General features: G+C 35.6%; 4 protein-coding genes and 1 long non-coding RNA gene across 9 annotated transcripts in view; 4 read left to right on the top strand and 1 right to left on the bottom strand.

The window, feature by feature from the left end:
* Positions 1–32,266: 32,266 nt before the first annotated feature.
* LOC121729057 (inactive hydroxysteroid dehydrogenase-like protein 1) lies at positions 32,267–35,828 on the top strand. Its single transcript, XM_042117445.1, has 6 exons — positions 32,267–32,356; positions 32,455–32,577; positions 32,697–32,807; positions 33,437–33,657; positions 33,918–34,145; positions 35,715–35,828. The coding sequence occupies exons 1-6, from the start codon at positions 32,272–32,274 to the stop codon at positions 35,826–35,828; spliced, it is 882 nt and encodes a 293-aa protein (XP_041973379.1). The 5' UTR covers positions 32,267–32,271.
* A 6,896-nt stretch (positions 35,829–42,724) lies between these two features.
* On the top strand, positions 42,725–45,324 carry LOC121729056 (odorant receptor 67c-like). The gene is made up of 7 exons (XM_042117443.1): positions 42,725–43,247; positions 43,415–43,616; positions 43,857–43,953; positions 44,335–44,439; positions 44,797–44,885; positions 45,022–45,088; positions 45,240–45,324. The coding sequence occupies exons 1-7, from the start codon at positions 42,725–42,727 to the stop codon at positions 45,294–45,296; spliced, it is 1,140 nt and encodes a 379-aa protein (XP_041973377.1). The 3' UTR covers positions 45,297–45,324.
* A 6,695-nt stretch (positions 45,325–52,019) lies between these two features.
* Positions 52,020–71,788, top strand: LOC121728539. Of its 3 annotated transcripts, none has more exons than XM_042116698.1 (11): positions 52,020–52,050; positions 52,235–52,370; positions 52,593–52,804; positions 52,948–53,139; positions 56,499–56,566; positions 56,815–56,995; positions 57,457–57,634; positions 63,690–63,885; positions 66,412–66,535; positions 70,383–70,563; positions 71,183–71,788. In XM_042116698.1, the coding sequence occupies exons 2-11, from the start codon at positions 52,243–52,245 to the stop codon at positions 71,316–71,318; spliced, it is 1,596 nt and encodes a 531-aa protein (XP_041972632.1). In that variant the 5' UTR covers positions 52,020–52,050; positions 52,235–52,242; the 3' UTR covers positions 71,319–71,788. The 3 variants fall into 3 exon arrangements, with proteins under 3 accessions (XP_041972632.1, XP_041972631.1, XP_041972633.1); XM_042116697.1 differs by having other exon boundaries at positions 52,948–53,166; XM_042116699.1 differs by lacking the exon at positions 52,020–52,050 and having other exon boundaries at positions 52,305–52,370; positions 52,565–52,804; positions 52,948–53,166.
* Positions 71,340–82,578, bottom strand: LOC121728538 (cytochrome P450 4g15). 3 transcript variants are annotated; one of them, XM_042116694.1, is made up of 9 exons: positions 82,485–82,578; positions 77,473–77,700; positions 76,779–76,982; positions 75,863–76,042; positions 73,634–73,830; positions 73,281–73,556; positions 72,875–73,112; positions 72,117–72,302; positions 71,340–71,904 (listed from the first exon to the last, which is right to left on the bottom strand). In XM_042116694.1, the coding sequence occupies exons 2-9, from the start codon at positions 77,681–77,683 to the stop codon at positions 71,726–71,728; spliced, it is 1,671 nt and encodes a 556-aa protein (XP_041972628.1). In that variant the 5' UTR covers positions 77,684–77,700; positions 82,485–82,578; the 3' UTR covers positions 71,340–71,725. The 3 variants fall into 3 exon arrangements, with proteins under 3 accessions (XP_041972628.1, XP_041972629.1, XP_041972630.1); XM_042116695.1 differs by having other exon boundaries at positions 77,473–77,698; positions 82,481–82,557; XM_042116696.1 differs by lacking the exon at positions 82,485–82,578 and adding an exon at positions 79,500–79,505 and having other exon boundaries at positions 77,473–77,698.
* Positions 82,579–142,207: 59,629 nt separating this feature from the next.
* LOC121728862 overlaps positions 142,208–144,179 on the top strand; it is a 7,161-nt gene continuing 5,189 nt past the window's right edge. The window contains exons 1-2 of the long non-coding RNA XR_006035877.1: positions 142,208–142,220; positions 142,335–142,337. This is a non-coding gene — a long non-coding RNA (uncharacterized LOC121728862). The remainder of the gene's footprint in view (positions 142,221–142,334; positions 142,338–144,179) is intronic.

Genomic DNA, 144,179 nt, shown 5'->3' with positions numbered 1-144,179 from the left:
TAAATGCCTGATTAAAAAAACCGTAATAATTATAATCTATCCCATTCCCACCAAAAACATTTCATGTAAAATGTTGCCAGGACGATTACATAAGGTTTGCCCTGTGAAAAACATATCTGATCTCATGTACGGTCAAGCTTCTGAATCTACAAGGCCTAACTCTACCGACCTTTACTTCAACAAATTCTACAATATATAGAAATAACTAGCTGTTGCCCGCGACTTCGTCCGCGTGGACTTCAGTTTATAGCGCGCGATGTCAAGAAAATTGGTGTCAAAAGCTTTTATAAAAAGACCCTGGTACCCCTTAAATCAATACAGCTGTGCAGTGTGCACACAATAAGAATTTAATTTTTTTATATTAAACTTTATATTTTATGCCAAATTTTAAAGCTTATTTAGCCCCCCAATTACACAACTTTAGGCTGCGTTTCCACTGAAGCGGAGCGGAGCTTAGCGGTGCCCGAATTGACCAATCGTGCTATTCCAGCGGAATGACAGCAAATATTTCGAGTATTTTCGAGCATGGTGATTGGTCAATTCGGCACCGCTAAGCTCCGCTCCGCTTCAGTGGAAACGCAGCCTTACCCATAAACTATTTATCATTGATAGGTTTAAGATTACGTCACTGCACAGATAAAGTTAACTCTGTACTTTATTATGAATTTTTGTAACTAACTTAATTTGAACAAATTTACGCATTTTCACGCCCTTACAACCCTTTTTTCCAGTAAAAAAGTAGCCTATGTCCTTTCTCAGGCTTTAGACTATCTGTATACAAAATTTCATTACAATCGGTTCGGTAGTTTTGGCGTTTGGCGTGAAAGCGAGACTGACAGACAGACAGACAGACAGAAATACTTTCGCATTTATAATATTAGTAAAGATTATGTGCACACTGCACAGCTGGTTTTGGGTATTTTGATTAATTAAGGGCCGCGCTACACCGGAATGGCAGCGGCGAGGCGAGCACTTTCAGCGCTGCCATTCCGGTGTAGCGCGGCTCTAAGAGGGGTACCACTTACCAGGGTTTTAAAAAGTTTTTAAATTTGACACAAATTTTGTTGACACCGCGCGCTATAAACTAAAGTCCACGCGGACGAAGTCGCGGGCAACAGCTAGGTATGAATAAAAACAATATATAATAAAGTAGGTATGATTAGTTCTGTTACAATAATGAAGTAAAAAATAAAACGCCATCTGTTTTCATATATTAGAATTAAAATGTTGATTGCATTGATATAATATTTTCTGATTGGAATATAGGCCAACACGGTACACTCGAACTCCTTGCGCCTTCTGCTGTCAACTTGTCACATATATTAGAAATGCAGTAGGAGTTCTATAAGATAAGATAGATTGATTATTATTATACCAAGAGATAATATTATTAAACATAATATTCTAACGTATTAAAAACTATAAACAAAAACATAATAACTAATAAGTATGATTAGTTCTATGTTACAATGAAGTAAAAAATAAAACGCCATCTGTTGAATCGTATTAGAACTAAAATGTTCATTGCATCGATATATTTCTGGATTTTTTATAATATTATACATAAAATATATTTAAGATTTTTGAAATATTGTTTTAATTAATACACATCCAAGACCCAGGAACATTGAAAAATTTTTGTTCCGCCTGCGGGACTCGAACGCGTCCTGCGTTCGAGTCCCGGGATGATCGCTGGCCACGCGCAATGCGAATTAATTTTCATCGATATTTTCATGGAAATAAGATATTTTCCCACATCAAAATGTAGCCTATGTCCTTTCTTAGACTCTAGAATAACTGTGTACAAAATTTCATTGCAATCGGTTCAGTAGTTTTGGCGTGAAAGTGAGACAGACAGACAGACAGACAGACAGAGATACTTTCGCATTTATAATATTAGTATGGATGTAGACTTTGTTGAAGTAAGTAAGAGTAAGTAGAGGTTTTTGTAAGGTTCTTGTTAGTACTTATTAATAGGTTTTTTATTAATTACTGTATACAGTCCCGTGTAAATTTCATGTCCTAATTCATAAAATTGGTGAAAGTTTCATATAAACTCCCATTTTAGGAGGCGGTGGGTGAAAGTTATGTTTATGATTTTTTTTTGGTTGTATACTAAATTTAAATTACATACCAAATTTTTAGCTTTCTAGCACTTCAGGAAGCAGCCAAACATTTTGATGACCATCAGTTTGTCAGTGAGTGTGTCAGTGACGAAATCGGTGTATTTTAGATATCAATAAAATCTAAAGTATTAGAGCTATTCAATTGAGACTTGGTATGTTTAATAAGTCTATTATTATTGGCATCATATCCTGAGTATATGAACCATCTGGTACATATTCGGAAACCAACTCTATGAGGGTTCAAAAAAATGACGAAACACTTCGAGAAAAGGTAGGTAGCACTCTTACGCTTCGTTTGGCTCTTCTTGGTGGGGGCACTGCCGTGCCCTCATCCATACTTCCATACTAATATTATAAATGCGAAAGTGTGTCTGTCAGTCTGTCCGTTTGTATGTCTGTCTGTCTGTCTGTCACCTCTTCACACTTAAACCGCTGTACCGATTTTGCTGAAATTTGGCATGGAGATACCTTAAGTCCCCGGAAAGGACATAATAATATAGTTTTTATCCCGGAAAAATGTACGGTTCCGGCGCGATAAACAAATGTTGGCTTTGTCATATTATTTTTCTTTTGTTTGTTTGGAGGACAAAATACGAAAGATACGTCAGTAGAAATACCAATATATAATAATAATTATTATAATTATACCTTTCTACTAAGACTATTTTGAGAGAGTAAGGGCCTGTTTCACCACTTCCTGATAAGTGCTGAATAGGCTATTCACCACTTAACTTGACAGATCAAGTATGGAGAATCTGTCACAAAAGTTGTGAATAGCCTATTCGGCAATTTATCAGAATGTGGTGAAACAGGTAAGGCAGGTAAAAAATAGATGTAAACCCATTTTTGCCTGGACGATTTGCACCCAGCATGAGAAATGCCTACTAGGACAACTAGTACATTAGTAAATTTTAGTTAATAATATTATATTGAAATAAATGCGGCGGATCTTAGGGCTAGTCACAGTAACGAATATATAGCCACTGAGGATTGAGGCTAGACAACTGGGATTTGGCCGACACTGCTGATTTATATGTTGCGGCGTTATTTTAGATATACTAATATTATAAAGACATTTGTTGGTTGGTACAGGCCCAGATTATACCGAGTTTCCAAATAGCGCTTAAAGTACCTATGGATCTGTACTCAAAAATGGCAAAATGCCAAAAAACTGATCTGCTTCGAAACGGGAATCTAGCAGAAAATATCCTGGGACTTGGGAGGCAAAATTGTAGTGCGATAAGGTCTATCATCAGCTGTTCTTTCATAATTACTAGGAATCTTATTCATTGGGAAACTTGAAATGTTTGTGCAGATAACCAGTTTGAGTCGACAATATGTGATAATGATCCTCCGCATTCCCGCTGTAAGGAAATGGAGTGAGGAAACGGTGTGGCTCGATTGTTATCAAACATTAATGAGGTGTCCCTCGTTAAAATATTATTTTTGTAGATGCACTATAAAGGGATGGTCTTTATAATAATTATATTTAACCTAAGTACCTACTCACATACGGTTTTGTTCGATCGAGCAACAACGTCGAGCAAAACCCGCACATACTATCAATACTAATATTATAAAGTGAAAGTGAGTCTGTCTGTTACCTATTCACGCCCAAATCGCTGAACCAAAAAGCTGAAATTTGGTATAGACTATGGGGATTCTTTGAGTCACTGAAAAATGTACGGTTCCCGCGATATAAACGAATTTTGGCACAACGGAGTAACGATAAATAATAGTACACGCAGTATGAGCAACGGTAAATTTTGATATTAGTATGAAAGATTCACTACCTTCTTCTCATTTGTTTGGCTGTCAATTGCCGCCATGAAATAATCAAGGGCAGTCGTTATCTGAGCCTACTTCGAATGTTTACGTCCATCTGTGAGATATAAAAGCGTTTTATAGCTTTTTTACATTAAAACGTTTGGGTGTACATTCGTTATTTGCTGTCAAAACTTCCAATAAAAATAAACAAAGACTCAGCTTCGGCAACGTTCTATATGTATTCAAGGTGAAATTGTTTGTATAAACAATTTTAGTATTTTTTCATTTGGTATTTTATATTATTGTATTTTACGTCCGACACGAGCACGACCGAATTCCTTATATTTTTACCACGGTCTCTTCCAAACCTCGTACATCGAAAGTTCTTTCGTAAGTCTTAGTTTAATGCTAAGTAGTCTAAGTACTCACAAACGGTTTTGCTCGATAGTTTTACTCTGAATCGAAGGAAATGACATATTTGACATATTTAATTCCATCGAGCCGGCCCGAAGCGAGCCTTCGAGTTGTCAGTTTTGCGGTCCACACGGTGGTTATTGCTCGATTTGGAGTAAAACTATCGAGCAAAACCGTATGTGAGTACTTAGCATTAAATAATAATAATAATAATAAACATTTATTCAACAAAGTTCACAGTACACTACAATAGAACAAAGCACACAAAAATAAAGACAGAGAAAGAAAAAAAAAAAAAAAAAAGACATGCATACTATAAGCCTAACCACATAATAGGTATACTTATCAGTAAAAGAAAAAAAAATTCGAATTTTAACACAAACAAAATTTTACAAATAATTTACACAAGTACATAATATTTTTGTGGTGCGGCACGGATTGAGTGCTTCGGTATAAGGCAGTGCAGTGCGAAAAGTTGTTGAATAGGACTCCACTCAGGTAATGACCTTGGTACAGGATAACTGTACCACGATCCCTGGTATTATGTGGATCCTTGTGACTGCCAGGCGTTTGACAGACACACAACACACTGCATAATATATAACATGCATAATATATAACATATAATATATAATATATAAATGGAATTCACTCGTCGCGGCAAATTAATTTAATCGTGAGGGTGAATCAACAAAGCCGCTACTTTTATTTTAGTTCTATAAGGAAGTATTTTTCAAGTTCGAGTAATGGTTATTTCCTTTTCCGTTCCAGTTTTCATTAAACGTGTAATTTAAATTACTACTAGATGTTGCCCGTAACATCGTGCAGAAAGTTTATTGCATCGGTTTCAGCGTGAAAATGCAGCGGGGCTAAAATGGTCACATTTAGCAATTCCTCTCAATCAATTCAGCAAATGAATTGTCAAAACTGTCAAACTGACAAATGTCAAATCAGTACAAAAATACAGAAATGAATTGCAAGCAGAGTTGCATTTTGCGATTTTAGAAAAATGAATCATAATATGATTCATATCATGATGCTTCGAAGCGACCATTTTAGCCCCGCTGCCTGCCTAGCATACGCCAACGAGATATATCACTCTCGAGATAATTAAAAATTACTCGTCTCATAATGTCAAAATCTCGACATTATCTCGGCAAAACTCTATAAAAGTGTGTTATTTCGATGATAGATACACGAGAAAAAATGTTTGTCATGCTAGGGTCAATAGAAATGAAGAGACAAACCATCAAACATTGAGAAAACATGTAGAGTGAGATATCTTGTTGGCGTATGCTAGGCAGTAGGCAGGCAGGACAGAATAGCCAGATCGCAGAACAGGACGTACTGTTGAATTATTGTAACAGAGAGATTTTTAAAACGAGAAATACTACTCCAACTAAACATTTGTTTTATCTATTTAAAAAAAACATTTGAAACATTATATTCTAAGGTGATGAGGAAAACTTGTCATGTCAAACTACTCTAAGAATTTCTCCCAAAATAACATCAGTTACGGTATTCTTTGAAATCCACTACGGTTTTAGCATAAATTCAAAATAACTGCCGAGATTTTGTTTCGTGCCAAAAGAGCTGCGTAGGTGCCCTAAAAAGTGGCCAAAAATATTATTTTGTTGTGTATTATAATACTTATGATACGGAGCGACGATAGCTTCAGTGATTTGAGGATTTGAGTTCGAAAACGCTGAAACCTGCGTGTTGTTTATTCTCCATAATATCACCTTTTTAGAAAGGTAGGTACTGGGAACCATAAAAATGGATTTTCAATTGTGTTAGTAACGCTAAAACTCGAAAACGGCTAAACGGATTGGGCTAATTTTAGTCTTAAAATATTCGTAGAAGTCCAGGGAAGGTTTTAAAGTGACACGAAGTTCACCGGGACAGCTATTATACAATACAAAAGCAAAACTCAAAGTGTACCTGTGGGATTCGCTACCAATATACTTGGAGACAGCGCTGCCGAACTTCATACAAATTCAATTCACATCTCTGTAATAACACCACCTTCACCAGCTGTGTGGGCGTTATTCTAAGCAGTGATCAAATTCAGCGAGTCGGTTCTTCGTAGAATATTTTATGAAAATAGGCAATATGCGACAAGCGAGAGATAAGCAAATAGATTGTTTTACGTATCAACAGTGAATGGCAATAGGCTGTATTGATGATGATCACGTATCAGCTATTTGTTCCTATATTAAGTTTTCCCTAGATTCTAGGGCCTAGAAGATCCTGACACTCTAAAACATGTTAATAACTTATAAGTAATTATTTATAACATATTGAGTAGCTAATTATTAGTAATTACTTATCTTGCTAATCTCATTAAAAAAAGCTCTAGATTTTCAGCACGAAAGCTTCTGCAGTGCTGTGACGATCAGTTTTGGTTTCATTTTCTGCAAAAAAAATGCTTACAATGAAGTTTCATTTAACGGTTGTTCGGGATAAAATAAAAAATCGGCCAAGTGCGAGTAAAACTCGCGCACGAAGGGTTCCGTACCGTTATAGAGCGAAAATAGGCAAAATTGTATTTTTTGTATGGGACAAGCCATCCTTAAACATTTATTTTATTTTTATTTTATTAAAAATTATTATTAAATTACAAATATAATTAAGGATTTTGTGAAAATTTTAAGTCCCTAGCTGTTGCCATTATTGATTACGAGCAAAAAAAATCACATTTCTTATATTATGGGAGCCCCCCTTAAATATTAATATTATTTTGTTTTTATTATTTGTTGTTATAGCGGCAACCGAAATACACAATCTGTAAATATTTCAGAAGTCTAACTATAACGGTTATTGAGTTATAGCCTGGAGACAGACAGACTGAAAGACAGAAAACGGGACCCTATCACTGAGACTTCGATGTCTGTCCGTCGGTCTAGACAGACGGACAGTCATCGAAGTCTCAGTGATAGGGTCCCGTTTTACCCTTTGAGTACGGAACCATAAAAACATCCTTCAAGGAAGTAGTATTAATTATATCACAAGCTAGCGGATATTTACCCACGCGGCTACGTCCACTGAGCGCTGTTTATCTGACGAGATTACATCGTCTCGGCCACGTTGCAGAGATACAATAACTGTTATGTTTCATAATATAAATTGCACACATTAATCATAATAATATTTGATACCTATCGTTAAAGTATCTAGAATCTACATTGTAGAAATAGATATATTATGAAGATTTAATAATAATGAGCCTGTTTTTGTAACTATACTGTATAAATAAATTGTTATAAATTATAATATGGTAATTAAAATCAATTATTCAATTAAAAACCATCACATGTTATATTTTATATGTGACTCTGAATAAAGCCTATTTCTAATTGAAGTAGTAAAGTGGAGAAAATACTGTGCATTGTAACTTTTTACGGTTGTCATTAAGAAAAAGGCAATATAAACTGAAATTCAGGGAATGGAGATTATGCAATGCGAATCGTGTTCAACTGTATTTAAGTTGAACGGTTATTACTTGCGGCAACGGAATACAACGAATGCATTACTTTTTACCATGCTAACATTACGCGTATGCTTTTTAAGTTGGCCGTACTGTATATAAAACCACCTGTGCCAATTTGGCTTAAAGTTAATTTTTGATGATATATCATGCTATCTATCTCTTCAAATTGTTACTTCCTAGCGTTGATAATAATAATTATTGTGTAATACATGATGTAACAAAACAAAGAGATAATACTTTTGCTACACTCTGTATAGTCGTAAATAACAAACAAAAGACGTAGGCAAGATGTAATAAAATATTAATATAGTATGACAATTCGCAGTCACCCACCATAATCAAAATCTGAAGGCATTCCTCAAAATGGCAAAAAGTCCCTTGACAATAAAAGGACCCAGAAATAATTGAATTTCGTTAGAGAAGATTGTGAATTAGGGTCTTAAGATCTTAAGTAAACCGTTATAATACTGCCAAAGAAAATTGGGGATGTTTTTTCTTCAGCTACGAGTTTCGAACATAGGAAAATCTTATACGAGATTTATACTCGCGTCTCGTGGCTCGGCTCGCGGCGCGACTCGCAGCTCGCGTCGAAGCGCGAGTGTAAACACAAAGCTCGCGTCCCCCTCGAGCTCCTTTGGAAACCGCTCCCGACACGAGCCCTGCGAGCCGCAAGCCGCGCCGCGAGCTCGAGTTTACACTCAAAGCTCGCGGCGCGTCTCGCGGCTCGCCTCGTGGCTCGCGCGCGAGTGTAAATCGAGTATTAAGAAAACATTCAACGATCATTATTCAATCCACACACACTCTATGGTGATCGATGTCATTTGTATTCTGAGAGTGAGTGTGAAATCAAATACTATTCAAGAATATATTAACTTAAGTAGACTTAAGTTTACACATTTTCATATTGAACGCACCTTTAAAGTAATACCGTGACTAAATGAAATTATCAAATTTTACAGGGCAGCAAATATTAGAAAATAGTCACTGTTTTTTCTAAATAAAATCTGAGTTCAGGGTTTTTTTTAAGATATTTAATGAGTTTATAAGATAGATCTCTGTTTATATTATGATTTATGACATGCCATTTAAAAAAGATAATTAAAATATTTACAGATTTATTTATTTTGATTTATATTTTTTTTGTAACACTTTACCACTAATTTTTTTGTTCATTGCGGTAAGCGCAACTAATGTTACAAAACAAAAAAACTATTAAAACTTCATAATTTAACATAATTAAAAGTTAAGACAGTATCTTACCGTCTTAACTTTTAACTATCTTATCCTTTTACATTTTAAAACACTTTGACTGAAAGGAGATCAACTGGAAATAGCAATAAAAGAAAATAAACATAGTAACAGTCACAGCCTCATTTCTCTATCCACGAGAGGTAGGTACCTACTTTGAGCTAACAAAAGTAATGTTCACTTCAACTCAATAATGAGTTAAACCTATTGGCATGTTAATAATATTTTTTGATTACAATAAAAAATGTTACACTCTAGAGATAAACCTTATTGGATTAATCTCTAAAAAAATAAAGGCAAACTGTGACTATACAAACTGTAACATACCATCCAATGAAATTGAACTATAAATTGCGTTATTTCATAACACGAAAAATGTGTCTAAACAAATTGAAACACTTTACCTATTCAAAAAAGAAAATATTTTGTGACTTAAAGCCGTGTTTATCCAAATAATCACGCTGTTGTTTAAAACTTCCGTCATCACTTTATCACGATCATGTTCTTATTGGTATAGACACAATATTGTATTTATCGACCCGAACATAACTCGGCTTAGTAACGCTTTGATTTACCGCTAGATGGCGCAAAACACAAAATTTTGCAGAAACACAAAGTTTATCTTGTAGTTTACATTTATTTCAGATAGATGGCATTGATACCTCAATTAATGAAAATTTTCGTTTAGTAACGGTTTTACTTTTAAGGTGCGATATGATATAAATATGAAAAGTGATAACTAAGAACAAAATTAAATTAAAAAATAAAAACGAAATCAAAACAAATTAAATTAAATTACATTAAATCAATTTAAATTATGTTTGCCAGTGTGATGGGGACATTTGAGCATGATACGCTGTGGGGTGGCCTTTTTGATTAAGATTTTTAGTTTTTCCTTTTTTTATCATTGTTAAATTATTTTTATTTAAGTTTCTGTAGATTATTGTTATTGTTAATTTTATATTCTGAATAATGTACCTAATTATCTTAAAATTTATTATATATTTAGAAATAAAGTCATATTGTATAGGTTTTAGTATCATTTTTAGAAAATGTCATTTTATTCGTGTTTTATCGAAAACCGAGCGAAGCTCGGTCAAACAGCTAGTTTAAATTAAATAAAATATAATTATATTACATGAAAATAATTTAAATAAAATAAAATTACAATACCTATATTATAATCAAAATAAATACTATCATTAAATTATATAACATTCAAATTAAATTAGAAATTAAATAATAACCATTACATGCTGTTTAAAAGTTTATGTAAGTATAAGTCCAAACCCGATTTAAGGACAAACCTAAAAATGATTATTTTTCCAATTACGGAGTATTTAATTCAGTTTAGGTATCTATTTATTTTGACTTTCTAGATATAAGTACTATAATGTTTAGACTAGGCCATACCTGTTTATCCTAGAGTGTGCGTATTGATATGAGGATCATCTAATTTGGCCTAGTCTAAACTGATCTATCCTATCGGGCTTAGGACAAATTAGTTTGGACTAGGCTATACTAGTTGAGGAGGTTCTTTTCAAAACTTGACTATTCCACTTTTTGGATCTTTGTATAATTTAAAGAAATATAATTTTAAGAACAGAGTTACATGTTTAACATAAAATGTTGGTGAATTATAATATACAACAAGAATAGTGATTATTTCGTATGAGTTTCAAAATTTTAGCATTATTATAATATTGAATAAATCCAGAATCTTAAAATGGAATAATCAAGTTTTGACGAGGCTGATTGGAATAATCAAGTTTTGTCATGTGTTCTATAGGAATAATCTAGTTTTGATTCAAACCATTATGGATTAATCTTATTTTGTTCACATTAATTTAAAATCGTTTTTTACTAAGTAATATTTTATTTCACTAACCTCATTTTCATCTTGAAATAAAATAAATAAAACTACTTAATGCAATATTAAAAAAATGTTTTTTATTTTATACTTACTTAAATTCTAACAGCCGTTTCATGTTCAAGGCAATCACATTGTTCATCATTGTCACAAGCATCTTCTTCATCACTATCAGAATAATTATTGCAACCATTTATAATATTGACATACCAGGAGAGCTCCTGGTTTTCTGCCCAATTTTCACCAAATTGTTTCACAAGCAGGTTTCTTACATCATTTTTCTTTTTTAAAGTCAGGTGTTTTTCTATTACCAATTCGGTTAAATCAAGATTAACCCGACTTGTTTGTCGTTTAAAAAGGGTTAATTTTGTATTATTTTCGACATCCGATATAAACATGTAATTTTCAAAAGTTTTAATGTGACATTGACGTTGGTTTCTTTTATTAATAGTTTTAATAAAAGTTATTCTTTTTAAATTCTGTATACCTGTAACTTTTTTGAAGCCTGACTCAACCTTTCAAAAACTTGGCAGATTTAGCACCAATGAGAACATAAAAACTTTAAAAGTTTAAACTACCTGAAAAATATGAGGAAAAAACATGTTTTGTTACAATTTCTAGTAATAAAAAAAATATCTTCAGGATTATGATCCCATACACGATAGGATTAACTGTTAATCCTATCGTGTATGGGAAGAACTAGTTGAGCCTAGGCAAAACTGGTTTGTCCTGAAATCGGGTTTGGCCGGTAACATATATATTATTATTTATGTGTTTACTGTTTATGTGTGGATGTGTGTTTATGTGTATGGATTTTGCATATATTTCTCGGAACTATTATAGTCTAATCACTAATGTAATTAACCATTTTTTTAAACATTGCTTCCATTTTCGGGAAGTAAGTGGGAATATGTTGTTTTGTTTATTTGCCGTATTATAGAGGTATGCGGAAATAACGTAAAATTGGCATCTAGCAAGTGAGGTTCGGTAACGGGGCGTGGAGCAGACTTTCCAGGCTGTTCGTTTGTTACTCTGAACATACTATGGTATTTCTCTATGCTTACGAAGGATTGCACTCATCGGAGGAGGACGGAGGACTCGCGGTAGAGCTGGTGGGCGCTATACCGCCGAGGATGTCCATAAATGACTTTAAGGATGGCGCGCTGCGCTCGTTCCAGTGGCAGCAAAGTATTAGCCACACATGCTTCCCACGTGACAATGCAGTATTGAATGAGGGATTGAGCTAGAGCGAAGTACACATACCGCATTGTATCAACATCCGCGGAGCTCCTCAGTTTGCGAAAAACTGGAAGCCAAGAGAGATTATTGTCTCCCAAATACTTGATGGTAGTTTTTGGCGCTATCTTCGAATATTCACATAAACTTCCGGAGCATGTATTAGCTATGATTCAAAAATTTTTTGGTGGCTGAGAGTTGGAGCGCGGTGTGTATTTTGTTTTTAACCAACTTCCAAAAAAACGAGGAGGTTATATATTCGGCTGTGGATATTTTTTTATTTTTTTTTATTTTTGTATGTTCAGCGATTGTTTGTGAACCGATTTTCGAAATTTTTGTTTTGTTGTATTAGGTTTCACTCCAATTTGGTACCATGTTCACAAAGTGGTGACCTGATGATGGGATCCATGAGTAATCGAGGGAACTCCTCGAAATTTATATGGAAACATATGGTGATTTTGGTTTTATAATCCATCCTAAGCATATGCTACCAAAACGCAAGATTTTGCACCGAGGTATATTATGGTTCCGAAGATACTAAGAGAACTCCGGATTCCTTATTAATACAAGTTTGGGGGTTTAGGCACTGTTTTAAGAACTGAAAGCATATGGTACTATGCTAATTACATTCATCATCATCATCATCATTACCACGTCAGGGTCACCAATGTCACCAAAATTGAACATAACAAATTCAGCCTTAACTCCAGAGTGTAAGGCACACATTTGACATTACTTCTGAGAAGTAAGCTGCTTCGATAATACAAGTAATATTAATTAAATAATTAATGTTACTTGTATCTCTCAATTAAATAATTATACACTTGTCCGTGTATAATTATTTAATTGAGAGATACAAGTAACATTAATTATTTAATTAATGTTACTTGTATTATCGAAGCAGCTATATTTTATTAATATTATAATAAAATATAAATTTAATAAAATATAAATTTAATAGATTATCTTATTATTATTCAAATTCAAATTAGCAATTCCTCTCGATTGAGATTTGATTAATTGATTAATTTAGCAGATTGATTAATTTAGAAAATAATGATTCATATAATGATTCATATTATGATTCGTATTATGATTCACAATATGAATCATAAAATGAGTCGTATTATGAATCATGTTATGATTCATATTATGATTCATATTGTGAATCATATTATGATTCATTTTGTGAATCATATTATGATTCATATTGTGAATCATATTATGATTCATATTGTGAATCATATTATGATTCGTATTATGATTCACAATATGAATCATAAAATGAATCATTTTATGATTCGTATTATGATTCACAATATGAATCATAAAATGAGTCGTACTATGAATCATGGCATGATTCATATTGTGAATCATATTATGATTCATATTATGAATCATATTATGTTTCATATTATGATTCATATTATGAATCATATTATGTTTCATATTATGATTCATAATACGATTCATTTTATGATTCATAATATGATTCAGTTTATGATTCATGTTGTGAATCATATTATGATTCATATTATGATTCACAATATGAATCATAAAATGAATCATATTATGAATCATAATATGAAACATAATATGAAACATAATATGATTCATAATATGAATCATATTATGTTTCATATTATGATTCATATTGTGAATCATATTATTATGATTCGTAAATAACAGTTTAGAAACTGTTATTTACGAATCATAATAATATATACTATATATATATATTTTTATATAATATAAAAAAATCATTTTTGATATTTATATAATATACAGGGTGTAACTTTTGTTACACCCTGTAATTATTAATATCAAAAATGATATTAATATAATATACAGCGCTGAAAGACCAAAAAATTTTTTCACTTTTGTATGGGGAAACTCGTGACGCTCGGGCCCTTGCCCATACAAAAGTGAAAATTTTTTTTCGTCTTTCAGAGCTGCTACTTTCACAGTTAACTCTCTACAAGGAACACGTACACACCCTAAAGTATTATCACTTATTTTTGTTACACCCTGTATATAATATAACAGGACGCTCACTTATAACATCTTAGTTTATCGATATCCTCGACAAATATCAACCGAGTGTCCCATAGTGATGGGACACTCGGTTGTCAAAAGTCGTCAGTCGTTTAAAAACGACTATATTGGAAATACCGAAAGGGCATAAATGCCCTTTCGGTATTTCCAATATATTGTTCAATTTGTTTGTTATTTTTAATAAATATTATTATATTTAAAAATGTTAACTTGTGCTGTAATTGTTAGCAGTGTAAATCATAAGAATAATCCTGAAAAATATACATTTCACAGGTAATTAATCTTCATGTCCTAATTGCTATGATGTGTTTATTTTTGCTCTATTCTGTCTTTAGTTCTCTATTTCAAATAAAATATTATGAATCCTCCCTTATACTTTCATATTTTGCGTAACTAAAGGTACTAAGTATTGTTCTTATATTACACAAATTTTGAAGAAAAATTTTTCATCAAAATTTTTTACATATACGCTAGTGCTTGAATCAAATTTATCGATATGCTTATTATTTTACAATAACATAAAACTAAAATTAAAAAACATTTACTACTAAATATTTATCACCTTAAGCCCGGCCGCACATTATCCGAAATTTCTGATCAGAAAAATTCGGACGCCCGGCGGAACGCACTCTGTTCATACATTTTGTTGTAGGCCCATCATACTTAAAGAATTTCTGACGTGTCAAAATGTATGAGCAGTGCGGGGCGTCCGAATTTTAGTGATCACAAATTCGGATCACTAAAATTCGGACCGTGCGGCCGGACTAAAAAGGACATATTATCTTATTTTAACTAATATAATATAGTATAATATAGCTAATATAATATAACTACTATAATATAGAGTGATTCTAAAACTAGAGGAAGGTTTATATTTATATATCATAATAATTTGTTTTACAGATTCCCTCAAGATCCTCTAATAAGAGGAAAATGGCTGAAATTAATTGGGCGTGTTGGTTGGAATCCCAAGAAAAATTCAACAATATGTAGCAAACATTTCATTGAAAATTTTTAAAGAAAAAGTACAATAAATACTATTTTGGTTAAAGGAGCTATTCCAACTTTATTTGTGCCAGTAAGTTTGACATACTGTTGCACTAGTTACTGAAGCAATTATTAAAAAGAAGCAATTATAAGCAATTATTGCTTTTTAGTTCATTTAAGATTATACTTAAATGAACTATAAAGTATTAAATAATCCTTATTCTGTACTCAATCTTCATAATTTTGAAGTCGGTACCAGTAAGTTGCAGTTATACCTATTCTGTCAGAGAACTGGCGATTAGGTTAGCTGGTACCGAATTAATACTGAGTACAGAATAAGAATTATTTAATACTTTTTAGTTCATTTAAGTATAATATTACTATTGTCATTACCTTGGAAGTCGGTTTTAATTTTTTGTTTAAAAAATGATAATTTTACTCTTTTTAGCTGTCCTTAAGGTTTTCTATACTTACAGTTGGTGTTTTAAAAAATCAAAATCAAAATTGCTTTATTTCTGAACAAATCTAAAATAAAATATATTTTCAGAATACATGGTGCATGGAATAAGCCGACGAAAAGAACCGGCGTAAGAAACTCGCACGGGGCCCACTTTTTACCAAGAAAGTTTCTTGGTAAAAAGTGGGCTTCGGGGGCGATAAATCGATCTAGCTAGGAATCATTTTCAGAAAATGTCTTTTTATTCGTGTTTTATCGATAATCGATAAACTGAAAAATATGGCTCTTCCTGACATCTATTGGCGAATAATAATACTATTTTGTTAGCAACTAATTGTTTTAACGACCAGCAGATGGCGTTATTATGTAACACGAAGTCAATGAGTGTTTGCTATACCGAGCAAAGCTCGGTCATCCAGGTACTTTTTTCTATGCAAACAACTTCAGTTTACGATTACGGTTAATTAAAGACAAAAAAAAAATGTTACTGTGAAAGTTAAATGGCTATACCAAACATCTTCGCGTCATCGATAGCGCGATGCAGGTGCCCAACAGTGACAACTCTTGTCGATTAGAGTGCATTAACAAGTAGAAACTGATCGTGCTAGCTATACCGCGATATAGACGACCAGCAGCGACATCTATTATTATCTAAAAGAAAAAATAGCAAAAAATCACGTTTGTTGTATGAGAGCCCCCTCGAAATATCAAATTTATTTTGTTTTTAGTATTTATTGCTATAGCGGCAACAGAAATATATAACCGATGAAAATTTCAACTCTAGCTTCTACTGTTCTTGAGATACATCCTAGAGACAAATAGACATACAGACAGACAGACGGATAGACAGACAGCGGACGTACATCGAAATCTCAGTAATAGGGTCCCGTTTTTACCCCTTGGGTACGGAAACTTAAAAATAAGGTGAAAGTTTATAATTTATATTATGATAGTCGGTAAGTCACGACGGCCGTCGCTAGATGCATGAGTTGGTACGACTAATATTATATATTCTGTGGCATGAGATACGTCCAAGATAGACAGACAGACGGATAGCGGACAGACAATGAAGTCTAGTAATAGGGTTCCGTTTTTACCCTCTGGGTACGGAAACCTAAACGAAATACACCCAAAAAAATAAAATAAAAAAATGGCCAAGTGCGAGTCGGACTCGCGCACGAAGGGTTCCGTACTGTTATAGAGCGAAAGTAGGTAAATTTTCGATTCTTTCAATTGTTATACACGTTATTAAATAACTCACCTACCAACATAGATATCAGAAACAACAGCCTACCAATAATAAATCATAAAGTTAATACCTACAGGTATATTGACTTTATGTAATAATGATACGTATATAAATAATGATATACAGGTGTATTAATTATTCTACGTATAGTACGCGAATCGCGATAGTTTACTAGGTAACTAAAAAGAGTGAAATTATTATTTTTAACAAAAAATTAAAACCGACTTCCAAGGTAAAAACAATAATACCATCCTTATAATATGAACTAAAAAGTATTAAATAATTTTTCCTATCTAATAGTGCCTTTTTCCGTATTCGGCTAAATAGTCTAAGCGATAAGTTGAGAATGGCGAAATATAGAGATAAGGGTCATAAAAATACGTGCGATAGCTCATTAGATTCGGGAAGACGTATAAAAAAATGTATCGGAAGCGTGTATTAGCACACAAAAAATTGCAAAAGTTATAAGCAAATTAGTTTGCAAAAAAAAAAGGCATTATGTTTTTGTTAAAAACTCCGAAACTATTAATATTTAAGAAATTTTAAAAAAGATTCTTAAAGAAGAGGAAATTTCCATTAAAAAATCCCAACTCCCGGAATTCTATGTCTATTATTTATAATTTTAATTTAACGCTGAATGTAAGCCTCCGCGCGGCATTTTTAGGTAGCGCGCGTGGCTTCAAAACCGAGCACGTCACACTGATTATTTTTTTAAAGGTATTAAATATTAATTTAAAATTTTCAAAAACTTATGGTGTATTCCGAACACTTCAAAGAATTTGTTTCCGTTGGGAATTTAACTTAAGGTAAATTTTTCAACAAATTAGACAAATGTTAACTAACGAATTTTTTTCGAACTTCCGTCCTCATTGTACTTTAAAGAAAACGTTTAAATAATTTTCGTAAAATTTTTCACTTCGTGGAGCCCTTGATATAAACATACTTAACAAGATCACGCCATAAAAGTTTATAAAAATTTAATACTTTGTTTATAATCATTTTTTAACTTGAACAAAAAACTAGAAATCAAAAAACAAAAAAAAAAGTTGTTGCATTTATTATCACGTAATTGATTTGATATCAATGAAGGACATGTATTAACTAAAAAAATTTTTTTTCCGCCATTTGCTAATAAAAAATTTATTAACCAATGGACTATTTCGATGCTTTTAAAAATATTTTTTTCTTACCTTTATTCTCTATAATATTATGATTTTTATAAACAAAAATGTTTCTTAATAACAATTTTTTATTGTTTATAATCGTTTTTTCAATATTTCTATTGTTTAAATTATTATGTTAGAAAAAAATTTCCTCTTAGAAATCATGATTGATTGTCCTCAATATGGTTACAAAAACAATTTTTTTTTATCAACAATTTCATTGTTTATTAACTTAATAATTTGTTATTAAAAAATTCTGAACTTTTTTATATTCTTTTTTTCGATTTTTTATTGCACCTTTTCAAAAAAAAAAATTTCTGCACTTTGTTGTACATCGTTGTTTTTGTATTTTTAGGAGTTTCAGAAAAAGAATATAAAAAAGTTCAGAATTTTTTTATAACAAATTTTTAAGTTAATAAACAATGAAATTGTTAATAAAATTTTTTTTGTTTTTGTAACTATATGGAACACTATCAATCATGATTTTTAAGAGGATTTTTTTTCTAAAATAATAATATAAACAATAGAAATATTAAAAAAAGCGATTATAAACAATAAAATATTATTATTAAGAAAAAATTTGTTTCTAAAAATCATAATATTTTCAAGAGAATAAAGGTAAGAAAAAATATTTTTAAAAGCATCGAAATAGTTCATTGGTTAATAAAATTTTTATTAGCAAATGGCGGAAAAAAAATTTTTTTTAGTTAATACATGTCCTTTATTAATATGAAATCAATTACGTGATAATAAATGAAACAACTTTTTTTTGACAATATTACGTGGATTTCTAGTTTTTTGTTCTTTCAAGTTAAAAAATGATTATAAACAAAGTATTAAATTTTTTAAAACTTTTATGGCGTGATCTTGTTAAGTATGTTTATATCAAGGGCTCCATGAAGTGAAAAATTTTACGAAAATTATTTAAACGTTTTCTTTAAAGTACAATGAGGACGGAAGTTCGAAGAAATTTCGTTAGTTAACATTTGTTTAATTTGTTGAAAATTTAACTTTAAGTTAAATTCCCAACGGAAGCAAATTCTTTGAAGTGTTCGGAATACACCATAAGTTTTTGAAAATTTTAAATTAATATTTAATACAGTTTAAAAAAATAATCAGTGTGACGTGCTCGGTTTTGAAGCCACGCGCGCTACCTAAAAATGCCACGCGGAGGCTTACTTTCAGCGTTAAATTAAAATTATAAATAATAGAGATAGAATTCCGGGAGTTGGGATTTTTTTATGGAAATTTCCTCTTCTTTAAGAATCTTTTTTTAAAATTTCTTAAATGTTAATAGTTTCGGAGTTTTTAACAAAAAACATAATACCTTTTTTTGCAACCTAATTTGCTTATAACTTTTGCAATTTTTTGTGTGCTAATACACGCTTCCGATACATTTTTCTAGACGTCTTCCCGAATCTAATGAGCTATCGCACGTATTTTTATGACCCTTATCTCTATATTTCGCCATTCTCAACTTATCGCTTAGACTAAAAACTCAACTAGGTATTTCTGTACTCAATCTTCATAATTTTGAAGTCAGTGCCAGTTACAAAAGTTTCAAATATTCTGGCAGACTGAAATTTCAGCTATATCTGGTACCGACTTCAAAATGATGAAGATTGAGTACAGAAATACCTAGTTGAGTTTTAGCCGAATACGGAAAAAGGCACTATTAGATAGGAAAAATTATTTAATACTTTTTAGTTCATATTATAAGGATGGTATTATTGTTTTTACCTTGGAAGTCGGTTTTAATTTTTTGTTAAAAATAATATTTTTTTTTATATTATGTTAAGCGTCAAAAGGTTAGCATCCAGCCACTGCATAATCTCTCTTATAGCTGCCTCTGTGTGTAACTTAACTTTGTCCAAGGTGCTCCCATAAACAATCACAGCTGTGTCGTCAGCGTAACTTAAGAGTATGCAATTCTTCAAGGCAAGTGTACACAATGAATTTACATATAGCAGAAATAGGGTGGCGCCCAAGACGCTGCCTTGCGCAACTCCATAAGTGAGCTGAGTTGTGCTGCTTAAATATTCTATTATCCTTTTTGTTATTTATATAATATGGGGAAACGCATTACGCATTCCTGGTATCGGCCGGGGTATGTGGGACTCCCCTGGCGTGGGGTCTCACCCACTAAAACCCCATGGTACTCCACTGCCCGCTTAAGACCGAGTTGCGGATATGATAGAACCTACAGCTCAACTGAGAGGCAACTCAGCCAGACAATTACCTATCATAGCGGTCTTTAGGTTTTGACTTTTGAGCGGTCAATACATTTAAAGAAGAAATGGGTTGAAAATAATGGGCGATATCAGCTACGTAATTAACCAACTTTGTTTTATTATATTACTAGATGTCCCGCGCGGCTTCGCCCGCGTAAATTAGGAATTTTACAGAAACCGTACATTTTCCCATAAAAAAATATTTTCCCCGTTTTTCCCGCATTTTCCTGAGTTTCTTCGGTCGTATTAGTCTTAGCGTGATAATATATTATATAATATAGCCTATAGTCTTACTCGATAAATGATCAATCTAACACTGAGATAAGTTTTTAAATCGGACCTGTAGTTCCTGAGATTGACGCGTTCAAGCAAACATACTCTTCAATGTTGTTATATTAGTAAGTACCTGATGGACTTGTGTTACAGGTACCAGACAACGGAAATATATTCAATACTTTTATACTATACATATATTTAAGATTTTTATTATATGATACACATATTTAATACACATCCATGACCCAGGAACTTTGAAAACTTTTTGTTCCGTCGGCGGGATTTGAACCCGCAACCTCCGGCTTGAGCTACCAACGCGCTCACCACTGAGCCACAGAGGTCGTCAAACTATTTTTAGACATAAAATAAAGATTTTTTTTAATTATCGCTTGACAAACTCGAGTCTCGATCTAAAAGACTATGAAATGGTATAATATGGTAGTGATGATGATGATGATGATGATGATGATGATGATGATGAATGTAATTTGCATAGTAGCATATGGTTCCTGTTCTTAAAACAACGCCGAAACTCCCAAACTTGTATCTATAAAGAATCAAGAGTTCTCTCAGCACCTTCCGAACCACGGTATACCAGGTATATCTCGGTGCAAAATCTTACTTGTTGGTAGCATATGCTTAGAATACTTCTCACGTAACCGAAGTCACCACACGTTTCCCTATAAGTTTTGAGGAGTTCCCTCGATTACTTATGGATCCTTCATCAGATCACCACTTTTGTGAATATAAAAATCGGGTAACATACGGCGGAGTAATCGTTGAATATAAGAATACGAACATAACACCTCCCCCATTTTGAAAGTCGGTTAAAATTGTAGCCTATGTGTTATTCTGATGTATAAGCCATATTATTGTAAAGTTTCATTAAAATCCGTTCAATAGTTTTTGCGTGAAAGAGTAACAAACATCCATACATCCACACATCCATACATCCAAACAAACTTTCGCCTTTATAATATTAGTAGGATGTAGCCTATAATATATTATCACGCTAAGACCAATAGAAGCGGAGCACCAATGAAGAATGTTTCAAAATCGGGTGATTTTTCCTATTGTGCTGCGTAAACGATAAAAGTTTCGCAAAAATTGGCAGAATTTTCTTTATTTACCCATGAATTAGTTACTCTCTCGGGTCTGTGGCTGTTTGGTTGTTCGTTTTGTTCGGTGTTGCTATGTGTCTGTGCGGATGATTTTCTTGCTCTCTGTATTCGATGCCTATCCCTATTCTGGCTGAGGCGAGCCTCACGCTCTACAGATGATTCTCTTTCTCTCTGTATCCGAATTCTATCATTTTTCCGACTGAGGCGAGCCTCACGCTCTACAGACGATTCTCTTTCTCTCTGTATCCGAATTCTATCATTTTTCCGACTGAGGCGAGCCTCACGCTCTACAGACGATTCTCTTTCTCTCTGTATCCGATTTCTATCACTATTCTGGCTGAGGCGAGTCTCACGTTCCGTTGACGATTCTTCATCTCTTGCTGAACGTGCTCTTTTGGCATTCACTGTACTACGACCTAAGCAACAAATAACCCAATCGCAAAGCAAAAACAAAAGTCCGTTTTTCTAACGCAAGTCAAATATATTTTTATCGACAATTCAGAAACCAAAGAACCAGAAACAATGAATATCTGAAAGAAAGCGCTGTGGTTGCTCCTCTGCGTTACCGTCTGCACAACCACACAATGACGAAATACACTATCTACTACAATAACATAAGCCCGAAGCTTATGAGAGCCCCCGGCCGGTTCTGCCGTAACCGCTATGTCCCTCGGCCGCCGCCGCGCGACATATTTTTTGATTCCGCGTAAGTTTATACGTTTGAAAACTTCTAAAGTATTGATCGAAATTGTATAGTGTAAAAGACAATTATAATCTACATTTAATGTCTTAGCTTCCAAACATGTTTATTTGGATAAGGGTTAATGTTGTAAATTGTTAAAATCGCTTCGTAAATAAGCCATTATTTTTCGTAAAAAGTAAAGAACAAAAATGGCTATTGTGAGTTATCCCTAAGAAATAGACATATACCATCGCGGACTTTTTTGTTTACCTAATTAAGGTGTACAATACTGTAGTACATTATTTTGATCTATCTCGTAGGGTTTAGCCAGCGTTTGCAATATAAACGCAAAAAAATGAATTTATTTACGACATAACATTAGAAACCTCTAAAATTATCAGTGTTTCTCTACCATATTATGCATATGTTATACATATAAACCTTCCTCTTGAAACACTCAATCTATTAAAAAAAACCGCATCAAAATCCGTTGAGTAGTTTTAAAGATCTAAGCATACATACACACATACAGACAGCGGAAAGCGACTTTGTTTTATACTATTTAGAGATGTTCAATGTTCGCAGGTCTTATGAAGAGTGATTTGTAAATTGTTACCAAAATCATGGTTTATTACATTTATTATGATATAATATTAAATTATATATATAATTAGATATTAAATAAATTATATATATATATATATATATATATATATATATATATATATATATATATCTCGGCAAAATGTCACTGAGAGTCGAAACGAACTTGTGTCTAAGGTGGAGAATTCATTGGAGAAGGTCTCTGAATGGGGTAGACGTAACTTAGTCCAATTCAACCCCGCCAAGACACAAGTCTGCGCGTTCACCACTAAAAAGTCACCAATGGTCGTTTATCCTCGTTTCGAGGGCACATCTTTAACCATCTCCCCTAGCATTGAGATACTTGGCGTCAACATATCGAGCGAAGTCCAGTTCCGATATCATCTTGAGGGTAAGGCCAAATTAGCCTCGAAGAAGCTTGGCGTTCTTAACAGAGCGAGACAGTACTTCAGTCCGGACCAACGCCTACAACTCTACAAGGCGCAGGTTCGGCCTCATATGGAATATTGTTCTCATCTCTGGGCAGGGGCGCCAAAATACCAACTGCTCCCTCTGGATCGTATCCAACGAAGGGCTGCTCGAATTGTTGACTGCCATAGTGTTTCAAACAGCTTGGACCCCCTGGAACTACGCCGAGATGTTGCTTCACTCTGCATCCTCTATCGGTTATATCACGGGGAGTGCTCTGAGGAATTGTTCGGAATCATACCACCTGCAACTTTTCGCTATCGTCCCACGCGAAAAACATACCATCTTCATCACCTTGATGAGTGGCAGTCTTCCACAGTGCGTTTTTCGCGTAACTTACTTACGTTTACCGCGCACTGTAAAACTCTGGAATGAACTGTCACCAGCAGTATTTCCGGACCGATACGACCTGCAAACCTTCAAGAAAAGAGCGTATACCCTCTTAAAAGGCCGGTAACGCACCTGCAGCTCTTCTGATGTTGCGAGTGTCCATGGGCGACGGTAGTTGCTTACCATCAGGTGACCCGTTTGCTCGTTTGCCCCCTTATTTCATAAAAAAAAAAAAATTTACTTCGAACTATCTAAGCGCAGGCCCAGAAATATGCAAGAAGCATATTGTGATAAAGATATAAAACGACACAACTCGTTACTGGCACTTATGCTCGTAAAATGGAAGCACATGCCACAAATTCTTTTTAAAGACAGCTATCAAAGGCATCATCTAAATCTTTATGACATCCTACTTAACATTTCATGACCCTTGCCTGTTTCTTCAATTTCAACAAAAATATTTCCTGAATAAAAAATACTATAACAATTATAGTCTAAAAGTAGACTTGAGGTGGAGTTAGCAACTCCATTATGCTCAAATTTAATTAGCTCGAAGATTTTTCCGTGATAAAAAGTATCCTATGTTCTTGCCCGCGTCTCAAAATATCTGCATACCCATCAAAATCGGTTTAAGCTGGTATAATGATATTAATTATTAGTATGGACTAGCTATTTGACCGAGCTTTGCTCGGTATTCGATAATACACGAATAAAATAACATTTTCTAAAAATGATTCCTAGCAAGACCCTTTACGTACGTATCATTTTTAAAGTTCCGTTACTAAATGGCAAAAAACGGAACCCTTATAGATTCGTCATGTCTGTCTATCTGTCTGTCTGTCGTCTGTCTGTCTGTCTGTCCGTCCGTCCGTATGTCACAGCCACTTTTCTCCGAAACTATAAGAGCTATACTATTGAAACTTGGTAAGTAGATGTAGTCCCGCAATTGCATTAAGATTTTAATACAAAAATGGAAAAAAATATTAAAAATTTTAGGGGTCCCCATAGGTACAACTGAAACAAAAAAAAATCTAACCTATGCGTGTGGGATATCTATGGATAGATCTTTAAAAATTATATTGAGGTTTCACATATAATTTTTTCTAACCTGAATAGTTTGCGAAAGAGACTCTTTCAAAGTGGTAAAATGTGTTTAAAGTAATTCTAAAAAAATTTTTTTTTTTTATGATAGAAGGGGGCAAACGAGCAAACGGGTCACCTGATGGAAAGCAACTTCCGTCGCCCATGGACACTCGCAGCATCAGAAGAGCTGCAGGTGCGTTGCCGGCCTTTTAAGAGGGAATAGGGTAATAGGCGAGGGTAGGGATGGGAAGGGAAGGGAATAGGGGAGGATAGGGAAGGGAATTGGGCCTCCGGTAAACTCACTCACTCGGCGAAACACAGCGCAAGCGCTGTTTCACGCCGGTTTTCTGTGAGAACGTGGTATTTCTCCGGTCGAGCCGGCCCATTCGTGCCGAAGCACGTATGAATATGATGTACATTACTATAAAAACTAACAACGAAAATTGGTTTGCACGAGATCTTCAAGTAGTTTTTTTATACGTCATAAATGGTAAACCTTAATTTGACTTTCATTAAATCAACTGAAATATAAAAACTAATAAATCAAAAACCTTTTAATTTCATAGAAACAAATGCTGCTGCGGAACCCTTCATGGGCGAGTTGATGAGGCGGAACTCACACTTGGCCGGTTTTTTACGTATTGAAGTTTAAGAGCAAAGTCCTCACATATTCAGTAATTTTAACCCAGCTTTATTTAACACAGCTCCGATCCAGTCCAACACAATTTTCCACGTAGTAACTCGAATAAAAAAATCATGGCAGAGAATATGATAGCTGCATAAAACATAGTAACTATTCGATTTAATCCTACTACTCTACAGTGTACAGCCATCATTATTATTATGTTTTATACCCGGGAATTTCGATTGAGTGAATTAAGTGAGTGGTTTGAGGATTTGTTTATATTATATCTTATCTTATATCTTTAAATGAACAATTCTTGTATACATATAATTAAAACTTCGGAATCGGCTCCAACGATTTTCATGAAATTTAGTATATAGGGGTTTTCGGGGGCGATAATTCGATCTAGCTAGGAATCATTTTTAGAAAATGTAATTTTATTCGTGTTTTATCGAATACCGAGCAAAGCTCGGTCAAATAGCTAGTTATTATTAATGATTGATTCCGATGAGGAAATGACGCACGGACAGATGTTACTATTTCCTATAAACTATAAAGCGGGAATAAGTGTTAGAGGTTTTATCACGAAACTGTCTGACTTGGCAAACGATTTTAAGCGATTTACAAATAGAACAATGATGTCCATATTTTAGGATCATCAAATTGTATTATCAAAATGAAGCTACTCACGAAAAATTACCTTGATAGTAATCAAATGAAAAAAAAAGTTTTTGGGATTGTGCTATAAAACAAGTACTTATATTTAAATAAAATACGCTGTACCAGTGCCGTAAATAGGGCAGTGCCACCGGTGCCCAGGCACAGGGCGTAGACTCTGGGGGGGCGCAAGAATGGGCAGACCAGGCAGATCCTTATTTTTCGAATTGCTCCCGATAAGTTCCCGCTGCGCCCCAGAGATGTTTCCCAATGTAGTAAAAAAATATCCACAGAACATATAACCTCTTCCTTTTTGGAAGTCGGTTAAAAAACAAAGGTGCAGTTATAATATAGAAGCTCGCACAGGGCGCAAAAAAGGCTATTTACGGCACTGCGCTGTACCTCTAAGTAAAACGTCTGTATTATAAATAACAAACACCATATTTTACAAACATTACGTATATTAAATGCTTATTATAATCGGTCAATGAAACTTGAAAGTAAAAGAAAATTAACAATATAAAATTCAGCACATATCGAATTAGGCGTCGATTGTGTATACTAAAATGGACAGGTGTTGAAACATCAAAGATTCACTTTAAGAGAGTTTAGCAGGTTGTAAACAATCAAGAAATAAAAGGAGAGAATCAAAAGACGAAGTGCAGAAAATAATAATTGGCTTGGTAAGTACGGCCCGTACTACTTATAAGTAGAGTTAGGTTAATCCAGAATAATTATGGATATTCAATGTCTATAATCGTTTAACTTCTAAACGGTTGAACATAGAAATACGAATTCAGGGGCCGTACCACGAAACCGTTTTGAGACCTATTTATTATTCGTAGTTTGAGACTCAAAAAATCGTACGAAATTGCCGCGTCATACTATACTCTAACAAACGTGAAATTAGGTTATATAGAGTAGAGCAGGACGCGGCACTCTCGTCCGAATGTTTGAGTCTCAAAATTGTTTCGTAGTAGATGATCTACAGGCCCGGAATATGACAGGATGTTTTTTGCGGCATAATAATATGTAACGTGTAACTATGAACAAAGGTGCGAACAAAAATTACTTAACATACATTATACAAGGTGTAACAAAAATATGTAATAATACTTCAAGGCGTGTACTTATATTATGTTTGTGTACCTTTTCTCAATGTGAAAGTAGCAGCTCTTAGAGAGTTACTTGATATGTCTTATACGTTTCTACAAGGTGTAACAAAACTAAGTGATAATACTTAAGGGTGTGTACGTGTTCCTTGTAGAGAGTTCAGTGTGAAAGTGGCAGCGCTGAAAGACCAAATCTTTTTTTCACTTTTGTATGTACTCATACAAAAGTGAAAAAAAGAGCGCCCCAGTGTCGCGAGTTACCCCATACAAAAGTAAAAAAAAATTGGTCTTTCAGCGCTGCTACTTTCACAGTGAACTCTCTACAAGGAACACATACACACTCTTAAGTATTATCACTTTATTTTGTTACACCTTATATAAGAAATACCTATGTCATTAGTTTTCCCATACAAAAATGAAAAAGTAACTCTTTTAGCACTGCAACTTTAACAGTGAACTCTACATAAGACGCATATACACTAAAAAATAATTTAGACATATACGGTCTTACCACAAAAGATTAAACATCTGTTGAACAGTTGTTTTGAGACCATTTTGTACTGAATTTTTCTCTAATCAACCGTTCAACGGGTGTTTAAATCTTTTGTGGTAAGACCGTTAGTAATTATCATTTATCACTTAGTTTTGTTACAGACTATCATTTAGATTTATCTGACCACCTATTAAGATGTATCTAGCCAATGCTGTATTGGTATTTAGTGGCTTATGGCTCGACCGCTCGACTCAATGTTATTGAAATAGCAAAGCGCCAAATGGGACTATAACTCCTAAGTTGACCGCAGGCTTGGCACTAAATTCATATTACATTGAATTTAATATAGTATTACTGGCAAAATATAATATATTCTATTATACTAAAATACAATATATACTTGTACTATTATCTATTCTGTGATAATATGCAGGGTGACTCACAAAATTACTCTTGATTCTTGACCTCTGTATTTTGACATCTATTCTATGAGGAATGCCCCAACGTCTGTGCCCAACTGTCATGAATTTTTCCGTACAATAAAATATAAAGAAAGTTACTCTTTAGCAGCACCGCACTCTTACAGTGAACTTTATATAAAAGACACATAATATACTCAAAAATATCATCACTTTATGTTGTGATATTACACCCTGTATACTTTTCCCCTGCTGTTTTGTGTTTATTTTCCAGCATCTTGTCTCCCTAACTTGTTTAAGTCGAAAAATTTTAACAGTTTAAAACTTAATTAAGGTTGGCTTATCTATGTTCCGAGAGTTAGCGGGTACAGAGTTTATAACAAAAGTTGTATTATTTTCCTTTATCAGCCTCGCTTAATTTGTAGCTCGTACCAGTTGAAGGTATGGTACCTAATTAGAATAATTAGATAGAGATTTTAGCTCTATATTGTATAATCCGTGTATCAGCTCCAGCCTCCGGACCAATACGATAATAATAATATGTATTATGTTCGTCATGTAATATATTATTTTGTTCTATTGACAGATTCATAATATCCAGGTTTGCTTCTTTAATATGTTACCTCTTTATCAAACCGATTTTAATGAAATGTATGTTACATAATATTATAGATTAGTCATAGAAAAAAACAAATGGAAATTCAAATTTTCATGCCGCCAAATCTAAGATTCTTATTAATGCATAAACGAAGTTGCTGGAAAACATCTAAGAACTATTATGTAATAATACTTTAATTCAGCTAAAGCATGCTTACGCAGCAGAACTAAAAAACATCATTATAGCATTCGAGCATGATATATTTTATGTTACGCGAATTGGTATTAAAATATGTTACATACGCAACTAATTTTAAAGTGTTTTTCAGTCTCGCTCGTGCCAAATGCTCGTACACTCTGTTACGTCCGATTCCCTACGAGTGTGATCCCTGAGCCGTCGACATAGATATTATTTCAGAGGTAAAATCACTCTGAACGTGTATGACTAGTAATTTAGACAGAGAACAAAAATCACAGAGACTGTCATTTTCTCAGATATAATAATATGGACGTAGTGTCAAACTTTACGCCCTTGGACTTGATTGCATTATTTAAATTACTTTTGAAATTATTGTCAGCAATGCTAGCAAAAATAATTTGATATTTATGTAATTGATTGTACTGTTGATGATAAATGAAATGTTGATTGTACGGTGGAGATTCATTTTGAAATTTGAACACAAATAAAAAACAATATTACTTATAAGTATAACTTTTTCTGATATATTCATTAATTACTACAAACTACTAGCCTCAAGCGGTCGAATCCAACCGCGATAACAATAGATTTCCAAGAATCCGCGATCGAGGGAACACGACCGGTTTCAAAATAACCTGATGATGATTTATTTCGAAACCGGTCGTGTTTAAGTTAAATTTGTAGTAATTAATAAATATACTTAGTAAAATAATCGGCCAAGTGCGAGCCGGACTCGCGCTCGAATGGTTCCGCAACGTTATAGAGCAAAAATAGGCCAAAAATTGTGTGTTTTGTATGGGAGCCCCCCTTAAATTTTTATTTTACTTTAATATTATTATTAAATATTAAAGTACACATACAACAAAGGACTTGTGAAAAATTCAAGTGCCTACCTGTTTCCATTATTGACATAGAACAAAAAAGGCCAATCACGTTTGTTGTATGGGAGCCCCCCCCAAATATTTGTTTTATTTTGTTTTTAGTATTTGTTGTTATAGCGGCAACAGATATACATAAACTGTGAAAATTTCAGAATTCTAGCTATAGCGGTTACTGAGATACAGCCTGGAGACATACAGAGAGACGAACAGACATCGAAGTCTCAGTAATAGAGTCCCGTTTTTACCATTTGGGTACGGAACCCTAAAAAGGTCACGTAATATTGTGTTTTATTTGTGTTTAATATAATTTGACTCAAAGACTAGGAAAATCTAAGAAAAACTAATCAGGAAATGACATAAGAGAGTGAAAGCTCCTCTACTTTATTTTTTTTTGTTGTAGAGCTATTTAGTATGATTTCCATGTTTTAATTCTTCTATGACTGCTACCTACGATCTACGAGTCACAGACAACGATAAAATGAACGTTAACAAATGATCATAGTTGTTGGCAGTAAATTGCATGATTTACGAGGATACTCCACGTTGTTAAAAGAAGTATATTGTAAGCAAGACGATTTAACTCGGTTGGATGATAGATCATCATTATTTTAAGAAAACGTTTTCTTTATACTTTACTTTTATTATAATTTATGATCAAATTATCTACTTCTTGTTTTGTACTTCGAAACATTAAAGAAATAATTTATGTATAGCTAATCTACATAGACAGTACACTCTTCTTAGTAAAAATATTTTAAATATTTAACTAACTATAAAGGTTATGAAAGGTATTGATTATAAAACGCTTAAAGACAAAATATATAACAAAAAGTTACAAGTTTCATTTCGAAATGAAAGTCGTCCAAATAAAAACCTATCTTTAATGTCATTCGATTGATATAAAAGCCTGGGCGCGTTTTGGTAATTAAGTAGGGCGGGACACGGGCACGGGACCGAATTGGCCGAGTACGTGTGTGTTGTTTGATGTTACTTGTAATTCGGCTATATCCTGTGATTTTACACTTATTTCTGTGTAATTAACCTGTGTACCACCAATGCATTCTAACATTACCGCAGCTGACACCATTGCAATGGTGTCAGCGGCGGTAATATTAGAAGTCTGCAGAAGTCTAATCTGTAAAAACAGTTTAAAAACTATCAATGACTAAATAGTATGAAGTCCTACCGCCGCGCACGGCGCGCGGCGCGGCGGTCCCCCGACACACCGTGACAAGAATTATGGACAAAAATATTACTTTACACTTAGGAATAATTTAAACTTAAAGTCAGTAAATATTTCATTACTTTTTAAAGTTGTTTGGCGGGTTTTTTTTTTTAAATTTCTTAATTTAATGTTACTTAATAAAGGTAATGTGATACGCACGAACCGCCAAATTAAGTTTACGAGGTTCGCACGCAATCTCCGTATCTGTAGCACGCCGCTACGAATCGTGTAATTTAGTCGAAGTGCCGAATGTTTTTCAGAGAGTAGAAAATTATGCTCCATATGCAACACACATTTTTATCTGTACAAGCTGTATACGGTATACTTAAAATATATTGAATCTAATCATTTTTTTATTCATTTCATCTTAAGCTTGATAGCGGCAGCTTACATATTATGCAACAAATTAACGTAACCGTATCGCATTATTATATAATATATAATTTATATGCACATCGCGTTAAAGTAGCTCTGGCGCTGTTAGTCTAGTTTTATATATTGCATGAAGTTTAAACTTTAAATTGCTTGTAGTTTGCGACACTGGTCCTCTTTTACAGCTGAATACAGAAACTCCATTTAGCGGGATTAACCAACCATTAAAAGTTGAAGTGTATGTCTGTCTATCTGTCTGTCTGTTTGTTCCGGCTAATCTCTGAAACGGCTGGAGCTATTTTGTCGGGACTTTTTTTGGTAGATAGCTGATATAGTAAGGCGTAACTTAGGCTACTTTTTAACCGACTTCCAAAAAGGAGGAGGTTATATTTTACTTTCTTTATATTTGTTAGCGGACTATCCATCTTTGTTATTATACTATGTTGACGCGGACGAAGTCGCGGGCAACAGCTAGTAGATTCATATGTATGTAGTACTAAAAAACGTTTCTTTCAATATTACAAACAGACACTCCAATTTTATTTATTTGTACTTATAGATAATGTGCAAAACCTACTTAAAACTAGACATAAGCAGTCCATCTTCTAATTTTAACATTAATTAAAATCACCATACTCACGTACAGTATCGTAGAGGCTATCTTCGCGCAGTCCGATGTCACCATAACCGACGTGCGCAAAAATATTTCAATTTAAAATTTAAGTAGCATAGGAAGCTGTTTTCATTTAAACTTTAAATATCCTTGAGCGGGAAAATGATATTGACGGGACTCGGAGCGCTAACGGTGGCATACTACACCGTGCGAATCCTGTTCATGGTGCGGCAGGCCTTCCTACTGTGGAGTATGAGCTACTTCAAGTGGGACACACAATTGAAAAAACGATTCGGTGAATGGGCGGGTAAGATACCATATCGTGCTCTTTGAAGGTAAAATTAAATGCAAACAACATTTTCAGATCCTTATGCAGTGGAAATATTATTGAGTCTGTATTCGCAGTGGTTACGGGCAGCACTGACGGGATCGGCAAGCAGTACGCGCTGCAGCTGGCGCAGAGGGGCCTCAACGTCGTGCTCATCAGTACAGACCCCCGCAAGCTGCGAGCCGTTGCGGAAGAGATAGGTCAGCCGGTTCCTTGTTTTCTAGTTATGGTGGTAAAGACAGGATCGGTTACCACTTACCAGTTGTACAAGCGAAGGTAATATGATGAGCATTGTCTTGAATTATTACAAAAATTTCAGAGACGAAGTATCTCGTTACAACGAAGACTATAGTAGCGGACTTCAGTACGGGGACCAAGGTGTATGCTCACATTGAAGCGGAGCTGCGAGATCTGGCTGTTGGCATACTAGGTAACTGGGACAAAAATACTCATTTTAATAATTGTCAGGTCAGACCATAAAGTTTACGCCAGTATTATAGTACTCTGTGATAAAGTTAATATACCTAGCGGAATAGATAAACAAAGGCCTGAGCAAGAGAGATGTCACTGTCAGTAACACTGCGTAGTAAAAAGAGACGTGTGACACATGACAGCAGCACTCTTTTTTTGACGTCCAGTCGGCACGTGCCGCACGTTGACAATTTAATCTAATAGAAATCATGTTCAATCGTGCTTGTGGAAGTGTATACGTACACATATTTTTACACACAGATGAAACCAATTTCGGTTTCGTTTGACAGCTCCAGATTGTTGCTCTATTCCGCTAGGTACCTATAGTAACTTTATGGGTCAGACTATTTATAATGTAAGTCAATGTCAAGTATATTTTGGGTGCTTTCTAATTGCAGATTAAAATGCGAATCAGTGGTGAACAATGCTGAAGTGTGTGGTAAACCATTGACATAATTTGGTGTTAACGCTTAATTGGAACGTGAATCATTTTATTTGTCATAGTGCAAAGCATTGACGTTGAGCACTACGCCGCACCATGCTCTCAAATGCTGCAATTTGACACTTTGCTTGGTCTTTTGAATTTAGTGAACAATGTCGGTGTGCTCAACGAGTACCCGATGCGGTTCTGCGACGCGCCCCTTGAGCGGCTGTGGGAGATGGTGAACGTCAATGTGGTGACGGCGGTCAGCATGTGCCGGCTGCTCCTGCCGGGGATGGTGAGCCGCAACAGAGGCATCGTCGTCAATGTGTCCTCGGCGGCGGGCTGCCAGGCCATGCCGCTGGTGGGCCTGTACTCCAGCACAAAGGTGGGTTTTAACTTTTACTCCAAGCGATATTTGGATAGTGATTCGGATATATCCGCATTCCGCAAGGTGATTATGTATCTTAAATTACAGTAATGCAACAGTTTTGGTAATCTTGAATATAATAATCAAAAATATTATGCATAATATAAATTATTGTTTGTCAAGATTTTTTTCTTTCAAACAGAAGAAGCGTCTGTTGCATTTTTGTCGTAAAATGCATCTTACGATTGAAGGATCAGTTGATGCATCGGATGTTTCAGGCCTCCATTATCAATTTTACGATGATGCTTCGCGAGGAGTACGCCGACACCGATATCCGTTTCGACCTCGTCTACCCCATGTTCGTATCGAGCAACCTGACCGCCTTCTCCGAGAGCATCAGTAAGGGTGACCTGTTCACGCCGGACGCCGCCGCCTTCGCCGCACAAGCCGTCAACGCTATAGGGACGATCCCTGACACTACCGGCTACTGGTCCCAGGCTCTAAAGGTAAAAAGGTTTAAGGTAGACCCATCTAGAAAAAATAAAATTTTTGAAAGTACACCACAAATTAATCAGCGTGTACTAAGTTATCAAGCCCCAAGTTTCCACTCCTTTCGTCAATAGTCCTTCATGTTGCCTTTTTTGGTTCTTATAAACTAGGAATATGTAGGTACGATGACATTTTTGAGGCACACCATACTACTGGCCACGGCCACGGTTGCGGAACACTGGTCTAAGGTACAACATAAAACTGCCTTCACCGAGCTGGCTAGGTTAGGTAAAAACTTATGAATAGGTAGATTGATACTGTAGTAAATTTACTAGTAACTTGCATTTCGTCACAGTTGTCACGAGATTTAAAAGCCCATGGGCTTTTAAATCTTATATTATATATATATATCTATCTTATATTATATTATATATATATATATATATCTTATATTATATTATATATAAATCTTAATCTTATAAATAGTTCCGATTGTTACAGTGAAATGATTGAATCTATTCTAATAAAATGTTTAAATTAAAAAAAAATTAGGGAGCGCCTCCGCTGCCGGCGCCGATTGCCGAAATGGCTGCCGGCGCCGTATTCCGAAGTTTGTCAAAGTCACGCGATGATTGCCGTATAGGCTGCCGGCGCCTATTCGGCAAACATTGCTTGTCAAATAACAGAATAATGATCAAAAACATCAGTCTTGAGCTAAAGGACTATGAAATGTACAAATAATAAGGTCATAATGTGTGGATGCATATTTTAATGGTAGTGATGATGATGATAAAATATGGGATCTGCATACTTAGCATAATGCTTCAACTCCTAAGCGGCCACATGCAGCCGCGATAACAATAGATAAGCTATTGTGTCTGGTTTTGAGTCCAAAGTTCTGTTCAGTAGGTACCTTTGGAAGTATACCACGGGGTATACTGTGGTGCAAAATCTAACATAATATAACCTCCACCTTTAGAAGTCGGTTAAGGAGTCGAATATTTGAGATTATAATATTTCTTTTTATATTTGCTTATCAGCACTGGAACCTAACGTTTTACGCACCGGTTTCCATTTTGAGCGCCGGCGCCGGCAGCCGTTGTTTTTTATCCCGGCTGCCGGCAGTATACTTACCGCCGGTTCCCATTACTGATATTTTTGGAAGCAAGCACCAGCAGCGCAGGCACTCCATAAAAATTAAAGTTAAATCTTTATTAGTCAAATTAGACTGAGATTCTTAGACAACTCATTTGCAATCTATTCATTGGCAAATGTAATCGAATACAAAGTACTTTCAACAAATAACAAGATCGGTGAAGGTCGATCTTACAATAATATTAGTTCCTTGCGCGCGCTTGTAGGTATGTACATTGTACATAAATTATGACTAATATTATTATTATAAAGCTACGTTTTTTCATTCATTATAATATAATTAAGTAATGGTAATTGGTATTATTTTTTTAATTGTAATTATGTACATTTTAATCGTACATAACATTTTACAGTCCCAAAGTTATAAAATAGTCACGTAAAATATAAAGAGACGGTTTCTGATATCTATCTGTAAAAAAATTTCCTTTCAGATGGAGTTGTTGCTTCTCTTTCCGGTGTGGGCGAGAATAAAAATCTGCCACTCAATAATGAAGAGTTTACAACATGAGTACATTATGAAAAACGACGTAAAATGTAGAAGTTAAGTTAAGGACTCTGTGGGTTGCACCAGAGGCGTGGTTAAAGTTAAAGTTATGGTCAAAGTTATGGTTATAGTTAAAGCTAACTTTAACTTCAACCTTAACTTTGACCACAGAATTTGATAGATGACAGCTGATCCGACAAGGTCTTAAATGAACGTGGGCAGGGGCATTGCTGGTAAAGGAGAACTGTCAAAAATGGCGTTTTTGCATGAAGAGCTTTGTCGAGCTCAAGGCTATCGTCAAATATGGCCAAAGACTGACTATAACCAAAGATTTGACATTTCGCATTGTAGTTAAAGTTAAAGTTACAGTTATAGTTAAGTGTTAACCAACTTACGGTGCAACCAACCCTTAATGTCTCAACTCTCAATTATAAGTCCAAGTTTGCTGGTTTAGCTGTGTAGTAAGAAAATATATACCTACATTAATAATTGTTTGACGCTATAGTTTTTTTTTATGAAATAAGGGGGCAAACGAGCAAACGACGGTAGTTGCTTACCATCAGGTGACCTGTTTGCTCGTTTGCCCCCTTATTTAATAAAAAAAAAAATTAAAAATAACGGGTTACCTGATGGAAAGCAAATTCCGTCGCCCATGGACACTCGCAGCATCAGAAGAGCTGCAGGTGCGTTGCCGGCCTTTTAAGAAGGAATAGGGTTATAGGGGAGGGTAAGGATGTGAAGGGAATAGGGGAGGGTAGGGAAGGGAATAGGGTAGGGGATTAGGCCTCCGGTAAACTCACTCACTTGGCGAAACACAGCGCTAGCGCTGTTTCACGCCGGTTTTCTGTGAGTAGTGGTATTTCTCCGGTCGAGCCGACCCATTCGTGCCGAAGCATGGCTCTCCCAAGTAAAGAAAATAATCGGATCGGCAATCTATGAGTAATAAAAATAAGAAATATTGAGTGTTGTTTAATTCTCAACGTTTCATTGTGTAGTAGGACACGGCATTCTCGTTCGATGGTTTGAGTCTCAAAACGGTTTCGTGGTAGGGCCCTGGATCGAATTAGCTTCATCGTGTTTTTAGCACGACATTAAAAATACTGTTTATTACGTTAAAAATCGACTTTTACTTTTCAATGAAAGTTTAGTCTAAAGTTTTAGTTTAAGAGCAAAGAATTCTATTTAAACTGAATAAAGAAGTCTTTGTTTCAAGAGTAGCGCTTCGCAGTAAGTTTACTAATTTGCTAATAGTTTTCGAAAATATTAGTTATGATGGATGGTGTATGAAAATCTCTTTTTTAGTACACATTCACACTATCCATGCAGTTGTTGGTTTTAGCTAGCGATAGCGATTATCCGGGTTGCTTTCATAAATGTTCATTTAAAAAGCCTTTAAATAGGTACTGAATAAATTTAGAATTTTTCAGTACAAGCGTCACGAACACTAACCCATTTTCAGTAATGGATTTTCAAAGTTTTTGTTGAATGTTTATTAATGGCTCGTGACACACGCAGAGAGGCGAACACGCTGCGCGCCGCGCCGCTACTATTAAGAAAAGTCTTGACTTTCCCGACGGTAACTGGCTATAACCTTTTAAATATTACTTGTAATTAAAGCGCAATAAATACTCTGAGTCCCGTAAAAGGACAACTATTCTATGTCCTTTTTTTAGGAAAAAATGTAGAGTTACCGCGCCATACAATATGAATGCACAAGGATAGTTACTCATAAAATATTACTGATGTTTTTAGGCGCCTAGTAGATAATCTATAGTCTGTCAAAAAAGTGAAGAAATTAAAAAGTGGCAACATCGTATTGTCATCCCTTTCAAATCAATCTAAGAAAAAAAGGGATGACACTACGATGTTGCCACTTTTTAATTTCTTCACTTTTTTGACATACTATAGATACTATTTGAAGAGGTAATAAAAGTCCAAACTTTATTTACTCGTATTAGGTACTTACTTTTAATTAAGTAGCTAAATTGTGATAAAAGAAATAGCAAATAGATATCAAAATATTATATTGTAGGCAGGTGTCTGACTTTCGTATTTATGTGACATTAAAAGCCGTTTTAAGCTCGAATAAGCTCGTAAAAGCCTCGGGAGGCGAGCTTTCACGCGAAGCTTTATGGGTTTCAGGAACAAAAATTATGACAAACATTTTTGTTTCAAAAGACCACGAGGATTAAAAATTACACACAAAAACGACTTAGTCAACTGTGTTGTTTTTTCACAGGCATAATTGAAATTTTCTGCCCATTTAAATACGTTATTGTCTGCTTACATCTGCTTACATTATAAAATGGCTGCGCGTGATATTATAGGGTTTGAGCCGTAATGATTGATGATGCTTTCGTGAAAAGGAAGATTTTAAGGAAGCGTTTTAAAGCGGCCTCAGGAAGTGTGCTGGCTTATCGCTAACGTAATACACCGTTCGTATTGTGATTAATTGATATTTTGTACTACAGTTTAACCGTGACCTAGTACTTACTACGACAAGGGAGGTTATGTAATATGTATTTCACTCTTGGATTTCTTAGTTATTGATTTTATAACTAGGGATTGCAATCCAGCGTCATTTTCGATCCGGACAGGATTTGACCGGCTTCCCATCAATCCCGGATTGATAAAACCAATAAAACTGAACTAAGAAGCGAAAATAATTCTATTTTTGCTTTTAATTAAAAAAAAAACAAAGCATATGCAATATGCATCCCTTCCTTGTAGCTGATTATATTTAAGTATTTTCAAAGCAATATTACCACTTTTAAAACTGAACTAAGAAGCGAAAATCATTATATTTTTGCTTTTAATTTAAAAAAAACTTGAGAGGTGTCAAGGGACACCCGAATGGAACGAAGTAATTCATTTATGTTCAAAAAACCTGTATACAATACATAATTATACACTCAAAAAAAATATTAAAAAAACGTCATCTATTGACGCCTAGGAATACTAACAACGCGTCGCTGTTTATTTAAAAAAAAAGCCATCTAGTTGACGCACAGGAATACTTACTATCAGCGCCATCTGCCCCTAACATGCAGGTACTAATAAAAAAGTGTCGAGGTCAAATCAAGCTCAAATGTCGTTCTGTCTTGCCTTCAGATTTAGGCTGCGTTTCCACTGAAGCGGAGCGGAGCTTAGCGGTGCCCGAATTGACCAATCGTGCTATTCCAGCGGAATGACAGCGAAGATTTTGAGCATGGTGATTGGTCAATTCGCCGCCGCTAAGCTCCGCTCCGCTTCAGTGGAAATGCAGCCTTACGCCGAACGCGGGAAAAGAAACTTCGTTCCAAAAACAAAGCTTATGCAAAATGCATCCCTTGTAGCTGATTAGTACCTGTGTATTTTCAAAGCAATATAATCACTTTTTAAATACTGTAGTGAAACTACTTAGTAAATACTGGAAAAAGATTTTAAATGTCCGTATGGTTTGCTTAAGCACATACGGCAATTATCGCAATATAGTCGGCCTAGTTAAGTCTAGAGGAACGCCGAACGAGTAGGTCAATATGTCTGGGACTAACCATACGATGTTTCCTTCACCGTATAAGCGTGCGTATGTACTTGAAATCTGAAAATGTCTCATTGGTTCACGCCCTCACCTAGGATCGGACCTCTTATACCCTCCCTACCACCATATTAAGCTGTAGTTAATGGCAAGTTAATATTTAACGATATAGGTCAATTTGTTGCTCATCATTTAAAAGTAAAATGATGCCGGATCAGCTGGATTACCGGACCCAGTTTTCCGGATTGCAATCCCTAATTATAACATGTCTGACACCTTATTACAAGCTGGGTCTAAAAATTTAATTCACTGACGCAATATGTGATGCAAAAAATTAAAACCAGTTTCTTTATCCACGCAAAGCGTTAGTAGAATCAAAATATGGGCGTCTATATAATAGCTGCTTGGTTTACAAAATATAATATTATATTTTATTTTCGATCAACATCGGCAAGGCTACTTATTGACATGGCTCTGAACTTTATACTTTGTTGGATAAACTGGCGTCGAGTTGGCGCCGAGCCAGAAAACATTTTTAGGATTCCGTACCCAAAGGGTAAAAACAGGACCCTATTACTGAGACTTCGATGTCTGTCCGTCTGTCTCCACTCTCCAGGCTGTAACTCAAGAACGGTAATAGCTAGAGAGTTGAAATTTTCACAGATTGTGTTACATATCTGTTGCCACTATAACAACAAATACTAAAAATAAAATAAACTTATTATTACCATATAACAAACAAGATTTTTTGGCTTTTTTTGCTCGTAATCCATAATGTCAACAGGTAGGCACTTGATAATAATATTATATTCACAAAATCCTTAATTGTATTTGTAATATAATATTTAATTATAAAATTAAAATATATTAAATAATTAAGGGGCCTCTCATACAAAAAACACCATTTTCTCGCTTTATAACGTTAAGGAACCCTTCGTGCGCGAGTCCGACTCGCACTTGGCCGATTATTTACGTTCTGAATTAATGTAATTGTGGACAGTTAGTAGTATCATTATGCAGGCTTTAAAAGTAACAAAGAAATGTAAAAAATAATGTTTACAGTTTACTGTTTGGTACCTATGTACCAAACAGTAAACTGTAAACATTACTTTTATGTTACATATTATTATGTGTGATTATGTCTGTTACACCCCTTCACGCTTACACTGCTAAACCGGATTTGAATGACTTTGGAGTTTGGTTATTCGTATACTTTGAAGGTAGGAGTTCTTGAAAAGGACATAAAAAAGTTATAGTTATTATTGTGGAAAAATATACGGTTCCCATCGCACCTTAAAATGTTTATTGCGCAAACTCGAAAAAACCGGCTGTAAAACAATTATTTATTTGAAATACGCACAGAAAAAGAGAATAAATTAATATGCTTATTAAATTTAATGGAAGTTTAAATAAAATAATATTTTAAAATATAATCTTTCTTCTTATTTTAATACAGTCTGTAGCATTTTCACGACATGATGAAAAGGGGTGTGGGAATTTATAAAAAAATAATTATTAGTAAGTATGTACTTACCTCTATAATGAAAGTTTTAATAATAATGAATTGACGTGGATGATTAATATTTTAAGCAGTTCATTAACACAAGTACCTACAACAGCGTCGTGAATCGTAAAGCCCCGTGAACAGGAGTGAAGATATTATGGCCTTAGCAAGCATTTTAGGGTTCTGTATCCAAGGGGTAAAAACGGGACCCTATTACTAAGACTTCGTTGTCTGTCCGTCTGTCTGTCTATCTGTCTATCTGTCTGTTTGTCTCCAGGCTGTATCTCAAGTAGTGGATGTTGCTGTGAAGCAAATGCCGCTAACTGGGCCGCTGCAGTTTCGCCCCTGGCGGGTCCGGCGGCCCAGCAACAAGCGGAGGAGGAGGCACCGGTGGGTTTTAGTGGGTACACCTGGGTGCTTCCTTACCACAGCACCCGGGAAGCCCCACATATCGCGGCGGCCTTTCCCCGTTCCCCGAATGCGTGACGCATTTCCCACTGTTAAAAAATAAAATAAAAAAGGCTGTATCTCAAAAACCACTCAGCTAGACTTCTGAAATTTTCACAGATTGTTATTTCTGTTGCCGCTATAGCAAAAACTAAAAACACAATTTTTGGCTTAGTTTTGCTCTGTAACGGCACGGAACCCTTCGTGCGCGAGCCCAACTCACACTCGGCCGATTTTCTTGTTAAGTTTTAATGTGCACGTAGAAGTTCTAATACTTATAGGCATAGGTTTTGTATAAACTCAAAAGCTAAGATTGAGTAGTTTTTAGGGTTCCGTAGCCAAATGGCAAAAAACGGAACCTTTATAGATTCGTCATGTCTGTCTGTCTATCTATTTGTCCGTCCGTATGTCACATCCACTTTTCTCCGAAACTATAAGAGTTAAATTATTGAAATTTGGTAAGTAGATGTACCTAGTCTGTGAACCGCATTAAAATTTTAGGGGTCCCCATAGTTATAACTGAAAAAATTTTTTTTGCATCTATTACTTATGCATGTGGGGTATCTCTATGGATAGGTCTTTAAAAATCACATTGAAGTTTCTAACATAATTTTCTTCTAACCTGAATAGTTTGCGAGAGAGACTCTTCCATAGTGGTAAAATGTGTGTGTGTGTAGATCTACTAGCGAGTAGTTTTTTTTGCGTCATAAATGGTAAACCCACTAAACCTTAAATTAACTTTCATTAAATCAACTGAAATTTTCATTAAATCAACATTAAGCAAACTTGTCACCTGATAGAAAGCAACTATCGTCGCCCATGGACACTCGCAACATCAGAAGAGCTGTAGGTGCGTTGCCGGCCTTTTAAGAGGGAATAGGCTCTCTTCTTGAAGGTTTGCAGGTCGTATAGGTCCGGAAATACTGCTGGTGACAGTTCGTTCCAGAGTTTTACAGTGCGCGGCAGCTCTACATAATCTGTAATGTAGACTACATTACAGATTACAGTACTTTATCAGAAGGTTTATATTTTTCATCTGTTTGTACTGTTTCTTTTAAATGTATAATATAATGCTTTGAATTCTCTTCAATCTACACTTCTATAGAAATGAAGAAGCTCTAGCTTCTATTTGCTAAGTAAAACATTTATTGAATAATGAATATGCGTATGTTTTAGTGTCATTAATATTCTTTTGAACATATTAGGTAGAATAATAATAGGCATTACTGATTCATTAAACCGAAACACTTGTATCTTACACTTCATGTATAATTACAGGGCACAATATTTTTATTATTTATTGTAGGCAATTACTCCGAATGGTTATTTAAACTTGAACATATAAAATGTATAACAGATTATATTAGTATCGAGGGACCAGCTTGTCTATCGGAACAGCATGGCCGAATCAAACTTCCCGGTCCTTTTATTTGAAAACATTTTTCATAAATTTAACTCGTATTTAAAATTTGTAGGAATATTTATCAATATGGGCGATGAAAACCCGAGGAAATTAAAATTGGTTAAACTGTACTACTACTTTAACTTGCATTGGACACTCCTGGACACGATTTCGGAGGTCGCTTGTTTGATTAACGGCCTGGTCAAAGGAGAAGACTTCGGAGAAGTGACCTTCGTCGCTCCTTGTATGATCCTGTGTCTGATGTCGTTCACCCAGTCCGTCTACTTCACCCGAAAATTGCACATCGTCGAAGATTTAATGAGATCAGTGAGGCTGCATCTGTCGAAAGTTTACGAACAGGGAATGTTCGATGAGAAGGTGGAACTACTAAAAAGGACCTTTAAAACTGTTGACGTAATGATAACGGTCCTGAGCATCACCTTCCGCGGTGGCTTAACATTTTTTGGCCTGAGTCCCATATTTAGAATCACCAAACAGTATTATTTTAATGAGCCTATTTATTACACGCTTCCTTACCTAGTATTATATCCTTTCGACATACAAGTGATTGCTAATTGGTTGATAGCTTATGTTCACATTATGTGGACGGGTACGTATTGTTGTTAACTCACAAATTACCTTTTAGTTTCTCTAATCTTAACGTTACAATTTACATACCTACACTAACATTGCATCGGTCGCTAAATTGCAATAATAATAATTGGAAGTGATTTTAAATTAGTGTCTATGTTACAAAACTACTCGTCTTATTTCCAGCAATCGTCCTAGTATTAACTTTAGCGTCAACGTACTTCGTGTGCTACATCTGCAGTGCCGCTATTTCCTGTCTATTTGAGTTTTTATGCCTGGATATGAACAGATTCATATTTAATTTACACAGTAGAAGACGGCCTGATTTAGTAGAGGAAGATTTGTATCAATTTGTGAAGATGGCACAACGCCATAAGGACCTAATAAGGTATAAAAATATAATATGGGCCCGTTTCAAATTCGCCTTACATGGGACGAACTAGCTAACTTACTAATTGTGGGAAGGTTTTGTCAAAATACTTAAGTACAAAACTTACCCACAAGCTACCAGTCACTCATTTGTCATTATGCAATTGTTGAATAAAGCACAATGTCCTTTAAAATAAATAATTATAAAAAGATAAGACTTATTTCAGGCTAATAAGTAATAACATTACACCTATTTCAGAATCGTCGAGCAAATGGATGATATATTTTCACTATCTAATCTACTAAATGTCGTAGCCAGCTCTATTTTAATTTGCCTTACTGCATTCAATGTTATGGTAAGAGTGTAATTGAGTAGTTAACATGTTAGATAATAAACAAAATTGTATAATTACTTTATTAGGTATACCTAATCCATTGTAGTTGTGGCAGTCTGATTACTCAAAGCAATCAAAGGACATGTTTTTACCGTTTCCTGACAAGTGATGAAATGGTGGATAGCCTATCCACTTATCAGGAAGTAGTGAAACAGGCCCTTAACATTGCACTTGCGAAAAATTTACTTAACGTTGTTGAATGCAGTCATCAAATACACAATAATATCTTATCATTTTTCCCCCTTTAGGTATATACGGACAAAATTATGCCTAATTTCAAGAATTACATCTGTTATTTCAATTTGAGTAATTGTAAAATAATTAATAAGACATTTGTTGCAGATATTTAATGATTTGATAGTGGTACTGCCATTTCTACAATTTTTGGGTTTTTGCCTCGGACAAATATTTTTGATTTGCTATTTCGGTGATCAAGTCATGAGATCAGTAAGTAACTAAAAACGGCATTTTAGATTGACCCACCTCTTTAAAATAGTCTTATTCTTGACTTGAATTTGGTAACATGCAAAAGTAATTAAGGTTACAATTCAACGTTATCAAAATTAATATATGAGTAACAATTTTTCATAATACTTGAGTATTATTAATTATTAAAATTTATTTAAAAAAAACACAGAAAGTACAAATAATGTATTATTACGGGTAAAAAAGCAGCAGCTGAATATAATGTATTTTGACATTGTATAATGTATATTGTATAAATATTATGTAAGAATACATTGTATTCAGCTGCTGCTTTTTTTACGTGTAAATAGCATTATATTATTATTTTATTTGTTTTAGAGTTTGAAATTAAGTGATACATTATACGAATCCCAATGGATATTTGCCGATAAAAGAATTGTGAAAAATATTTTCATAATGTTATTGAGGTAATTTTATAAACAACTTTAATAGGTATATTATTATACATTTAAATAAGATTTTACTTGAAAGAAATTTTATGACCCTCTTGGAAACTAGGTTGCGTGAGTCATTAAATAATGTTAATTTTACTACTTATTTCAGAGCTCAAAAACCGAGTAAATTTACTGCATACGGATTCGCTAATATCAACTTGGAAACCTGCACTGCAGTAAGTGACTCAGTATGTTTCGTTGATGAAGGCGATACCTGAATTCTTAAAACCTGAACCTAATTTTTTTTAATTTATAATAATTATACTTACCTAGGTAATAGATATAAAAATTACTTTTTAATGATGCAACTAATCTTATTATTTTCAGATTCTCAGTAAATCGACGTCGTACTTCGCGTTAGTACGAACTTTGTACTTGAAATAATTTTAGAGCACTCAGGCATTATAGCTCTTACAAGAAATTAAAATCTAAACACAACTTTGGCCTATTTTTGCTCTATAACGGTAGGAAACCCTTGGTGCGGGAGTCTAACTCGCACTTGACCGATTTTTTATTAAGTTTTTATGTGCATATTTAGTAGAAGCGTGTACTTTGGTAGTAGTAGAATTGACTTTGTATAAACTCAAAAGTTAAGATGGAGTAGTTCTGTTTTACATTGCAGTTCACGGTACCCTATCAGGGTTATATTTTAATCTGTGTACGTGCTGTTTCTTTTAAATATATAATAATAATAATAATATATTTATTCAGTATTTACAATAATGGTGACATAAATATTATATTAGAGCTACTTAAACTAAAAACAAATTTAATGATTATAGAATTGCCTGAACTAGGATACCCTGTATTTCAGGCGAAAGTTAGTGCTACAACAATAATTATTACGATACAAACTATAGCTATGCCTTAAAGTTACAAATTAAATTAAGTAACTTTATACTAACTATAATTATAAAAGTTTTAAATTGCCTATACTAAATTATTAATTTATTATTACACAATATTATTACTTACTAAGTCTTATTCTAATCCAGTAGTTCCTGAGATTAGCGTGTTCAAACAAACAAACTCTTCCACTTCATAATATTAGTATAGATTTACGTTTCATACCATGCTCTACTAAGGTCGTAACTCGTAACGTATTACATAAATAATGAGTCGATCTTCTTAACACTAATATACGGGCTTTTATCTTTACAAACATGTAAAAGCAACAAAATATACAAGAATAAGCGTGTAAATGACCAGAGTATGGCAAGGGGAAAAAAATATACGTGGAATAACCATGCAACATTTCACTGCACTTGTTAAAACTTTATTTATGACACGAATAAACGTGAATTGATACAATAGTGTTAATAAGTCACATATTATTCACTAGAATAATAATTTAATATGGTTTTTCTTAAATATGTGGTAAACCGTTAACATGAGCAGAAAGATATTTTTTTTACCTTAAATTTGATTATACAAATTTGTCTATTTATTATGTAGTCAAAGTTATGTGGTTCCAAACATTTTTTGTCTTCCTGAAAGTTGTCTTTTTTCGATTGCACGTTTATTCCATCCAACCATCCATGCCATTCATCCATCGAATTATTATTTCCCAAGAAAGTAAACATAAATAGGCGATTTCCAATTTTGGTGGCTTGTCGCCGAACTATTTTACTCAACATCTAGACCGATTAACATAAAACTTGATACTTACTGGATTAGATTTTTATTTTTATGTAGTCTTTTTATACAGTGGACTCTTCATAATATTTGTACTATTATCTATTCTGTGATAATATATGAATTTTACTCTACTAACTTCTGTAGTTGACTTTTTATGACACAGTTTAGTTCTGTCGCAGAGAATTTTTAAATTTTGGTGGGATTTAAGAAACGTTGTTTCTACAAAATACCATTGATCCCTTAAGCATAAAAAATACGCCATTTATTTTACCAGTTTCCAGTTTATCAAAAAACGCCCGATTTTATGCAATTTTCGTGCACTTAAATTATCCTACTTGTGGCAATAATAATATCATGTTGTTATTTTGAATATCGGTAGAGTTTTGGTTCGTTTATAGTTAAGTTAATGTGCTATAACTTTAGTGCACGTAGTTTTTTTTTAATATTATTTTTCTCGCAAATTCCAATTTTGGTGGGTAAGAGGGTGTGTAAAACATTATTTTTTACAAAATACCACGGCTTCTTAAAGCATAAAAGATACGCCATTCGATTCATTCTGTCACAACAAGCTAATTCGTCTAGGTGGACGTGGTTGTCGTACCAGTGTGCCGTGTAACGCCATCTTGTAAAATGTCACTTCAGACTTCACTCTTCAGAGATAGCTGAAGTGTTTACACCCACGGCCCACCCATCACTGTTATTCAAAATCATCATGCATGAGCTACATCCTTGTAGATATGTACCACCGTATCACTTATTTACCTTACGGTGCCGACCCACTTTGTTATAATTTTGTCAGTTATGATCGTAGGTTCTATCTGAGTTAATTCGACAGAATATATTGTATCAGAAGTTTTCGCTACCTATAAACATATATATAAGAGATTACGTAAATGTCCTAGATGATATTATTGTATGTAGCGCAACATTTTTGATTGCTTGTTAACCTTACGTTCCTGTTTTTGTAATTTAATATAAGTATCTATTTTATTTTCTTTCTGTACTTACAAAATATATTAATAAACTGCAAGATTTTATCAACATCTTTCTTCAATTTTAATATACCTTTTTTAATTTTCTTCTTTTTGTAAACATTTAAAAATTACTATTTTTTTTATTTTGACCTTAACCTTCAAAATTTTACAAAATACTTTAAGCTTATTAGCTATACTTATATAATAACATGTACATAGCCCTGAGTGCAACTTAAAGTCCATAAGGTAATTATTATTTTATTATCACTAGGTATATGTCGTAAAACTGAAGCAATTATATTGTTATGCAAAAAAAACGAGAATGATTAACGTTTTCCTTTCCGTTTTAAATTTATGAATCATTTGCTCAGTTAATAAATAAAAAGTCCCTAAAGTTCACAAAACAGGCGCTCCTTTGCTTGTTCGTATGTCTGAAACTGAGGAAACTCTTCCAACATTGTTTAACACTTTGACAATACCTATTTAAAGAGATTTTTTAAAACCAGTATTATAGGTAGGTATTTTGAAAATATATTAGACTCTTATAAATAAAATATAATATAAAATGTCGACCCATATTCTAAATAGCTTTTGCCCGTGGCTTCGCTCGCGTAAAATTCGAAAATCGCGTAAGCCTACTGGGGATCATGATGCTTTTCCAAGACCAAAAGTAGCCTATGTTACTTTCCATCCTTTCAACTAAGTCTATGCCAAAAACAAGTCAAGCCTACGTTACTCTTCATTCTTTCAACTAAGTCTATGCCAAAAACAAGTCAAGCCTATGTTACTCTTCATTCTTTCAACTAAGTCTATGCCAAAAACAAGTCAAGCCTATGTTACTCTTCATTCTTTCAACTAAGTCTATGCCAAAAACAAGTCAAGCCTATGTTACTTTTCATTCTTTCAACTAAGTCTATGCCAAAAATCAAGTCAATTGATTGCTTCATTTGGGCGTGAAGAAAGCACAAATAAACAAACAAACAAACACACTTTCTAATTTATAATATTACCTAGTATGAATAATAGGAAATAGGATTTACAACGCCAAACGCTATTAATATTAAGTTACAACTTACATGTTATTCGGTACATAGAGCTGCTCTATATACAACGTTATTGGTAGTAGGTAAGTACTGTCTGGTGCAAATACAAATAGGCTTCTTCTGTCGCTGATGCGTGAAATAGCCACATACAGTTGACCATGCAAAAAGCAGCTGGTGCACAGATCTAACCCTGCAGCACCTAATGTTTGCCCTTGTGCCTTATTTATTGTCATGGCAAAACATACACTTAAAGGGAACTGCAAGCGTTTAAATTTGAACGGGAAGTTATCGGGTATCAGAGGTATCCGAGGTATAAATACTTGCTCACCAGCACCACACCCCGTTATCACTTATCACCTCAGCCTCTATAACATTGCGCTGCAGAGCAATCACTCTTAGCTGGGTTCTGTTGCACAATTTCGGTGGACTTAAGTTTCTAAAGAGCATTATAACCACACCGACTTTAATATTATTTTTTATTTATTTATTTATTTATTTAAATCAGGCTACGTAGGCCCATACAATATATACCTTAATGACTAACATACATAAAAATTATATAAACAACTACACATTATTACGAATTAACGGCGACATATATTATGATCCAGAAAGTTAGACAGACAGACAGACAGGCAGGCAGGCAGAATTTTATACACCAGATATTCTTTTTTGTTTATATTTAATCTTTCGCTTCGCACCCGTATAAAATATAACGCCTATGTCATTCACTGAAAAATTATTAAAATCGAATGAGTAGTTTTGATTTATATTCATTACTACCCGTGGGCCGCATTGGCCGGTACCGCCGCAATAGCTACGTTCTGCAATTTTTAAATCTGTAATATCTTCGAATATATTTAGAGCATATATGATTTAAAGGGCCATATAGATCTATTTATATTGAATCAATAATGTATTTAAAGCAGGGGTTTCCAAACTGTGCGCCGTGGAAAGGCAAGAGGGGCGCCGTGAGTCGATCCTCCATCATTATCCATAACCACAAATATTATGAAATAAAATTATAATATGAATTACTTATACAAAGCAGATGATCAAATATTTGTTCATTATTATTTACCTCCTTAACCTAACTATAATCATTAAATGTGTATATTTATCTATATTTTTGTAATAGCTAGGAAGGGTTGGGCGCCGTGACAAAAGATTGACTCAAGTAAGAGCGCCGCAGGCTGAAAAAGATTGGGAACTCTATATTTTAAGTATTTAATTGAATAAGGATTGATGCCGTATGGGTAAAAATCGCTTCGAAAATTAGGCACTAGGTATTTGAAGTTAAAAGTACAAAGACAAAAAAAACGTTATTGAGGTATATTCATAAGAGATAGACATACCTATACAATCGCGAAGTTTTCTGTAGGCCTTTTCATAGTGTACAATACTTATTTTATAGAAAAAAATGGTCTTTCAGCGCTGCTACTTTCACAGTGAACTGTCTACGAGGAACACTTACACGCCCTAAAGTATTATCACTTAGTTTTGTCACACCCTCAATAACTATTTTTAACCGACTTCCAAAAAACGAGGAGGTTATAATATGTTCGGCTGTGGATATTTTTTTTTATTGTTCCGGATTGATTCAATAAATAAAATTTGGCGCCTGCGTTACTTAAAATAGCAAAATATCATGTAAATATTCTTCTTTAGCAACAGGCTAGGGAATGTTATTATTCGACAAATTTACTATTCGAATAATTCGAATATTTTACAAAAGTTTTCAAATAATTCGAATATTATTCGAATAATTCAAAATTTTTGAAAAATGCTGAAACCTCTGAACAAAAGTAACAAAGAACTTCGTACAACCATGTACAACCTATTTTGTTAATATTACGAAGTAAGCAATTCTAATTTTTACTTTTATCAACATAAATCTTAGTTAACTAGAGATCGCCCAATGGTCGAAATTCGACCTTAGTTTCAACGACATTAGGACTACTACCTATATTTTGTAAAAAAATATTGACTGTATAATTTTTTTTTCAACTCTTCTCTCTGGGACTCAGCTGATCTCAGACTGGCCGTGTAAGCTTTGTCTAATTGTATCTGAGATTCAATAAAAAAATATAATCCATTTTCAATTTTTCATCTTGTTGTCAACAGACTTCAACCATAAATAAAAGAGTATAATTCGTAAAAGCTTGTCACTCAAAAATCTGTCATTTCTCATGTGTGTGTGTGTGTGTGTGTTGTAGTGTGTGTAATGTTTTATTTGTTAAAAAAATGTATGATAAAAGCATAATTTCAAAATAATAGTAGCTCGATGCACTCCTTCGCCATAAAAAATTATAACTGTGCAAAATTTCATTCACCTACGTTTCCCCATTTTTCGTCAAAAGGGATACAAAGTTTTTGGCTCACGTATTAATATATAGATGACATAGTTAATTTTTATCGCTAAACACTTTAAAAATGTATATTTTGAGGTTACAGCTGGGCAATAAAAGAAAGGCTGTAAAGTGTAAACCGTTTTCGATCGTAACACCTTTTACTTTTCTCATGTGATTATGCTTGAAAGAAGTCAATGGATACAGATCGTGAGCGACCATTACTGACGATACTGAAATCCATGACTGAAAGGAGTTTATAATATCTTCATTTTCATGTCTTTAGGCAAAATCGTTATTTTGCCTAAAAACATGCAAATGAATTTATTAGACGTTTCTAAAACATGGTCAACGGCGACGACGAATGGTCGTATACTCATTAGTTAGACTAAAAACAGATTTATATTATCATTAAAGATGTAGAATATTCATAAATAATATTATTTTTCTGAAATAAACTTATTCCATGTTAATTTTATGTTTGATAGCATTTTAAACAAAAATAAAAAATATTTTTACTATTCGAATTATTCGAAAAATAATTTGGCGAATATTCGAATAATAAAATCGTCGAATATTCGAATAAAACGAGTATTCGAATATTCGAATAACATACCCTACAACAGGCGTACAGATTGTTTCCTGGTTTTGAGATTCCTACTTCTGTAAACCTTCAATAAATAATAATATCTGAATTTGTTTTTATTATTCGTAGATCTGAATATATTTTGCTATAATCATAATATTATCTATGTAAAACAATTTTTATACAACATTTGCCTTACTTTTGCAGAAACTCAGATGGTAAAGCAAATAATAATTATTATAATTTACGTCCGAGAAGTAAACTGGACTGAACTTTACATAAACAATTTATTATTTTATAACTTTTAGGAAATTGTGCTAGGTTTTAACCTCGTACTCATGCAATAAAAACCTTTATTGTACTAGACTTTATCTAATAAAAACTAAATAAAAATAAAACTAAACAATGACATCAATCAACTTCATATCGTGTATTATTTTCCTCTATGCTTCATATTAAAGCTATTTTAAAACTGTTCATTCACAAAAAATATTCCAAGCTAATTACTGCCTAGAAAATAACTATAATAAATTGATTTACTTTATTAAGGTGCCCATACACGGGACAATTTGTCGTTTCGATCGATCGTCAAGAAAATCGTCCAATTGATCTTTTGAACGTAAAATCGTTTGCGATATTGTATACACACGTACAATTTGTCGTATATAATTGTCCTGTCTATGGCCACCTTGATATTTACTTTCTAGGCAGTACTTTGAAATATTATTCTTAGTTTTTAACATGGATCTACCGTTAACAAAAAGAAAACTACCAAAGCTCAAAGCCTGCATGTCAAAGAAAAGTATAGAAAACTTACAGAACAAAGAGTTGTTTAATCTAGAAAAATTTGATGCGCAAGCGCTACGAAGGTAAATAGACTTAGCTGGATAATAGTAATTTGTTAAGCTTTCAAATTAGATGTCCGGCTTAATAAAAGCTTACGGTCAAGTCGGACGTTTGTTCTTTAAAAATAAAAAAAAACAGTTTAATTAAGCAAGTTTAATGACATATTATGCTATGTTGCCTCTTCACGCTTAACCGATTAACATGCTCTTACCTGTAGTTAGGTACCATAGGTTCTGTATTTTTAGGCGCAAGCGTCCTTTACACAAGTGCATCATACTGGAGCTGCAAGAAACAGGCTTCACGGACTCCTCGGACTACCTGCGCGATCTCATCGAGGACAACATCCAGCTCCTCGAATTTGACGATATCGGTATCGTCGTAGATCTCAGAAAAAAACATGATTATTTGGAGCACATTACCGCGAGCCTCAAAAGAGTCGAAAAATACCGTGACGCAGGTGAATTTTTATTACTATATAATTATAGGATAATATGGTCCAAAAAACTTATGCGCCAAGCAAAAACTTGTACTAAATTTTAATAAGAACAATATTGTTGAAGAACAAAAAGTTTGGTAGTAAAAACTGCGCGTCTTTTTCAGACGATAAGAAAAACGAGTCGATGGAGCTATTGAAGCTGGCTCTCTATTTCGCTGAAAGGGAGAAGGGGATAATATGGTTGGCGGAGAAGTTCTTCCTCTGCGCCATCGCCGTCTCCAGCGACTACTTGCTCGATGGCGGACAGCAGTACAACCGCTGCAACTGTCTCTACGCGAAGTTCCTGTTGGACAAATGTAAGAACTTGACCCAAAATTATTCTGGTATTTATTCAACGTTACAAATTTGATCTTTGGTAGATCTTTTGAAATGTAGATATAAGTACAACTATTCTCATACACGTCAATCAAAATTAAAACAACGAAGACCATAAGCTAAAGAAACCGGATTACCACATGAGTGTAGGTAAATTAAACCACATTTTTACACAAAATGGTAATTAACTTATGAGTTTCAGTCGGTTTACAACTTATATTCTCATTTCTCACAATGACATAGACTTAAAGTAGAGCTGTTATAATATGGACTTTTGGTCAATTAACGAAAAGTACCTGGATGACCGATATAGCAAACACTCATTGGCTTTGTGTTACTTAACAACGCCATCTGCTGGAATAGCTTTAGCTGTTGTTGTGTCGTTAAAGAATTTAGTTGCTCACAAAATATTATTATTATTCGCCAATAGATGTCAGGAAGAATCATATTTTTCAGTTTATCGATAAAACACGAATAAAAATACATTTTCTAAAAATGATTCCTAGCTAGATATTATATATATATATATATATATATATATATATATATATATATATATATATATATATATATATATATATATATATATATACTTATACAAGAATTACTCGTTTAAGGATATAAGATATGATGATAAGTAGATCATAAATTAAACCGGTAGTCTAAATAATTAATGGCAGAATCGGATTGCTGATCTAAAGTAAAAGATATTTATTACACCTACCTACATAGTAGGTATCTAATTAATATTATACTGATTACGTCAGCTATTATCATGTACCCAGTGGTCAATCCACTTGTAAGGGTCAATTCAGACCGCAACGCGACGCGTAGATGTATTTCGAAATTAGTATGGACAGAGTAGACAGAATGATAGAGTATGCCGACTTAGAACTGATGTTGAAATTTTTAAATTTGACGTATTATGACGAAAATCGTCGCCAGGGTTGTTAACTTGTCACCTACGAATTCAAAACTATGACATATTCGCTGGACGTGTTCCTCTTTGGTCGTATTGTTGTTTGTGTTTTGGCACATGCGATTAAAATTGACAGAATCTAATTTTGAAATCTTTATTTTAACAATTTAAAAATAAATTATATCAGCCAGCGCGAGGCACATTCCGTTCATAATCCTAGTGAAACCCGACGAATTTTACAGATATTGAAACCTGTCCGTCTCTTTGCAGTCGAACTACTGGTCGTTATGTCTATTGTGGTATGGATTTGACAGATTCGCAAGACGTCTGACGCAATTGAAATCTGTCAAATCCATACAAATTTAGAAATGCATCTACGCGTCGCGTGGCGGTTTGAATCAACCCTGGATCAATTCAGACCGCAACGCGACGCGTGGATACATTTCTAAATATTTTGTATTGAATTGACAAATTTGCAAGACGTCTCACGCAGCACGCTTACGAAATCTGTCAATTCAGTACAAATTTAGAAATGCATCTATGCGTCGCGATGCGGTCTGAATTGACCTTAATTCGAGACACATATAAAATATACAAAAATAATTATAAACTTTGCCCTTTAATTCTGATACAGTATAATTATTAAGCTGTTGCCCGCGACTTCGGCCGCGTTAGCATAGTAGATCACGCCCCAATGCATTTTCATCTAGCTTAGCTTTACTACCTTTTTTCAGCTACCAAAAAGTAACATTTTTGCACCACAGTATACTCCGTGGTACACTTCCGAAGGTACTGAACAGAACTTCGGCCTCTATAATATACAATAATATAGTATGTTAGAAATTTTCAGCGTTGTTTAAAGAAGCAAAGTACTTATATTATGCTAATATGCAGATCACGTCATATTTTATCATCATCATCACTACCATTATCTTGTACCTAAATTGTGTCTATGTCTATAACTAATACTTTATAATATACAGTGTGTAACAAAAATAAGTGATAATACTTATGGGTGTGTACGTGTTCCTTGTAGAGAGTTCACTGTGAAAGTAGCAGCGCTGAAAGACGAAATATTTTTTTTACTTTTGTATGAGCAAGGGCCCGAGCGTCACGACTTTCCCCATACAAAAGTAAAAAAAATATTTCGTCTTTCAGCGCTGCTACTTTCACAGTGAACTCTCTACAAGGAACACGTACACACCCTAAAGCATTATGACTTATTTTTGTTACACTCTGTATAAGCATTGTAATAACTAAAACCACAGAATAGATAATAGTACAAGTACTAAAACTTGAATTGAACATTGTATACGATGGTTCCAGAGTGGAAGTCGCTGAGAGCTGTGTCACAGACCACAGTTTATACTAGTACAGCACCCAACGCTATTTAGTATTTACTGAGTAATCTATTGATTGATTGTGTTTCCCGTATTATGTAAACTCATGTAAAACCGAAGTTAAATAAAATTTATTATTATTATTATTAAAATATGCATCCTCACATTATGACCTTATTATTAATAGTCTTTATCTCAAGGCTGATGTTTGTGATCATTATTCTATTATTTGACAAGCGATGAACTAGCCCAATAGGCGCCGGCAGCCTATTCAGCAAACATCGCGTGACTTCGCCAAACTTCGGAATACGGCGCCGGCAGCCATCTCGGCAACCGGCGCCGGCAGCCATTTCGGCAACCGGCGCCGGCAGCGGAGGCACTTCCTATATTTTATCACGCAAGACACACTGAGGGCGAGATAAACCTATAGATATCTACATAAGTTTTTCTGCAGCTAATGAACATGAAAACTTTAGTCTGTATCTCGCGTAAGTAAGGAATAACTTAGGCTACTTTTTAACCGACTCCCGAAAAGGAGGAGGGTATATTTAAGTTTGTTTGAATTTTTTTCTCTGACAACTACGCCATTTGTGGACCGATTTTCAAAATTCTTTTGTTGTTGTATGAGATATAGCCCGATTTTTGTTGACGCGGACGAAGTCGCGGGCAACAGCTAGTTGAATATAAAAATTACATATCTTGGATACCCATATTATAACGAAAAAAATGGGATACGTTTCATTCGTGTCGGGCCTGGGTAAATATTGTATGGGCCGTGAGACTCTTTTGAAGTTAATCCATTCAGTACTTTCTGAGTTTATCCCGGACATACATACAGACAAATAGACAAACAGACAAAAATTCCAAAAACTATATTTTTGGCTTCCATATCGATTGTAGATCACGTCCCAAGTATTATTTTTCAAAAATATTCAATGTACTTACAGAATTGAATTTTCTACGATTTTATAGCTATGTCAGTAGACAGTAGACACCATAAATCATCGCTTCCATATTCTCGATGTTTCTCAGGAACAGATGTTGATGTAAACAATTTAATTGATACAGCTTCACGTTATAGTTCCAGGTGTCGACCTTGAGCAGCCGTTTGCTATTTTGACGGAAGTTCGAGACAGAACTATCGGCAAGGTTGTTTATACATTTAACTATTTTCCTAGTTAAGCTTCAATCATGATTAAATTATGTTACTTCCTAAACTAGAATTCATAGTCTTCTGATATTATGGTCAAATTGTTTTCGATAGTTTTGTCACGGTAAACGCCACATCGCTTAGAGATGCGTTTGAACGACATATTTTGCCGTACATTTTCCATTTTTGATTTCACCGTCGAGAGCTCAGAATGCAATAATTTTTAAAATAGAGGCTTCTTTTTTAGGACTGGCTACTATTTGAGGCCTCCGAAGACGGTGACAAGGATTTGCCGACCGAAACAATCTTTAGTACAGCGGCGATGGCGTTACACGGTGTACTGTTGAATAAAGCGAAACTTTGCAGAAATACTGACACGGCAAAGTCAGAAACGCTTGCCCGATTAGCTGAAAGAAGAGCTAGAGATGGTCTAACCTCTAAATAATTTTATCTATATCTGGTTTCTCACGCTAAATTATCGATGAGCTTGTATATTATAACAAACGTTTATAATGTCCACCAGACATACTGACAGATTTTATCGACAAAATGGCGAATTTCCATTGTCTAAATGTCACTTTGTCGTGTTTAACTGTCACTTTGTCTATTCTTCCGTAGAAATAAACCGTTTCTATGGTGATCATGCTACGCCTGCAGGAGGTTTTAGAGATAAATACCGAATGGCGCAATGCTATTAAAACGCCAATTACTAGAGTACCTAACGATGTTAGCATTTAAAACACTTATTTAGCAAATGTCAGATAATTATTATAATTTTTATTACTATGAGACATGAGTAACAGGTTAAATCGATTCCTCGTTCTTGCCACAAAACTTGTAATTTATAAGGTAGAATATTAGGACATTAAAACAAATTTCCGTGTTTTAGCCAATGACACTTTGAAGACAGCTGAGGCGATCGTAGAGATGGGCATCAGCCAGCTCATGATGAACAATCTGAACAACGCTGAGAAGTCGTTCGGTCGAGCTCTGTCGACGTACACGGAGCATAATCACGTTGAGGGCATGTGTAAGGCTTTGATGCATATGGCAGCTGTCAAGCAAAGGTAAGCAGGGGCCAAGTTACCAGAGTAGACAGAATTATAGAGTATGCCGACTTAGAACTGATGTTGAAATTTGTAAATTTGACGTATTTTGACGAAAATCGTCGCTAGGGTTGTTAACTTGTTACCTACGAATTTAAAACTATGACATATTCGCTGGACGTGTTCCCCTTTTGTCGTATTGTTGTTTGTGTTTTGGCACATGCGATTAAAATTGTCAGAATCCAATTTTGAAATCTTTATTTTAAATATTTCAAAATAAATTAAGTATATCAGCCAGCGCGAGGCACATTCCGTTCATAGTCCTAGTGAAACCCGACGAATTTGACAGATATTGAAACCTGTCCGTCTCTTTGCAGTCGAACTACTGGTCGTTACGTCTATTGTGGCCTTACTCCTAATACTGACACAGTTTTGATAATCCATACTAATATTATAAATGCGAAAGTGTGTCTGTCTGTCTGTTTGTTACCATTTCACGCCCAAACCGCTGAACCAATTTTGCTGAAAGGTATGGATATACTTTGAGCCCCGAGAAATGACATGGGATACTTTTTATCCCGGGAAAATGTACGGTACTTGCGCGATAAACGATTTTTGGCGCAACGGAGTTGCGGGCGTCATCTAGTACGAATATAATTCGATGTGGATTTTGATCGTGATCCGTATTGTAAGCAAATTCCAATCGAAATCGACATCGCAATGGGCAAAATATGTCAAACAATGTAGTGAAGAATGCAGATGTTGAAAATACTAAAAAATACCGATATCGAGTTGATTTGATTCTCGATGGTGTCAGGACTCAGGACTCAGGAGTAAGGGTGCTTGTAGGTACCAAAATAAGACGAGACGAGACACGAACATAAAACGCTGTGATGCATAAAAGCAATACATAATCAAAATGTTTTGGCGTGACATTAATAAATAATGTATTGCTGGCCTAGCTCAGTCAAACCTATCGTATATATCGGTTCGGTCGGGTAAGCTGACCTTAAAATAAATTAACAAGCTAAGAAAACTCTTCAAAATATCTGATTGATTTAGTAATCTGTAACCTATAATTATTATTTACTAGACGTTCCGCACGGCTTCGCCTGCGTAAATAAGATATTTCACAGACAAATTAGTCCCCAAAAAACAGCCTATGATCCTTTACTTCTTATCTGACCCAAGTAACAGAAAAATTGCTCTAGTAGTTCGTGAGATAAGCCCTTTTAAATAATTTCACCCGTTTCTTCCACATTTTCCTCTATTTCTTAGCTCCTAGTAGTCTTAGCGTGATAAAATATAGCCCATAGCCTTCCTCGATAAATGGACTATCTAACATTGAAAGAATTTTTCAAATCGGATCAGTAGTTCCTGAGGTTAGCGCGTGCAAATAAGTTCTTTCAAATCATTTCCCCCCGTTTTTCCACATTTTCCTCTTTTTCTTCGTTCCTATTAGTCTAAACGTGATAAATATAGCCTATAGCCTTCCTCGATAAATGGACTATCTAACACTGAAAGAATTTTTCAAATCGGACCAGTAGTTCTTGAGATTAGCGCGTTCAAACAAACAAACTAACAAACTCTTTTTAGATTATAGGTAATTAAATCAGAAGTTTCGGCTTATGAACTAACGTGCCTCCGGCCTTGTCAGGGGTTAAAGCAACGCGTAAGCTATAGTAATATTAGAATTAGAGAAAAAAGTTGAGTGCCCTCAAAGTCTCAAACCAGCTAAAAATGTAAACTTTAACTCCATGATTGAGATAGAGCATAGAAAAAAAAATCAGTTTTAACTACAGTTGAAACTGATTTGTTCTTCCCCTTTTAGCTAACGCCAATTTTATTAATATTATTTGTGTAGGTACCTAACAAGTGCTTTACATACATAACGCACTTAAACTGTCTTAACTTCAAGATGTAAGTGTGCTATAAAACTTTCTGATAAATGACTATGTGATAAAAGTGATACACACACTATTATGCGATGACGTGTATTTTTATGAATTTTATGTTCATTATAACTCGCTATTTTTAGCACGAATGTAAAAATACTGCTTGTAGTTAAAATTCTAATACCTACCGGACTCTGAACCAATGGTCAATATAAACAACTTTTTTATAATCGTAGTTAAACAATAGAATGTTTTATTTATAAATTTATATGACTTGATAAAAACGTATAATTTGCAAATCTAATTTGTCAAACATTAGCAGGTGGATCGCGCCGAACAAACTCTTTGGACCTAAAAGGATGTTTTGGTGCGTGAATTGCGTTGTCACTTGTCATGGGGACGTGGATAAGCGAAACATGTTACAGTTTCTTACCCTAAGTCTCAAGAGACATTAAATCTGAGACTGAATTTTTGCTAAGCGATCTCAATGTTTGGCGCCGCCTATAAAGTAATTTTCTTAGGGATCACTTTGATAAATTAACTAAGTACTCTATATCCAAAATATATCCGTTGGTCATCGATTATAAAATATAAAGCAGCAATTATATTATAAGGAAATATTCTAAATAATCATCATAATATTAATAAGTTATTCATATTATTTACCGATTATAAAATGTCGTTTATTACACGTGGTCGGAAATACAATCAGTTAAATTAAAACATTAACATAAATAAATTATGAGCAAAAATTTTTTTGAAAAAAAAAGCTTTTATTTAAATACTCTAAAAAAGAAGAAAATAAACCCCTTAAAATTATAACTATTAAGTTATAACCTCAATATATTATACAATTTGCATTATAATAAAAGCTTGTCGCGTGATTTGTACTTAATTTGTAAATAATAAACTAGTAAGTGCCAATTTACTCAACTGAGGAAACTGATATTAAATTTTTTATTTTATTTATTAAAGTAATTAAATATTGACAGATTGTTAAGTCTCGCGACAAGCTTTTATTATAATGCAAATTGTATAATATATTGAGGTTATAACTTCATAGTTATAATTTTAAGGGGTTTATTTTCTTCTTTTTTAGAGTATTTATATAAAAGCTTTTTTTAAAAAAGAAATTTGCTTATAATTTATTTTTTGTTTTTTAGTTAAATCTCTGACTAAATTTCTTAAGTCTGCTTCATTGTAGTTTGTTTTGTTTCAAGAATTTGTTAAAATCTGATTAACTTAATTTAAGTCTTTAAGAAATCGTAGGTACTTAATTTTACGACTAAAAAATTAAATATCACTTAACAAAAATGACCGGATTCAACCAGGCATTTTCTAATGCCCGGCTTTTGACACGACACGACACGACACGACACGACACGACACGACACGACACGACACGACACGACACGACAGGACACGACACGACACGACAGGACAGGACACGACACGACACGACACGACACGACACGACACGACACGACACGACACGACACGACACGACACGACACGACACGACACGACACGACACGACACGACACGACACGACACGACACGACACGACACGACACGACACGACACGACACGACACGACACGACACGACACGACACGACACGACACGACACGACACGACACGACACGACACGACACGACACGACACGACACGACACGACACGACACGACACGACACGACACGACACGACACGACACGACACGACACGACACGACACGACACGACACGACACGACACGACACGACACGACACGACACGACACGACACGACACGACACGACACGACACGACACGACACGACACGACACGACACGACACGACACGACACGACACGACACGACACGACACGACACGACACGACACGACACGACACGACACGACACGACACGACATGACTTTTCAATTTACTCTCAATGAGCCTTTTTGTTTGATACCCATATTGCAGAAGTGCATTAAAAATAACTATATACCACTATCTTGAATGAGACGCCATATTGGATGTAAGCTGACATTACATTTGTTTCTGAGTTACTCTGAATAAGCCCTTTCATTTAATACCCATATTGCAGAAGTGCATTAAAAATAACTATACCTCTATCTAGGATGAGCCGCCATATTGGATGTAGTATGACATAACATTCGCTTTCGAGTTACTCTCAAAAAGCCCTTTCATTTAATATCCATATTGTAGAACTGCATAGAAAATAACTATTTCGCCATCTTGGATTGTCTGCCATATTGGATTTAGAGTGATGTCACATACAATATCATGCATTGTCATCCAAACTAAACGTGCATGCAAAATTTCAGCTCGATCGGTTAAATATATCTACTTCAAAATTGAGTTCCAAAATTTCACCCGAACATACATACTTACATACATACAGAGCAAGTTATATAAAAGCTTTTAAAAAATAACTTCCTTTCTATTTTAAGTAATTGGTTATTTAAAAGGTTCTTTAGATTACATTTTGTATGTATTGACTCTACAATTTACATGCTATCGAGTTAGTTTTTTAACCAAGAATAAATTGCTTGATCCCTTTGAGAGCTACGATGCTACAGACCCACAACAAACTTAATATATTATAAAAACTAATAAAACCTCTTTACCTACGTCAGGGGCTATAATTTAAAAAAGCTTCCAAAAGAATAAAGCGGTTTTGTTCTTGTTTTTTTTTTTCTTCGCCTGACGTAAATGTTTAAGGCCAGGTAGTCCCTAAAATTAGCAGTTCGATGTCTGTCAGTACGAATATCGACGTAAAGCACATTAAAGGAGTGAGCACATTGAGACGGGCCGTGCCGGGGCTCAGCGTGCCGGGGTGCATCGCAAAAATCCGCCTCCATAAAATTTGTATTGACGGAAATCCGCCGAGCAAAAATCCGCGCCGATGCGCCCCGGCACAGTGTATACGCGCATCCGATTTCATACAAATTGTATGGAGGCGGATTTTTGCGATGCGCCCCGGCACGCTAATCCCCGGCACGGCCCGTCTCAGTGGGTCCTTTAAATAACATTCATATCGAGCGCGCGCCTTGTACAGTGGCGGTTACGACGCTCGCCGCGTCTTTGATAAAGCGAAATAGGAGAAAATTATACATTTTATTTTATTTCTTAATGACCGATTTATTTATTAAAAAACTATTCCGTTATTTTGAAGCTATCCTTTTTGTAAAAAAAAACATATTATCATTTTCATTGAAAATTATGAGATGTTCGAATTTGACGTGTATTTTTATGGTGATATTCAAGATTTTTCTACAGAATTATCAGGCCATTTTTCAATATTCTGTTTAGTGATTTTGTTACTTTGTTCCTTTTTGAGTCAATATCAATTTTTGTGAAAGAGAATTCCACATAATTTCTTCAGACTGGAAGCTTAAAAATCAGTATTTTCCCAGAATCCGCGAACTGGCCTCGCCTTAAAAGTTGACGTGCTTTAATTATAGTTCCTGATTTTAAGCTGGCAATTGGCATGATGATTGACAATCATAGCGACTATAAAGCTTGTTTGATTACCCAAATTGATACTATAATCTATACATCTTAGATACATATAAATAAAATTGGAGTGTCTGTTTGTAATATTAAAATAACCGTTTTTTACTACATTCATATGAATATATAGATGGTACTTACACCAAAATAACAATTTTTAGATTTTTTGTCTGTCTGTATGTCTGTCTGTTTGTTCCGGCTAATCTCCGAAATGGCTGGGCCGATTTTGACGGGACTTTTATTGGCAGATAGCTGATGTAATAAGAAGTAACTTAGGCTACTTTTTAACCGACTTCCAAAAAGGAGGAGGACAAAATAAAAAAGTAAAAATATTTACTTTTTTATTTTTTACCTATGTATTTTACATTTTGTTGACGCGGACGAAGTCGCGGATAACAGCTAGTATTATCTTAAATTAAAATAAGCATTGAAATCAAATTAGATTCCCGTAAGTTGGTTGCGCTGGAATTCGTTGAACGGGAAGGAATCCTATATTTTCTGGGATAAAAAAAAAAATCTTAATATTATCTCCTTCCCTAGGACTCAGTGTCCTCTATGAATATAGATTTACGTGTATGAGTTTAGACAGATAGTCACACATTTTGCAGTTCATACAATATTAGTATGGATAAGATAACACTAATAACTTGTTAATTTACTGAGTAGACTAGGGTACTTCGATGAGGCTGCCAGTCTTCTCATGGAGATGGGGTCTTCGGCGATGAACCACGGTCTTCGGAAGCAGCTGGGAAGGGCATTGCACCTGCTGGGAGAGTTGCAGCTGAAGAGAGAACGACCGGACCTGGGCACGCAGTACCTCTACGAAGCCTTCCAATGCCTGTTGGGAGCTGCTTTTCAAAAAGTACTATACAGTGTTTAAAAAAATAAGTGATAATACTTTAGGGTGTGTACGTCTTCCTTGTAAAGAGTTCACTGTGAAAGTAGCAGCTCTGAAAGACGAATTTTTTTTTTCACTTTAGTATGGGCAAGGGCCCGAGCGTTACGGGTTTCCCCATACAAAAGTGAATTTTTTTTGTCTTTCAGCGCTGCTGCCATACAAAAGTGAAAAAAAAATTTGGTCTTTTAGCGCTGCAACTTCCACAGTGAACTCTCTATAAGGAATACATACACACCCTAAAGTCTTCGATCACTAATATACAAGATACATAGTCCCATACAAAACCTCTCGAAAATATATATATATATATATATATATATATATATATATATATATATATATATATATATATATATATATATATATTTTCGAGATTGTATGTATTCCTTGGTGCGAAAAATCTACAATCGCTCATTGAGCGATTTCGGTCTTTGAGCGTAACATATATATACATAACCTATCAATATACAAAAAATTTGCTTTGTTAGACTTCCATTTTAGGGTTACGTAGTCATCGAGGACTTGTTGATCGAGAATTTTCGCAGAGGAAATTGTTGTTCCTCTTATCAAAATGAAGATACTCACGAAAAATTAGCTTGATTACTATCAAGCTCATTTTTCGTGAGTATCTTCAAGTCAAGTCAAAAAAATGTTCTAGGAAACCTGTACATACTTACTACGTATACTCATATCATTGACGGATTAACCCTTAATCAAATTGAGCAATTGCCTAGGGCATCACGTCTAAGGGGACCAGTCACCAGAGGAAGCCCAAAAAATCCGTCCTTGGGGCATCACTCTCTTACGCCACCAAAAAAGTTTCTAGGAAAAAAAAACTAAGTTTTTTAGGCGGTAAAGGTTTAGACTTTAGACCGATTTTAGTTGACGTACGGAGAGGGGGCCCCCCTAACGGCATCGATTGCTTAGGGCATCAAGTAATCTTAATCCGGCACTGACTCATATATTTTATTTAAAACGACCCACAAATCAGTATTTCTGTCGTATTAAGGTAAAAATGTACAATATCAAATTAGCTTAATCAATTTAAATAATTGATTAAACTTTATTCCTTTTATTTTTAAGTCTTATATGTGTTCTAATTAAAATGTGCAATTGTTATACTTAAATGATACTTTGATGCTAGTAGCAATAATTATTCTTGTTTCTTCGCATATAGCTTTGTGTTGTATAGCTAGGGTTGCCAGGCGTCCGGATAAAGACGGACACAGTCAGGCTTTTAGCTTGCGTGTCCGGCCAAAATTAAAGGGCTTTCGTAGAGCCTGGAATCTATAACTTTATATAAAAGTTAGACGGTTGACCGACGGACACCTAATAAGATGTTAAATTGTAGAGCTATTAGATGTTAAATGAAAATCTGTACACGCTACCAAACGTAATATTGCTTTACTAAAAGTTTTGATTCTAAGTACTCGATAGCAAGGTTCCGGCTTTTTAGGGTTCTGTACCCAAAGGGTGAAAACGGGACCCTATTCATGAGACTTCGATGTCTGTCTGTCCGTCTCCAGGCTGTATCTCAAGAACCGCTATAGCTAGAGTTCTGAAATTTTCACAGATTGTGTATTATCCTTTGCCGCTATAACAACAAATACTAAAAACGAAATAAATTTATTATTTAAAGGGGACTCCTATACAACAAACGTGATTTTTTTGGCCTTTTTTGCTCGATATCAATAATGGCAACAGGTAGGCACTTGATATTTTCACAAAGGCCTTAATTATATGTCTACTTCAATATTTATGAACAATATTAATATAAAATAAAAACAAAGGGGGGCTCCCATACAAAAACACAATTTTTGGTCTATGTTTGCTCTCAGTACGGAACCCTTCGTGCACGAGTCCGACTCGCACTTGGCCGATTTTTTTACTAATGACTGCTTTGTCCGGCTTTTCGGTCTAGCAACCTGGCAACCCTATGTATAGCTGATAATAAGGCATTTGCAATACAATAAAAATATAAATATAATATTTTAAAATAGGATATAAGCTTGTTCTTTATTTTTAAAATATTACGTAATATCTGATATTGTATAAATTATATATTATTATTATTGATTAAATTAGGAAATATCCTACTAAGAACTTTATAATGGTGAAAGAAACCGGACTTTGTTTATGTTTACCGCTTTATAAGTGGTATACTTATTACAGAATTGATATTTCCAGTTTTTAAAGTTCATTGATCTAATTGGACATTACCTTTTTGCGGTTTTTTGGCATTTGGTACTTTTCCTATGTTATTAATGTTTATTATAATTTTTTAATAATTGTTATATTTTATGGTAACTTGATTCCTAATAATATACTGGTAATTAAATGATTAATTAACTTAAATTAAATGATGATTATGTAATTGGCTGGATACGTTACTTGTCAAAATAAACATGCCTTTAAAGGCCAAAGCCTCTGAAATATTTTTACTTTAAAATCTTAAGAAAAATATACACAAAAGCTACTTTACGTTATCAGCCTGCGGAGTCACTGGAGCCTTGTCAGAAGGAGACTGAGGTGTATGACCTGTACAGCAGCAGCGCCGCAGAAGCGTTCGCAGAAGATGCTGAGCAGTCGAGACTTATGATGGCGGTGTCTGCTGGTATATTATTTCTTCTTTCGTTAAATTTTTCGAACTTTCCTTCTTCTCGTTCTAACCTATGAATCTATATTAATATTATAAAGCGGAACTGGTTTTTTGTTTGAACGCGCTAATCTCAGGAAAGGTCCGATTTGAAAAATTCTTTCAGTGTTAGATAGCCCATTTATCGGGGAAGGCTTTAGTTTATATTTTATCACGTTAAGACTAAGAGGAGCGAAGAAATAGAGGAAAATGTGGAAAAAACGGGGGAAATTATTTGAAAGGGATTTCTCACGAACTACTGGATCAATTTTTCTGTTATTTAGCACAGATAAGAAGTAGACCACGTGAAGGATCATAGGCTATTTTTTGTGGACTAATTTGTCTGTGAAATATTTAATTTACGCGGGCGAAGCTGCGTGGAGCGTCTAGTAATAAATATTATACTATGGAAGAAAAACCGAATTAAAAAATGGTTCAACGAAATTTCATTAAAATCAAAATCAAAAATATTTTTATTCGGAGTAATTTTTTTACAAAAACTTTACCGAACGTCGATACTACGGTGCCTACCACCGGTTCGGGAACTAACCCGGCGAGAAGAACCGGCGTAAGAAACTCGCACGGGGCCATCTTTTACTAAAAAGATGGAAAATTACAATTTAAAACATAACAGTACAACACGGTCACATTCACGTACATTACATCCCGGGATGTATATCTTTTATCGTGTGTTGTCGTCGATGAAATCTTTGATTTTATAATAAGCTTTAGTACACAAACGTTCTTTTACTAAATTTTTAAATTTATTGATAGAGAGATTTTGAACGTTTTCTAGGATTCTATTGTACAGGCGTATACACTGGCCTTTAAAAGATTTGCTGACTTTGCTAAGTCTGATCACTGGTATTTCTAATTTGTTCTTATTCCTAGTGTTAAAACAATGATTGTCGCTTTTCTTTTTGAAACTATTTAAGTTCTTTCTTACATACAGTACGTTATCCAAAACATATTGAGATGCGACGGTCAGAATATTTATTTCCTTAAACTGTTCTCTTTAGGATTCACACGATGACATCTTATAAATAGAACGTATGGCTCGCTTCTGCAGCACGAATATTGAATTAATGTCCGCTGCATTTCCCCATAGAAGAATTCCATAGCACATAATGCTGTGGAAGTAACTAAAGTAAACACCTTAGGACATAATGCTGTGGAAGTAACTAAAGTAGACTCCAGTTGAACAAAATATGGACCTACGTTGGTTGTTACTTCATAATTTCGGATCGGTCACAGTACAATTTTATCGTTGAATAGATTATTCCAGACACTTATTACTAATAATGATAAACCTGAATAATTAATACATTATATAATTTGTAAAATCTGTTAATTGTTATGCTTCAAAATTTTAGTTATCAAACTTAACAATCTTTTAAATCATTATATCGTGCGAATTATATCTTCTTCTAAATATTAGGTTAGGGAAAAAGTTTCAGCTCATAATGAATAATGCCCTTCCCATCCCACCACACACACAGCATCACCTTGTTGTTCGGTTTCATTACGTCGTAATAAAGAACCACAAACCACACGGTTCATTAGGTTTCTTTCAGTGAGCTCATGAGGCACCCTTAATATCGAGCTTTTTTGTGTACCTCCCAGCTTTTTTTAAATGCGCCAAAACCGTTTTGTTTTTCGCGTAACTTTCTGCCGCGCGTTGTAAAACGCTGGAACGTATGTCACCAGCAGTATTTCCGGACCCAGACGATTTGCAAACCTTCAAGAAGAGAGCGTATTCTCTCTTAAAATACCGACAACGCACCCCCCATACAGCTCTTCTGATGTTGCAAATGTCCATGGGCAACGGTAGTTGCTTTCCATCAGGTAAGTTTGCTCGTTTGCTCGTTTTCCCCCTTATTTTTAATAAAAATAAATTAAAAATGGAGAGTCAAGTTCAATATAGAAATTATGCCTGGCGGTGGGCTTCGCTGCAAAAAGAATTGAGTTCTTAATGAATGCCAAGTTCTATACAAAATCGAAATATCATGTACTTCTAGAATTACAATAACATTATGAAAAAGTATTAAACTCTATTTCTTTGCTTTACCTATTGGATACATATAATAGTTCATGTTATTTAAAATATGTGAGATCTTAAAGTAATTTGACTTGGCCAAATTTTATGAAATTAATGATGTATCCTGAATGTACTTATATCAAATAATAATTGAAAATTTTATTTTAATTAGAAGATAAATTCATTCAAGTTAGGCACCTAGTTACTTTTCCTCCGCAAACTAACTTTATTATACTAAATTTTAAACTTAAGCTTAAAGCCCGAAAAAATCGAAAATACCGGATTACCGGTATTGGTCTGGACTCTGGAGCCAATACCAAAAATACCGTTTTCGCTTAAATGGTCCGGTATTGCGACCCCTAGTATCTATGGATAGGTCTTAAATAATTATATTGATGTTTCTAATATAATTTTTTTCTAACCTGAATAGTTTGCGAGAGAGACTCTTCCAAAGTGGTAAAATGTGTGTCCCCCCCACTTTAATTTCTAAAGTAGGGGCATGATAAGTCTAAAAAAAATATATGATGTACATTACTATAAAAACTACCAACGAAAATTGGTTTGAACGAAATTTAGCAAGTAGTTTTTTTTATACATCATAAATGGTAAACCTTAAATTAACTTTCATTAAATGAACTGAAACGTAAAAATACATCAAAAACCTTTTAATTTCATAAAAAATAAACCTTACTGTTGCTACGGAACCCTTCATGGGCGAGTCCAACTCGCACTTGGCCGGTTTTTTTTAAGTATTATTTAAGCTACCGTCATTTAATATTATGTATTAAATTGTATTTTTAGCCTCGGCTCTGGTAGATAGATAATAATGATAGATTTTCCCGAAGGAAAGTAGCTATAATCCCTAAACACACGCGAGACTAATCAGAATTTACATTAATTAGTACCTACTTATAACGAATTGTTTTAAGCGAAACATAAATTATAATTATTATTCTAGCTCCAATTTCGTGTACATATTTTTTGCTTTACTCTAACCGCGAGAACATGAATTTAATTGACAATTTAACGTATTTTAAAGCATTTGTTCTCAGCCACGTCCGAGTTGAAGGTTATAGCAATGCCGGTATTAGATTAGGAATACAAATGGAGCTCTTACACACCGACTGAGACACTTAAAGTGTCGGACGAGGTCGACGGTTACGTTATTTCGCCACGTAACCTCTCCTCGAATTTTCTATCTTATCTTTACTTCCTATAAAATGTGGAACTGCTTTCATTAGTGGTTCCGTGTTCGCGTAAGGGAGATCGCAGACCGCAGACTTTCTGTGCGATCGAGTCTGCGATCTCCCTAAACATACGCAAATAATATTTACAATACTAGGTAGTTTTTAACCTCCAGTAGCATTACATGCTAGGTGATATAGTAATTAATCTCTAACAATAATATATTATTAACAATTCACAAGTATTTTGAAACTAACTAAACCTATGTCAAATGCAGTCACGTATCACATAATCATTTAAATGCCTCAAACAGTTAAATAAAATATTTAGTACTACGTAATTAAAATATATGTATAATGAAAACAGCAATAAAATATGAACATAATTTTAAAGTACCCACCAAAATTATTTCATCATAAAAATAATTTTGTTGCGAACGTTATATTTATTTTAACACTTGCGATTAATTCTGTACCTGCAATAAGTTTTAGGTTGCCCAAAATTTCGAATGTACCTATTACTCTACAGTAGTATGTAAACTCTACGTAAGAGTAATAAGATTTGATAGTTTTATAGTAATTTAATCGTTGTTAATATTTGTAGGTCAGGAGCATATGGCATCATATTTTAAATTGATTCAAGAAGCAAATGATTGTACGATCGCCAAAGTGTTGGTGATAGAATGGAAGCTGTCCCACGCGGGATGGTGGAATGAAAGAGAGCACCACCAAGACATTCCGTGCGCCTGTCCAAAACACCAAAGATCTCCCCTGGATGTGCTAAAGTAATAAATAACTCATTCTATCAAGTTGTAAAAATACTTTATGCCGACTAGATGACAAGATTCGTTTATTGCGTAAAGGACCTCCATACCCAGAAAATCGGTTCAGCGGTTTGGGCGTGAAGATGTAACAGACAGGCCGATAAAATTATTATAGAAGAATTAAATATCCATAGTTCCATACTAATATATTATTATAAATACGAAAGTGTGACTGCCTATCCGTCCGTCTGTCTGTCTGTCTGTTACCTCTTTACGCTCAAACCGCTGAACCGATTATACTGAAATTTGGTACGGAGATACTGTAAGTCCCGGGAAAGGACATAGGATACTTTTTATCCCGAAAAAATGTACAGTTCCCGCGCGATAAACGAGTTTTGCGGTCGTCATCTAGTTCTTTAATATATTTTGATTTTTTTATTGAAGAATTAAACTATTAATAGAAGCTATGCAGACGGTAAAGATTGAGGCAGTTTACATTTTGTCGGTGAGCCTTTGAAATTTTGTCGAAAACATTCCAAAGTTTCAACTTTCACTGCCTTTTCATTGCGTGGTAAATTAAGCTACCAGTTTTCCATGAAAATTGAAGTGATTTTAATTACTATATTAATATCCATTATAGGGCTAAAAAAGGTAAAGAAGGTGGTGCTGAGGAGTCCGAGGCCGTCGTGCTCGGCAGGACGGACACGACTAATGACGTCACAAAACTGATAAGTAGTAGACGGGTGTTGTATGAACAGAAGATTGAAAAACCTTAGTCACTTCAATAAAAAAACTTCTTCCCATTTAACACTTTTATTTCTTATAAATAATTTTCCATACTTTAGTATTCGAACACTAAAACACGAGTATATACAATAGTAGGATGCGAATTTCTAATTCCCGATCCCTTTACAACGTTTTACTAAAAACAAAATTACGATAATGAAATAACATTATAAAGGTATAAATTAACATCTTCTCCTCTTATAATTGTTATTTAAATTGTACAATTATATTTGGTATTATAAATTAGTATTCCTACGAGTAGAACGAGTCTAAAGTTTTAAAGCATTCGAGAACTACTTCCAGTTTAAAACGATCGCCTGTTTTCATACCGTCCTAGGAGGACGGTCCTCTTTTGAAAATCATTTTTAAAACTACAGTCGTTTGTATAAGTCTTCAATTAGCATGCCTTGGCCATCGATTTGCGGGGCGCCAGTCGCACCTTGAAACCTTCCTCGCGTTTTAGAATGATGTCGGCCTGCAGTCTGAACTCGGACTCCGTGATGTCGGAGTACACCTTGAAGTTCCTCAGGATGGTCGAGAGGATGATCTTCAGCTTCAGCATGGCGTATTTACGACCTGACAAGAAGAAAAACATAAATAATTTTGCTAAAGAAACTCATAGCTACCGCATTTTGCATCGCAGCGGGAACTGCCTTGAAATAATATAAATTATAAAACCTATTCTAGTTAGGTGTTAGTCATTTTTATGATCTACTGCTTTATTACCTGGTGTAAAGTTTTATGTAAGGTTAAGGTTGTATGTTTTATGGCTTGAATTAATGACTCACCGACGCAGCTCCTGGGTCCAGCGGAGAAGGGGACGAACGCGTAGTAGTGGCGGTTAGCGGAGCGCTCCGGCAGGAAGTTGTCGGGGTCGAATTTGTTGGGGTTGGGATATACGTCCTCGCGACGGTGCAGCTTGAACGTTCCCACAACCACGGTGGTTCCAGCGGGCACTTGTAGCCCACAAGAAGCTAAAAAGTGTAAAATGTTTGTGTTAATAATTTATATCGACGCACCGGAAGTCGGAAAACACTAAAATAATGCATACAGCATAAAATAATAATATGTAACTTTGTTTCTGTCATCTTTTTAAAGTTGTTCAACCGAGCTACTACTATTTAATCTAACATCTATGATGATAAATCGATCGTTAACATAACTTGTTACCGTTCATTATGCAAATTCACTCTTAATTTAAATAAAATAGTAATTTAAAAACATAAATTATTTGTTTGTACATATTTCATCGGCCACAATATCACTTCGTGCAAATACTACAAAACCATGTCGAAATATTTTTCTCAAATCTTAGGAAGGTTAATAGTCGGGAAAACCTGTAAGGCCCGGTTTCTGAGATATTTTTTCTGAGTTAGTTTATCTCTTCAATCTTGTTGGTTGGAATGGTTTATGATTTGATGATAGGCAATCAAAAGCACTAGTGACTCTAGATGAAATCCTTGAAAAATCATAGACCATGGCACAAACCAATTCAACTAAGGTCTGAACAGCTTTTGAAATATTATAATTTAATAATTCGACTTACGCATCGTCACGTCCTGGTTAAGACGACGAGCAATGATGGGCACCGGAGGGTACATTCTCAGAGTCTCCATGAGGCATCTCTCCAAGTATTTCATCTCCAATGTGTCTTGGAAGGTGGCGGGACGGTCGGAGTCACCGAAGATTCCGTACAGCTCCTCAACAACTTTCTCTTGAATGTCCTGATGGATACCCATCAAGGACAAGAAGAAGCTGCTTCCGGCGGCGGTGGTGTCGTGACCCTACATTACCATAAAATGCAATCAAGTGGCAGCAGATAAAAATGTATGACATAACAATGCGACATAGATAAAATCCATAATCATTTATTTGACTCGTTTCTGATTTAAATATGACATAGTCGTATACGAGAATAACTATGTCATATTTAAATTGGCTGATACATTTACCTCAAACATAATGGTGTCCACTTGTTCTTTGATTTCCTCGTCAGTGATGACCACTCCTCCCTGGGCGCTCTCCAGGAGCAGGTCGAGGAAAGCGAGACGCTTCTTCTGACCGACATCTTCGTCGACGTCCAAGTCGTCTTTAAGACCGGCCGATTGTCCGAAAGACAAACCCTCGACGGAAGTTACTTTGCTCGATAAGTTGTCTGAGGTCTCCGGGTTGACGACGATGGATGGCTGTTTGCCGGATTTGAAGTCCTCCTTCTTCTTCTGGATAACCTGAGGGAAACAATAATTATGTTATCACTCTAACGTTTGACCTGTAATTGATTCTGATCAGAGAAATTGAAAAATACCTTTTTGGTCAAACCGTGGATGACGCTGAGGAGTTTCTCCTGGACTTTGGAGTACTGGGTGAAGTTGAAGAGGAGGTCTGGTCTGAGCCAGATCTTGGTATGTCTCAAGTGGAGGATGTCACACATCTTCATCACAGCCATAGCGTACTCGTACCCGCTCTGGTCTTGAGTCGTCTTGCTCACGCCCATGGCAGTTTCTGTAGGAAAACGATCAAATCACTAGATTGCTCGGAAATCCAACCACATCCAACAATATTCTGCATTTTCAGACATAAAAATCGAAAAAGAAACTAAGGGCCTGTTTCACCAATTCCTGATAAGTGATCAATAGCCATCCACTTGACAGATCAAGTATGGAGAATCTGCCAAAAAAGTTGTGAATAGCCTATTAATATCACTTAAAGGTCAGGTTATAATAATTATGCAGAAAAAATTAATATATTATAGCAATAAATGGTTTGCGGTCACGTTATCCTTTCAGTGTCGATTTAGGGCATCAGCTTGATTTCCCACTTAGCCTCGATTGTTTAATCCGTCGTAAAGTGACACAACCTTCCCTGCAGTAGTTATGGGTAATTAATATTACAATCGCGCGTGGGAGGTCGACCAATATATACTGATGTCTTATGTCTTTCCTTATAAGGAGCCCTATAGTACTATGAATGACAACACGCTTACTACCGACCAGTGCAAGGATGATGACATTCGTGTGTTGGAACTGTGCTTCCAGTCATCAAACAGGGATTTCACTTCAAGTAATAGGAAAGCAATTTGAGAGGGATTTATTATTTGGAATCAATTTTATTGCGACTTAGGGTGGGTTGCACCAGAGGCGTAGTTATAGTTAAGGTTAAGGTTATCGTCAAATATGGCGTCCATTATGGACTTTTACTCGGAATTTGGCAGTTCATTTGACATTTTGTTATGGTTAAAGTTAAAGTTATAGTTAAAGTAAGTTGGTGCAACCCACCTTAAGAAACATTAATATATTTGATTAGACAAAAGTTTTCCGAGACAGTTAATGTAACTTTGCTAGCCATGAAACGCGGAGGTTGCTATTTCATTTTAATATAAACTAAAACCTATTTGATTGCAACAATAGCATTATTTAATAAGTAAGTTTTATAGGTAAGGACTTTTAATCGATATAAAATTATAAAGTAAGTACGGAACTCTTTACAAGGCTCTATATAGAACCTTCTATAATTAAACAGACACGAGGATGTATGACAATTAACACGCGTTCTGAGAAACAAACTAGTCCGTAATTTTACCTTGTATGCATTGCAAATCGTTTAGTACTAAGTTCCGGCAAACGTGGAAAATATCAGTGCCATGAATTAAATATTATTATAATATCCACGTAAAGACGCAAAAAACATATTTGCGTGCTAGTCAGTCTAGAAATAATACCGGTCACTGAATAATTGACACATGTTAATATAGAGTTTAAAAATCGTTGTCTACTCTACATAAACATAATATTTAAATGTAGGGTCATTTTTTGTAAATTGATATGCGCATACGTAAGTAGCGACAGTACAGTAATGAATTCCGTAGACATTACTACGTGCTATCTACTAGAATTTAAAAATAATTACGTGTCAAATCGCGTATTACAGATTATGCCCAGACAAGTAACTATTTTGGACTTTAATTTGAGCCTAAAAATGGTTTCCTCAATAAAGTCGATTAGAATTATTATTCAGACGTACTTGTAAATTTTTAAATTTTTATATGGGAATTTTAAAATTAGATGCCTATGTCATTGATAATAATAAGTAATAATAATAATATTAATACCATAAAATATTTTGCCAAAGTAACTTCGAAATGCTTATATTTGTAAACGCTGTTTAGTAAATACTTGTGTAATAGTAGGCATGCTCTAACTGCTATTGAATAATTAACACTGATAAAGCTATGATAAATAATAATCATGGCGCTTGTAACTAGACAAAAACGATGTAACGCTTAATTGCTAGAATTTTTTGACAAAATATATTTATCTCTTCTAAAGCTGTTTAATTCAGTCCTTTAAGATGCATTAGATCTTAACTGTAATGACCAAGTTGTTGTAAGAAAACCAAGTGATAGCCTCCACAGAGTAAAATGAGAGAGTGCTCCTGTGTACTGCGCGAGCACATAGTCAACAAAAAAACTCTTGCGTTTGAAATTATGACGATATCGTCTCTTTGATTAACCTGGTTAAGGGTTAAAGAAACTCACCAAGCAAGATTTCGACGGTGCACTCGCTCATGTAGTCGTGGCAGTCGAACACGCCGGCTTCCTTCTTCATCTTGTCCACCACGGCTCTGGAGTTGGCGTTGAACAGGTCGATGAAACTCTTCAGCACGTTAAGGTGGAAGGTAGGCGCAATCAGCTTCCTGTGTGAGCGCCATTTGGGACCTTCGAATAAAGGAGACGTTCAATATGATTGTTAGTTAGGTATTCTTTAAGTTGAACCTGAAGGTTTTTTAGTAGAGGTTTTTAAGCGTGAGGGCTTTTTAAGACGGTCGTCAGTGTGCATGTGACACTGTCAACATATTCGAGAATTTAGTTCGAGTTGTTTGGTTTCAAGCTAGCTTAAATATATTTAAAAGTTATTAACTTAATTAACAATTTAAAAAACATTTTTTTTAATTATTATTTGATTAGGTTATTGATCTTTATTAGCGCAATATGAAACATCCAGCTTAGGTGGAAATAATATACATAATTGATCATGCATAATATTTATTACAACTTTTCCGCTGCTAAGCCTTACAACTTTTCCGCTGTTTATAAAATATTTGAGCATTATGTGCTTGGAAAAACCTAATGTATCTTGATTGCAAATTTCGGAATTTTATTGATGACAACAAATATGCAACGCTTAATAGCTTTTGCTGTAAATTAGCAAAACACCCCAATAAATTTTAACTTTCCCAAAAAAAAGTGATTATCTCAAGGTTTATTAAAATTGTAACTAATTAGTTATTCTATTTTATTCGTGCCTTTGACCCTCGCTGAAAACAGAGGGGTGCACCGTGCAGTGTGATTTGTCTTTCTGTATTCGTATCATATTATCTATTCATTATTGCAATGTAAGTTGGGTCCAGTGTAAGAAAAAATCGTTCGTAATGATAATTGCAAAGGCGCTAACCAGTACTGATAAGAAGACCGTTTCCGAGCCATGGCTTGAAGAACTGGTAGTCCTCGGCCTTGTCGATGTGGACATGGCTTCCGAGGATCACCTCTACGTCCCGAGGGTCGAACAGGAACACAAGCAGCCTGGGTCCGATCCACAGCTTCACTAGGCTGGTGTCATTGAATTCCTCAGCCTTCGTCACGACGTTCGAGAAAATGTCTAAAAAGAAAAAAAAAATACATCCAATCAACATTAATTGCCTCCTTGTTTATAACTTTTATTTTTATTTTTATCGCTGAACTAATCAACTTAAATATTTAATGCACAACAAAATGACTGAGCGATTATGGTAATTTATGTTAAATCTTGTTTTTCCAAACGTGTTTTTTACGCTTTGATATAGTGACATTCGTGAATATTACGTCAATAGCAAACTTTTATGCAAATTTAACAGGTACGGTAACTTTTTATTTATTAACAACTTTGTTTCGTTTAAATAACTATACCTAAACGTTAAACGTTTTTAAACCGTTCTCTAGGGCTACGAGTATGACAAGTATACGCACTGTCTTCCTGATCCCTAAAATCCCCGATTTCACTTGTGAATTATGAAATCAGGATTATCTCAGGTTAATTATTGTAAGTCTATCTTCTTTGTCAGTTCTGAGTCTTCCGGAAATTTTGCTAATTAATAAGAATATACCCTTACCGGCGGAGGTGCCTACGAATTCCAGAGCGTTTCCGATGAGGGGCAGGCCCTTCGGTCCGGGGATCTTCTCTGCCAGCTCGTACATGTGCCTCCTTGACATGCGCCAGTAGGTGTACCACAGGATGATGGCCGGCACCAGCAGCAGGTAGAACATGTTGGTGGCCGTCCAGGCCGTGCTCTGGAGAACACTCTCCGTCGCCGCGTAACTCATCTTGACTGTTTTTTCCTGTTGATAACGAATTATAGTCAGTAGATGTATACAAAATTAGATATTGGACGTTCCGAACATCTGATTTTAAATTTCGAAAATAGGAAAAAGCGTTGCCCTATGTCTAAATAACAACTAAATCAGGTACGTACTCGAAGGAGTGAAAAAGAAATGAATTAAAACGATATAACTTCAGACTTCAAATTACATAATATAATAAATATAAGTAATTGTTTTTGCAAAGGCATTCGTTGTATTTGTCTATGTATTTTGATTTAATATGTACTTGGTTGCCACAAAGTTTTGGACGATAAACTTTAAAAAAATCCTCTGAAGATTATGTAAAATAAAGTACCTAGTAAATATTTTACATAATGTTTACACTTTAATTCTTAATTTATGAATATGATAAGTCAATATCCGCAAACGTTGTCTCATAATAGTTAATTTGCACATTTTATTACTAATTAAAAACCAGATTGAAGTGTATTTTTCCACTCGGGAAGCCCATAAGCCCGAAACCAAGGTTTTTAGATCCCCTTTCGGTAACACGTTTTGTTTCCATGTTACTTGCAAGTGCTTTCCTTTTGTTTTTATTTTTTTCGTGTTCAGTTCCTATACGCTAAAAATAGACAGGGTTACTGAGATTCGCTGACTGTCTGTTTATCGTATGTCCGTCTATAATTTTATAAGCTTTGTTGATATTATATGAAAATTCAAATACTTATTCAGCAGGATTAAAAATATATATTTACCAGGTAAGGGTTTAATAAGGCCGTACAACAACGCGTTTCTACGGAATCCCTCGAGAGCATGTCCGATTTGCACGCAGCCGGTTTTAATAATATTAGATCTTAAATTAACTTAATATAATTTTTATTTTGACATTCTAGTAGGCCGTTGCCCGTTGACTTTTGAATAACGCTTCGGAAGCGATCGCTACTAGGTTTAATTATTGAAAAATGAAAATCTATTGTGTCTGCGATTTCCACGATCGAGGTATCAAGGTAACGCCTTGATAATTTGACTGCAGCGATATCGATTTTTCTCAACAATGACTAAAGCTAAGAAATTAAAGTTTATTGTTAGTATTCATCATGTCTTTATCTTTGGATGACCCATAGCATAACACGATTGGTCAACTTTTATAACACAGAATAATTAATCAAAAAGACCTCTATAAAACCAGGGATTCTAATTTTGCCAACAGACGAGAGTGATTTCAGCTTCCAAAATTTGTACATAGATTAGTTCAAACATACACTATAATTTGCCCAAAGCTTATATGAAAAATATTTATGGTTTTTAAATTACGCGACAAAAACCATTTTGTCGCTTACGCCCTTTCCATTTCTTGCTGTTCCATTTCTTGTTTTCTTCTCATAGAAATGTTATCTATGAGTATGAAATAGAAATGTTTTCTATGAGAGGCCGGCCTATCTCATAGAAAACAAGCGATCTAAAACATATCCAAAACGATTTTCTATTTTAACGCGGCGTCACCGCCCTGAACGCGCTTGGAAACAAACTCGACCGGTTTTTTCCTAATTATGGTAAGTGACATTTGGTTTTAAGACTCAAATTTTTTTGTACACATCCCAAAAATATGTCGAAACTCGTTATAGATTTCGGCGACAAACGTCTCTTAACAATATCTCTACAAAAAGGAAAAACACAAAAATATCAGCAGATGGAAGCTCGACATCATTTTCAATTAACCCTTCAGTAAGTGCCAAAATCTTTGCAAAAATGTAGGGTACGTAGTTTGCAAAAAAAAATGGCACCCGGCCTACCCTCTTTGTACAAATAATGTAATAACCTTACATCTAATCCATATTTTATGTTTGAGTGAAAAATATTATAATATATGTTAAATTTTCTATCTATCAAGCCATCATAATATAGTATTTAGTCAGATGTGATATTTGTCTCATCACTGTAAACTTTGAAATCTATGTTTCTAACTATTTCGCAACAAATATATTAATACATTATTATAATCTCAATAACACAGAGCTATACAAACTGTTTATGTAAACAATTCTTTGAAATAACTTAACTTGTTATCAATAAACAGATAAGAGATAAGAGTAATAAAAACCGGTTTTGGTATTATACACAAGCAAACTTCGTCCTTAGTGCAATACAAATAAAGTTCAAAATGGCCGCGGCCGGCAAAAAGCCGTTATAAATAGGTAATTTTTATCTTGATTATTTTACTAAATCGATACTATTATATACTATTACTAGGATCTAAATCGTTTTGTACACGATAATATACGCTTTTAACGTCAATTATTTACAAAAATATTAAACAAATCGCGTTCAAATCACATAAATAACAACCAAATTTTCTCGTGTAAACTAGAAGTTATTACGATGTAAGTATTTCTTTCAAATGATTATCTAAAACTATTTATAAATTATAATTAATAAATTAAACTATTTTACTACTTACATTCGTTAAATCCATCAATAATATCAAACAAACAACACAACATGGCAGAACACACACGAAAAATTCACGATTTTCAAATGACTGACAAATATTCGTCGACCACAGATTGTATAATATTTTGCATTCAGAATGTGGCAAATTTATCGTAGATCATAACTAACCAAACTTCTTCATACAAAAGTAGTCTCTAAGTCAACGAAATACGTAATTTAATCGAACGAAAGAGCGCGGCCACATCCGGCCGCTTGGGTGTAGACGGAATCGCTGCAGTATAATCTGTGGCGGCCGGATCCGGCCGCTTGGGGATTAAAAGGTTAAAAGAAGTAACATGATAATACATTATGGATTTTAGGTTCACAGGGTGTAACAAAACAAAGCTATTATACTTTAAGTGTGTTTGTTATATCGAGTTAGTTCACTGTGAAAGTATGCGCTGAAAGGGCATTTTTTTTAGATTTCTATAGGGAAGCGCCCCAGCGCCTGACGCTGTGTACTACTTTTGTATGGGCCAACTCCTGAGTTTGCCCATACAAAAGTAAAGAAAAGTTACTCTTTCGTCGCTGCTACTTTCACAGTGAATTCTATACAGGGGACTCATACACACCATAAAGTATAATCACTTAGTTTAGTTACATGTTGTATAGATCACAAAGAAAAAGTAAAGTTTGTAATTTTTTCATTTGTAAAATTTACACTAAGTATCTAGTTTTTTGTACACACAAAATATAATATAATTTTTCTTAAAACAAAAAAATAGTAAGTTCAGCCTTCTTATTATTATATTAATACTATAGATGTTCTGCGCGGCTTCGCCCGCGTAATTTAGGAATTTCATGGAAACCGTACATAACCGTAAAAAATAGCCTATGTTCCTTTACGTGGTCTGTTCTTCATGTGTGCCAAAAAACATAAAAATTTCTCCAGTAGTTCTTAATATAATAAGCAATTTCATTTTTTTTTTGCGTTACGCGGGTTAACGCGCTTTTTTCGTTACATAGCTCATTTGTTGAGGAAGGCTATAGGCTATATTTTATCACGATAAAAGTAATAGGAGCGAAGAAATAGAGGAAAGTGTAGAAAAAAAACGGGGGAAATTATTTGAAAGACGTGCTTATTTAAACGCGCTAATAGCTCATTTATTTAGGAAGGCTATAGAGGAACATGTGGAAAAAACGGAGGAAATTGTTTAAAATTGCATTATCTTAAGAAATAAAATTGCATTATCTTAAGAAACTACTGGAGCAATTTTTATGTTATTTGGCACACATGAAGAATAGATCACTTGAAAGGACATAGGTTTTTTTTGCGGAAAAATGTACGGTTTCCGTGACATTCCTAAATTATGCGGGCGAAGCGCGCGGAACCTAGTAAGAAATAAATCAGGCAACATAATTTAATATATCACTTTCCATTACATTCAAAACCCCAAAGCTTTGTTGAAACAATTTTAAAGTATGTACACTTTCAATAGATATCCAAAGTTTCTTCTAAAAGAGTTCAAGCATAAAATAAAAGAAAAGGTTTGTGGAATAAGTCTGAAATGGCAGAAGTTATAAAAAATGCTTTCATTGCGGTAGCTAAAAGTTCGCGCCTTCAAGCGCTTTCCCTCACAATTCACATAATAATAGATGGAGCTATAAAGTAACAAATAAACGCCTTTGAAATACTGAGAGTATCCTAGTGGTTTCTGGACTCATACTTTGGTTTATCAATATTTAATCACAATAATTGTAAGTTTACTGTTAAGTATTTTTTTTAAACTTATAATATTTTCTAATAGCGGATCTGAAAGAATAAAAAAAGAACTATGCAATGAGTTTTACTCATTTCTGAAACTTTTAATAGTTGGTTAACATTAAGTACAAAACTTAACGCGTTAAAATTTTTAAGATATCGGCGAGTCGAAAGAGATATAAGTATTTAGGTAAGTACATTTTTAAACTATTGATATACATATTTTACAATATAACTTAGTGAATTTATTACTGTAATAACTATCTTTTGTTTAAAAGGAAAATACATTTATCACATTCACTCACATACGAAAAGCTTCGCCAAACAAAAAGCTTGACAAGTCTAGCACCAGGATAGACAGACAGAATAACACTCACTTTTGTACAACAACTATTGATTTTATTTAATAGGACATTTTTTTAATTATTTAAGTAATCAAAATATTCTTAAAAAAAATTGTCACCGTGAAAATATTTATTCAATTAATAACAAAAGCTCATCACAAGAAAAAACGAAAACAATTCAACCACCAAAATAACTGTAACTTATTTTTATTACTTAATTATTTTATGATAGCACTAGTACAAAAATAGAGCAGATCTCCTTACCTTATATACTAATACATTCACTAAGGCCCACTTAATTTAGAGCGATGTGCCCTGTTATCCTGACCGGCTTATGTTAAACTGCTGAAGCGACTCCGGCGCAGCACATATATATAACTACAGTGACGTCAATAAGGACGGACGTGCTCCACTAATAATGTTATCTATTACATCGAATTCATTAGCAAAACACATACTCATACTACGATTTGCGTATGAAAAACGTTTTTCTGAAGTTTCATGCCTAATTAATAATGTTCGGGGTCGCTTGGTATATAAACTTTATACTTTTGTGCCGTGTTTGGAGATATTGTTGAGGGAAAAATGTAAAAATGTATGTAAGTTCATCACCGAACACTAACTTCTTTATCGCTGAAGCTTCACTTTGAGAGACTGAGTACAGATTGTGATTTTTCAAAATGGACCCGTTTATGTAGGCCACAGAAAAAGTCGTCGAAAATTATTTCGACGACTTTTTAACCGACTTCCAAAAAACGAGGAGGTTTTATGTTCGGCTGTGGATATTTTTTATTTTTTTTATTTTTGTAAGTTCAACGATTACTCCGCCGTTTGTGAACCAATTTTCGAAATTTTTGTTTTGTTGTATTAGGTTTCACTCCAATTTGGTCCCATTTCACAAAAATGGTGACCTGATGATGGGAACCATGAGTAATCGAGGGAACTCCTCGAGATTTATATGAAAACATATGGTGATTTTGGTTTTATGAGAAGAATCCTAAGCATATGCTACCAAAACGCAAGATTTTGCAACGAGGTATGCTATGGTTCCGAAGATACTAAGAGAACTCCGGATTCCTTATAGATTTAAGTTTGGGGGTTTCAGCACTGTTTTAAGAACTGAAAGTATATGCTACTATGTAAATTACATTCATCATCATCATCATCATCATCATCATCATAACCACGACAGGGTCACCAATGTCACCAAAATTGAACATAACAAATTCAACCTTAACTCCAGAGCAAAACAAAAACAAACACAATCCAGTAAGTCCAAGAGTGGGTTAGGTTAGGTTAGAACTTAGACCACAACACAGAGGGAGCCAAGCGAGCGAAGCGAGCGTGCTGCGGCAGCAGCCGGCGACCGTCTTACTTTCGCTTTATAATGGTACGGAACCCTCCATGAGCGAGTTCGACTCGCACTTGGCCGATTTTATTATATTTTACCGCCTCATTGTTTAAAGAATTGCTTAGAATGAGATTTCTTACTGACAAATTCCGATTCGTTACTGCCCACACGTAACCGCTCATTCATAAATTTTTACCGCTGTTTATGTTTTCAATGATCCATTTCATTATTTTTTACAACTCATTTTTGTTGTCTAAGTTCTAACCTAACCTAACAGGTTAGAACTTAGACCACAACACAGAGGGAGCCAAGCGAGCGAAGCGAGCGTGCTGCGGCAGCAGCCGGCGACCGTCTTACTTTCGCTTTATAATGGTACGGAACCCTCCATGAGCGAGTTCGACTCGCACTTGGCCGATTTTATTATATTTTACCGCCTCATTGTTTAAAGAATTGCTTAGAATGAGATTTCTTACTGACAAATTCCGATTCGTTACTGCCCACACGTAACCGCTCATTCATAAATTTTTACCGCTGTTTATGTTTTCAATGATCCATTTCATTATTTTTTACAACTCATTTTTGTTTACTTTACTGCTTAGTTTTAACTGCTAAACTAGTTATTACACGTGCCATTCATAATTTTTAACTTACCAAAACTGCAATTTAAAACTGCCCCTTTGAATAAGTGCCTTATCTTCATAAATTATTTAAAATTCTCGTGTCACAATGTTAGTTACCTTACTCCTCCGAAACGGTTTTACTGATTACTTAATGATTATACACCTATTAATCCTTCGATCGTGGATTCTTGGAAATCTATTGTTATTCTATTGTGTCTCGCTCACCGGTGAGCTTGTAATAAGATACGTAGAATAATATACATGTGTATTATTCTACGTATAGTACGCGATAGCTTACAAAGTAACTAAAAAGAGTGAAATTATTATTTTTAACAAAAAAAATAAACCGACTTCCAAGGTGAAAACAATAATAACATCCTTATAATATGAACTAAAAAGCATTAAATAATTTTTCCGATCTAATAGTGCCTTTTTCCGAATTCCGCTAAAACTCAACTATTTCTGTACTCAATCTTCATAATTTTGAAGTCGGTGCCAGTTAAAAAAGTTTCAAATATTCTGGCAGACTGAAGATTCAGCTAAGTACATCTGGTACCGACTTCAAAATGATGAAGATTGAGTACAGAAATAGTTGAGTTTTAGCCGAATTCGGAAAAAGGCACTATTAGATAGGAAAAATTATTTAATGCTTTTTAGTTCATATTATAAGGATGTTATTATTGTTTTTACCTTGGAAGTCGGTTTTAATTTTTTGTTATTCCTGTAGACTCTCTTATCTCTCGTCTCAAAGCTAGAGTGTTATGTCCATTTCAACAGCATAAAGTCTTGGACAGTGCTTTTGTTTTTCTACGACATTTTCATCATATTACACAACATTTTACTCCTACAAAACCTTCATATTATAAGGATCACTCGTAGATGGTTGAAAGACTTAATGACTGAACTTAAGAGGATACACCAGGGGCTAGAGAAATTATAAAAAAGTACATGTAATATCTATAGCCGTCTCCCTTACCTCAAGCCTGTACCGCAGAACGCGATAGAGACAACTGCGTAACATCAACGATTCGTTGTCCCGATTCCTTCTCCAAAACTTAACCGATTTTTTCATTAAAGATTAAAGAAAGGCCTGAGCTGTGTTCCTATGTTTTAGTTTTTTTTTGTATAATCTAGCCAAATCTGTTTTTTGAACACAGCGGAAAATCTGGCCATTTTTTTGGGTTTTTGAACGTTTATATCTTATTTATTTATTAAATTATGAAAAAAAAAGAAAACATAGGGACATTGTATTAGTGGCCGTAGATGTTCAGAAAAAAAATTATAACTCTACTAGCATTATCCAGGGAGGAAACAGGCACCGCCCTTTTTTACATACACAACGTTTGTATGTAAAAAAGGGCGGTGTGGACTCCTCTTAAAGACTGAATATAAGTTTTATGGAAGCAACGACTTAGGCTAGACCACCCTAGAGGCATTACAAAATCACTTAACAGCGAAATATCGCCCTGATTTATCATTTATGGAAATCAGTAGTAAGTGAAAGAGCCATGCTTCGGCCGGCCCATTTGCCGGCTCGACCGGAGAAATACCACTGGCTCACAGAAAACCGGCGTGAAACAGCGCTTGTGCTGTGTTTCGCTGAGTGAGTGAGTTTACTGAAGGCCCAATCCCCTACCCTATTCCCTTCCCTACCCTTCCCTATTTTCTTCCTTACCCTCCCCTTTTCCCTCTTAAAAGGCCGGCAACGCACCTGCATCTATTCTGATGTTGCGTGTGTCCATGGGCGAAAGAAGTTGCTTTTCATCAGGTGACCCGTTTGTTCGTTTGCCCCCTTATTTCGTAATAAAAAATAAAAATAAAAAACAATGATATGCGAGAAATACACCCCAAAAAAGAAGCCTAGCAACTTACAAAAAGAACTAAAATCCTACCAAAAACATGTCATGTAAAATGTTGCCGGGACGACCACATAAGGTTTAATCTGTGAAAAAGAAAATATTATTATTAGATCTTATGTAGAGCCAAGCTTCTGAGTCTACACGGCCTAACTCTACCGACCCTAACTTCAACAAATTCTACAATCTACATATTATCAGTAAATACGATCATGGCTTCGCCGTTTCGCTATCGTTGTGGAGGAGATGCGAATATTTAGTTTCTGATATGAAGTTAGTAACGAATCAGCCGAGCCATACTTTACTGATAATAATATGTAGAATTTGTTGAAGTTAGGGTCGGTAGAGTTAGGCCGTGTAGATTCAGAAGCTTGGCTCATTCAGAAGCTTGGCGATCTGATATATTTTTCACAAGGCAAATAAACCTTATGTGGTCGTCTCGGCAACATTTTTACATGAAATGTTTTTGGTGAGATTTTCGTTCTTTTTCTAAGTTGCTAGGCAGTCTTTTTATTCTTTATTTTTTTCTTCTTCTTTGGGTTGTATTTTCTTGCACATTATATTTTATGGTTTACTGATTTCCATAAGCGATAAACGTTTTGACGCGGGAACTGCGCGGGGTGGGGAGAGGGGTGTTTGAGTGGGAGGCGTTTCGTTTCGATCGCGGTAGTCGGTAGTTTTTTTGTTGTTTGTAATTAAATATGTAACTATAACAATTAATAAAATTATTTTAATTATGTAACTGAGACTTACCATGAGACTCATGACTAAGGCGAAGGTTCTTGTAAGTACTTAATACTTATTAATAAGTTTTTTATCCGTTACTGTCTACAGTCCCGAGTAAACTTTTATGTCCTAAATCCTAATTCATAAGATTGGTGAAAGTCTCATGTAAACTTACAACCAACGTTATTTATTAGCTCAAAGCCTTCCTTGATATATGGGCTAACCAACACAAAAATATTTTTTTCCAATCGAACAAGCAGTTCCTGAGATTAGCACTTTCAAACACACAAACACTTCAGCTTCATAATATTAGTATACAGGGTATAACAATACTTTAAGGTGTGTACTGTGTATGAGTCCCGTTTATAGAGTTTACTGTAAAAGTAGTAGCGCTGAAACAGAACATATTTTTTTTCACTTTTGTGGGAAACTCTTTACGCCAGGGCGCTTGCCCATGCAGAAAGGAACACGGTCGGGTTTTAGTGGTTAGAGCCGAATTTACCGACCCAAAAAAAAATGCAAATCACAAAAAATTTTTTTCAGAGTGAACTCTATACAAGAGACACATAAAATATTGATATATAACCTAACTAAAGTATTATCACTTATGTTACAACCTGTAGATATACATAGATATACAAGAACAATTAATTATTCATTTCATCATTTATTTTTAATTTTAGTTATTCGTACATTTGAGAGAATGACTTAACCATTTAACATACTTACAATGAGTTTTTTAACAATTTATTAAAAAAATATAAAAATGCAAATCCATTTTTTCTCGAATTTCTTAAAATGTTTTGATTTTTTTATATTTTTTGTGTAAGTACATAGTTAATCTTCTTATATTATAAAAATGGATTTTCAAATGTGTTAGTCACGCTAAAACTCGAAAACGGCTGAATGGATTGGGCTGATTTTAGTCTTAAAATATTCGTAGAAGTCCAGGGAAGGTTTTAAAGCGACACGAAGTTCACCGGGACAACTAGTACTGTATTCTATAAAACATTCCTACAGCTCTACAATTCTATAATGAGCCGGGAAGTAGATTAAAAGCTGGACTGAAAATTCTGCCGAAAGCTGGTGGCGTCGGGCATCATACTACTTTGCATACTGCAAGATTCGCTAAATAGTGGAAATAATCAACATTATATTATGGGAACAACATCCTAGAGTCATTTTACCCACAACACATTAATACACAAGAACAATAGTTATAATTGCCTAATATTGCATCCGGCCCTCTGAAAAGCACTGTCTAATGATATGTAGTCTCAAGTCTGGCTATATTTTTGCCGGACGAGAGTTAAGCCCAGAGTGAAAATATGTATGAAAAATTATTCATATTTGACGCGGACGAAGTCGTGGGCGTTTATTATTGTATTTAGTATATTATTGTATTTGTATTTATTTAGTGAGAAATATATATCCAACAGATTAATATACTTTCTACGCCTGTTTGTTGAGGATACCTCCATAAAGTAACGTTAATTACTATTGATTTTTGTTTAAATTTTTTTCGCAATCATTCACAAGTTATTTCAAAATAAAAATTGGAAGACACGCCCACAGCTTCGGCTCGGCACTAACCCGAGCGAGTGTGACGTCATAATGGCTGTTTTTACCACAGAACAATAAAAACAGTAGTAGTAACATACCACGAATTGTTTAACAAACGCATATTTTTAATGGATGCGTACATGTAAACCCAAAGCCTTAAATTTATTAAAACTGAAAACAAAAAAAATCACCACACTTTCAGTACTTAAAATAGAGTTTGTTTTACAATAAACAAAACGGGCACTTAAGACATTTCTTATTTCGAGTCATAGGAGCATCATTTTATTGTGGATTTACTAAAAAGTTTAGCTACGTACATGGCATATTATTATAGTTAGCGCAAACAATTTTGACCTCAAAACATCAATGAAATAAGGTTAATATTGCCTTATACTATTGAAATGTATTTAATATTGTGACGTCACATCTCAATCATGGCACGTTTATAAGTCACGTGACTTTATTTAAATTTCATGAATTGTAATTGTTTATAATTAATTGAAAAAAAAATTAAGGTTATTTTATTAATTATATCAATATTATTAATAATACGGTTTTAAAATATGTACTTTAAAAAATCAATAATATTTTTTTTTAAATACCCGATTGAGACTTTGTATGTTTAATTAATTACTTTGTATGTTTAATTATTGAAATCATATTCTGAGAATATGAACTATCTGTTACATTGGAAATCATCTCTATGATTGTTAAAAAATCGACGAAACACTTCGACGAAAGGCAGGTAGAGAGCTTCGCTTGGCTAGTCTCGGCGGGGGCACTACCGTGCCCCCAGATTACAGTAGACCCCTTTAATCCGACGAACGTTTTGCAAGGCCGTGTTGGATAAGCGAATTTGTCGGATTACAGAGTACTGCCTAGATTTTTTTATGGTAAGTATGTGTAGGTACCTAAATTAACCAGTAGTAGGTATGTTTTTTTTTTTTAATGAAATAAGGGGGCAAACGAGCCAACGGGTCACCTGATGGAAAGCAACTTCCGTCGCCCATGAACACTCGCAGCATCAGAAGAGCTGCAAGTGCGTTGCCGGCCTTTTAAGAGGGAATAGGGTAATAGGGGAGGGTAGGGAAGGGAAGGGAAGGGAATAGTTGAGGGTAGGGAAGGGAATAGGGTAGGGGTTAGGGGATTGGGCCTCCGGTAAACTCACTCACTCGGCGAAACACAGCGCAAGCGCTGTTACACGCCGGTTTACAAGGTTACGGTTGTTGGATTACAAGGGGCGCCGGACTAGCCAGCGGCCAGATTAGCGAGGGTCTACTTTATTGTGAATTAAGGACGTCAGTGGAAGAACCAGGTAACTTACATTTTATAACATAAGGACAATAATTATTACTCATTCTTCCCTTATAATTATAACGAATCTTGTAATTTACCTATTTCCTCATCTAGCTAATATATCTGTCTACACATAAAATCACAGTTTAATGATTTAAATTCATAATTCAGGCCACAAAACCTCCATTTATGCAAAAAAACGGCAATTTTTCAACTGTTACTTACCTTACCTTCTTCCACTGGCGTCTTCAATTACTTAATTATATAAATACTAACGACCCGCCGCGGCGTCGCACGGGTATAAAATATAATAATATAGCCACTGAAAAAATGATTAAAATCGATAGCCTATGTTCCTTCACGTGGTCTACTTTTTATCTGTGCCAAATAACATAAAAATTGCTCCAATAGTTCGCGAGATACCTAAGCCCTTTCAAATAATTTCGCCCGTTTTTTCCACATTCTCCTATTAGTCTTAGCGTGATAAAGTATAGCCTATAGCCTTCCTTAATAAATGGGCTATCTAACACTGAAAGAATTTTTCAAATCGGACCAGTAGTTGCTGAGATTAGCGCGTTCAAGTTAGCCCTTTCAAATAATTTTCCCCGTTTTTTCCACATTTTCCTCTATTTCTTCGCTCCTATTATCTTAGCGTAATAAAATATAGCCTTTCTCGATAAATGGGCTATCTAACACTGAAAAAATCATCAAAAATCGTAGTTTTAAAGATTAAAGGGAACAAAGGGACATGAGGGGAAAAAAGCGACTTTGTTTTATAATATGTATGTACTATGTATAGATTAGAAGTATTTAAAATTCTTCAGTCGATATACAATGACCAATTAAATCCACTTTGCCGTAGGAACTGGCAAACGTATTTATAATACCTGACAGATAATTATTTTCGGTGGCGGGCGTTGGTTTAATGATATTATTTTCCTCTACGTTTTTCAGCTGCCTGATTATTTGAGTATTTACATATATCCGGGACAAAGTGAGTGACTGATTTGCGTTATCAATCAAGCTATCAACTTTCATTGTCCAAAACTTAACTTTACAAAAAATACATATTATATAATAATTAATATGTACAATGTACATACAGCCGAACGTATAACCTCCTCCTTTTGGAAGTCGGTTAAAAATCCAACCCAAGAATGAAATCACAAATTCCGGAGTCGAGAACCAAGATAAATCACGGATTAGTTTAAGATAATACTATATTATGTAACCTACTATCGATTAAGTTATCGTTGTTAAATCGTGTGAAAAAATTCCCATATTAAATAGGTGATTAGTAAATATTATGTCTGCAGCCGTTGAGGTTAATGCGATTTTTAGGGTTTCGTACCCAAAGGGTAAAAACGGGATACTATTACTGAGACTTCGATGTCTGTCCGTCTGTCCGTCTGTCTAGCTAGAGAGTTGAAATTTTCACAGATTATGTATATTGCCGCTATAACAACAAATACTAAAAACAAAATAAATTTTATACATTTTACAGGGGGCTCCCATGTTACGAGTATAACAAACGTGATTTTTTAAACATTTTTTGGTCGTTATTAATGATGACTGCAATTACTCAGTTTTATTTGAACTTTAATAATTCATAATGAAAATTAAATAAAATTTATAATTAAGAGCTCCTATACAAAAACACTTTTTTCTTATTTTTGCTCTATATAGTAGTACGGACTACGGAACCCTTCGTGCGCGAGTCCAACTCGCACTTGGCCGATTACTAAGCTATTGCATAGCTTTTATGGCTTATTAGGCTTTGAGCACGGCGACCGAATCAAGCAATTCCGTAATGAAAAATTCCTAACATTCGTCTAACGTCGTTTCAGTCGGCACGTGTTTGTTTGCGTGCGACTTGACGTATGCGAATTATAATAGTGTCAGCGCAGACAGAGAGGAATAATCCTCGCGCGGTCTCGGGCATGCACTTGGCCTATTGGTAATAGGCTAAGTAGGCTGGAGCCTAGGGCGGCAAATTTAGCTCCTTTTTTATGTTACAGAAATAAAAAATCCCACCAAAAACATTTCTTGTAAAATATTGCCGAGACGACCACATAAGGTTTACCCTGTGAAAAAGATATGAGATCTCATGTAGAGCCAATTAGCTTCTGAATCTACACGGCCTAACTCTACTGACCCTAACTTAAACAAATTCTACAAATATGTAAGGTTTCGCCGTTTTGCTACCGCACAGGGTGAAACCTTGTGTGGTCGTCTCAGCAAAAATTTTCAAATAATGTTTTTGGTGGGATATGATTGTGAACTAAACTAACGTATTGAATTTCAAAGGTCAGTTATAGAGGCGGCAAAAATTGAATAGCTTACAGGCGGCAAATTTGTAAATCCAGTTGAAAGTAAACTTTAAAATTAATATTACTAAAGTGCATAAATGCTTGAACCTTACAAGAAATGCTCGCGCGTCCTCGAGGATACGCGGGAAACCTATAACGCACTTTAGTGTAATAATTTTAAAGTTTATTTTCAAGTGCTTCAAAGAAATTGCCCTAGACCGTGCGAGGATTATAATTATTCCTCTCTGTCTGCGCTGACCCTAAGTTGATAAAAATTGCTATGCCGCTTACATGGCTTTAACACAGCAGCCCCGCATGCCACACGTATTTTTTAAGCAACTCCATGAAACTGAGCATCAATTTGATTGATTTTATCACCATCTTTTATAGTAGTTTTTATAGTACCCTATTGTTCCTGTTCTTGATTTAAATTTTTTTCCCTAATTTATAATCAAAGAATACATTTTAAAAATAGTAGTGTCAAAATATAGGAACTGAATCTCGGGGCATTAGCATACAAGCAACATTTTCGAATCAGGTTTGTTTCTAGTAAAAACAAGTACTAAAGATCTAGATTCCGGAATGGAAAAACGAAGGACATCATTATTAAGTTAGAAGAAGGAAGCGTGTATTAGTTAATTTTTATAAATACTTAATAATAATTAACGTGTCTATGTTCCTATAGTGTCTATTTATGTAAATTTAAGTAGACTAGAGATCGCCCAATGGTTCGACCTTACTTGCAACGACATTAGGACTGCTACCTATATTTTGTAAAAAATATTGCCTTAATCATAGTTTTTTTCAATTCTTGTCTCTGGGACTCAGCTGATCTCAGACTGGCCGTTTAAGTATTGTCTAATAGTATCTAAAATTAAATAATAAAAAAACAATAATCCATTTTCAATTTGTCAACTTGTTGTCAACAGACTTCAACCATAAATAAAAGAGTATAATTCGTATGTATAGGCTTGTCACTCAAAAATCTGTCATTTTTCCTAGTAGTAGTGTCGTAGTGTGTGTAACGTTTTATTTGTTAAAAATATATATGATAAAAGCATAATTTGAAAATAATATTAGCTCGATGCACTCCTTCACCAAATAAACTATAACTGTGCGAAATTTCGTGCACCTACGTTTCCCCATTTTTCGTAAAAATGGTTACAAAGTTTTTCTCTCACGTATTAATATATAGATATTGTTTATAATAAAATCGGCCAAGTGCGAGTCGGACTCGCGCACGAAGGGTTCCGTACCGTTATAGAGAAAAAATGTGTTTTTGTATAGTAGACTAGGAGTTGATGGTATTTATTTTATTTTAATTTTGTTATTAAATATTAAAGTACAAAATATATAATTAAATATTTTGTGAATGTTTCAAGTGCCTACCTGTGGCCATTATGGATTACGATTTACGAGCCAAAAAGTCCAAAAAAACACGTTTGTGGTATGGTAGGGGGGGTAGGGGGGTATGGTAGGGGCCTTAAATATTAACTTTATTTTTTTTAGTATATTTTGTTGTTATAGCGGCAATAGAAATACACAATCTGTGAAAATTTCATAAGTCTAGCTATAGCGGTTCTTGAGATACCTGCCTGCCTGGAGATAGACAGATCGAAGTCTCAGTAATAGGGTCCCGTTTACTCTTTGGGTACGGAATCCTAAAAATTAATATTTGGAGAAATATATACCCGGGAAAACCCCTTGCAAACTGTTTGTTCTGATTTATGAATTTCAAAACTTAACATTTGAATGTCATTAATTCCTACGAGCTTTGATAATAATATACTATTATAGTTAGTGTAATTATTCGTATAACAATCAACATGGTGGTATTTTCGATATATCGCACCAGTATGAAGTGATTTATAATGAGCTAGCCTAAAAAATCAGCTCATACCGCCAGATTATATAGACATATTCGCCAGATCGGTTGCAATGGACTGAAATAATCGATCGCAAAAAGTCTCCAGCTCCATAGTCTCTTCGGGCGTCTACGCGGTGACAGACTCCAGCAACAGATAGGTATACCGTATAGCTCTGTTCAGAGTTGCCAGATTTTTTTGTGCCAAGTAGAGACTTTAGAACTTTTTGAAAATAGCGAGATTCTTCCGTCAAAAGCGGGATATGGTAAAAAACGTATAAAATCAAAAGTTTTCGAATATTCATCTCTTTATTTGACTTCAAATTACGTTTTTAAAATTTTCACGTGACAACAGATAGCTAAAGTAGCCATATAAAATCTACCGTTCTATCTCCCACACTCTTACCTACATAAAGCACCTTTCTTTCTCTGCACGCTGCACGTACGTTCGAGTTTTACCCGAAAAGCAGGACTGAGCCTGTCCCGCGCGGGAAATATTTTAATTTTGATTTAAAAATTGGTATGTCTCGCCAATATGGCTCGTCTGGCAACGCTGGCTCCGTTCGTATTGGCTTCACTTACCTTTTACATTTTAAAGATTTTTTTTTGTATATTTACCTCCGAAGAAGAACCAGCCTTCGTAACGGCATGCATCGGCAGTGCACACTGAGTGCGTACTCTACATATAATAACTCTACTACCGAATCCCGATTCTAGATAACCGCGTAGGCGTGCATTTTGTTTCTTTGTTCAAATCTATGATTTTATTCCCTTCTTTAAACGGTAAACGTATAATGCAAAATTATTCCTTCAAATCTTTTGGAACACGGTACAACTAAAGCTGTATTATTACTCTAACGTAGAGCCTTATTGTAGCAATAACTGCAGCGCACTCTGCAGGAAATAGGAATGTTACGTTCAACCTAGACTTAAAAATATATATCATTCACAGTTGAACCTTGACAAATTGCAACATATCAAACCCATACGAACCCAAATATAAAAAGCTACATAAAAAACAAAAGTTTATAATATTATGGGAAATCCCCAATTGGAAGTTATCCAGTTTTTTTTTGTTTGGTCGGGAAATGCGTAATAACGCATCCCGGCAGCGTTGGGGAAGGACCACCGGGGTATGTGAGACTTGCTACGGCCGAAGAGATGGTAAGTGGCCGCAGCTGTACCCACTAAAACCCGACCGTGTTCCTACTCCGCGCAGGACGGAGACGCGAGGGCCTATTACACGTCTTCCGTGGCTTCCGTCCGCGCTCGCCTGCTCACCCAAAGCAGGCCCACGCTGTTGAGGTTTCTTGTTCCCCTAGGCCGAACAGAGGCCCCACACGTGGGGCTTGCAATTGGGTACCCTGAAAATATAATGTTCCTATATATTTAGTTGCTAATTTCCTAGACAAGTTTTTGAAAAAAAAAACTACAAAGAAACCAGACTTGCAAATGAGCAATAATCTATATGTCCCTTTGTTCCCTTTAATCTTTAAAACTACGCAACGGATTTTGATGCGGTTTTCTTTAATAGATAGAGTGATTCAAGAGGAAGGTTATAACATAAAGGTATAATAAAATTCATTAAATAGTGGAGAAATACTGTTATTGTTGGGGTTTCTAATGTGATGTCGTTAATAATTACATTGTTTCCGCTTACATTGCAAACGCAGGCTGAACCCTACGAGATTTATCAAAATAATGTACCAAATATTGTACATATTGAAAAGGTCTACAGAAAACTCCGCGATGGTATATTATGTCTATCTCATAATATGGCTATCCCACAATAACATATTTTGTCATTTTCTTTTTACGACAAATAATGGCTAATTTTTGAAGCAATTTTAATAAATACAGCATTCATCCTTATCCAATTAAAGAACTTAAATACATTGTTGATTTATTGTAGATCTATTGGGCCCTTTACAGCATATGATTTATACGTGGGAGAGCCATGCTTCGGCGCGAATGGGCCGGCTCGAATACCACGTTCTCACAGAAAACCGGCGTGAAACAGCGCTTGCGCTGTGTTTCGCCGAGTGAGTGAGTTTACCGGATGCCCAATCCCCTACCCTATGCCCTTCCCTACCCTCCCCTATTCCCTTCCCTTCCCACCCCTACCCTCCCCTATTACCCTATTCCCTCTTAAAAGGCCGGCAACGCACCTGCAGCTCTTCTGATGCTGCGAGTGTCCATGGGCGACGGAAGTTGCTTTCTATCAGGTGACATGTTTGCTCGTTTGCCCCCTTATTTCATTAAAAAAAACTAATGTTTTCGAAGATATTATTACAGATTTAAAAATTACGTGAAGTAGCTTTTGCGGCGGTACCGACCAATGCAATGCGGGCCACGGCCATGGGTAGTATAATATCTATACATTCTATACATATAAATAAAATTGGGGTGTTTGTTTGTAATATTGAAAGAACCGTTTTTTACTACATGCATATGAATGTACATACGGTACACATACCAAAATAGCACTTTTTACAATTTTTGTCTGTCTGTATGTCTGTCTGTTTGTTCCGGCTAATCTCTGAAACGGCTGGGGAAAATTTAACGGGACTTTTTCTGGCAGATAGCGAATATAATAAGGAGTAACTTAGGCTACCTTTTAACCGACTTCCAATAAAGGAGGAGGTTATATTTTAAATTTTTATATTTGTTCATACATATTTTGTAATTTCAACTTTCTAGCTAGCGCGATGCTTGAGGTATATCAGCCTGCAGACATATACTATAATATTATTGCCGCGGACGAAGTCGCGGGCAACAGCTAGTTAATGAATAAAAGTCAAAACTGTTGAATCGATTTTAATCATTTTTTCAGTGGCTATATAATATTTTATACCCGATGCGAAGCCAGGGCGGGTCGCTAGTTATTAATAAAATAACTTAACCCAGAACGTGCTAGGATTTTAGGAAGGTTCCGTAGATATTTTGTTAAAGTATGTTAATCTTAAGTTATTGTTAAGTTACGCAAAGCACTACCTAGTGGCATAAAACAGATAATATTGTCTGTTACGTCGATTTTAAAATTTATTTACACACTGAAAATTATGAAGACAGCAATTAAGGCAATGCCTTGATAATTTGGCTGTAGCGATATCGATTTTTCTCAGTGACTAAAGTTAAGACATGAAAGTTCATTGTCATTTGTCAGTATTAATCATGTTTTTACTGTACATGTACCCATAGCATAACACGATTGGTCAACTTTTATAACACAAAATAATCAATCAAAAAACATATGTAAAAAAAGGGATTCTAATTTTGCCAACACATGATAGTGATTTAAGCTTCCAAAATTTGTACATAGATTGCTTCAAGCATACACTTTAATTTGCCCATAGTTTATATAAAATATACTTATGGTTTTTAAATTATGCGACAAAAACCATTGTGTCGCTTACGTCCTTTCCATTTCTTGTTTTCTATGAGAGAACGGGCCGGCCTCTTATAGAAAACAAGCAATCTAAAACATATCCAACATGGTTTTATACTTTAACGCAGCGTCAACTTAAAGCATATTTCTAATACGATAACCTGCGCCATAGTAAAAGGAGGGGAAGTAAGTTATCTTCATACAAAGGCACAGCGCGCGGCTTATATGTGTGCGCCATAGTATCAATGCGTCGCCACACGGCACACAACAAAATCTCGGACAGTATTTCGGCAGTACCAGTCGGGGCTCACTTTACAGGGCTAAACGAATCAAAAATGTCCGATCATAATCGCAGGAGTAATAGAGTGTGTGTGGTGTGTTTGGGTGTTTTAATAGTAATGCAACAATTCCAGAATTGTCTTTGTTTAAATTACCTGTTAAACAGGAAAGGTCAGTACTACTCACTTCCTCTCAATGAACTCTATATTATACATTTTTGTTTCAAAGACAATAAGTGGTTGAATTCATGCCGTCAGACACGTGAGTATGTTAGCTGCGAATCGTGGCTAGTGTTCTCACGTGAAGCGTCTCATGAAATTAAAATATTATAGGTCAACTACGGCTTTGAGAACTAGAAATATTTATGAGTGTCTATTAGAGTGAATATAACTAGATTTTTTTAATAGCGAAACTGCAAAGACGAGTACTACTTCTACGAGAACTTATAAATAAATTTGTCCGATTATACAGGATGTAATTAAATCTTCCTGCCAAATTTTTTTCAGGGCTTTGGTATCATTAGGACAGTCCATTTAACCAAAAAAAATTGGGTGTTTTTTTTTCAATGACATATTTTATCCCATTTAAAATCGTTGCAGAACGGTCACCCCCTCTCATTCCCCCCCCTCGCTCGGGGGAATGAGAGGGGGTGACGCGGGATGAGGCGCGCGCGCGGGGGCACGTCACGACTCACGCGTGGCCGACGCATCGTGTCCATTTATTGTAGTGTTTTTTAGGATAGCTTTCGGAGGGTATTTCTCAAAATTTTAGTACTGACTATAAAAGAAAAAATACGTGTATATTTATTTGTAACAAGGATCAATATATCAAAATTTGGCAGGAAGGTTTAATTATACCCTGTATGTAGAGATTCCTGCAGTGTCTTTATAATTTAAGCTGGCTTTCAAAGAGTAACCTACGTCATTTGTTGACATTATCTTCGCCGGTGCTTGTTTATAAGTTAACACGAACAAAGTGCACAATTTAAAATTTTCCTTACTACAGAGAGAAAAAAAAAGCTAACAGCTGTTTAGGAAACTTTCCATTATTACGTTCAGGTTCAAAACAAACTGCGAATTGTGGTTTTAACAGGAGATAACTTTTATAATATTATGACTCCTTACATATAGATACAGGGTAAACATGACTCTACTCGTATAAGAGTAACTTTGCTGTCAGTCCGGCTGTTACCCTATACCTATTTAATTTAAGATAGTAAGGGCCTGTATCACCACTTCCTGATAAGGTGCCGGATAGGCTTATTTGACAGATTCTCCATACTCTATCTGTCAAGGTGGATGATAGCCTTATCAAGAAGTGGTGAACAGGCCCTAAGACTTTTACAGACGATAATATCCTAAAAGTAATTAAATAAAACTTATATAGTGTTGTAGGCCGCGCCTGGTCATGTTGGATGTCCGACACGCGTTTGGCCGATTTTATGAAAAAAAAAATATTTATTTTAGGATAGATTGTTTTGTTTTTTTTTCTTTTTCATAAGAGGCCGCGCCGACCTCATAGAAAACAAGCAATCTAAAACATTATCCAACACGGTTTTTTACTTTAACGCGGCGTCACCTTAAGCCAAACTTCTTAAGGGCCTTCCCTACGAAGATTCCGTAATTTACCGTATTTAAATAAATATAAATAATCGTTTAATTCAATAAAATAATAATATTTAGAGCCTTATAAACTCATAATTTGAAAGCTATAAAGTTATAATAAAAATACAGCAATAATCTTCAGTATATCAACATTCCTTTCCCCGTTTTTCTATTTTTGTTTATTATACTCATGAGAGAGAGTGATATTAGCTTCCAAAGTAATACCAACTTATTAAAATTGAAGCATACTTTCAGCATCTCCTTAGTATTTACAAATTACGTTTATTTGAAACACATGACAATAGATAGATAATTTCATTACTACATATTCCCCGTTTTAAATTTTTTTCGATCAATTTTGAACTAAGATAAAATAAAAATAAAATAAAATAAAATAGCCTTTATTTGCCTGAAATTATAACTAAACAATATACTTTACAGTTACTTAAATAATATTAATGTACATTAATTAAGGCACCCAAAAATGAGTAAAGGCCTCCTCCATGTTGTGCCAAGTGCTGCGGTCACGTGCTATGCGTGTCCAGGCGGCGCCCGCCATCTGCACGATGTCGTCGCTCCACCTGGCGCGTGGCCTGCCACGGCCGCGCGCGCTGTCTCGGGGGTGCCAGTGAAGGATACGCTCACTCCACCGGCCGTCAGTAGCTCTGGCGATGTGGCCTGCCCATTTCCATTTGAGCCTGCAGAGCATCGTCACTGCATCTAAGACTTTTGTTTTTTGTCTGATGTCGACGCTTTTTATTTTGTCTATTAGTCTTAGACCCAGCATAGAACGCTCTGCGGCTCTCTGAAAAGTGACAATTTTAGTAATTACATTTTTAGTGAGTGCCCAAGTCTGACATCCGTAAAGGAGCGATTGAAGAATGGTATTGTCCATCAGTTTTTTCTTCAGATGTACTGGGAGTTTGCTTTTAAATACGTCTTTGTTTGCCCAGTATTTTTTCCAAGCAGTAGCGATTCTCCTGTCTACCTCTTTGGAAGTAGAGTCTTCAAAAGCTATCTGCTGGCCCAGGTAAATGTACTCGCTGACATATTCAATTGTTGTATTATTTAATGGGATAGGTATTTGTTCACCATTTGTCATTAGTTTTGTTTTGTTGAAGTTCATGTGTAGACCAATTTTTTGGCTTTCAGCGTCGAGCGACTCTAGCATATGTTTCAGACTTCCGTGTGTTTCAGCTATGATCACAATGTCGTCCGCGAAGCGTAAGTGTGTTAATCGCTCTCCGTTAATTACGTGGGAGAGCCATGCTTCGGCACGAATGGGCCGGCTCGACCGGATAAATACCACGTTCTCACAGAAAACCGGCGTGAAACAGCGCTTGCGCTGTGTTTCGCCGAGTGAGTGAGTTTACCGGAGGCCCAATCCCCTACCCCCCCTAGAAATGCCGCAGTTGAAAAACAATTTGTTACCCCAGGAGGGTACCAACTGCGTTGGAGAATCCCTCTCTGGACGTCCATGCTCAGGAACCCCTGGAACTGAACGTGGACATCCAGGCTGCCCCTCGTATTCTGGGGAGGGCAAAACTGCGCTCCAATCTGCTCGGGGCAAGAGCAAACACACAAAGGCACCCCCCTCGATATTAAACATGGACTTTTGTAATATCAGGGGATTACACTCCAACCTTAATGCCGTCCATTACCACCTTGAGACGGCAAGGCCGGCTTTGCTCTTTTTAACCGAGACGCAGATATCATCTCCGAGTGACACATCATACCTTTCCCACCCAGGGTATTACCTCGAGCACTCCTTTCTACCCAAAGCTGGAGTGTGTGTGTATATCAGAGATGATATCAGCTCTCGCCGCCTCAGCAATCTTGAGGTCATGGACCTATCAAACTTATGGCTCCGCATAGATTGCGACGACCACCCTCGCGTCTATGCGTGCCTATATAGGTCCCATAGTGGTGACCCCGAGACGGACCGACTCTTGGAGCACCTACAAGCTGCTTCAGATTTTGTGCAGCGGCAGATCCCATCCGCAGAGATCATAATACTTGGCGACTTTAATGCCCACCACGCCGACTGGCTCAATTCCAGTAAAACTGATCACGCGGGGAGATCTGTCTGCAACTTTGCCCTTGCGAACGACTTGACACAACTGGTTACTACGCCTACGCGAATCCCAGATGTGGATGGTCAGAATCCTTCCTTGTTGGACCTCCTGCTGACTTCAAATCCTGACGGCTACCAAATATCCGTAACCGCACCACTTGGTTCATCAGATCATTGCCTTGTTAGGAGTTCTGTGCCACTTACGACGGTGTTAAGACAGCGCGCTGTTAAATACCGTCGTGTGTGGCACTACAAGTCAGCAGACTGGGATGGGATGCGGTCGTTTTTTGCATCCTATCCTTGGGGGCACGTGTGCTTCTCGCCGGATGATCTCGACAACACTGCCAACTCTGTTGCCGATGTGGTGATGCAGGGGATGGAACTTTTCATTCCGACCTCTGTAGTGCCAACTGGCGGCAGATTTCGTCCCTGGTTTGGTTCATCCCCCAAAAAAGCTTCTCGCCGGAAGCAGGAGGCTTACCAATCCTGGGCCAACGCAGTGTCTGCTCGAGATTTAAATACCAGCACATATAAAAAGGAGTACAACCTTGCCTCTAGGTCCCTCAAGAAAGAGATTACTCGGGCAAAGCAACAGCACGTCAATAGAATTGGCAAGAGACTTGAGCGCCTCCCCTCGGGAACCCGTGCATTCTGGTCTCTGGCCAAAGCTATTGAAGGAAATTTCTGCAAGCCAACCCTACCATCCCTACACGTAGGAAATGGATCGTTGGCCCAGGACGCAAAAGACAAAGCCGATCTTCTGGGCAAGCTCTTTGCGTCAAACTCGACCCTGGGTGACGGGGGGCAGAAACCGCCGACCATACCGCGATGCACGAGCATCATGTCGGATATACGGTTTCATCAGCGCTCAGTGCGAAAAGCCCTCTGTTCCCTTGATATCCAAAAGTCGAGTGGGCCTGACGGAATCCCGCCTATTGTGTTGAAAAAGTGTGCTCCAGAGTTGGCTCCGGTCTTGACGCGTCTTTTTCGGCTCTCCTATTCCACTGGCATCGTCCCGGCTTCCTGGAAGACAGCCTTGGTGCACCCGATCCCCAAAAAAGGTGATCGCTCAAATCCTTCCAACTACAGACCAATCGCTATAACCTCTCTCTTCTCGAAGATAATGGAATCCATTATCAATAGCCAGCTTCTTCGATACTTGGACGGCCAGGGATTGCTAAGCGACAAACAATACGGGTTCCGTAAGGGTCGCTCGGCTGGTGATCTCTTGGCATACCTGACTCATCGTTGGGCTCAGGCAATTGAGTCGAAGGGAGAGGCATTGGCTGTTAGTTTGGACATTGCGAAGGCCTTCGATCGGGTTTGGCATAAAGCGCTGCTATCAAAGCTTCCATCATACGGGCTACCCGAGAAATTATGTAAGTGGGTCACTAGTTTCTTAGCAGACAGAAGCATAAAGGTCGTAGTTGACGGCGAATGCTCGGAAACTCAGTCTGTTAATGCTGGTGTCCCTCAGGGCTGTGTGCTATCGCCTACTCTATTCATACTGCATATCAATGACATGTTACAAACCAAAGGCATTCATTGCTATGCGGATGATAGTACAGGTGATGCTGTATATACCGGCTCCCCTAATATTTCTCGGCAAAATGTCACTGAGAGTCGAAACGAACTTGTGTCTAAGGTGGAGAATTCATTGGAGAAGGTCTCTGAATGGGGTAGACGTAACTTAGTCCAATTCAACCCCGCCAAGACACAAGTCTGCGCGTTCACCACTAAAAAGTCACCAATGGTCGTTTATCCTCGTTTCGAGGGCACATCTTTAACCATCTCCCCTAGCATTGAGATACTTGGCGTCAACATATCGAGCGAAGTCCAGTTCCGATATCATCTTGAGGGTAAGGCCAAATTAGCCTCAAAGAAGCTTGGCGTTCTTAACAGAGCGAGACAGTACTTCAGTCCGGACCAACGCCTACAACTCTACAAGGCGCAGGTTCGGCCTCATATGGAATATTGTTCTCATCTCTGGGCAGGGGCGCCAAAATACCAACTGCTCCCTCTGGATCGTATCCAACGAAGGGCTGCTCGAATTGTTGACTGCCATAGTGTTTCAAACAGCTTGGACCCCCTGGAATTACGCCGAGATGTTGCTTCACTCTGCATCCTCTATCGGTTGTATCACGGGGAGTGCTCTGAGGAATTGTTCGGAATCATACCACCTGCAACTTTTCGCTATCGTCCCACGCGAAAAACATACCATCCTCATCACCTTGATGAGTGGCAGTCTTCCACAGTGCGTTTTTCGCGTAACTTTCTGCCGCGCACTGTAAAACTCTGGAATGGGCTGTCACCAGCAGTATTTCCGGACCGATACGACCTGCAAACCTTCAAGAAAAGAGCGTATACCCTCTTAAAAGGCCGGCAACGCACCTGCAGCTCTTCTGATGTTGCGAGTGTCCATGGGCGACGGTAGTTGCTTACCATCAGGTGACCCGTTTGCTCGTTTGCCCCCTTATTTAATAAAAAAAAAAAAAAAAAAAAAAAAAAGCCCATGTGACGACCAGTCGAGTCTCTGAAACATTGACTCTAGAATAGCCGTGAACATTTTTGGCGATATAGGGTCCCCTTGTTTCACGCCGCGCTCTACCTGAAAAGCTGGGCCAATTATTTCAGTCTTGATTTTAGCTTGGCAGTTTTTATAAATCTCTTTTAGAATAGCTATGTATTTATTGGGAATCCCTTGCTCTTTTAAACTATTCCAAAGATGTTCGTGGGATATAGAGTCGAATGCTTTTGTGTAATCTACATAAGCCAGATAGATGATTTTATTGTACTCTCTACATTTTTCTATGCACTGGGTCAATGTAAATATATGATCTATAGTGGAGAAACCTTTCCTGAATCCTGCTTGTTCTCTTGGTTGTTTTTCATCTAAGGCGTTTGTTATTCGAAACAATACAACTGATGAAAATAATTTGTAGAGCGTTGGAAGTAGGCTTATCGGTCTATAGTTATCGATTAGGTTTGGATCACCTTTTTTGTAGAGAAGTGTTATGATTGAATATTGCCAATCTGAAGGAATTTCTTCATTTTCGAGAATTTTATTAAAAAGTTTTGTCAGCAGGGGTGTAAGAGGTTCTAACATTGCAACTATTGAATCCGGCGAGACTCCGTCTTCCCCGGGTGACTTATTCTTCTTTAAGTTTTTTATTCCTCGCTCTATTTCGTGTGTCAGGAAGGCCGGGACATCTTGATTTTTTTCAAAATGTTGTTCCGGATTAGTTTTGTCGATGTTTGAATAGAGGGTAGAGTAGAAGCCTGTTGCAATTTTTATTATATCTCTTCTGTTTGTAACTTTTTGTCCCGAGACGTTGTTCATACCGTGTATCCATTCCTTTTTTATATCGAATTTTTTCTTTGTTAGTTTTGTAGAGCTTCGATTTTTCAGTTCATGTTCTAGAGATTGCATCTTTATCCTGTGTTTATTCGATTTTATTAGTTTGACAATTTTTCTATGTAGATGTTTAAGTCTTTTTCTTTGTTCTTTTGTCCTGTGGTGTAGTCCTTTTAAATGTTCTCTTTCCTCGATTAGTGTTTTTACTTCTTGCGTTATTATTTGGGGTTCGGTTTTCTTTTTGTCTGTTGGCAGTTGTGTAACACATTCCCTTATAGCTGATATTGTTGCTCTATATGTTTCTTTTATGTTATTTTTTTCTAAGTTTGGTAATTTTAAGGACATAAAATTTTTCAGTGACTCTATTTCAACAGGGGTATAATTTTTATTTTTACAACCAAAATATGAGCGACTCTTCTTGTTTGTGTTAACGTCATACGTTATTCTTACCAATCTATGGTCAGAAGAAAATTTGGTAGAGATTATTTCCACGTTGTGAACCTTGTTTCTTTGTTTTACAAGTATAAAGTCTACTTCATTAAGTATATTCCCTGATGGAGATTTCCACGTCCATTTCTGTTTCTGTTTTTTCTTGAATAGTGTGTTCGTAATTATCAATTGGTTTTCGTAGCAGAAATTCAGCAGTAAATCTCCTCTTTGATTTCTTTCGCCATATCCGTAGAGACCACAAACGTTTTTTTCCTCTGGTAGAGGTAACCCAATTTTTGAGTTAAAATCTCCCATAACTATGGTGTCTTTTCCTGTGTTTTGTAGAGCTAGAATAAGTTGTTTGTAAAATTCGGTTACAATTGTTTCTCTTGCGTTTTCTATTGGTGCATATACTTGAATAATATTGAGTAGAGTTCCATCTTTTAGTTTTAGGTCGAGTCTTACAACTCTATCTGAATATGTTGTAAACTCTAGAATTTTTTTTTTCAAGTATGATGCTACTATGAATCCAACGCCATTTCTAGCCTTTTTGTCTCCTCTATAAAATAGGATATACTTATTTTTCTCTATTATGCTTTCTCCGACTATTTTTATTTCTGATAATCCAATAATATCGTAATTTATTTTACTGAGGGCATAATCTAACTGTATTTTTCTACTGTCATTTTTTAGCGAACGAATATTGTATGTACATATTTTCAAACACTGGTTCTTCTTATGATTTTCTTGTTTTTGAAAAAAACTTTTGCATGGAGGGTTGTGGTCGTAAACTCCCGCGGCGACCACCCGTATTGGGAGTATACTAATTGAACTAAGATAAGTAAAAAAAATTGGATTTTTGTGCGATCTCGGCAGCGCGTCAAATATACGGTCAAGGTCATTTGCTCGGGGGATGGCCTTAAGGCTGATACCGCCCTGAAATTAGCACGTCGATGTCTGTCAGTACGAATATCGACGTAAAGGACATTAAAATAACATTCATATCAGTGCGCCTTGTACAGTCAAGTCAAGTGGCGGTTATGACGCTCGCCGCATCCTTGATAGGGCGAAATAGGAGAAAATTATACTTTCCACATGGACGTGATTGTTCGATTAAAAATTCCTCGCGAGGAACTGTAGTGTAAGTGATAATTTATTAAATATAAAATTTTCAATGCTCTAAGCCAACAGGTTAGGAAGTTTATAGAATATTGGCAGAAAAATCAATGACCACGGTACATTTTTCTTCTGAAAACCTATTGAGTTTGGAAAAAAATCTTCGTGAGCAATGGAAGATTAAAGACCAGTCTACAACATATATTTTTTTCGGTATTGTGCTTTAAGTTGCACCAGACTTTATAGAGGTTGAACTTAGACGAAATTGCCAGGTAGCCCCTGAACTATCTGGCTAAGAGCATAGAATTCCAAACACTGGTGTCGGGACACATTGTATAATATTTAGGGGGCTCTCTGAATACACAAAAGTTATTTTACATAGTCAATGTTACGGAACTCTTTGTGCGTAACTCCGACTCGCACTTGGCGGTTTTTTTAATTAATTACTTACATTATGTTATTTTTAATTTAATTTAAATACATTTAGAATTAGCTACAAGATGAAATGGATAACAACTTATTTACAAATAAAACTCGCTATAAACCAGACGTGCAAATCACCCTATAATATGTGATACAAGTTGCTTGGAAAATAACTGGTCAGTACTAATGTCTTCTGCGTATTTTAAAACCCGTATCCAAGGTGTTTACGTCACTCAGTTCATCCGCTCCTTTTAGAATACGGTAGTTTTCCTAATATCTCATATCCTTAATATTTTATCACTAATTCTATATAGAGTGTAACAAAACTAAGTGATAATATTTTAGGCTGTGTATGTGTTCCTTGTAGAGAATTCACTGTGAAAGACGTGGGAGAGCCATGCTTCGGCACGAATGGGCCGGCTCGACCGGAGAAATACCACGTTCTCACAGAAAACCGCTTGCTTGAAAAAGCGCTTGCGCTGTGTTTCGCCGAGTGAGTGAGTTTACCGGAGGCCCAATCCCCTTCCCTACCCATCCCTACCCTCCCCTATTACCCTATTCCCTCTTAAAAGGCTGGCAATGCACCTGCAGCTCTTCTGATGCTGCGAGTGTCCATTGGCGACGGAAGTTGCTTTACATCAGGTGACCCGTTTGCCCCCTTATTTCATAAAAAAAAGTAGCAGCGCAGGAAGACCATTTTTTTTCAGTTTTGTATGGGCATTGGACTTGCCCAATTCCCATACAAAAGTGAGTGTCACGAGATTCCCCATACAAAAGTGGAAAAATAATTGGTCTTTCAGCGCTGCTACTTTCAAAGTGAACTCTCTACAAGGAACACGTACACAGCCTAAAGTATTATCACTTAGTTTTGTTACAGCCTGTGTTGGCGACACGACAAACGTGGTCGCCAGGTGGTAGAGCAGTGGACTGTATCTTGAGGGTGAAGGATGCCGGATGGAAGATTCCTGGAGAAGGAGGTGCAGGTTGAGGAGACGAGAAGGAAACACAGGAGGAAACTTGGTACTACTTGATGCGGAGTGTTGGCGGAGCAGGGCATCTGCTTGGCTTGTCGGATGTGAATGTTTTTGCACCGAGAAAGTGCGTGTTTATATATGAAATTTGTACCGTTAGAGCCCGTGAGGTTCTATCGGATGTTGTCGAACGAATGCAGTCCGTTTATTGAAATATAAAATTTTACACACAATATGACATCAAATAGGAGGCTTATAAGCTAATACAATGGTAAACAAACATTCTTATAAGATAAATTAACAATAAAATGTGTAAATAAAGCTATGTAAAAAAAACAACAATAGTTCGAGTGCAACTATGCAAGAAAGAGACAGCAATAACAATTGTGTGAAACACACTACATTCCCGTGCGAAAGGGACAGCAATATTATAAAAATGAGACACAAGATAATACATTTTCCAATAGGAATTACTAATATGAAATCTTAAATCTAAGTGTAAACAAAAAAGAGGGAATAAAACTAAGCTATTATTTACAGCCAGTATACAATTAGGTATTATGAGATATTAGGAAGACTACCGTATTCTAAAAGGAGCGGATGAACTAAGTGACGTAAACACCTTGGATACGGGTTTTAAAATATTAACTACACACCCTAAAGTATAATCACTTAGTTTTGTTACACCCTGTATAAGCGAAAGTTTGTGAGCGTAGCTTTTAGCTTACTACAATTTGGATCAAAATAGTTTTTGATTTTTTCCTCAAAGTTCTAATTACATAATATAAATTTTAATATTTATTTTGAGGTTGTTAAGTTATATTTGACATCAACGCACGTGTGACTACCATGAAGCATGCTGTATGATTCATAGAGGATGATCAACTGCTACTTTGATCGGCAAGAAAAGTGTTTATATAATATAATTATTACGTGATCTTTTACTTGTCGAGTTCAACGATATCTCCAAAGATGTAGTATCAGCTGATAATATCTAATACATAATCGGACAGAGTATAATTTGTTCGTATCCACTTCTATTCTGTATATTATCAGCTTTAGGGTCAGTGGCCGTACCACGAAACCGTTTTGAAACTCAATCGAACTAATCGGAATGCCCCGTCCTACTCTAACAAACGAGAAATGACGTTGTTAGAGCAGTTATTGTTTGAGACTCAAAACGGTTTCATAGTAGGCCTTCAGTTCACATTAAGAGCTGGCGCGCACTACGATTTTTGTCGCGCGATTATTTTACCGACGACCAAAATTCAAATAAAAAGTTAGTTTATGAAATAGGATAGGCTACAGATTTCATTTTTTACCGACATTTGTCTAGCGACCCATGCTGCCGCTGCTTTTCAATGGCGTAGAGCAAAATGAAATCTATAGCTTATGTTATAAAGTGACATTTTATTTGAATTTGTGTAGGTCGATAAAAAAATCGCGCGACTAAAAGTCGTAGTTCGCGCCAGCTCTACCACGAGACGTGACGAGACGCGGCACAGCGGTGCAATAACGCTATGAAATATACAAAAATGAAACAGCGTTATTTAATGCACGATTGCGTAATTCGTATCGTTAGATCACTCTTCATCGTTACCTGCCCCTAAATTATTCTAAATAATATTTCGAACTAGTTATTATTCTCAAATAATCGAACCTCAATCTTTTCGCCCAGGATCTTATACGACCTTCACCAAAAGAACTCTACCATTTTGTTGGCGCTGGTATACTGTTTTATGTGTTTTAAGAATACAAAAAACGTACATAAATAGGATCTTTAAAATAAATTACACATTTTGCGTTCAAATAAAAAGGCTATAAAATAGCACATTATACTTATTTAGGTAAGCTTTTATTAATAAAAAACAATAAACTTCACTCTATGTAAAAACTATACAAGTGAATAAATGTTTTTGTTGCAATAACAATATGATTTAAATTTCAAACCATTCTGGCTTGTGCATTACAATATGTAAGTACGAGGAATAGGTATAAGGTACTTTTTACTATTACCTATTATTTTTTGCGTTAAATAAATATTGTTTTTATATCCGAACGAATGTTTAAATCAAGAGATAATTATTATTGGTACAAACAACCCGTAGGCCGTATGGTCACAAGCGCAACGATCACCATACAGAAATGTATGACACATCGTGTTTGTAAACAACATTATTAAAACGAAGTTCCTTATCGCGCGTTCGGCGTAAATCTGAAGGCTCTAGCTTAGTCAAATATCGTTCTGTCTACAGAACGATATTTGACCTTGATTTGACCTCGACACTTTTATTAGTACCTGCATGCTAGGGGCAGAGGGCGTTGCACAACAACAGCAACGCGTTGTAAGTATTCCTGGGTGTCAATAGATGTCGTTTTTTTTATAATTTTTTGAGTGTATAATATTATGTATACAGGTTTTTTGAACATAAGAAATAACTTCGTTCCATTCGGGTGTCCCTTGACACCTCTCAAGTTTTTTTTGTTTAGGTATATCCACAGACTTGTCCTCGACAGCTTTAAAGATTTGCACACATTATGTTTATGACTGCCTGAAATAACTCAAAAATAATTTTCTCCATAATATTAATATTAATAAGTAAGCAATAATTATTACGGTGTTTTTTTTCTTAACTCCCATGTACATGGTTGTTCCTCAATAGTGAATAGTTAAGGACTAGAGGAAATTCACACATTTATTTGGGCGCTGGCATAATATTAGGTTGGGGAAAAAGTTTCTTCGCATTTTATATAACAATTCAAAAGGTTTTTTATAAAGTTTATTTACAACTGACTAAAGTATAAAGGTCAGGACTATACGGTGGATGCATTAACACCTCCCAGCCAAAACTCCCGTAATTTTTGCTGAGTGGCTAAAAATGTGTGAGGTCTAGCGTTATCATGGTGAAAAACCACACCCCTTCTGTTGATTAATTCCAGCTGCTTTCTCTCAACTTCTTGCTTTAATCTCATCAGTTGTTCGCAGTGCAGTTCAGAATGGATAGTCCTGCCTAGCGGTAACAGCTCATAATGAATAATGCCCTTCCAATACCACCACACACACAGCATCACATATTATGTGCAATTTAATAACTAATTTAAGGAGCTTCGCGCACGTTTTGCTCTATAACGGTACGGAACCCTTCGTGCGCGAGTTCTACTCGCACTTGGCCGATTTTTGTTTTCCACTTTTGTTCATATAATTTGTGATAAATCCTTATAATACTTTTAAATCTCCTACGATTTGAACATTTTTATTCAAAGCAAATATTATTTGCGCCATAACATTTTTGGCTTTGAATAAAAATCTTGCTCTAAAATCTAAATATTCAGCTTAAACTCTTCTATACGCCTGCACTTGCAAATTTTGTGCTATGATATAATTTAAATAGTAACATATTTTTTACATCAAATACCTAAAGGTAAAGCGTGATTATCACGCGTCGCTCGAGTGATCTAATATTTTATAGGTAATTAATTAGTAGCTACTGAGGTTACAAATTCTAAATAATACCACAGTATAATATTCGCCACATTACCACAGTATAAAATTTCGCCCGTATTATTTTATTGAAGTGACTAAATAAGTATGTCACCATGGCAACGTCCATTGCTATCCCGTCGCACAAACAATGGTCGCCGTCAGTCTCGAGTTGTAATAATTATTTACTATTATTTATTCAACAAATGCACTTATCAATATAAAAAGTACCCCATAGCCGATTCTCAGACCTACTGAATATGCTTATAAAATTTGGTTAAAATCAGTACTTAGTGCCGTTTCGGAGGAGTACGGTGACTAGTTTGTCACACGAGAATTTTATATATAAAAACATAACACTTTTTGCAAGACCAGAATTGCAAAACGAATAATATAACGACGAGAAAAAATAGCGTAAAAAGCGTAAATATTATTATACAAAAAAATTAAGACACTATTGAGGCTACTAATGTGAGCTACTCACGTTTTGTACTATCGGAGAAGTTCATTCATAATATCTAAGGCAGATAGCAGACTACGCAATTTGGTTGCGTTATATCAAACCCAGCCAACTTATTATTATTACTAACGTCGAATTGACATAAACCGTCCAAATGGCAAAGGTCAATCATAATTCATTCTAGAGTCCGGTCTAATTAGACGCCAAAAAATCGGAACCTAGGAATAATTTGCATAGAGCTAAAAATTGGTAGAGACGTTAAATACTCCATCATAAAAAAAACCGCTTAAGTCCCCGGCGATCCTCCTTGTGCTACAAAATGTATTCTCTACAAATCTCAGCTCTATGCGAATTATTCCTAGGTCTGAAGTTTAATTCTTCTTGACTACTAGGCAATAGGCTATGAGTAAATTCCTTCGATTGAGGAAATCGCAATAATTGTCGGTTGGGTGTGAATGAAAATGTGAATAAGGAACTTTTCGGCGTCTGACAGCTGTGAGTTTGGTACGAGACAATTACGAATTCATCATTTGACAACGTTCTTAATTCAAATCAATGATGAAAAACTCAAAGCAGATATGTTACTACCGCGCGCGTTGTAAAGATTCAAATACGGCCCAATTGGGCCATCTGTTGTTTAGTCTGCATCGAGCGCAGTCACGAACGTGCTGCGTCTTGTCTTGCCTAAATAAATTGAAAATGACGTCGTGCGTGTATCGAAAATGTACCAATTATGACTCGAAAGTAAACAAAACACATGGAATCTCTTACCACATGTCTTGATTGCAATAAATACCTCGATTATTTACATTTTCAATTATTTTTTCGAACAATCTGGAAAAAATCGAATTTTTCGAATCTTTTGTTTCACTTATCTGTCAAATTTGTCAATGTTTGCAAACGTATACGTGGGAGAGCCATGCTTCGGCACGAATGGGCCGGCTCGACCGGATAAATACCACGTTCTCACAGAAAACCGGCGTGAAACAGCGCTTGCGCTGTGTTTCGCCAAGTGAGTGAGTTTACCGGAGGCCCAATCCCCTAACCCCTACCCTATTCCCTTCCCTACCCTCCCCTATTACCCTATTCCCTCTTAAAAGGCCGGCAACGCACTTGCAGCTCTTCTGATGCTGCGAGTGTCCATGGGCGACGGAAGTTGCTTTCCATCAGGTGACCCGTTTGCTCGTTTGCCCCCTTATTTCATTTAAAAAAAAAAATTGAATTTGAAAATTGTTCGGAAGAGATTTAAGCCGGAAAATAGTATGGACGTAACATATCTGTATAAGTAGAATATTCAGCCGCATTCAATCCGGCTAAACGTCGACACGCCGCATTACAAAACGGCGCCGTTTTTTAAAACGGCTAGCCGTAATGTAATACGGCTAAATATACAATACGCCTGCGACATATCTATCATGTTACATGACAGAAAATATGACATAAATGTAAATATTATTGTTCTAACGCCATCGTAGGTCAGATTATTATGGATAGAAAAAATCAAACAAATGATTATTATTTAATACACTATATGAGTTGCGCCAAAATTCGTGCATCACGTGGGACTGTACATTTTTCTCGGATAAAAATTATCTTATGGCCTTTCACGGGACTCGAAGTGGTTCCATACCAAACAGCAAAATCGGCGCGGCGGTGTTTACCGCGGCCTGGGCGACTCCGCATCGGCATCATCGGGCTTTCTCACTACACCGACCGGTCAGCAAGCAGAGCAGGCCCCCCTCATTGTTTATTTCCAAACCAACTAGCAACAGACTAGTTATAGCCACGATTAAACTACCATGGTCTTAACCAGACCAGTAGCTTAGACCCTTTCGAAAAAAAAAAAAAAACGGCGCGGCGGTTTGGTTGTGAAGACACACTTTCGCATTTATAACATAATAAGAATAGTTAGAACTTAGATAGAAAAATCGGTTAACATAATAATTATTTGGTAGCTGCAAGGCAACAACTACATGCACATACACTTTAAACTTTTAGCATATTATTATGTCTGTTTCTCTTGGCTACAAATATCACATCAAGTAGGCAAGCAAAACACCGAATAATTTGGCAAAAATCCGGTATATTTTAATATATTTCAAAGGGCAACGCCTTTAAAAATTACAGGATTCACGTGGAGCACAACGTTTTTAGGGTTCCGTACCCAAAGGATATACAAAAACGGGACTCTATCACTAGACTTCCATGTCTGTCAGTCTGTCATCAGGCAATATGTGTCTCAGGAATTGTAATAGCTAGAGATGATTTTTTCACAGATTGTGTAAATCTGTTGCCGCTGTAACAAAAAAAATTAAAAACGAAATAAAATTAATATTTAAGGGGTCTCCCATAAAACAAACGTGAGTGCTTTTGGCCGTTTTTGCTCGATATCAATAATGGCAACAGGTAGGCACTTTGATTATTCACAAAATCCTCAATAGTTGACTGGATTTCCTAAACCGCTTTTTTGCGCGGCAAGGCTGAAAACTGTCCTATTTTTTAAAGATAAGGTTTTCATTTTTGATTTTAAAAGTAAAATATAATGCTTATAATTTGGCCCCGTCGTTATTTTTTTAAAAATATTATTATTTTCCAAGATAGTAAACATAAATAGCTATGTCCACATTATGCGCTTCCGTCTTCAATTTTCGTCATTTTCTTTCATTCAACTTTCGTTTTGGCGTAATTGAATGCGTCAAAGAACGCAACGCCAACTGTCATTTTTAAAGCGAAAATTTTGGACGGTCAGAGGGCATGCGTCGCGGGCATGCCTCACGTTCGCTATTGACTGCGCTATAACGCATGCCCTTGACAAACAGAAAAAGGCATAGTGTGGTGGTGTGGACAAAGCCAAATAGGTGATTTCCAATTTTGGTGGCTTGTCGTCGACCTATTTTACTCAATATCTAGACCGATTTACAAAAAACTTGATACTGGATTGGATTTTTAACTTTATGTAGTCGTTTAATATAGTGGACTCTTGATAATATATGAATTTTATTGTCCTAAGTTCTGTAGTTGAGTTTTTATGACACAGTTTAGGTCTGTCGCGGAGATTTTACCAATTTTGGTGTCATTTACGAAACGTTGTTTCTACAAAATACCATTGATCCCTTAAGCATAAAAAATACGCCATTTACTTCATTCAGCCACACGCCGTTTGGGAGGTGGCTGTGGGCTGGGTCGTACCAGTTTCCAGCCAGAAATGAAAGAAAACCGTTTTATCACAAAACCCCCGATTTTATCCAATTTTGGTGTACTTAAATTATCCTACTTGTGGTTTTAATATCATGTTGTTATTTGAAATATGGGTAGAGTTTTGGTTTGTTCATAATTAAGTTAATGTGTTATAACTTTAGTGCACGCAGTTTTTTTTAAGATTATTTTTCTCGCAAATTCCAATTTTGGTGGGTAAATTTTGTAGGGTAAGAGGGTGTGCAAAACATTATTTAAAAAAAATACCATTGATTTTGTAAGCATTTAAAAAAATACGCCATTGCCTTCATTCTGTCACAAGCTAACTCGTCTAAGTGGTGGTTGTCGTACCAGTTTCCCGTAAACACCTAATCTCTAATTTTGGTGGAAACAAAAATTTCAACCAAAATTATATAAAAAAACTTGTTGAAATCAACTCATCTATATTTGTACTTCTGAAATTAATTAAAAAATGAAACACATTTAAAAAACACAATTTTTTGCCTTCTTCCGCTCTATAACGGCACGGAACCCTTCGTGTGCGAGTCCGACTCGAACTTGATTTTAATTCTGTCGATTAAATACAGATGTAACCAATCTTTATTAAGTATAGCATAATTATACTATTATTAATTAACACTCCGGCTAGACTAGAGAGATCCTTATCTAAATGCTAAGTTCGCTGAAAGAAAAAATATCGGCCAAGTGTGAGTCGGACTCGCGCACGAAGGGTTCCGTGCCGTTATTGAGCAAAAATAGGTCAAAAATTGTGTTTTTTGTATGGGAGCTCCCCTTTAATTTTTATTTTGTTTAAATATTATTAATAATTAATAATTATTTAAGTACACATAAATATTTAAGACATTTGTGTAAATTTTAAGCGCTTACCTGTTGCCATTATTGATATCGAGCAAAAAAAGGCCAAAAATATATAATTAAAAAAAAAAGTTAATTTGCTTTTCTAGTATAGGAAAAGCATATTTTTTTGCAAAGTTCTTAGAGACTAACGTTCGTCGTATAAAAATAAAAGGGTTTGTGAGGATATGAGGGTTGAAACAAAAAGTCTACCCCCGACAAAAAAGAGGGGTGTTATAAGTTTGACGTGTCTGTCTGTCGGTATGTCTGTCTGTCTGTCTGTCTGTCTCTAGCATCGTAGCATCCAAACGGGTGGACCGATTTTGATCTAGTTTTTTTTTGTTTCAAAGCTGACTTCATTGAGAGTGTTCTTAGCTATAGTTCATCATCATCAGCCTGCTCCGTGCTGAAAAATCGCTGTTCATCTGGTTCGTGAAGGGCCGATTAGCAACTTGCAGTCGTTTGGTGGGCTTTATTGCATTCTAGTTCGTGACATTTATAAATATTTACACACTAGCTGTTGCCTAGCTGTACCCTCTTTTTTGTCGGGGGTTAAAAATAAACTGTTGTTGTTGTTGTTAAGTATTCTGTTATTACCTGACTAAAAGAAATAAAATGCAGATTTTCTTCAAAATATAAAGTTTTTGCTACATTTTCGGAAAATTTTGTATTTTGAGGTTCAACTAGGTACAAAAAGGTTATTTTTTTAATCTAAATGTTGTTTTTTCTTCAATTTTAAATTAGGTCCTTAACTAGAAGGGCTTTAAAAATTCTTATTACAATATTTTTTATAATAATAATAATAATAATAATGCTTTATTTCAGGCAATAAAATATGTACAACCCACAATATGAATTATTAGTACTTAGATTAGTAACAATTTTTCCTTAACCCACTAAGGGTTAGTAATTAATTTTAATTTTTAATTGCTCGACACTACAAGAAGCATGCACCGTGCTACAGGCTCATGAAGCCGAATCCAGTGCCTAAGCATTGCAGAATCCCACCTGTCCGCAAACGCCCTCAGGATGCTGTTGGTGCCGTCCCGAAGCCGCTGAATCAGCCGCTTCCTGATTATGGCAAAAAAGTCATCTACTTGCGCCTCGGCCAGCATGCCCGACTCACTACAAAACCTCGGCAGCCCTATCAGCACCCTGAATGCGTTATTGTACTGTACTCTCGATGCATAATATGACCTCTGCGTATAGCTAGACCACAGACTACACGTGTAAAAAGATTTGCTACGCTTTAAACAAAGTAACTTTAACGTCTCTGCTACACTGAGTAAATCTGCGGGCCAGCATATTGCATCGGACTGCCATAGCCCTTCTCTCACGCTCCATGTCTAGATCATCTGAACATGACCGGCCAAGTGCGTGTCGGGTGACGCGCAATATAGGGTTCCGTAGTGAAATGAAATGAAATAGTTTATTAAATCAAGTTACATAGACTCATTTGTTAGTAAAGGCTTATAAATTATGTTAGTAAAATTATCTTTATAAGTTTAAATAAATAATAATACCTATTTTGAGTACATTGTGCATCACCTCTGCTCCATACCGTTAGATATGGCGGCACAGCAGTGACGCACATATGGACAATCGAGTCGACTAGCTATCATAGCAAGAATGCTGTTGGTACTCCCCCTCACTCTTCGCACTAAAGACGCGCATCGTTTGCGCATAGTGGCGTAGAAGCAATCCACGCGTGCCTCAGCAAACATGCCCGAAGCGCTGCAGTAGCGGGGAAGCCCCAACAGCATTCTGAATGCGTTGTTAAACTGGACACGAAGAGCGTTGTAGGCCCTAAGCGTGTATGTGTTCCACAGGCTGCACGTGTAGAAGGTCGTGCAAAATGCTCTGAAAAGAGTAATCTTGACCGACCTCGTACAGCGCGCAAACCTACGGACCAACATATTAGCACGAACCGACAACGCCCTTCGTTCTCTTTCTATGTCGTCATCGTCCTTGAGGTCGGAAGTCAGCATATGTCCTAGATATTTAAACTTGTGTACCCTCTGTAACACGCAGTTATTAATAGATACAGAGGGCACATTCGACCAGCGTCTACTTCCGTCCTCAAAGACCATGACCACACTTTTTTTGACATTGTAGACTAGTCCATGCGAGGCGGCATACGCTGCACACATGGCTACCAGTCTCCTCAGCCCACACACTGATGCACTCAGCAGCACCATGTCATCCGCGTAACTTATATTATTAATACCTACTCCATCTATATAGCAGCCGACTCTGGTGCTGCTGAGCTCACCAATAAGGCCATCTATATAAATATTAAACAGGGTTGGCGAGCATAACCCCCCCTGTCTCATTCCACACTCCAACACATATGGCTCAGACAGCGCACCATCCCATCTAACGCAATTGACTTGGTTCCCATACCAGTACTTGAAGACTTTAATTAGATCTGGTGGTAAATTCCGATGTTCCAGCTTCTTCCATAGTATGTCGTAGGAAACCAAGTCAAATGCCCTAGACAGGTCGAGGAAGCAAGCAAAAACTGGTGTTTTACGTTTATTGTAGTATCTGACAGCATGCTTAAGACACAGTATTGCACTTTCTGTGGACAATTTAGGTCTAAAACCAAACTGATTGTCATGTAACTGAACATACTTATTTAACTGTGTATTAAGCAAGCTGTCAAACACTTTTGACAAGATGGTAGCCAGTGATATAGGCCTATAATTACTAATGTCGGCTAGGTCACCCGTTTTATTTTTTACAATAGGTACTACCACTGTGCGCATCATATCATTTGGCATGTAACTATGTCCAATACAAAAATTAAACAGCATAAAAAGCAATCTAGGAAGATGTGGGCCAGCAAACTTTAGATGCTCAATACTGAGCCCGTCGTGGCCAGGCGATTTTCCTTTTGACATGGATTTAATAACATTAATTATTGACTTAGTATTAAAAAATATATTCCTGTCCACGACGGGACCAGCACTCACCATTGAGAGTGAGGGCCCAAGAGGAGACTTTATTACAAAGTGATTCGCGAATAAATTTGCAATCTTTTTAGACTCATTTACCCCGTTAATAGAAATCGGTAGTGTAGGTGTCCGAATTTATACCCAACTTTTCCATATCAATACATATCCATTGCTGCTCCGCACAAAAATTATCAAGTTCGTAATAAAAACGTTCGTATGGGTGGGCGTTTAAGTCCCCCAAAATATATACACAGTCTAAACTACTACTGTCAATAATAGCACTTACCGAACTGAGCGTATCAGTAAATTCCACAAGATTGTTTACCTCATCTGTAGGCATGTACACACTCATCACGAGTATAGATTTCTGTTTTAACACTATTTTAATAGCACATATTCGCGAGTTATTGCATTCCACTACAGATACGTCACTAAAAACACTGCGCCTCCACAACAGGGCCACACCGCCAAACGGACGACCTCTTATCAGGCCAGCCTGCGTGTCCATAGCCGACACCCCCGTGCAGCCGAAGTCATCACAGATCGTATTTAGAAACGGGATATCTTCCTGTGTTAGCCATGTTTCCTGTAGGGCTATTATATCTGAGTTTTTACACAAATCTCGTATGTTGTCAACGGAGCGTTTAACATTTTTGCAGTTAAATGTAACAAAATTATAAGAATGCATAACTATGTAATTTGTATTTTGCCGGCATCTCTATCAGAAGTTACATTTTGTTTCGTCTTGAAGTTAACAAATCGGCGAAAAATAATTCCTTTAGGCCATAGTTTATCGTCCAAAAACAGAGATAGCTTATGATGAGGCACAAAGAATTTATATGCGTTATAATCGCAATCTCGTTTCATTATAATTTTTTCGGGCTTGATAATTTCTTGTGTTTTACATTGCACATAGGCAGCGATGTCAGATTCGGATGTATTTTTATGCACATTCGTAATAAAAAGGGGTACATATCGCTCCGCCGCTTTAAACTTCTCCTCGGCCTCAACTAATACACTCCCTTTCTTCCCAACAATATAATTCTTAGCCTTACGGGGCCTTTTTTGCACTATCTCCCAGCCGTCATTCACAGTGTTTTTCGTATTCGACTTTATACGCGCGGCATACGACTGACATTCCTCTGTGCACTTGCCTATACACAGCTGATTGGTAACTTGTTCGTTGTCGGTTGACTCAGCGCAATGCGGCCTCGATAACGGGCTTTTAATATTTGTAGATTTGCCCCTACCGTCATTTTCAACACTGTTTTCCAGGTTTTTGGTATTTATTTGCACCGAATTGTTTATTTCGTTGTTGAAATCAAAAGATTCATCCAAGTTTGACAAGGCTATCGGCCCACTATCTCTATACGCACCCCTTTTCATGTTTATTTTTGCTGACGAAAAGGGAGGCGAAGTACTTGTCGATTGCAATACTTCTTTTTTCAGCTCTTCTAGTTGTTCAATTGTCACGTAGGACGATTTTATATTCTCGATTTCGCTGCGAACAATTGCTAGATCCTTAAGTAGCTTCGAGGTATCTAAGTGATCAAATGATATTGGTGGGAGCTTATCTAGATCCCGCGCCACGAACACCGGGAGAACATCAGGATCAGTCACTTTAAAGAAGGAAATCAAGTCATAAAGAATACGATTTTCCTTGCCTTTTCCTTTGCGACTAATTTTATGGAAATCCTTTGGTACCGAATCAAAAAGTAACTCCTTAGATTCTTTTATCTGCTCGCTCGAAAATGTTGAAGCACATATTTTCACTAACGTCTCTTCATCTGCAATCGATATCTTATTTTGCAAATAAGAAAGCAACTCATCAATCAAAAAGTAGTACCGCTAGTTTTTGATAATTTTTGTATTTTTAAGTAACTTTATAATGTGTTATGTGCATATTATTTACCCCTATAAGAACCTCATGTCATAAGTCATAACATATCCAACGAATGACGATTGAAAAATCATTCCAAACGAAAATGTGTATCTACTTTTCAATCGTCACCTTTTTTGCCAATTAAAATTTATGATACCTAATTTGAAATACAAAATCTGTCAAACTTGCATATTATTTATTTCTTGTAGAAACTCAGGTAAAATAGCTCGAACGGACTAAACTATCGATAGCAAAATACTATACTATCGATAGTAAAATATACATCTCTAGCACACGCACACATTGACAGATCAAAAATGGTCACGCATTTTCGGGTTGTCAGGTGGTCTATACGACAGTATATTATAAGTTTATGGGTAAGACTATATTTTAAGTGGTAGTTGAGGTGTAAAGAAATAAAGTGACATAAGTAACGTTTTTATAAACTCTTAATTGTACTATTGTTAAAGATGTACAACTAACTAAATTAAGACAAGAAAAAAATAATCATCACGGTACCTATTTTAATTTAATGTATGAGGGAGTCGGTAATAAAAGAGCGATACATTAACACTGGCTATTATAATAACAACAATTAGAAATCAAGAATACACGGAATATTTATAATTAATATGTTAAGTCAGTAAAAACAAGATCGCACTTCAACTGTTTATGTCCATATATAAATACGGAATTTTTATACCACATTGGAAATACCCCATACCATTCCACGGCGCTCATATTGCTCATAAAATGTGAAAAAATAATAAAATCCAAAAGTTTTAAAAATAAATAACTATAGGTCTACCAGGATATGGCAAAAAGTGAGAAAAGACATTGACTCTAGCAATACCGGGGTATTGGGAATAAAACATTTTGATCTTTTTTAGGGTTCCGTATTTAACAAGGAACCCTTATAGTTTCAGTCTGTCCGTCTGTCCGTCTGTCTGTCTGTCTGTCTGTCTGTCTGTCTGTCTGTCTGTCTGTCCGCGGTTTTGCTCAGAGACTATAGGACCTACAAAGCTGTAATTTGGCATGAATGCACATATTAATGATGCCGACAAAATGGTACATGAAATTTTAAAAACATATTTTTCTTTATGGTACCTTCCCTACACATCAAGCGGGGATGATTTTTTTTTCGATCCACCCCATCGTGTGGGGTGTCGTTGGATAGGTTTTTAAAAAATATTATGATTATTCATAGATCATTTTCCGATTTATGGATCCGTTTGAGAAATGTTATATACTTCGCCAAATACATTTTTTTGAGTAGTCGATCAACTAAAAAAAATGTATTCAGCGAAGTATAAAGGATCTGTTCGTTTAAATTCCTTTGAAAGTAACTGGGATGATGTTGTTAGTAGTGCAAAATATGTTACAAATGTACATTCATTGACCATACAAAAATTATCAAAAACTAGCGGTACTACGGAACCCTATATTGCGCGTGGACCGACACGCAGTTGGCCGGTTTTTATTTGTTTTTATAGCGACTCTGTGTGTGAAACATGTAAATATGTATAAAAAAATCCAATTGGATCTGCCATCCAAATTTGCCATCAGATCCTGGTAGACATAGGTCTACCATATTCATATTGCCTACGAGTATTAGTCACATTTAGAAAAAAGTGCTTCAGAATGAAAAATTATTAAAAAAACAAAAATCTAAAATCAATGCTTGAATGATATTAAGTACACAGGATAAGTAGCAAAAGTTCCATTTTTTTTTAAATCTTGGCGAAGATTAACAAATTCTTCAATCGAATTTTGAAGATTCGAGTGTCAAGCACTGAAGTTGATGTTCCTCAAGTTTGAATTCATTCTTCGAATAAAAAGTAAATATTGTATTGTCCGTCGCATAAACCTATAACGACAGTATATATTATGTCTATGGTCCGTCGGTGCTAAACAGTACCACAGAATATATATGACAGTACCTACATAATATTATTTGCAATTCGATGTAAGCAAATGAGGTTCACGATAGTTAGGCATTTTAGCAAGCACGTCACTCCCGTCGTCATAGTTCAATGTTGAAAAGTATACAAGTAAGGAAAAAATGTTGTAAAATTCCATTTCTGTTAGGGATTTAGGTGTTGTCTTTTGTTAGATATTTCGGATTTTATTCGAGAAACAGCGTCAGACATTGGTTAATTAGGATCGTTTACAGTTTACACACTTTACTTCTAATATATAAATTCTCGTGTCACAAAGTTTGTGCACGAACTCTTCCAAAACGGTTGAACCGATTTTAATGAAATTTTGTATGTTGTCAGACCTAACGAATGTATGTAACATTCGTTAGGCCTGAGAATAGATTTTATTTACTTTTGAGGCGAGCGAGGCTTTAGGAAGACAATCTGTAGAATGTACTATCATAGAGTTGATTCATAGGCAGATGGAGGACCTAAGTATTTTGGTCGCGTTTTGTCAGATGACGATCATTCGGTCATTTGGTTGATAAAATCCATAGATAAAATCCGACCAAATGACGCAGGTCCGTCAACTGCCATATGAAATATGAATCGATCTTCAATGGTATATTATCGTCTTGGCCGGCCCTTAGACAATCACTTTAACGTGGGTGAGCCATGCTTCAGCACGAATGGGCCGGCTCGACCGGAGAAATACCACGTTCTCACAGAAAACCGGCGTGAAGCAGCGCTTGCGCTGTGTTTCGCCGAGTGAGTGAGTTTACCGGAGGCCCAATCCCCTACCCTATTTCCTTCCCCACCCTCCCCTATTCCCCTCCCTTCCCATCCCTACCCTCCCCTATTACCCTATTCCCTCTTAAAAGGCCGACAACGCACCTGCAGCTCTTCTGATGCTGCGAGTGTCCATGGGCGACGGAAGTTGCTTTCCATCAGGTGGCCTGTTTGCTCGTTTGCTCCCTAATTTCATTAAAAAAAACAATTGTATTGTCAATATCACATCTTCAATTTTATTGAACTGTTTATTTGACAATTAGATTGAAGGCGCGTGCGTAACAACGGTTAATAATATCAATCCTAGAGGTTCAATAATATTACACAATACGTGATATTGCGCAATAAAATTGCTCGTCTAGGGGCCGGCTTAAGAAAGGTTGACTTTGTTTACAGTTTTACACGCGCATGGATGCGGCAGCTTATTCGCAAATCACAAGGCCTGTTACCAAACCTCGAGTGAAATAATAATATGCTTTTGTATTTCTATATTGTTGTAGCATCTAGAAATATAGAAAATTATGAAAAACTATCGAAAAGTAGGGTATGATGTAATTCAAAACTTCCAGACGGAATCATCTCATTTGATATTATCATAGTATGAGTAATCTTTGTCGCGTGTAACTACATAATAGGAGAGGTACTACTATGTGATAAGACACCGACCCGCTCAGCAAGGAGAACGACTTATAAAACGTGTATGTATTAAGTATGTAACATAATTATACATAAATATGCGAGTACGTGACAAGTGGTTCTTTTGTATATTAAATACGAAGTGCGAACTCTGGGGGGCAGTAGGTTATTTATTTTTATATATTAAATTGGCACACCGATGCGCGATGAAAATTATTTTCAGTTTACAATATTACATACATAATCCCTGCAACGGGTGCAAGTATTACCATGAAGTGAATACGATTTTGGTGGAGAAAAACAAGCTAGTTATTTTTTTAAACGGGCCAAAGGCCCACCACTGCAACTCCTGTGTCGCCAGGACCAACAGTGGTAACCAACCACGAAAACCCTTTGATATGATCTCAGGCGCGCCCGAGGGACAAGCTGAACCTGTCATGGGACCCGCAACGAGATTAATCAGAAGAAAGGTAGGAGGAGTAGGAGATATCCAATTTCCCTCCCCAAGCAAAGCGGGAGATAGCCAAATCATGCTATCTAACACTGAAATAAGTTTTTAAATCGGACCAGTAGTTCCTGAGATTAACGCGTTCAAGCAAACATTCTCTTCAGGTTTATAATATTAGGTACCTAGGTATAGATTTTTTTTAAATCATCGCTTGAAAAACTCGAGTCTCGATCTAAAAGATCATGAAAAGTAGCAATAACAGGGTCATTATAGGCTCATAAGTCATAAGTCATAACCATGGGACGATGCATGGTATAATATGGTAGTGATGATGATGATGAATGTAATTTGCATAGTAGCATAATATGCTTTCCGTTCTTAAGCGGACTCGACGGACGTCATTCCATCATTTACATGAAGTTTAAATAAAAAAAAATGCAAACACAACAAAAAAATAACAAGCGAAATCGGTTCAGCAGTTCTGGTGGTTTGCGCTTACACACACATTTAGCGATTCGTTGGTATATTATTATCTTATACAAGTTAGGTTTACCACCGTTATCCTTAAAACCATAAAATGAGCCCGTCAAAATGAACAACTTTTCTATGAGAACAATTTTTTTTTCTAAAAATAAAAAAAAGACGGATTTTTTTTGAGTTCCCAGAAATAAAAAAAAAACCGTCTTCATACTTATACAAATTGCCCGGTTCGGTAATTTGTATGGGTATGAAGACAAACTACGCCGAAACTTGTATCTATAAAGAATCAGGAGTTCTCTCAGCACCTTCCGAACCACGGTATACCAGGTGTACCTCTGTGCAAAATCTTACTTGTTGGTAGAATATGCTTAGAATACTTCTCACGAAACCGAAGTCAACACAATTATATGTTTCCCTATAAATTTTGAGGAGTTCCCTCGATTACTTATGGATCCTTCATCAGATCACCACTTTTGTGAATATAATACCAAATTGGGATGATATATATAGGTACCAAAAGAAAAATTTTGAAAATCGGTTTACGAACGGCGGAGTAATCGTTGAACATAAAAAAAACGAACATACCACCTCCCCCATTTTGAAAATCGGTTAAAATTGTAGCCTATGTGTTATTCTGATTAGTAGAACGAGTAATTACATTGTTTCAAGCATTGGTTTCAAGCTAATATTATTATCTTATATCTTTAAACGAGCAATATATATTTGGAATCTCGGAATCGGCTCCAATGATTATCATGAAATTTAGTAGGGGGTTTCGGGGGCGATAAATCGATCTAGCTAAGAATCATTTTTAGAAAATGTCATTTTATTCGTGTTTTATCGAATACCGAGCAAATCTCGGTCAAATGCTTATTTGGCTGCTGTTTAGCATTGGTGTTTCATTCCACACAAAAACGGGTTTTGAGTTAATAATGCAGTTTTGTTCTTTATAACATAAGGTTTACGACAGTGAAGTCTATTTTTTGAAAACCCACTGTAGCATATTCTAGAGTACAAAAATGGTTAATGCTTATTCCTCTTAGTGAGGTTTTGTACATAGCATTTATGTACTATGTTTCTAAAATGATTTACGCTTAAGCCGCTGAACCAATTTTGATAAAATTTTGTATGCAGATATTTTGAATCAATTAAAATGACATACTTTTTGTCCCGGAAAATGTACGGTTCCCGCGCAGTCAACAAAAATGAATTTGGCTTATGATATCGATATTGAGTACATGTAGATTGTAGATATTACGTAAGGTTTTGGAGAAGGAGATAGGATAATATTTTTTATCATGGAAAATGTTCGGTTTTCACGCAATAAACTTTATTTATTTGCTTTTAAGCTGCTGAACCGATTTTGATTAAATTTAGTTAATGTAGAAATATTTAGTTTATCACGTACAGAGTTGGGCAAAAAGTAATTAGTAATTTTAATCAGATTACAAATTACCCGTAAGTTGATTAATAATAATATGCATAAAATGTATTCTAATTTTAGTTTGCAATTAGATTAATAATTTAATTAGACTAACGAGTATTTCAATAAAATTATGCCCAATGTCCAATGCTGATAATTATAATAAACAAAAAAACTCCCACACCGGTTTCGGTGTCGGAGGGCGGTTTCAATAAAACCAGGCCAGTTACGCAGGAGTAATATCATAGTGCCCAAGTGTGTGCGCAATGCACAAGAGCACTCTGGTTTCAATGAAACCAGGCCAGTTACGCAGGAGTAATTTTTATAGTACCCAAGTGTATGCGCAATACACAAGAGCACTCTGGTTTCAATGAAACCAGGCCAATTACGCAGGAGTACCGTCTACTACCGTCTCAGCAGTCGAAGTCGACTCCCACTCAATCTTCTAACTACAAAAAACATTGTCTGATTTTGACCCTGCTTCTAAAAACCAACGTATTGATATATTTTGGATTAAGAAAGTGAATGAGTGTGCTACCGTCTACGGATGGGACGATAAAACTACAGTACATTTTGCTATGCAAAAGCTTCAAGGCTTGGCCAAAGTGTGGTATGAGAGCTTGCCGACGATATTGTTTAGTTGGACTGAGTGGCAAAATAAATTGTTGAACGCGTTTCCTTCTTAGCAAAACTATGGCCAAGCCCTGGAAGACATGTTAAAAAGAAAGTAGATTTAACGAACCTATTGAAGTGTATTTTTACGAAAAACAAGCATTATTAAATCAATGCGACATTCAAGGACGTAATGCGGTAGATTGTTTTATACACGGGTTAATTTTAATGAGCAACAAAGAATCTACGCTGACGTTTGATAAACAAAATTACAGATTTAGGCCAAAAGGGAATGTCGATAGCATCGTTAACAGTACTGATAATAAGCAAGTGGGGAGTTCGTATTCGAGTTCAAGCAGCGAAATTCTATGTTATCCATCATCAAAAGGGGCACCCGTTCTTAAAATGCCCTCAGCCTATTGTTAAATGTGGAAAATGTAATAGAATGGGGCATAAGACTGAAAATTGTTTTGTAAATGTTAATATAGATAGTAACAAAAATGTCGATAAATAAGACTAAGTGTTTAATTAACGCGAATCCGAATTCAACCTTTTTTTTTTTGTCAGGATGGGCGAATGAAGGGATAGATATTTTAAATAGTTAAATATATTTTAGTAAGGATATATATATTTGTGTTTATGGATATTTTATGTTTGCAATACCATAGAGTAATAATTAATATACTGGCAATACCAACTTGAAGTTGGCAATACTGAGAGTGGTGGTGGAAGAAAAAGGGAGGTCCGGCGGGGGGAATGGTGAGCGGGCACTTTTTGGGGAACGAGCTTCGGGTGAACACTCTCAGCCAGCGACCACATAAGAGGCTATGTGGTCGCTGCTCTCAGCATTGGCACCTTCAGGTTGGAGTCCGGTCCATGGTGGAATAGAATAAAGAAGAGTTTGGTTGGACGATTTGGTTTTATTATAACCGCACTCCAAAAAAATTAAGTTTTTTTGGAATAATTTTTATTTTCTGCTTATTATTATAATTCTGCTTATTTTAACTACGATTACTCCAAACTAGTTCGATGTGGGATGACACACGAACGTTTAATAGCATCCATTATTTTATGAAACGAATGGAAAATAAGGTACTAATCACATAATAGTACTAGTAATACCGGTATTCCGAAAGGATACAAAGTCCGCAAAATTCGGCTCAACCGGTTTAATTTTGTCTTCACATTTACATTATACGCCTAAAATCAGATTGAACAGCTATTATTAAAAGCAATGCTATAAAATTTTCCGAAACTAGTCTACTTTGATCTTAATCGCTTTAGTCAAGCGTCAGCAGGCAATAAGTACACAAACATAGCTTCTTTCGCATTTATAATATTAGTATATTACGCCCGCAACCTCGTTGCACCAAAATTAGGTTATCACGCGGGAACCGTACATTTTTCCGGAATAAAAAGTAATATATTATACCTTTTCCCGGGACTCGCCAATCTATGTATCACTAAGTATAACAAATTTTGGCAAAATCGGTTCAGTGGTTTGGTAAGAGACAGACAGACAGACAGACACTTTCTCATTTATAATATTAGCATGGTGTTTCCATCGACGCTTATCGTAGTAATATTATTATTATTGCGATATTATTTTGTATTGTTTTACTGTGGAGCCATAGACAAGGCAGCACCAAGTTTAAATAGCTGCTATACCTACGAAGATTGTTTTGATATGTTGTTTGTTTGGAATATTCCTTGGATATGTTACCGGCAATCTGCATATATAGGCATTCTATACATTTCCTAGGCAAAGTGTACAATACCTGTGCAATGTATAAAACATTATGAATATCTTTATCCATTACGTACCTACTTTGCCTAGGTAATTTACATAATACCTAAACGTTATATAAAATACCTGGTGATCTGCTTTCAATGTTTTCACTTTTCTTGATCTCCCATTGATGTGTAAAATAAACTGATTTTAGACTAAGTATGTTTAAATGTGAAGTAAATTAAAAGAATTACAATATTTTCGTCACAAATAATACATGATACTTATAGTTTTTATTTTTGTTTATTCAGCGATCACTCAGTTTTTTTTTAATTTTGTTGTTTATAATATAAGGTTTAAATCCGAATTTATAGAAGTGGTGATCTAATTGTGACATGCATTTCATAAAGTATGTTCCTCATACTTCGGTGCAAAGTCTTACTTGTTGGTAGCATATGCTTAGAATAATTCTCACGAAACCGAAGGCACCACAATTATATGTTTCCCTATAAATTTTGAGGAGTTCCATCGATTACTTATGGATCCTTCATCAGATCACCATTTTCATGAATATAATACCAAATTGGGATGATACCCTAAATGCCAAAAGAAAAGTTTTGAAAATCGGTTAACAAACGGCGGAGTAATCGTTGAACATAAAAAAAGAACATAACACCTTCCCCATTTTGAAAGTCGGTTAAAATTGTAGCCTATGTGTTATTCTGATGTATAAGCTATATAATTGTAAAGTTTCATTAAAATCCGTTCAGTAGTTTTTGCGTGAAAGAGTAACAAACATCCATACATCCACACATCCATACATCCAAACAAACTTTCGCCTTTATAATATTAGTAGGAAGTTGAGTACCAATCGAAATAATTGAGGATTTCATACATTACCGGCTTCGAAGTCGGCATTGTAGAGAGGTAAAATGCCTAGTTAATTTACCTCTATACAATAAATAATATTTCATACATAGTCTTCGCGTCTTAGGCATTCTTTTCATTACCTAGGCGTTGTATACAATGCCGGATTTTACATATTGCCGGTAACAGATATAATCAGTTTTGACTGGCCAACATATTTTGAGGTTTTTTGGCTTAGTTATAATACCTAATCACAGTTAAAAATTTAATGTCATAAATCATAAGATCAACTCGATATAAAACCGGTACGAGAATCAAAACATCAGTACTAGGCTTCTCCGAACGATTGTTGATTGTTTTAGATATCGCAAACTACAAAACTGCAAACTACAAAATGTGTAGAAGAATAATAAAATGTGTAGAAGAATAATTTTCTTCTACACATTTTGTAGTTATCATAATAACTCTCATTGGCTATTCTGCTTGTAGTTGCGCACCTTCCTAGCATTATAGTTAGGTGGTTTTTCCTTTTTTTCCCTTCTATTCAGCCTTCCCTGTATCTAGATATTAGATAACATGGACATACAAGAAGTCGCTGATGGAAATCCAAATAATAGGTTGAGGAAAAAGTATTTTCGCATTATATGAAATGTATGAATGAACTTGTCTCTCTTGGGCTATACCAATAATTGTATCTGGCTGATTTTGGTATCATTAAAAAGTTTTAATTTTACAGAAGACAATTCCAAATTCAAATTAGGTAAATGTTTGATTTTCATTTGTTATCTTATTGTTAAAATGAGTGATTCTAATGAAGAAATTCGATACATTTTAAAAATTTATTACAAAAAAGGTAAAAATGCAACACAAGCCGCGAAAAAATTGTGATTTTTATGGACCTAATGTAGTAAGTATCTGTGAGAATAGCGCAAATTTGGTTTAAGCGTTTTCAATCTGGAATTTTTGATATCAAAGATGCACGTCGCTTTGGTCGCCCTGTTACGGACAAAACTGATGCCATTTTTGAAAAAGTGGAGCAAGATCGGCATATTAGTAGTTACGATGTAGCTGAAGAACTGGGGATTGACCACAAAACGGTTTTGGCACATTTGAAAAAAGCTGGGTAGTGGGTACACAAAAAGGCTCGATATTTGGGTGCCTCATGAGCTCACTGAAAGAAACCTGATGAACCGTGTACTTAATCATTTGTGATTATTTATGACGACGTAATAAAACCGAACCACTTTTGAAGAAGCTCATAACTGGTGATGAAAATTGGATCACGTACAGGAACGTGCGAAAAAGATCGTGGTCAAAGGCCGGTCAGGCTTCATAGACTGTGGCGAAACCCGGGTGAACTCGCAACAAAGTGATGCTGTGTGTGTGGTGGTATTGGAAGGGCATCATTAATTATGAGCTGTTACCGCTAGGCAGGACCATCGATTCTGAACTGTACTGCGAACAACTGATGAGATTAAAGCAATAAGTTGAGAGAAAGCGGCCGGAATTAATCAACAGAAGGGGTGTGGTTTTTCACCATGATAACGTTAGACCTCACACATCTTTAGCCACTCAGCAAAAATTACGGGAGTTTGGCTGGGAGCTGTTAATGCATCCGCCGTTTTACATATAGTCCTGACCTTGCACTTTCAGATTTCCACCTGTTTCGGTCGTTGCAGAATTCCTTAGGCAGTGTCAGGTTGACATCACAAGAGGACTGCCAAAACCAGTTGTCGCAGTTTTTTCATCAGAAGCCCCAAAATTTTTATAGCAATGGGATTATGTCCCTACCAACAAGATGACAAAAAGTGGCACCTATATACTTTAGTCAATTGTAAATAAACTTTACTTATAAAAAACCTTTTGAATTTTTATAATATAAAATGCGAAGAAACTTTTTCCCCAACCAAATAATGATAATTATATCTCAATGAATAGTCTTAATACACTTAAGCAGGGTGTAAACAGTAAACAAAATAAAGTCATAATAATTATTTAGTGTGTGTATGATCCCCTCGTAAAAGTAGCGGTACTGAAATGTTTTTTTTTTTTTTGTTATTGTATGGGCAAATTCATCACATTGCGTCGGGGCTTCTTTTCTCATACAAACATAGAAGTCAAAAGTATTTTTCAGTGCTGTTACTTTTACGGTGAATTTCTCTATTTTCCTAATATTTAAAGGGGCACATACTCATCGTATTTTTAACACTATTAATTTTTTATTATAGCCTCTCTATAAAATTATCACGTTTAAAGTGATAAAAATAACGTTTATCGTGAACCATCATATTAGTTAACCTTAGCGTATAGGTATAATAAATATTTTGTAACAAAAAATATCCCGCGTGGCAGTTTGCTATTTTTGAATAAATATTAAATAATACAAATAGCAAAAAATATCAATTAAGTATGTACCTATATTATCTTGATATAATTACCAGATTAGGTAAGTACCTAATATTTAACGATCAATTTTAATTAAAGATTTTTTATGTGATACCTACTTGATTATTAATATAATAAGGATGTGACACATTTAAAAAAAAGTAATGTTTTGCTAAAGTTCTTACGCCCTAAGGACGAACGTGACACACAAAAATTCGTGAAACCTTAAAGGATATGTACCCTTAATGGCCGCTAGGGGACCACTTAGCGTTAGGACTTAGGAGGCCGTTGGTGAAAACAGGCATTAATATAACTAGCTATTTATATATTAGACCGAGCTTTGCTCAGTATTCGATGAAAATGTCATTTTTTTTAATTATTTCTAGCTAGATCGATTTATCACCCCCGAAACCCCTATATACTAAATTTCATAAAAATCGTTGAAGCCTGGAGGATATATATATACAAGAATTGCTCGTTTAAAGATATAAGATATAAAATATATCGGCGACCTTGGTGGCTGGTTGGTGGCGCGTTGGTAGCGCAAGTCGGGGGTCGCGGGTTCGAATTCCGCCGACCGACGGAATAAAAGTGTTCAATGTTCCTGGGTCTTGGATGTGTATTAAATATAATATTATGTATGATTAGTATGATATAATAAAAAATAAAAATCTTAAATATAAAATGTACTAATTATACCTATATAAAAGAATTAGGTAACTATATTTCCGTCGTCTGGTGCCCGTAACACAAGTCCTTCAGGTACTTAGTACGGGGCCAGACTGACGTGGTGTGAAGGATCCATAGATATTATTATCATTATTATAATTGCGAAAGTGTGTCTGTATGTCTGTTACCTCTTCACGCCCAAACCGCTGAACCGATTTTGCTGAAAATTGGTATGGGGATACTTTAATACCGGGAAGGACATAGGGTATTTTTCATCCCAGAAAAATGTACGGTTCCCACGTGATAAACGAATTTTGGCGCAACGGAGTTGCGGGCGTCATCTAGTATCAAATAATTACCTTGATGTTGCTTCCGACTTCGTACTAATAATTACGCACAAAAGAATTATCTTTCGGGTTCCTGTAATACAGAACCCAAAAGATAATTCTGCCATAATAAATGCCATACCGATGTGGGGAAAATTTCCCACATCGGTATGGCAAAACAACGTTGCCGGATCATCTAGTTTTATATAGAACCGCGGTATAGTGAATATATATAATATTCACTATACCGCGGTTCCTACTGTGAATGAATACGAAATAAATTAATATTCAAATGTTGATCGATCGATTTGAGCAGAATTAGCAATGGCGATGAATGAGCAATAATTCACAAACGTAAATATTTTTATCAAGATAGTGGAATGGGAAATTCCACGGGGATACATAATATTGCTTTGGAGCAATTGCTTTGAAACTGATTTTATTTATGTTACTTACTTAGATTTTGTCTGTAATCTATGAATCAGTTTTGGTACCTATGTACCTTCTTTATTATGGCTGGTTTACACGTCGTATTAAGTAGATAAGTAGTAACTAAATTTTAACTTAATTTGAAGTGCCTGCCCGAAATATTGTGTCAAGTGACAAGAAGCCCCGCCTGCCAACATACTAGACAATATTTTTATAATAGAATATCATAGGAAAATAGTCAAATTTCTTATTTCCTTGTTTAGTACTTAACTAAATTTTAATTTGCTACTTGCTACTAAATTTTGTGTTTACATGCAATGAATAACTTAAAATTTAGATTTACTAAAATTAAAATTTAGTAAACTACTTATCAACTTAATATACGTGTAAACCAGCCCTTAGGGTATAGCTAACATCTAAGCACGAAGCTAAATAAAACAGAATAAACTTAGGTAAGTATTCATAACTAGATAAATGACGGTTCGCGCGCGATTGGAGTAGCGGGCTACTCCAATCGCGCGCGAACCGTACATTTTTCCGGGATAGATGGGTGCAGCTGCCCCCCCCTCCCCCCCCTGCCCCTCTCTCGGTACGCCCATGAGTAAAGAGGTACCAGATAGACACAAGAACACACTTTTTCATTTGCTTATAACATTAGTATGGCTATGGTTATTATAGAAAAATTAAAAATATGTTTTTTGAGCTGAGTGCAAAAGATACAACTTTGAATGATGTTTTATAAAGTTGAAAAAGTAAATTCTCAGCTAATGCTAAGTTAACCTTGAACTTGGTCAACGAATACAAGTATTCGAGGCTTTTTAATGGAAATTTAGATTTTACGTGTGAAATGATAAAAAAACAAAACACTCCTCTTTAGTCCGACGTTCCGACGAAGCGCCTACCGGTAACCGGGCTAATGAATATTTAGTATGAATGAATAGAAACATATTTTATTTGAGACAAACAATGTTCTTTTTTGGTAGAGTAGGTACCTAATTACTTACTGAGTAAATTAATATTATATTATACCCTACCATAAAAGTTACTTCATACATATTTAGTTACATTTACTTAAACTATATAATATAATTATACATATAATAATAATAATAATAGATAATAATTAGGTTTGGACTGCCACGACGGCGCGGGCGGTCCGCAACTTTGTTAAAATAATTAGAATGTAAAATAAGTAAGTACTTATAATAATTAGAATTTTGCAGTGACAATATAGACCTTACAAAGCTACAAATGATAAATTAAAATACAATATGTTGTACTGTAAGTATATTTAAATAATATTTAAATTTAAACAGTAATGATTCCATTATGTAATTTAAAAATAATATTTTTAAATTCAATATTTTGCCATCTAGCGTATAGAGGCTGAACCAAATTTATTACTTCCTGTTGTCATGACAAAGTAGTTTTAAAGTGGTTGCATAGATGGCGCTATTTGAGTGTTTAATTTCGTGATCTTTATAATTTAAAAAAGTTTTTCTAAAATAAAACAGTATATCAATAGCAAGTTAAAAATTATTGAATGCGTAAAACTGTTTTTATCATTAAATACTATCAATAATTAAATTAATAATAAATAATTTTAATTAACGTAAAAATATGTAGCGACATCTATCGAAGTAACATAACATTTGTTAGTTTGATAAGTTGTTGACATAGTTTATATAATAATAAATAGATGGCGCTTGTCTTGACACCAAGAGCCATCAAATTTTTACAGAGCAACGTTTTTCAGACTGTGTAACCGGGCTCGGGGCTTCTGAAAACTGTTAATATTATTGGATCTTATTAGACTACGAGTAATAAAAACTATTTCATAGACAATAATATGAATGAAATATATTCTGAACAGTGAACTCTGAATTCTGAAATATATATTATTATAAATAAGATAATTAGTTATTAATAATTATTATACCCATATTTTATGACTTTCACACTACTTAATATAATATTACACTAGCTACTTGACCGAGCTTTGCTCGGTATTCGATGAAAATGATATTTTCTAAAAATGATTCCTAGCTAGATCGATTTATCGCCCCCGAAACCCCCATATACTAAATTTCATGAAAATCGTTGGAGCCGATTCCGAGATTCCAATTATATATATATACAAGAATTGCTCGTTTAAAGATATAAGATACATAAACTTCTGAAAAGATTGTTCCCTATAAAGGCTGGTTATACTTTGAAATGGATTTTCGTCAGCAAGTTAACTTTGAATAAGGCTTATATAGGAAAATGGTAAAACAGCAAGGAGTCGTGTCTTCCCCTTAGTTTTGTGTTCTGAATTCAATAAGAGTATTTTGATAGTTTTGAAGATACACGTTCATATTATCTTCTTTTACCCGACTCGCCAGAAGAAGGTGATATTATGTTCTTCGAGACTTCGAGACTGTGTGTGTACAGTGTATAATATAATTTTTGGTACGCTTTGCAGCCTGCACTCTGCAGGCTGCAGTTCGTTAGATTCATGTTTACTGTTATACTGACTCTGGGCGCTCTGGGTCCAACAAAATGGTCTAAAAAATGTTTGCGGTAGGTTCTATCGTATCCGCAACTCTGCCTTAAGCGATGAGTGGAGCACCATGGGGTTTTAGTGGGTAGACAGGAGTCCCACATATCCCGGCCGATTTCCCAATTTGCCGGGGATGCGTAAAGCATGTTAACAAAAAAAAAAGGGTCTAACAAAATGCAGACGGGTTTTCAGTTTCTATTATCAATAAAGGCAGAACAATCGCATGGTGGATGCGATTGTTCTGCCTTTTATTCCCCATTGTAAAAATTATGCTCTCCGTTATAGACTATGTAAATTAAAATTGATTTCAAAGTTGGTCTCGCTAAAACCTAGAACGATTGTAACGATTTGGCTAACTTTAGTCTTGATCCGTGGAAGTCCAGGGAAAGTTTTGGAAGGGAATTGATTCGAAATTCACCTGTCTGTACTAGCATACGCCAACGAGATATCTCACTCAGATACATGTTTTCTCGATGTTTGATGGTTTGTCTCTTCATCTCTATTGACCCTAGCATGACAAACATTTTTTCTCGCGTAGACCTATCATCGAAATAACACATTTTATAGAGTTTTGTTGAGATAATGTCGAGATTTTGACATTATGAGACGAGTAGTTTTTAATGATCTCGAGAGTGAGATATCTCGTTGGCGTATGCTAGTCAGGCAGGTCGTCTAACAACCCGGGGCACCCATGATGGGTTTCCCCTACGCGAAAAAAAAGGCAGGTCGTCTAAAAAATTAAAATTAATCAGAGGTTTACACATCCGTTCCAGTGAGTCGTGAGTCGTAACTCTTGAGTCGTAATAGGTGATTGTTGAGGCGTTAACGGGAGCTTTCCTTCTCGCAGGATAACGGGACCCTCCCTTCGGTTTCGGTTTCGAGCGCCTTTCGATTTCGAGCTGTTCCCCGTTACCCGACCTCGGCGCGTCACCTCTTTAATCGGGTTTTAGAAAATGAAATTCACCACGCTCTTGTCCTTTATATGGTGCTTTTCTGTTTGACGCTTACGCAACTTGTATAACGCCGCGGTATTGTCACAATGAGAGCTGATATTTTTGCACATTTTTTACACTATAGAGTGAGTTTTTTTTTTTTAATTTCTCCTTTTTTCTGCATCTGTCACTCCAAGCACCTATGAACTCTGACCAGATAATGAAACATTGGTGGCTATTGTAGAGTATTCAAATAAAATTAACCATTCAAATAAACGATCGTTCAAGTGATTAGGTGTACGATTTTTATACTTCGAATCATTCGAATTCGAATCGAATGTCGTTTCGATTGAAGACTGTCATTCGTAGGTACATGTGCTGCCTCACGATGCGTCCAGACGTGCGTCTTCTGCTGTAGCGTTTGGGAACACACGCGAGCTGAGTGCGCGCGCGCGGAAAACGCGTACGTCTGAACGCGCCCTTTGCGTTTCCACCAGAGAATATCATGTGTTGCGAGGAATGTATTTTTGAGAACCAATAGAATGGCTTCATTGACGTGAGCTTGCCATGATATCGCTCAGCACGGCGATGCTATTGTTGTTTGCCGAAATTCGCACTGATGGCTGTAACGCCATACTAAGGAAACGAGTGGCGTCATTGATGCAGCCTGTCAGAAGTAGTCATAACAGCATTCTAAGGGTATTAACTGACAATTTTGATGGTTTGATAAGGCATTGGATAGAGGTGCATGTTAGATAGAGATTGGCTCATTGATAGTTTCAATGCCTTACCATTCGGCATTCCTTATATTTTTTTTTATTATAAGAATTAGAATGTAATGTACTAACATAATTTAAATTTTAATTGTATTTCTACTAACACTATGGATTCTTTGTGATCTGAAATAAATTGTTATTATTATTATTATTATTGGATCTTAAAAACACCCACACGAAAAGCAGCCTGACGCGTGAGTGAGGCACTGTGAGATAAAAACATTACTTAGGTATATCAGACTGTTGATATTATCTTCTTCAATTTTTGAAACTAGCCGCTTGCTTTGCTGCGGTTCATAATCGAACCTCACCGAACTGAACCTTCAAAAATGAATCAGACGTACTAGTCCATTAAAAAAGGATCGATTATTTTCAGTCTGTATAGTCTTTTTAAGTAATCTGCAATTTTATTTTTCTTTTATTCTCTTATTTTCTTACATTCTCTTATTTTTACTCTTGAACTCTGTAATGGGTAAAAACAACAACTTATTGCCATATCATATTTTAGTAGTTGGTGTCTAAAATATATTATGGCAAATGAAATGATTAAAGGTTCAAGCACAACAATTAATTATTAATTACTTCACAATACTGTAGTGTAACAGAGCTTTATCAACGGTTCAAGCTATAAAAGCTCTCACGGAATCAGGTTTAAATTACTTTAATTGGCACTTCCTCAACTCAAAATTACATATTAAAAATAGCCTTCATAATTCTTGCTGTTCTGTAATGGCCGGCTTACATTATTCCAATCCAGTGACACAGTCCAGGTTTTTTTTTACAAAATTGCATTCTTCTGCCCGTTTACATTAATTCAATAGTACGACGTACGTATTACATATTTCAATTTGACGTGGGAGAGCCATGTTTCGGCACGAATGGGCCGGCTCGAGAAATACCACGGGCTCACAGAAAACCGGTGTGAAACAGCGCTTGCGCTATGTTTCGCCGAGTGAGTGAGTTTACCGGAGGCCCAATCCCCTACCCTATTCCCTTCCCTACCCTCCCCTATTCCTTTCCCTTCCCATCCATACCATCCCATATTACCCTATTCCCTCTTAAAAGGCCGGTAACGCACCTGCAGCTCTTCTGATGCTGCTAGTGTCCATGGGCGACGGAAGTTACTTTCCATCAGGTGACCCGTTTGCTCGTTTGCCCCCTTATTTCATTAAAAAAAAAACAGGGCTGGATTGGATCATCGTATTGGAATAAGTAATGTAAACCGACCATAAAGGATATAGTATAGTTTTCATCACGACAAAATACGCGCAAACAAATTAGCTGGAAACGACTGAGCAATTAATAAGGATCTAATAACTATAATTATCTTATACTCTTAGACCAATTTGGGTACGTAGCGCGCGGAGACCAACCTTATGAATATCAGTTACCATAATATTATTATGCTTACATGTCGAAAACAAGTAGATATAATAAGTATGACACAAACATTTAAAATATTATAGAGGTATGTTTATTGAATAAATCGTACATTTCACTGCATTGTTATTTATTAGTGTAATAATTTAAAAAACTAAAATGTATCTATAGTCTGCCAAGAAAGTGAAGAATTTAAAAAGTGGCAACATCGTAGTGTCATCCCTTTCAAATCAATCTAAGAAAAAAGGAATGTCACTACGATGTTGCCAGTTTTTAATTTCTTTACTTTCTTGACGGACTATAAGCAAGACTACAATTTTTTTCTGTTCAATTGAGAGAGTACGCGTAGGGCTTCAGCGCCAGCTAGCAGATGACATGTAGGTACCTAATGAGTTCGTTAAAGATTTATCATATTACATGGTTCGGATTTTTTAAACAAAACTTTTGTTGGCTTTGCCTTTTTAATATTGGGAGCAAAATTAGAAAATGAAGGCAAAATATTATGATCATTGTATGTGTACAGAATACAGAATCTGTATTCTGTACCAGCTCCCCTACATTCTGTGATGCGTACTTAACGTGTTATAAATTACTACAACAAAAATATAGAATAATATAACTAAAAGCTGGGTCGCTTGCTGATTAAAAAGTCTTAAGGACGCTATCACATTGTTTCACAAATATCAGCGATTTTCAGGTACCATTTTAAAGAATTAGGAGTTACACTGCGAGGATATTTTGCGTTCAAATGAAAGATGATATATTCATATCCACGTCTACACCATAAAAATGTTATAGCCGCATACAAAATTTTCACATAAATACGTTTTAACCATCACAATAATCGTAAAAGATTTAAAAAAATGGGGTTGATTAGGTACCATTATAGCTATACACTGAACTATACAAAAAATCGTTGCTTAATTAGTCCCCTATACGAATAGCTAAATATTTTATATAAAAATAAATAACATTTCCATTAATAAGAAAAATAAGAAACCCTATCAAGAACGCGGCGAGCGTCGTAACCGCCACTGTACAAGGCGCGCTGATATTGAATGTTATTTTATTAGTCCCTTGGGGCTGTTTCACCACTTTCTGCTAAAGTACCTAATAGGCTATTCATAACTTTTTTGACAGATTCTCCATACTTGATCTGTCAAGTTAATTGGTGGATAGCCTTATCAGGAAGTGGTGAAACAGGCCCTAAATGTCCTAAACGTCGATATTCGTACTGACCTGCAATTTTTTGTAATAATTTTTGTGATAGCACCCTTAATTCTTAGTCATTATATTCCAATTAAGTATAGTTACATACATATATGCCAGATAAATATTATGTAAGTATTAGGAGTTTATTATTTACTGCCTACCGATAGCTTAAACATCGCTAAGCCACAAAACCAAGTTTTGAAATATGAACGAAAAACGCGGGAGTTTTTTAAAGTTTTTTAACTTTTATTAGTCGCATCATAAACTTTGAATTATCAAAAGATAGCTCTTTTAATTTACTGTCGAATAGAAATATCTCGATTTATAACAACTAGATTTAAAAGGAGAAAAATGTGTTTAGTGTAAGGTTTAACAGAGTTTCACATTATCACATTCAAAAACCTATTATTAATTGAAATAAATCTTAATAATCTTAACTTAAAAACCTTAAAATATAAAATGACAGTTGAATCAGTCTTACAAACCTTGTCTTAATAACCAGTCTTGTAAACCCAATATTCTTATAAAATTATAGCATAAAAATGTGTTATGGTTATCTTGTTTCACACGTCTTTAAACAGCTATTAGTCAAAAGGCATTTATAGGCCCGTCAATATCGACATCAAACATTGCAAAAGCGATTGTATCGATTTTGTTATAATATGTTGTCAGGTCCCTTGAGAGTAGTTAATTAACACCCAAAGAACAATGGCCAAATCGTACCAGGTGGGCGGTGGCGTCCCGATATGCCATTAGTAGCAAAAATTCCCTAATATTTTAAGGCATCGAAAATCATTAGAAATGTGTCTATAAATAGCCACAAAAAAAGATCAATATATTTTAGTTTCGTTATGTTCTGACAGCCGGCTATCATTCGCATTCGTTCTATTATTTGGGTAATACTCTAGGAACAATTTAAATAATTAGAAACGAGATCGCCGAATATACACTTGTAGGCTACATCGCAGTCGGGAAAAAGGTAGCTCTTAAGTCTAACCTCAAAATAATTGTAAACGTTATTAATTATTATAAAAACATCGTGGCTATTTAGACATAATTCTCAAATGGAATTATGTTTAGAGCATAAGAACAACCAAATCTAACTACTTAAAGTTTATTTTGGGACATCAAAAATAAATGTCGAGTCCAGCTCCTATACAAATTTGGCCATGATTCTTTGCAACCCTGAAAACCCTGTGCTGTCAATGTTAATGTCAAATCAAAATCCGTTCAGTATTTTTTGCGTTATTATCTCATGAACCGTGATAGCTAGAGAGTTGAAATTTTCATTTTATATTTCTGTTGCCGCTATAACAACAAATACTAAAAACCAGAATACAATACATATTAAGCGGGGCTCGCATACAAAAAACGTGATTTTTTTGCTGGTTTTTGTAGATAATGTATCGGTGGCTGTTTCTCTTGAACCGTGATAGTTAGATAGTTTAAATTTTCACAGATGTTGTATGTCTATTGCCGCTATAACAACAAATACTAAAAACTGGCCAAGTGCGAGTGGGACAGCAGATATGATTTTCAGATGTGATTTTTTTTCCATTTTTATTAATGATGGTATGGAACCCTTAGTGCGCGAGTCCGTCTCGCACTTGGCCGGTTTTTAATATTATAGTATGATTAGGTTTTTGCTAAATAATAAAATATACATTGTGCTCAATAATAAAAAAAAATGTTTTATTTCTGAATAAATTTGAATCAAATATTTTCAGAACGTTGAACTACATGTTGCCTACCACCGGTTCGGGAACTAACCCGGCGAGAAGAACCGGCGTAAGAAACTCGCACGGGGCCACTTTTTAGTACAAAAGTGGAAAATTTGTCTTTTAAAAAAATAAAATTTAAAATAATATATGTTTGTATGTAGGATGTATTATAAAGAACAAAGAGTACAAATTTGAAATTTAAGATGCATGTAAACACAAAAAAAAACAGTATAACGATTTAAAACTATAATTTTATACAAATTTAGAGACTTAGACTCTCGCCCTTTTGGAAGAACCAGGTCTCAACCAGTCAAGATCAGTGGGGGCAGTGGGGGTGGAGGGATAGTGTTTTCTGAAGTTGGAGGCGAGTCGACATATTATGGTGTTGGATTGTCCTCATCCTCAGCATCCAGAACGATAGGGATGGCGTTGTAGCAATTTCGACCGTGGCAAAAGGAACATAAGATAAAGCACTTGAGCCCGGCTTTTCTGCAAGTGCCCGAACCTAAGCAACCTTTCTTGCATTTGCAAGCCATCATTTTAAACATGGTCGGAGGAGCGGGCTCTGCGCACATTAGACCTTCTTCGCTGGTCTCCCATCCCCAATCACACGGGCTCTTTTTAACCCCTAACCATTTTTGTAGTTGGTGGTAAGTCCTCCGTGAATGATATTTTGTAGCATCTGTAGTTGGGGGGAGGCGAGCAAGGTTCACTTTGACCGTTACTGCTGATTTGACAAATGCTGAGTATTGCAAAGTATTCAGTGTCCCCTCATCTCCTCCGTAGAAGTTCGTCAAGATCTTCTCGCCAGCATTTCCTACGTCTTCCTTGTTGGAGTTTGGGTCAAGGAAAATGTTGGCGAGATCTATCCAGTCGAGGTTTTTTTTGGGTATTGGATGCAGTCTGATCCACCTCTACTGCCTTTCTGAAAGTACACATGAGATAAGAGAAAACTGAAACAAGAGCTGTTACATCGGAAATTCTGTAATTTCACAGTTTTCCTAGCACTGCGGGAGAATTGCCCATATTTGACTTGCTGTATCTTCGCAACCAAAAGACATAGCGTGTTCAGGTTTCGCTAAAATTGTAGCAAATTTAGTTATCTTTATTAAAGTTCTAACGAACGTACTTGAAAAACTCTTCGTTAAGGTAGATTTTTATAACAAACTGAAATATGTGCCAAAATTTCGCAGTTTTTCGAGCACCGTGGGGGCAGCACAGGGATTTAAGCGTTGCAAACTTGGGTGTTAACTACTCCCATGGAACCTTACAACATATTATATTAAAATCGTAATTACAATCGCGTTTGCAATGTTTATTTTTTTTATGTCGCGGTCGATATAGACGGGCTTATTATGACAATTCAACTTTGCAGCCACTTTGACACGTAAATTATCAATAAAACATGTTTGACCAATTTTGCAAATAATCTGGGGGTACGGCAGTGCCCCAGCCAAGCTTTTTAGCAAAGGCACGGCCGTACCATACTTTTCTCGATTATGTTTTATCGAATAGAGCCTACACAATAATATTAATTTAATTAACAATAATAATAATATGGTGATATAATAATGGAGTGTGATTTCAGTTAATTTTAGGTATTTAATTATAAAACTGAATATTTCTAGTATTAAAAAAATAGAGACACAATACACGGGCGGGTGCGCTACGGGGTGAGACGTGAGCGCAGATAGCGATGTTTTAGTTAAGTTTTGTGGCTTAGCGTTGTTGTAGCGTATGATTCTCATTAAAATAATTAATCATCCAAGTCTTTAAAGGCGGATAGAGTTTTCAAGAAAAGGAAACTGTTTATTGTAACGCCCGCAATCCTACGCTATAAAAGCACTAAGAGAGTTTAACGTGTTTATAGTGTAGCATTGTTGTATGACGTCTTTTTAGCTAAGATTAAAGTCGCTTAATAGGTAGCTGAACCATGGCTTAAAGTTCGCAAAAGTATTATAATTAGTATCTAGTCTTGTAAAATGGTGAAGAGTTTTTTTAGCTTTTTTTTTATGAAATAAGGGGGCAAACGAGCAAACGGGTCACCTGATGGAAAGCAACTTCCGTCGCCCATGGACACTCGCAGCATCAGAAGAGCTGCAAGTGTGTTGCCGGCCTTTTAAGAGGGAATAGGGTAATAGGGGAGGGTAGGAAAGGGAAGGGAAGGGAATAGTTGAGGGTAGGGAAGGGAATAGGGTAGGGGTTAGGGGATTGGGCCTCCGGTAAACTCACTCACTCGGCGAAACACAGCGCAAGCGCTGTTTCACGTCGGTTTTCTGTGAGAACGTGGTATTTATCCGGTCGAGCCGGCCCATTCGTGCCGAAGCATGGCTGTCCCACGTATAAATATAGTGGTGTAAAATATATATTTTACTATAGTTAACGCCGTTTTTGCTAGAGCTATTTCCTGAACTAAAAACGCTACAAGAATGATGATATAACAGATCGATAGAGATTTTTTTTCTATGTAGAATGGCATCAAAAACTCAAAATCGACCACCTGTGGCTTAGCGATGTTTTAGCTATCGGAAGGCAATATAGGAGTGCTCGTTTCCGTTCCATCCTAAATCTATTTACTAATAATTCATGTATATATTATGCAGCTGGGCTCCGTTTGATAAATCGAATTAAAAT

This window comes from Aricia agestis, chromosome 7 (genome assembly GCF_905147365.1).
Source record: "Aricia agestis chromosome 7, ilAriAges1.1, whole genome shotgun sequence".
NCBI classification, from domain to species: domain Eukaryota; kingdom Metazoa; phylum Arthropoda; class Insecta; order Lepidoptera; family Lycaenidae; genus Aricia; species Aricia agestis.
This window is presented reverse-complemented; position numbering and strand designations above follow the sequence as displayed.

Excerpts from the sequence above, each read along its gene's own strand:
- LOC121729057 (XM_042117445.1), top strand. The coding sequence starts at position 32,272 with ATGGTGCGGCAGGCCTTCCTACTGTGGAGTATGAGCTACTTCAAGTGG. Across the intron at positions 32,357-32,454 it reads ACGATTCGGTGAATGGGCGG|TGGTTACGGGCAGCACTGAC; the intron begins GTAAGATACCAT and ends CTGTATTCGCAG. Across the intron at positions 32,578-32,696 it reads AGCCGTTGCGGAAGAGATAG|AGACGAAGTATCTCGTTACA; the intron begins GTCAGCCGGTTC and ends CAAAAATTTCAG.
- LOC121729056 (XM_042117443.1), top strand. The coding sequence starts at position 42,725 with ATGGGCGATGAAAACCCGAGGAAATTAAAATTGGTTAAACTGTACTAC. Across the intron at positions 43,248-43,414 it reads TGTTCACATTATGTGGACGG|CAATCGTCCTAGTATTAACT; the intron begins GTACGTATTGTT and ends TCTTATTTCCAG. Across the intron at positions 43,954-44,334 it reads TTACTGCATTCAATGTTATG|ATATTTAATGATTTGATAGT; the intron begins GTAAGAGTGTAA and ends CATTTGTTGCAG.
- LOC121728539 (XM_042116697.1), top strand. The coding sequence starts at position 52,243 with ATGGATCTACCGTTAACAAAAAGAAAACTACCAAAGCTCAAAGCCTGC. Across the intron at positions 53,167-56,498 it reads CTTGACCCAAAATTATTCTG|TTCCAGGTGTCGACCTTGAG; the intron begins GTATTTATTCAA and ends TTCACGTTATAG. Across the intron at positions 70,564-71,182 it reads TCTCCCCTGGATGTGCTAAA|GGCTAAAAAAGGTAAAGAAG; the intron begins GTAATAAATAAC and ends TATCCATTATAG.
- LOC121728538 (XM_042116694.1), bottom strand. The coding sequence starts at position 77,683 with ATGAGTTACGCGGCGACGGAGAGTGTTCTCCAGAGCACGGCCTGGACG. Across the intron at positions 76,043-76,778 it reads CGGTCTTCTTATCAGTACTG|GTCCCAAATGGCGCTCACAC; the intron begins GTTAGCGCCTTT and ends CTTTATTCGAAG. Across the intron at positions 73,113-73,280 it reads TGGACACCATTATGTTTGAG|GGTCACGACACCACCGCCGC; the intron begins GTAAATGTATCA and ends ATGGTAATGTAG.